The 122,210-nt window shown below is 60.7% G+C and overlaps 2 protein-coding genes and 1 long non-coding RNA gene across 3 annotated transcripts; all 3 read right to left on the bottom strand.

The window, feature by feature from the left end:
* Positions 1 to 3,734: 3,734 nt before the first annotated feature.
* Positions 3,735 to 39,627, bottom strand: MUC5B (mucin 5B, oligomeric mucus/gel-forming). The gene is made up of 51 exons (XM_082342195.1): positions 39,514 to 39,627; positions 36,452 to 36,505; positions 35,772 to 35,822; positions 35,194 to 35,455; positions 34,973 to 35,087; positions 34,761 to 34,851; positions 34,434 to 34,540; positions 33,495 to 33,696; positions 32,933 to 33,058; positions 32,690 to 32,807; positions 32,451 to 32,589; positions 32,062 to 32,172; positions 31,892 to 31,961; positions 31,412 to 31,549; positions 30,889 to 31,053; positions 30,441 to 30,535; positions 29,322 to 29,448; positions 28,840 to 29,095; positions 28,281 to 28,333; positions 28,055 to 28,155; positions 27,780 to 27,931; positions 27,165 to 27,303; positions 26,931 to 27,044; positions 25,848 to 26,027; positions 25,066 to 25,305; positions 23,962 to 24,118; positions 23,521 to 23,649; positions 23,207 to 23,354; positions 23,039 to 23,082; positions 22,767 to 22,964; positions 17,268 to 22,535; positions 14,406 to 14,459; positions 12,012 to 12,722; positions 11,690 to 11,871; positions 11,241 to 11,412; positions 10,225 to 10,472; positions 9,648 to 9,834; positions 9,145 to 9,370; positions 8,882 to 9,060; positions 8,742 to 8,811; positions 8,407 to 8,507; positions 8,084 to 8,115; positions 7,627 to 7,807; positions 7,124 to 7,228; positions 6,992 to 7,029; positions 6,455 to 6,571; positions 5,980 to 6,066; positions 5,745 to 5,867; positions 5,514 to 5,559; positions 5,236 to 5,344; positions 3,735 to 4,572 (listed from the first exon to the last, which is right to left on the bottom strand). Exons 1-51 carry the CDS (start codon positions 39,581 to 39,583, stop codon positions 4,350 to 4,352), a joined length of 12,411 nt encoding a protein of 4,136 aa, XP_082198321.1. The 5' UTR covers positions 39,584 to 39,627; the 3' UTR covers positions 3,735 to 4,349.
* Positions 39,628 to 57,847: 18,220 nt separating this feature from the next.
* On the bottom strand, positions 57,848 to 59,044 carry LOC309605685. Its single transcript, XR_014231501.1, has 2 exons — positions 58,936 to 59,044; positions 57,848 to 58,559 (listed from the first exon to the last, which is right to left on the bottom strand). It is a non-coding gene; the product is annotated as an uncharacterized lncRNA (long non-coding RNA).
* A 37-nt stretch (positions 59,045 to 59,081) lies between these two features.
* MUC5AC (mucin 5AC, oligomeric mucus/gel-forming) lies at positions 59,082 to 89,771 on the bottom strand (the record flags this gene model as incomplete). The annotated part of the gene is made up of 48 exons (XM_082342194.1): positions 89,417 to 89,771; positions 87,716 to 87,790; positions 86,674 to 86,733; positions 86,237 to 86,498; positions 85,802 to 85,916; positions 85,344 to 85,434; positions 84,458 to 84,567; positions 84,122 to 84,335; positions 83,900 to 84,025; positions 83,559 to 83,676; positions 83,128 to 83,266; positions 82,786 to 82,896; positions 82,312 to 82,381; positions 82,097 to 82,234; positions 81,852 to 82,016; positions 81,368 to 81,462; positions 80,619 to 80,745; positions 80,188 to 80,443; positions 80,066 to 80,118; positions 79,702 to 79,802; positions 79,385 to 79,536; positions 79,099 to 79,237; positions 78,898 to 79,011; positions 78,571 to 78,750; positions 77,540 to 77,779; positions 77,154 to 77,310; positions 76,630 to 76,758; positions 76,220 to 76,382; positions 75,704 to 75,747; positions 75,430 to 75,618; positions 65,899 to 74,775; positions 65,408 to 65,616; positions 64,717 to 64,891; positions 64,091 to 64,341; positions 63,800 to 63,983; positions 63,166 to 63,373; positions 62,521 to 62,699; positions 62,080 to 62,167; positions 61,867 to 61,970; positions 61,654 to 61,685; positions 61,118 to 61,289; positions 60,663 to 60,764; positions 60,468 to 60,505; positions 59,959 to 60,081; positions 59,780 to 59,878; positions 59,342 to 59,461; positions 59,150 to 59,209; positions 59,082 to 59,087 (listed from the first exon to the last, which is right to left on the bottom strand). Exons 1-48 carry the CDS (start codon positions 89,487 to 89,489, stop codon positions 59,082 to 59,084), a joined length of 15,033 nt encoding a protein of 5,010 aa, XP_082198320.1. The 5' UTR covers positions 89,490 to 89,771.
* Between the last annotated feature and the right edge of the window lie 32,439 nt (positions 89,772 to 122,210).

Genomic DNA, 122,210 nt, shown 5'->3' with positions numbered 1-122,210 from the left:
GCAGGGTGACTGCTTATCTTCAGCCGGCCCAGGAGGCCCCTCACTTCCCACCAGGAAGTCTGGAGACTCTAATGGGTGGGCCAAGCACCCTGGCAGCGGCTTTGGTCCTTCGTCTGGGTTCCCACGTCTCCTGAGTGCCAGGGAGACGGCACAAGGCCGGGTTCCTCACTCACGTCCCGGCCAACCCTGCAAAGGGAAGACCCCAGGACACAGGAGCTCAGGGAGGCCTCCTGCTGAGCCTCCCGCCCCCCCCTGCAAGGCTCCTGACCTCCACCTGCTCCCCGTGGCTAGCGGGGCAGCTTCCCAGCCTCTCTGGCAACTCCTCACCCTCCCCACACCCAGCCCCTCTCGACTGGGTCATCCAGATGCACCTGTTCTCTTTTCTCTGCTTGATGTCTGTCCTGCTGGGATGCTGGACGGTCAAGCACGGGCTTTTGCCCGCACAGCAGGGCTCAGTCAGCACTTGTTGGACGAACAAATGCAGGGGGGATTCTGAGCTCGGCCAGTCCCCCTCCCCGCCATGGCCCCAAGGGTGGCAGGACCTCCCTGGGCTGGGCTTCCGGGTTCACGGGGCTCCCAGAGCGCACAGAGTCTGGGCCTTCAGGGCCGTCTTCCCTGTGCTGACAAGGAGAGCGATTTATTATCGTTATCTCTTGCATTTTTATTTTCAGAAGTAATGTTCAGAGCATCCCTTGGCACCGTTGATTTCTGAAAAGCAACCTTTGTGGAAGCAAAGGTTGCAGCCCAGTTTGATGTTTGACTTGTTCTGGAGGCAAAGCCCTGCGTCCAGGGCCGTAGTCCCCTAGCGCTCAGCGGAGCCGTGTCCCCATCACCCGGAGGGTGGAGGGCGGGAGACGAACCAGCGCGGCGAAGCAGAGCGCGGTGCTGCTTGGGGTGAGTGTGTCAGTGGTGGTTTTGCTTGAAAGTTTCTGTACTAACAAGTCAGTCTCGTGAGAAACACGCGGTTCCCTGAGTGCAGGCGTCACTGTGAAACGCATTAAAGCCAGTGATAACAAAACGTTCATTCACTAATTTGTAACGTTGTCACTAAGGTAATTATCTTCAGTGTCTATTAACTGTTAGGTACTGCCAAGCTTAAAGCAATCAACCTCATTTAGGGCAAAATGGAAAAGTGAAAAATTACAAAAATTGCAGTTCAAGGGTCATTAACTCAGTGTGGAAGAGCCGTTTTCTTTCTGACATACAGCCGGCCCGCTCTTATTCCTGTGGACATCCGGGCAGGACAGAGTGTGTGGCCTTCACACCAGCGCAGGGGGACGTGTCCGGCGCTGGCCAAGGGGCGTCCTGGAGGAGGCCCCGGCTGGGGCCTTGGTCTGGGAGGGGCTCTGCTGAGCTGGAGCTGTGGACGGACCACTCGGCGGCCAGGCTGAGCCCTGGGCTTGTGGTTGGGAGCTCTGCCCCCTGCAGAGCTCTGTGTCGCCTGCTTCCACAGCCCCGCTCTCGGGCCCCAGACAGGCTGGGAAACGAACGTGGCTTGGGTTCAGTGAGGGAGCAGATTGGAGGGCGAGTGAGGACGTGACCCCAGGGCACCCGGACAGCAGGAAGATCCGTGCCAGGCGCCCTCCACACCCCTCCTAGGATGGAGCTGGGATGAGTTGTCTCCTAAAGAGCACGGGCGGAGTTTTGGAAACATCTGTGACCTGCCCGGGCCCCACGCCCTCAGCCCTTCACGAATCGCACAGGAGCTGCCCCCAACGAGCCTGGCAGCAGAGCTGGGTCCACCCAAGCTGCAGAAGCCCACGCGGGGTCCAGGCGGGCTGCGACACTGAGCAGAGGATGAGGGCACCCGGGGTCCGCTCTGATGGGTCAGGGAGCCCAAGGCCTGGGTGGGGGGGGGGGGCACAGTGGGACCCCAGTCAGGGCCCTGAACTCAGGGCTGGACCTGGCTGACCGGCGGTGAGCCTTGCCTGGGGCGAGATGAGAGCACAGAGCCGCCCAGGGCTGAGAGGCAGCACCTGTTGGCCCCAGGGTCCCGTGGGCAGGGACCCAGCAGCAGATGCCCCATGTCTCAGCCCCCCTCAGTGACTGTGGGGTTGTGGCCTCTGGAGGGAGGTGGGGTGCAGCTTGTCCAGCGTCGACTTCAATAATAACATAGCCAGTTGTTTCACCAGCAAAAGTGAGTTTATTGGGGAATAGCAGAGGAATTGCAGTTCAGTATCTGTGAACCATGGTGGCCCACAGGCAAATCCAGAGAACAAGGAGGGGGATCTTGCTTTTATGGGCAAAAGGGGGAGCTGGGAGGGGCTGTGATAACCAGAGCCCATTGGAGGAGCCGGGGGTCCAGAGTAAGGAGGCTTCCCATGGGCTGGGCCGCTGCAGTCTCTGATTGGCTGGGCTGCTGTGGGAGGAGAGAAGTTTCCTTCCTCCTGCCGGATGGTCAGTAGAGATGCCTTCCTGTGGGGGGCGTGCAGGGGGACGTCTCTTCCTGTTTGGGGTAGTTGATGATGCATTGCGGGCATGAGAGCTTCCCCTGCAGGCCTGTCCCGACTCCAACTTTAGCTCAGTTTCCTTAATTCCATACCAGGCAGAGAGCGAGCCTGCAAAGAGACATCTGGGCAGTGGTCTCCAAAGTGAGCTCTAGTCTGTGACGGGTGAGAACACTTCACACACGTGAGCTCGAGTCTGTGGAGACGGACACTCATTTTCCAGGTACCTTGGAAACACGCTTAGTTTTGTAAGCGGTACATGGGTTTAAGGAAGCAGTCGTGCCCTGAGAATGACTGAGGTTTAGGAAATGCTGTTGTTTTACACGTGGGTTAACAAAGGCTAAGGCCGGGGCTTGACTTGGCCACAGCCCCCCCACAGGAAATCAGACTGTGAGACACGGCAAGTTTACAGTTGACCCCAGTGGTGACCGAGGGGGGCAGCCAGACTCACCTGCAGTGTGTCTGTAACCTTGTCAGCCCTCCTGGACCATCTCCGGCCCAGTCCCAGGGTGGCCTGCCCTGACCAGACCTCGGTGACGTGAGTAGGAAAGGCCACTAAAGAGACCACAGGCCCACCTTCCCCGGGAGCTGAGGACCCCAGCCCACGGGGGACAATGTAAATCACTGTGGCTGCCATTCCCTGGGTGGGCAGACGCACACAGAGTGCAGAGGCAGGTCACATGATGCAGGAGGCCCCAGAAGCCCCCCGCCCCGCACACGCTCGCCAGGCTTCCTTGGCCCCGGCCAGCAGCGCCTTTGCCTCCCCGGTGGAAGCCCCGCCCTCTCGTAGCTGCCCCTGCCCATGTGGACACTCAAGCGGGGGGCACCGCCCCACCCTTGCACCCCGCTCGCCCCACCCCATCCTGTGCTGGCAGTGTTCTCCGCTCTGGATGCAGCAGAAGAGAAAGGCAGCAACGGCTGCCCTCGGTGGAGAGAGAAGCGAAGGTCAGATGCACAGCAAGTTGACGTGCGACAAGTGCCTGAAGGAAATGCCCCGCAGAGGCGCAGGGAGTGCTTCCCACACTGATGCCCTCCGTGTCCCCCCGGGGGCTTCCCCCCATTGGCTTGTCCGGTCTTTTCTGCAGCTGTGAACCAACTTCCTTATAAAACCCGCATGTTTGAACCCTCGGATGACCCCTGACTCTGGCCAGTACTCCCACAGCCCAAGACCTGACCCTGGGGGCCTCTTGCCTCCTGCCCCGCCTGTCCCTCCCGGGGGTCCCCCAGGGGTGTGGCTCTGGACAGCCCCGCCCACACATGGAGGAGAGAGCCGCCAGGACCAGGAAGTGTATGTGATGTTCGCTGTTTATTTTCAAAGACTGGGGCTGGGTGAGCAGAGGGGGTGCTGTGGGGTGCCGACCCCGCCGGGGCCCGTCCCTTGGCCCTCGTAGCCTCAGGCCGCGGTCCAGACGTGAGCAGGTAGCCGGCCTTGCCTGGACAGGCCTCAGTGTGCGCTCAGCTGCAGGAGGTGTAGCCAGCGGGCACCTGTGCGCCACGGGGCTTCGAGGGGCCGTGGGGGGCACACAGGCCCGCCGTGGGAGCAGCACAGTGGTGGGTGTGCAGTTTTCTCCGGGGCGTCCCTCTGACCCCAGGACGGGGGTGAGCCTGGGTGGAGTGGGTGCCTGTGTTTCGGATGAGGCTCAGGTCCCGAAGGCCAGGCAGGTGGCCAAAGCAGGCAGGAGGGGCTCTGAGGGCAGGCGCCCCCCGCCTGGGGTCCTCCTCAAGCCGACCCCCACTACGCTGTCACCCTCCAGGGCCTGGGTTTCACCTGGGGCAGGTGTAAAGTGGGCGGGGGCAGTGGTATTCACAGGAGGTGTGCGTAGGCTCCTGCGGTTTCTGTGGTCGGGTGCTGCGTGTTCTGGCTCCAGGTGGGGTGGGCGTGTGAGGGGGGCGCAGAATGCGTCAGACAGCGGTGGACCCATAGATTGGGAAGGTGGGGGTGCTGTCCTCGGGAGCCTGGGCCGAGGAGACGCAGGATGGGCCACAGCTGCACTCGTCCACGTGGGTGTAGGTGTGCTGGAAGGCCGTCCCGTTGGGACACTGCATGGTCACCACCTCCTGGTGGGCCCTGGTCTCCTGGCAGCAGACGCACGGGCACTGCGTGGCCCGGGCCCCCGTGGAGTACCTGCAGACACACGGCCCTCAGGACCTGCCCACCTGCCACAACTGCCCGGCTCCTGGTTTCGCGGGGGTCGGGAGACAGCGGCCCTGTGCCTGTTCCCTGAGCGCTCGGGGCTGCTCTGTACTGGCCCGGGCAGCGCTCTCGGTCACTTGGAACCCCGACCTTCCCCAGCCAGGCCCCCGTTCTTTCCCCAAGCAGCTCCTCTGACTTGCTGACCCTGTCAGACCCCTCCTCCAGGAACCTGCCCGGGGCCCTCCAGCCAGGCCTGGACCCATCCTCCTGCCTCTTCCCGCCGGTCTGCTCACAGCTGGCTGCAGCCCGCGGGCATCGGGGATGGGGCGGGGCTCTGCCAGCAGCTCTGCCCTAACAGTCTGGTCCCCCCGGATTCTGCCCGTCCTGCACGTGGACTCTGACCTTTGGGGGGTAGCCCTGGTGCCCTGCCCCACGTGGCCCAGCCAAGCTCTCCCAGGCCGGGCTCTGGGGGTTAGGGAAGGCCCCAGGGTTGGTGCAGCCCTGTTGGGGCGGCCCTTCTTTCCTTCCTGTAGCAAGCTGGGACCTCCAGCCCCAGCCCCAGCTCCAGGTGTCCGGCCAGGGACAGGAACACGGACACGTGGGGCACCGGGTGGTGTCCCCGTGTGTCCCGCGGGGGAGGCGCGGGCCGCTCACCGGGACGCTCCCGGGCAGAAGCCCTCGCAGAAGGGGACGCTGACGGCGGCCTGGGTGGCGCAGCCCCGGTGTCGCAGGACCGTCAAGCTGGCGCGTACCTGGCAGGAGTCTGGGCAGACGAAAGGCGGTGGAGGCGGATCTGTGAGGTCCCCGCCCGCGCCGCACCCCCACGTAACCTCCCGCTCAGGGTCGGGTTCTGGCGGCGGAGTTGGCTTCGGGAGGAGTCAGTGGGCGGCGCTGGGCGGGGCTGGGGGGCGGGAAGGCGGGCCTCGACTTACCCACTTCCTCACAGGAGTAGCAGCAGCCGATTTTCCTGAGGATGCCCTGCGGGGGGAGGGGGAACAGAGGGCGAGCTGGGGCAGGCGGGGCCTCCTGGGGTGGGTGTGGGCGGGGTCTCCCGAGGCGGTGTGGGCGGGGTCTCCCTAGGCGGTGTGGGCGGGGCCCCAGGGTGGGTGTGGCTCTGGGCATGGGCGGGGCCTCCGGGGCGGGCCTGAGCCCCAGACACACACCCTGCAGCTGGACACGTCCGGGCACGCGACGGGCGTCGGGGTCAGCATCGGGGGCCCGTTCTCAGCCTGGCAGTGGTACAACGTGCAGTTGTCCACGAGGCTGTTGACCCAGGTCTCGTTGGGCTGAAATAAAAGGGGGAGAGTGGGGGCCGGGTTGAGGATTATCTGGTGGGCAGAGAGGAGCTGGCGGGGAGGGTCTCTGGGGCGCGGGGGTTGAGACTGAGCCCCCCCTTACCTGGACCAGCCGGCCGTCGGACGTGAGGCAAGCTGTCTGCACGCACTCCCCGCAGCACTGCCCGGCCACCCTCGAGTACTGGAAGCCCTGGGGGCAGAGGGGTGGTCACGTCCCTCACCCCCAGCCTGGCTCCTCAGCCCTCCTGCTCTCCTGCCCACGTCCCAGGGGCCCAGGGCCTCCCTAGCAGCGCCTTTCCTCTGTGAGGCGGTGTCCCCGCCCTGCCGCAGTGCCCCTCTCAGCCTCACCCCTGCTTCCAGCACCTTCTGCGCTTGTGCCCTCCGGGAACCTGATCCCAGCAGCCTGCAGGTCCTGCCCCTCGCCCAAGACCCCTTCCACCATCCTCCTGCTTCACTCCCTCCCTTTGGGAAGACAAAAGCCCCAGTGAAGCCTGAGCTGGAGACCCTTCCTGGACCCCAGGGTGTGGTGATTGGGGGCTGCCCTAGGGGCCTGGCTCTGCCCCGGAGGCCGGCCTCACCTGGGGACAAGTGGCGTTGCAGGCCTCCTCCTCACACTGCACGGTCGGGTCACGGGTGTCCACGGACAGGCAGGTGCACGTGTGGCAGGGAATGACCGCTGGGAAGGTTGCACCGACCTGCAGTGGACAGGGTGAGGGGAGGTGACACTGAGGGCCCTGAAGGGGCACCAGGGCCAGGACCTCTCCCCGTGTCGGTGAGGCCCACAGAGCAGTCTCTCTGCTCTTCACATGGGATTACGGATGTGCCCCCTGGCTGAGCACAGACCAGGGCAGGCAGGGGCCCCGGGCAGGCAGGAGGGGTGGGAGGGTGCAGTCCTGCCCCGAAGCTCTTGCTGGGAGAGCTAAGCTCCCAGAGGCTCTCTACAGAAGGTGCCTGTAAAGGGCCCAGAGCCTCGACTCACCTGCTGTCATGGCGGGAGGGGCTGGATAGGGCTGGGCGTGGGGAGACAAGGAGTGGACACGGGGCATCCCTAGGCGGGTGTGCCCAGCCCCGGACCCACTCTCCGCTCTACCCTGACGGCCTAGCTGAGCCCTTACCCCGTAGACGGTGCCGTTGTAGGTGCACAGCTGAGGCCCTGGAAGGAAAGAGAGGGCTGAGGACCTGCCCAGGCAGCGGAAGGAAGTGTTCAGACCACCCCCCCCGGCCCCACCCCCACCCCAGAGACTCACGGCAGCTGAAGGTGGGGCAGCAGCTGTTCTCCGCCTGGGTGCAGGCCAGCTCCTCTCCCGGCCTACATTTGGGTGGGCTCTGGGGGCACGTGCTCGTGTTGCAGACTGCGGGAGAGTTGGGGGGCTGCCTGGGGTGTCCCTGCCCTCTGTCCTCTGGCTATTCTGGTTCCCAGGGTAACATCTACCCACACTGGACCAAAGAGATCCCCCTTCCATGGGAGCTGACGGCTCTCTGTTGCCCTTCTGGGTCCCCACGCTTTGTCACCTCCCCGGTCTTCCCCAAGACCCTGGGTGGTACCAGGGCACACCAGAGGTCATCAGCGTCATTTTTAGGTGGAAAAATGAAGGCCCAAGAGGCCTCCCCACCTCGTGGTCCAGCCAAGTCCAGCTAGGACCCTGCAAACCTCCTCCGCCCTGCAGGCCTGCCGGCCAGGTGGCCTGTGCCCAACACCGTCCTCTGCTGTCTCACCACTCCACCCGGCCCACTGGGGTTCAGGTCTCACCACACAGAGTTTCCATGCAGCAAGGGTTGTCGGCCAGGGGCCTGGTCTGGGCCACGAAGCCGGCCCAGCCACATTCCTGTGGCTGGTCCCGGGCCTCGCACTGCACAGGGACGCACTGCACCGACACGGAGCCTTCATCACACACGCAGGACTGGCAGTTGCTGACCCACCGCTCTCCGGGCTGCAACAGACCAGGTCAGGGTCCCCCAGGGCTCCTGGGTGGTGCCCCGGCCTCTGGGGCTGCGTCCAGCAGCGGGTCAGGCCCCAGCCCTCAGCATGCGGGCTCAGCGCTCAGCCTCCCCCTCTCTGGAGCAGGCGTGTGCCGGTGATGCGGCTCACGCCGGGGTGCCCACACCAGCCCCTCCCTGGCCCGGGTAGAGCTGCCGCCCTGAGATGGGGACCCCCTCCCTCCGTCTGCTCAAGCAAGGAGTCAGGAAGCTGTGTGCAGAACACTCACGAATTTGGGAAACCCATCTGGTCCCACGCAGGCTGGGAGGGAAGAACGGGGAGAAAGGGGGTCACTGGGAGTGCTGGGGTTGGGGCCCAGCAGGCCTGGCCACCCCCTCCCCCCAACAGAGGCCTCTTCTTCCTGCTGGGGACAGAAGCCTCCGGAGAACTCCGGGGGGGGGTCATTTAGGAGGGGGCTCAGGAAGGCTCAAGCCCACCCTGCACCGCTGGCAGAACTGGGTGGGACGGGCCCAGGCCGGGGTCTGCCCGCCCCGTGGCCCTCCCCATCCCGCTCTGCGGGGCTGGGGAGGGCCCAGGTGTGGGGTTGCTTACGGCACTCGGGCACACAGACGTCCGTGTGTGAGTTGAACAGGATGTGGCCGTCGGGACAGAAGCAACCCTCTGCCAGCCCCCTGCTCTCCGGGCTCTGGCTCCTGCAAGGCGACCAGGGCAGTCTGAGGAGGAGGGCAGTGGGCATGGTGGGGGGCTGGGGTCACTCCTGAAGTCCAGGGTCGGAGGTCAGGGCCGGGGAAGGGCACCCTGAGATCTGGGGCTTGGGGTCTCGGACCCTCTGTGGGTCTCCTCCTGGGTCCCCCCAGACCCTTCAGGCAGGCCTGGGAGGCCTGCTGTCCCCACTGTCCTATCCCGTCCCCGTCTGCTGGGCTCACCTGGAGTCACAGGACTTGGGCTGCATGGGGCCACACGGCTTATACACCTTGGTGGGCGGGCAGGTGAGGTCTGCGGGCACACAGACGGGTGTCAGGTGGGCCAAGGAGGCCAGGGCCCCCGGCGGCCACACCCGACTCACCACACAGCCCGCTGGTGGCGTTGCGCCAGTCGGGGCACACGCCCCGGGCGCGGCAGAGCGCCGAGTAGGCCTCCAGGCTCTGGCAGAGCGCTTCAGGGCGGCTGGGCCCGCAGCTGTCGCTGACACAGGTGCTGAAGAACGGGCCGGGCGGGATGAGGCCGTGGCACCCGGCGAAGACCCTGCAGGCAGGGCCGGTCAGAGGCCAGGGCGGACGCCCCGCGGGGTGGCTGCGCCTGACCGCCCAGCCCACGCAGAGGACTCACGGGCTCAGCAGCAGCTCGCAGAGGGGTTCCGGGGGGCACGGAGTGGAGGTGGGTGTGCTGGGTGCCGGCGACAGGGGGCTGGCGGTCGGGGGCAGGCCGGTCGGTGCCCAGCAGCCCTCCCCGCTGCTGTTGGGGACCAGCCAGGACTGGGCCATGTCCTGGCAGGTGGGGGCCGTGGTGCCGTCAGGCCGGCGACAGTCGTCCCTGCGGCTGTTGGTGCAGGTGCCTGGGGAGGGCGGGGCAGGCGCCTCACTGTGGTGGGGGGCACTGGACCATCCTCTTCTCCCCTTCCATCCCCCCGACTTCCCTGGCAGCCAGTCAGCTATGAAACACTGCTTCCTGCCCGGGGCAGGTGGCACGGGGAGCAGGTGGGAATCTGTGGCGGGGGCATCCGTGGCGGGGGGCAGGCGGTCAAGAGCCGGGGCCGCCTGGGGGCATGTGCCCGCAGCGGTGGTGCCCGGCCCCTCGCTCCCCCAGCAGGCGTCCTGCGGGTCCCTGCTCACCACACTGGCCCTCGGTGTTGTAGCTGAAGTGGCTGTAGGACAGCTGGGCTTGGAAGACCCGCCCGTTGAAGATGACTCTCACGCCGACGGCGGGAATCTCGATGCTCATCTCGGTGGCCCCCGTCGCCGTCACGGTCAGGCCGTTCTTGCTGAAGCTCTGCCTCACCCGCATTTGGCCAAACAGGATCTGGGGACGTGACCGGGGAACCCGTGACTTGGGCCGAGGGGCAGCGGGCTGGCCTTTGGGGCTTTGCCTGCTGGGCGCTGGGCCCCCTCCTCGGCATCTGCACCCCGAAGCGCAGATGCCCCCTTGGGCCTGGGGTCACAGTCGGCGCATTTGGGTCCCAGGGTGCTCTTGGCCACGGGCACTCCCCACGCTTCTTCCCTGCTCAGGAGTCACTGTGCTTGGGGCCCCAGGTCGCAGTGTGCCCTTTGCCTGCCCTGAGGCCCCATGGGAGCTGCCCTCTGCGCGGGGGAGATGCGCTCTATGTGCACCAGGGCTCCCGGGCCTCTGCCGGCCCCTGCCTTCCCTAACCAGGCTGGGACAGGCCAGTGCCGCTCTGCTGCCTGCACTCACCAGGCTTTCCTCCTGCCCGTCGGCGCCAGGGGTGGTGGTGAGGACGATGTCCATGGACTCATAGTGGACGCCGAGGGCGCGGGGGCAGCTGGCGGCGGCCTCGCAGTAGTGGTTGTACAGGAGAATGCTGAGGTTGCCGTGGCGCGGCCGGATCTCCCGCATGAGGACGTGGGTGCAATTGTCCAGGAAAGAGTAGGAGGTGCCGTCGAAGGTCTCGTAGTGGGTGTCCCCCCAGCCGCTGCAGGAGCCTGGGGGGTGTGGACGGGCCTCACCCAGTGCCACCCAGAGCTGCCACCCTGGGGAGTCACTCAGCCCCCAGGGCCTCAGTCCTCTCGTTTATGACATGGGTATAGCAGGTTGGATGGGGGCCCCGAAAACGCGTCCACCCAGAGCCTGCGAATGTGACCTCCTTTGGGAAAAGGGTCTTTGCAGCTGTGATTAAGTTACGGATCATGGGGTGAGGTCATCCTGAGTTACCAGGGTGGCCCTAAGTCCAATGACAGGTGTCCTTCTAAGAGACAGAAGAGACAGAGAGAGGAAGCCGCGTGATGACTGGGGCAGAGGTTGGATGGATGCGGCCACAGCCCGGGGCGCCTGAGGCCCCAAGTCTGGAAGGGGCGGACAGGACCCTCCTTTAAAGTTTTGGGGAGAGCTTGGTCCTGCAGACACCTTGATCTTGGATTTCTGGTCTCCAGGACTGGGAGAGAATCACTTTCTGTTGTTTTGAACCACCCAGTTTGTGGTCCTTCGTTTTAGCTGCCCCAGGACCCCCGGGGGGTTGTAAGACCACCCCCTCCTGCATGCTACTCCATGGGGAAATCTGCTCAGGACCCCTCAGGTTACGATTCCCTCCTCTCCCTGATCTCAGAAACCCCCGGCTTCCCTTCAAACTGCCAAGCCTGATGGGGGGTGAGCTCAGCGATCCCGGGCATCGGGCATGGGGGACGTGTGCGTGTCCCAAATGCCTGGCGGCGCATCCCCTCCCCCCCCCCCCGCCCCCAGAGGCGGGCTCTCACACTGGCACTCGTAGCTGTAGTCACAGGGCCCATCCCCGCTCTGCACTCTCACGGGCAGGTGCCCGTTCACGCAGACGACTTCACCCATCGGCTTCGGCCCCAGCAGGACGACACGGTTGTCACCCTCACACCGAGCCACTGTGCAGTCCTCTAGGGTCCAGGACTCATTCACCTGGAGAGAAGGGCAGAGCGCTCACCAGGTGGGCTTGCAAGACCCACCCTCACTGCCGCTGCCACAGCCTCAGGACCCCCTCGGCCTGGGAAGGGCTGCCCCCGCCTCCTGGCTGGGCCGGTGCTAACCAGGCCAGACCCCGCGCTCCTCCCTCCAGCCAAGCGAGCTGCGGAGCGGTCACCGAGGGGCTTGGGGTTGTGCCGTCACCCTGACGGGCGCCTTAGACCCTGTGCACACAGAAGGGCCTGGCGCTTCAGGGAGGAGGCGGGGGACACACCTGTCGGGGTGGGATGATGCGATCGCAGCCGGGAACTGGGGTGTCTGGGGGAACAGAGGCCGAGGTCCCCGAGGGTGAGGGGGTGGAGCAGGCGCCCTGGAAGCGGTCGATGTCACAGCGCTGGTTGCAGATGGCTAAGAAGTGGCAGCCCTCTCCGTCGGTCTTGTTGTAGATGATGTCCCCTACGAATACAGAGACACTGGGTCAGCCAGGGAGGGGGGACAGGAGGGCATCCCCGGACATGCAGGCACATGGACACGGCCCGCGGGACCCAGCGTCCAGGCTGCAGGTCTGCAGGGAGGGGGCGGGCTCCTCCACTCACCTGGTAGGAAGAACTTTCCGAAGGCGTGGCAAAGGCAGGCTGTGGTGGGGCTGGGAGAGGCAGTGGAGATGGAGAAGGTCCCCGGGCTGCCAGAGGCCACCCCGGACCAGGAAGAGGTGGTGGGTGGGGACCAGGAGGCGGTCGATATGGGGGAAGTCAAAAGGGGACCCGTAGGAGAGACACTGGGCAAGCCTGGCTTGGTGGTCATGGGTGGGGACCCCGGGAAGGCAGAGGGACTAGGGGTGGAGATGCTCTCGGTGGTCCCAGGGGAGAAGGGACCTGTCACAGTGGTTGAGGTGGAGACCCTCTGGGTGGTCCCCGTGGAGGAGGGACCTGTCAGAGTGGTGGAGGTGTAGACCTTCCCGGTGGTCCACGTGGAGGAGGGACCTGTCACACGGGTGGGGGTGGAGACCCTCTGGGTTGTCCCCTTGGAGGAGGGACGTGTCACACTGGTGGAGGTGTAGACCCTCTGGGTGGTCCCAGAGTAGGAAGGACCTGTCACAGTGGTTGAGGTGTAGACCCTCCCGGTGGTCCCCATGGAGGAGGGACCTGTCACACTGGTGGAGGCATAGACCCTCTTGGTGGTCCCTGTGGAGAAGGGACCTGTCATATGGGTGGTGGAGGAGATGCTCTGGGTGGTCCCCGTGGAGGAGGGACCTGTCACACGGGTGGGGGTGGAGACCCCCTCGGTGGTCCCCGTGGAGGAGGGACCTGTCAGAGTGGTGGGGGTGGAGACCCTCTTGATCGTCCCTGGGGAGGAGAGGTGTGTCTGGGTGGTGACCTTCGATGACAGACTGCCAGTGCTGGTGCTGATGGTGGAGGGTGAGGGGGCCGGCGTGGTGGACGTGGGACTGGCGGGGCTGGGGCAGTGGCTGTGGTCACAGCAGAACACGCGGATCTGGTAGTTGAGGCACATCAGGCTACTCTGGTCTCGGTTCCGGCACACCAGACCCTCCTCCAGCCGGCACTGCACCACCTGGCCCAGATCCTGCAGGGCCTCCTCAGGCAGGGCCTCGGCCCGGCACTGCAGCTGCAGAGGCTGCTGGCAGATGGCCCCACCGGCCGCCTGGATATTAGCATAGGTCTCGAAGTCCCCCCCAGAGGCCCCCGGCATCGGGTAGCTCTGGTCCAGCCAGTCTGTCCAGGCACAGCGAGGCTGACAGGCCGTGGACCCGATGTCTGGGGACGTGGTGACCAACGGGGTGCTGGAGGTGTGGGTCTTCTGCGAGGACACCGTGGCTGTGGAGGTGGCCATGGAGGAGCCGAGGGTGGTGCCCAGTGAGGAGGTGCTGGGCTCAGGCATGCGGGTGGATACGGAGGCTCTGGTGCCCGCCCCTGTGCTGGAGGTGGTCCCCGTGGAGGAGGGACCTGTCACAAGGGTGGTGGTGGAGACCCCCTTGGTGGTCCCCATGGAGGAGGGACCTGTCAGAGTGGTAGCGGAGGAGACCCTCTGGGTGGTCCCCTTGGAGGAGGGACCTGTCACATGGGTGGTGGTGGAGACCCCCTTGGTGGTCCCCATGGAGGAGGGACCTGTCAGAGTGGTAGCAGAGGAGACCCTCTGGGTGGTCCCCGTGGAGGAGGGACCTGTCACATGGGTGGTGGTGGAGACCCCCTTGGTGGTCCCCGTGGAGGAGGGACCTGTCAGAGGGGTGGGGGTGGAGACCCTCTGGCTGGTCCTCGTGGAGGAGGGACCTGTCAGAATGGTGGGGGAGGAGACCCTCTGGGTGGTTCCAGGGTAGGAGGGACCTGTCACACGGGTGGGGGTGGAGACCCTCTTGGTGGTCCCCGTGGAGGAGGGACCTGTCAGAGTGGTAGGGGTGGAGACACTCTGCGTGTTCCCTGTGGAGAAGGGACCTGTCACACTGGTGGAGGCATAGACCCCCTTGGTGGTCCCCGTGGAGGAGGGCCCTGTCTCACGGGTTGGGGTGGAGACCCTCTTGGTGGTCCCCGTGGAGGAGGGACCTGTCACATGGGTGGTGGTGGAGACCCCCTTGGTGGTCCCCATGGAGGAGGGACCTGTCAGAGTGGTAGCGGAGGAGACCCTCTGGGTTGTCCCCGTGGAGGAGGGACCTGTTACATGGGTGGTGGTGGAGACCCCCTTGGTGGTCCCCGTGGAGGAGGGACCTGTCAGAGGGGTGGTGGTGGAGACCCTCTGGGTGGTCCCCGTGGAGGAGGGACCTGTCAGAGGGGTGGGGGTGGAGACCCTCTGGCTGGTCCTCGTGGAGGAGGGACCTGTCAGAATGGTGGGGGAGGAGACCCTCTGGGTGGTTCCAGGGTAGGAGGGACCTGTCAGAGGGGTGGTGGTGGAGACCCTCTTCGTGGTCCCCGTGGAGGAGGGACCTGTCACATGGGTGGTGGTGGAGACCCCCTTGGTGGTCCCCATGGAGGAGGGACCTGTCAGAGTGGTAGCAGAGGAGACCCTCTGGGTGGTCCCTGTGGAGGAGGGACCTGTCACATGGGTGGTGGTGGAGACCCCCTTGGTGGTCCCCGTGGAGGAGGGACCTGTCAGAGGGGTGGGGGTGGAGACCCTCTGGCTGGTCCTCGTGGAGGAGGGACCTGTCAGAATGGTGGGGGAGGAGACCCTCTTGGTGGTCCCCGTGGAGGAGGGACCTGTCAGAGTGGTAGGGGTGGAGACACTCTGCGTGTTCCCTGTGGAGAAGGGACCTGTCACACTGGTGGAGGCATAGACCCCCTTGGTGGTCCCCGTGGAGGAGGGCCCTGTCACACGGGTTGGGGTGGAGACCCTCTTGGTGGTCCCCGTGGAGGAGGGACCTGTCACATGGGTGGTGGTGGAGACCCCCTTGGTGGTCCCCATGGAGGAGGGACCTGTCAGAGTGGTAGCGGAGGAGACCCTCTGGGTTGTCCCCGTGGAGGAGGGACCTGTCAGAGGGGTGGGGGTGGAGACCCTCTGGCTGGTCCTCGTGGAGGAGGGACCTGTCAGAATGGTGGGGGAGGAGACCCTCTGGGTGGTTCCAGGGTAGGAGGGACCTGTCAGAGGGGAGGTGGTGGAGACCCTCTTGGTGGTCCCCGTGGAGGAGGGACCTGTCACATGGGTGGTGGTGGAGACCCCCTTGGTGGTCCCCGTGGAGGAGGGACCTGTCAGAGGGGTGATGGTGGAGACCCCCTTGGTGGTCCCCGTGGAGGAGGGACCTGTCAGAGGGGTGGTGGTGGAGACCCCCTTGGTGGTCCCCGTGGAGGAGGGACCTGTCAGAGGGGTGGTGGTGGAGACCCCCTGGGTGGTCTCCATGGAGGAGGGACCTGTCACATGGGTGGTGGTGGAGACCCCCTTGGTGGTCCCCATGGAGGAGGGACCTGTCAGAGTGGTAGCAGAGGAGACCCTCTGGGTGGTCCCCGTGGAGGAGGGACCTGTCACATGGGTGGTGGTGGAGACCCCCTTGGTGGTCCCCGTGGAGGAGGGACCTGTCAGAGGGGTGGGGGTGGAGACCCTCTGGCTGGTCCTCGTGGAGGAGGGACCTGTCAGAATGGTGGGGGAGGAGACCCTCTGGGTGGTTCCAGGGTAGGAGGGACCTGTCACACGGGTGGGGGTGGAGACCCTCTTGGTGGTTCCCGTGGAGGAGGGACCTGTCAGAGTGGTAGGGGTGGAGACACTCTGCGTGTTCCCTGTGGAGAAGGGACCTGTCACACTGGTGGAGGCATAGACCCCCTTGGTGGTCCCCGTGGAGGAGGGCCCTGTCACACGGGTTGGGGTGGAGACCCTCTGGGTGGTCCCCGTGGAGGAGGGACCTGTCACATGGGTGGTGGTGGAGACCCCCTTGGTGGTCCCCATGGAGGAGGGACCTGTCAGAGTGGTAGCGGAGGAGACCCTCTGGGTTGTCCCCGTGGAGGAGGGACCTGTTACATGGGTGGTGGTGGAGACCCCCTTGGTGGTCCCCGTGGAGGAGGGACCTGTCAGAGGGGTGGTGGTGGAGACCCCCTTGGTGGTCCCCGTGGAGGAGGGACCTGTCAGAGGGGTGGTGGTGGAGACCCTCTGGGTGGTCTCCATGGAGGAGGGACCTGTCAGAGGGGTGGGGGTGGAGACCCTCTGGCTGGTCCCAGTGGAGGAGGGACCTGTCAGAATGGTGGGGGAGGAGACCCTCTGGGTGGTTCCAGGGTAGGAGGGACCTGTCACACGGGTGGGGGTGGAGACCCTCTTGGTGGTCCCCGTGGAGGAGGGACCTGTCAGAGTGGTAGGGGTGGAGACACTCTGCGTGTTCCCTGTGGAGAAGGGACCTGTCACACTGGTGGAGGCATAGACCCCCTTGGTGGTCCCCGTTGAGGAGGGACCTGTCACATGGGTGGTGGTGGAGACCCCCTTGGTGGTCCCCGTGGAGGAGGGACCTGTCAGAGGGGTGGTGGTGGAGACCCCCTTGGTGGTCCCCCTGGAGGAGGGACCTGTCAGAGGGGTGGTGGTGGAGACCCTCTGGGTGGTCTCCATGGAGGAGGGACCTGTCAGAGGGGTGGGGGTGGAGACCCTCTGGCTGGTCCCCGTGGAGGAGGGCCCTGTCACACGGGTTGGGGTGGAGACCCTCTTGGTGGTCCCCGTGGAGGAGGGACCTGTCACATGGGTGGTGGTGGAGACCCCCTTGGTGGTCCCCATGGAGGAGGGACCTGTCAGAGTGGTAGCGGAGGAGACCCTCTGGGTGGTCCCCGTGGAGGAGGGACCTGTCGCATGGGTGGTGGTGGAGACCCCCTTGGTGGTCCCCGTGGAGGAGGGACCTGTCAGAGGGGTGGTGGTGGAGACCCTCTGGGTGGTCCCCGTGGAGGAGGGACCTGTCAGAGGGGTGGGGGTGGAGACCCTCTGGCTGGTCCTCGTGGAGGAGGGACCTGTCAGAATGGTGGGGGAGGAGACCCTCTGGGTGGTTCCAGGGTAGGAGGGACCTGTCAGAGGGGTGGTGGTGGAGACCCTCTTCGTGGTCCCCGTGGAGGAGGGACCTGTCACATGGGTGGTGGTGGAGACCCCCTTGGTGGTCCCCGTGGAGGAGGGACCTGTCAGAGGGGTGGTGGTGGAGACCCCCTTGGTGGTCCCCGTGGAGGAGGGACCTGTCAGAGGGGTGGTGGTAGAGACCCTCTGGGTGTTCTCCATGGAGGAGGGACCTGTCAGAATGGTGGGGGAGGAGACCCTCTGGGTGGTTCCAGGGTAGGAGGGACCTGTCACACGGGTGGGGGTGGAGACCCTCTTGGTGGTCCCCATGGAGGAGGGACCTGTCAGAGTGGTAGGGGTGGAGACACTCTGCGTGTTCCCCGTGGAGAAGGGACCTGTCACACTGGTGGAGGTGTAGACACTCTGTGTGGTCCCCACGGAGGAGGGACCTGTCACACTGGTGGAGGCATAGACCCTTTTGGTGGTCCCCGTGGAGAAGGGACCTGTCATACGGGTGGGGGTGGAGACCCTCTGGGTGGTCCCCGTGGAGGAGGGACCTGTCAGAGTGGTGGGGCTGGAGACCCTCTGGGTTGTCCCAGTGGAGAAGGGACCTGTCACACGGGTGGAGGTGTAGACACTCTGCCTGGTCCCTGTGGAGGAGGGACCTGTCACACTGGTGGTGGCATAGACCCTCTTGGTGGTCCCCGTGGAGAAGGGACCTGTCACACTGGTGGAGGTGTAGACCTTCTTAGTGGTCCCCGTGGAGGAGGGACCTGTCATACGGGTGGTGGAGGAGATGCTCTGGGTGGTCCCTGTGGAGAAGGGACCTGTCAGAGTTGTGGGGGTGGAGACCCTCTTGATCGTCCCTGGGGAGGAGAGGTGCGTCTGGGTGGTGACCTTCGATGACAGACTGCCAGTGCTGGTGCTGATGGTGGAGGGTGAGGGGGCCGGCGTGGTGGACGTGGGACTGGCGGGGCTGGGGCAGTGGCTGTGGTCGCAGCAGAACACGCGGATCTGGTAGTTGAGGCACATCAGGCTACTCTGGTCTCGGTTCCGGCACACCAGACCCTCCTCCAGCCGGCACTGCACCACCTGGCCCAGATCCTGCAGGGCCTCCTCAGGCAGGGCCTCGGCCCGGCACTGCAGCTGCAGAGGCTGCTGGCAGATGGCCCCACCGGCCGCCTGGATATTAGCATAGGTCTCGAAGTCCCCCCCAGAGGCCCCCGGCATCGGGTAGCTCTGGTCCAGCCAGTCTGTCCAGGCACAGCGAGGCTGACAGGCCGTGGACCCGGTCTCTGGGGACGTGGTGACCAGCGGGGTGCTGGAGGTGTGGGTCTTCTGCGAGGACACCGTGGCTGTGGAGGTGGCCATGGAGGAGCCGAGGGTGGTGCCCAGTGAGGAGGTGCTGGGCTCAGGCATGCGGGTGGATACGGAGGCTCTGGTGCCCGCCCCTGTGCTGGAGGTGGCGTGGCCTGTGCTGGGTGTCGTGTTGGGGGGTCCGGGTGTGGTCTCGAAGGGCCTGGTGGGGAGCTCTGTGACCTGAGGAGAGGCTGTGGGGTGCAGGGAGCGGGTGTAGGTGGTAGCCCTAGTGTTGGGCGTCACGGTGGTGGGGAGGAGGGTGGTCCCGAAGGTGGTCTCGTGAATGTGCGCAGTTGGAGGGGCCGTGGTGGGGGCACCTGTCTGGGTCACTGCAGAGATCGAGGGACTTGGCACTGTGGCCGTGGATCTGCCAGTGGCAGGCGGTGCGGTGGAGGTGGGTTGGGTCTGGGTCGTGGCAGAGGTCGAGGGCCATGGCACCGTGGCTGTGGAGCTGCTGGTGGCGGGCAGTGTGGTGGAGGTGAGGTAGGGGGTAGCCGTGGTGGGGCAGTGCCGGACATCATCGCAGCAGTACACACGGATGTTGTAGTTGAAGCACATGGTGAACTGCCCCCTCTGGTCTTCGTTCCTGCAGACCAGCCCGACCTCCAGGCTGCAGCTGAGCACCTGCCCGATCTGATCGATGCTCACCTCGGGGTAGCTCTCCGCCCGGCATTCAATCTTCTGCGGCTGCTGACACATCTTGCCGCCCGCGGCCCGGATATTGTCATAGGTCTCCATGTCTCCACCCCTGACCCCCGAGGTGGGGAAGTCCACGTCAAACCACTCTGTCCATTGGCACTTGGGTTGACAGCTGGTTGTGCCCTGGCTGGTGGTGGCCCCAGTGGTGGCCGTCGACACCGGGATTCCCGGCATGCTGGTCTCAGGGTGCGAAGTGGACAGCGGGCCGGTGGAGGTGGTGCCCGTTGTGCCCACTGCTGTTCCCGTGAGCAGCTGAGACGTGGAGGTTTCCATCGTCACCGACGTCGGGGTGGGCCCCCTTGAGGCTGTGTGAGTCGGGAGGACCGATGTGGCCCTCCGTGGGACGGTGGGCTCTGTGGACCCTGGGGGAGATGTGAGGCTCCCCGTGGCAGACACTGGGAGCGTGCCTGTGTGGCTGGGACTCGATGTCACTCGGGCTGTCAGTCCCGTGGAAAGGGAAGACGCTGGTGTGGCACTGCTGGTGGGGGACCTGGTCACCCCTGTGCTCCCCGGCCATGTTGTGGGCTGTGTGGCTGGTGGCACAGTGGTGGTAGTGCTGGAGGCAGTGGGGGACGTGGGGGCTGTGGCAGCAGAGGTGGCTGCTGTGGCAATGGCAGCAGTGGAGGTGGCTGCAGTGGTGACTCTAGCAGTGGAGGTTGTGGCAGTGGGGGCTGTGGCAGTGGTGGTGGGGGACGTGGAGGCCATGGGGGTGGGGGCGGTGGCAGTGGAGGTGGCTGCAGTGGGGGCTGTGGCAGTGGATGCGGTGGCAGTGGATGCGGTGGCAGTGGGGGCTGTGGTAGTGGATGTGGTGGCAGTGGGGGCTGTAGAGGTGGCCACAGTGGTGACTGTAGCAGTGGATGCGGTGGCAGTGGGGGCTGTGGCAGTGGATGCAGTGGCAGTGGTGGCTGTAGAGGTGGCCACAGTGGTGACTGTAGCAGTGGATGCAGTGGCAGTGGGGGCTGTGGCAGTGGATGTGGTGGCAGTGGTGGCTGTAGAGGTGGCCACAGTGGTGGCTGTGGCAGTGGAGGTGGTGGCCGTGTGGGCTGTGACAGTGGATGCGGTGGCAGTGGCAGTGGGGGACGTGGGCTCCCCGCAGTGGCCGTACCCACAGCACAGCACACGGATTTTGTAGTTGTAGCACATCTTGAACAGGCCCACCTGCTCGTCGTTCCTGCAGACCAGGCCGAAGCTGATGTCACAGTGCACGCGCTGATTCAGCTCCTCCAGCCTGACGTCGGGGAAGTTTTCGGCCTGGCACTCTATGCCCTGGGGCTGCTCGCACACGGCCCCTCCCGCACGCCTGATCTTGTCGTAGGACTCAACGTCCCCCCCGGCCTCCTCGGACTTGGGGTAGTCCTCGTCAAACCACTCTGTCCACTGACAGCGGGGCTCACACGTGGTGGTGCCCGTCGACACTGGGGTTCCCGGCATGCTGGTCTCAGGGTGCGAGGTGGACAGCGGGCCAGTGGAGGTGGTGCCCGTTTTGCCCACTGCTGTTCCCGTCAACGGCTGAGACGTGGAGGTTTGCGTCATCACCGACGCCGGGGTCGGCCCCCTTGAGGCTGTGTGAGTCGGGAGGACCGACGTGGCAGACACTGGGAGCGTGCCTGTGTGGCTGGGCCTCGAGGATGTCACTTGGGCTGTCAGTCCCGTGGAAAGGGAAGGTGCTGGTGTGGCACTGCTGGTGGGGGACCTGGTCACCCCTGTGCTCCCTGGCCGTGTCCTGGGCTGCGTGGCTGGTGACACAGCGGTGGTGGTGCTGGAGGCAGTGGGGGACGTGGGGGCTGTGGCAGCAGAGGTGGCCACTGTGGCAATGGCAGCAGTGGAGGTGGCTGCAGTGGTGACTGTAGCAGTGGAGGTTGTGGCAGTGGTGGCTGTGGCAGTGGCAGTGGGGGACATGGGGGCTATGGGGGTGGGGGCTGTGGCAGTGGAGGTGGCTGCAGTGGTGGCTGTAGAGGTGGCCACAGTGGTTGCTGTGGAGGTGGTGGCCACAGGGGCTGTGGCAGTGGATGTGGTGGCAATGGTGGCTGTAGAGGTGGCCACAGTGGTTGCTGTGGAGGTGGTGGCCATAGGGGCTGTGGCAGTGGATGTGGTGGCAATGGTGGCTGTAGAGGTGGCCACAGTGGTGGCTGTGGCAGTGGATGTGGTGGCAGTGGGGGCTGTGGCAGTGGATGTGGTGGCAGTGGGAGCTGTAGAGGTGGCCACAGTGGTGACTGTAGCAGTGGATGCGGTGGCAGTGGGGGCTGTGGCAGTGGATATGGTGGCAGTGGGGGCTGTAGAGATGGTCACTGTAGTGGCTGTGGCAGTGGAGGTAGTGGCCGTGGGGGCTGTGGCAGTGGAGGCAGTGGGAGCTGTAGAGGTGGCCACAGTGGTGGCTGTGGCAGTGGATGCGGTGGCAGTGGGGGCTGTGGCAGTGGATGTGGTGGCAGTGGTGGCTGTAGAGATGGCCACAGTAGTGGCTGTGGCAGTGGAGGTAGTGGCCGTGGGGGCTGTGGCAGTGGATGTGGTGGCAGTGGGAGCTGTAGAGGTGGCCACAGTGGTGACTGTAGCTGTGGATGCGGTGGCAGTGGGGGCTGTGGCAGTGGATGTGGTGGCAGTGGGGGCTGTAGAGGTGGCCGCAGTGGGGGCTGTGGAGGTGGCGGCCGTGCGGGCTGTGACAGTGGATGCGGTGGCAGTGGGGGCTGTGGCAGTGGATGTGATGGCAATGGTGGCTGTAGAGGTGGCCACAGTGGTGGCTGTGACAGTGGATGAGGTGGCAGTGGCAGTGGGGGACGTGGGCTCCCCGCAGTGGCCGTACCCACAGCACAGCACGCGGATTTTGTAGTTGTAGCACATCTTGAACAGGCCCACCTGCTCGTCGTTCCTGCAGACCAGGCCGAAGCTGACGTCACAGTGCACGCGCTGATTCAGCTCCTCCAGCCTAACGTCGGGGAAGTTTTCGGCCTGGCACTCTATGCCCTGGGGCTGCTCACACACGGCCCCTCCCGCACGCCTGATCTTGTCGTAGGACTCAACGTCCCCCCCAGCCTCCTCGGACTTGGGGTAGTCCTCGTCAAACCACTCCGTCCACTGACAGCGGGGCTCACACGTGGTGGTAGCCGGGACCACAGAGCTGCTGCCCACTTGGGTCACGGTTGAGGCAGGCTTGGCAGATGGGGTCTGTGAGGCGGAGGGCGCCATGGACAGGAGGGTGGTTCCTCTGGTGGGTGTGGTCTGGGTGGAGGTGGGCAGGGGCTGGGAGGATGGCCGCTGGCTGGTGCCCGGGGCCGGGCTGGTGCTGCAGGGCACGTAGTCGCAGCAGAGGACCCTCAGCTCGTAGTTGTGGCAGAGCGGGGGGTTCTGCTCGCTGTTGAGGCAGGTCAGCCCCCGGGCCTGGCCACACTCCACCTTCTGGCCCAGCTTCTCCAAAGGCATATCCGGGAACTGCTGGGCCCGGCACTCGACATGCGCTGGGGCCGGGCAGAACCGGTAGCCCCTCTGCCTCAGGTTCTCGAATGTCTCGAAGTCTCCCCCTCCCATGCCCAGCTCTGGACGTCCGCTGTCGTACCAGTCGGACCAGCGGCAGCGCTCCTGCACACACACGGTGGAGGGCGTGGGGACCGCGCCTGCGGGTGGAGTGCCGGGGTCCCCGTCAGCTCCCTCTGCGTCCTTGCCAGCCACCCCCCAAGGAGGGGCGACTCATGTCCCCTTGCCCCAGCGTTGGGCCCGGGCCGTCCTTTGCACCCAGGACACCTGTACCAGGTGCCCACTGGGTTCTCCCTTGGCACCCAGACCATCACCAGGGTCAGGGGCTCTGGTGAGTGAGGCAGGACCAGTGGTGTGTCTGCCAGGCTTACCTGTGGTGGAGGGCGGAGCCGCAGTGCTGGTGAAGGTGAAGGGCGTTGGGGACGGGGTTCCAGGACACTCCTCGGCCTTTCGGACAATGGTTCCATTGTCTCTGCAGATGGCAATCAGGCAGGCGCCCAGCCCGTCAGTCGTGTTGTAGATGACGTCCCCGTAGGCATAGGTTCTGCCCTCGTAGGTGCACGTACAGGCTGGAGACGGACAGGTACAGGGCTCATTCAGAGCCCCCAGCCCCCAGCCCTCAAACCAACAGGCCCCTGCTTACCCGCGGGGCTGTATGTGCACTGGAGGCCTCTGGAGGTGCAGTCACTGGGAGGGGGAGAGAGAAGAGCTGAGGGCCAGCAGGGCCCGGGCCTTACTGTGCCCGCCTGGCCCCGCCCCGTGCCCGCCCCATGTCCCCCCAGACCCCACCCCCGCTCCGCCACTGGCTCACCAGCTCTGGCAGTTCTCCGCCGTGGGGACCCTGGTGCCGGCATCATGGTAGTTTCCGTCCTCGTCATAGCAGCCCCCACACTGGGCCACGCACTTCATCTCGTCCTCATTGAAGAACGGCTTGCTGGGCGGGCACTTTGGGTAGCAGCCTGGGGCGGGCACAGGGCAGGGAGAAGACTCCCCTCTCAGGCCAGGCGGTGGGGCTGCCCTGGCCGCCACCCGTCTCTGTCCCCGTGTCCCGAGGGTGGGCGTGGGGAGGCAGGAGCCCGTGCTGGGGCGACGAGGCGTGGCCTCCCCCGGACAGCCTGCCCTCACCTTCCAGGCCTGGCAGGTCCATCAGGCAATGCCCGCTGGGGTTCCGGCAGGTCCTCAGGCAGGGGGCCCCGCAGGGCTGGTAGTGCCATTCGCACTCCCCTTGTGGGTTGTAGTAGTCGCAGAACAGGGCTGAGCAAGGGGGAGAGAGGCTGTGGGCGCCCGCCGGGCCCCGTCACCTCACTCCTCCCAGATCCAAGGGGTCTCAGGGCCTGCCCCCCGAATTCCAGTTTCATTTCTCAGCCCTGCACTCAGAACTCCCATCCCCCCCAAGCCATCCCATTTGGGGGCGACCTGTCTGTCTGGTTTGTACGCACACGAACGTGAGCACATGTGTATAGTACACGCATGTCACGTGTTCTTATGTGTGCATGCGTGCCCGTCAGGCCCCAGAGCTGGTGCAGCCGCACCTCATCCCGCCACCGTGGACAGAGCCCGACTCACGGCAGATGTCCGGGGTCCGCCAGGACACACACACGCCCGCTTCGTGGCAGGCCTGGGCGTAGGCGGCCACGGCTGTGCAGAAACACTCGCGGTCGCCCCCCGAGTCGCAGGCGCACGCGTCGCTCACGCAGGCCTCGTAGTACCTGGTGGAGTCGACCTGGGTGGGGGGGGGTGTCTGCTCAGCGAGAAGAGCCAACCCCCAGCCCCTGGGCAGCCGGCTCCCCATCTGCACGTCAAACCCCCATCTGCCATCTGAGACGCGCCCGCCTGGGCACCCACCCCAGGTCCCTGGGCGCCTCTCTGACCTCACCCCTGCCACTCCTCCCTCGCCTCTGCTCGGCCACCTCACTTAACTGTAGGCCAGCCCTCCCTGTGACCGTGCTGTGACCTGTCCTGACAGACGGGGTGCTGTCTCCTCAGGGTGAGGGGGTGCCCCCCGCTCTTCCCTCCCAGGCGGCAGAGTCCAGGGCAACCGTGTCTCGCATCTGCCACCAGGGGTGGCACCATCCGAGGTGGAGACTGCTGTGTCAGGTTCACAAAGGACTTTCTGAGCCAATGGGCAGGGCCCCCGGGGTGCGGGCGGGGGCCGCGAGCCAGGAGGGACACGAGGCCGCACACAGGCTGGCCAGCGTCAGCTGCGGGCCCGTCCCACTAAGCCGCCTCCTCATCACCGTGCGAGCCCCGGATCCCGAGACCGTGTTGGCGAGTGGGCCCTGCAGTCCTTGTTAAGTAGCAGGAAGGGCTTTGGGGAAGGGTCTCAGGCCACTGCGATCCTCTGCTTCTGTGGGGCCCGGCTGGGCTGCAGGCCCCCTGAGCTTTCTGTCCATGCTGGGGGCTGGCGGCTCAGGGAATGTGGGGGAGGACCGGGAGGTGACACTGAGGTCCTTCCTGGGTGGCTCGCAGCCCCGTTTCCAGGGGATGAGGCTGAGTGCCATCAGGGAAAGCAGAGCAGGACTGGGGACACGGGCACCTGCCTGGTGGGAGGGCCACACAGCGTGCCATGTGCAGTGGTCAGGGTCAAGGCCGTCTTCAGAGGACCAGCCTGGACCAGACCCAGGTCCCGCCAGGAGGGAAGGAGGCAGCCCCAGCACCCCCTTGGCCCACCTGAGAACGGCAGGCGCGGAAGGTGGCGCTGTTGACAATGCTGCACTGCTTCTGGGCCCAGGGCTTGCGGTACGGGTTGGCGGCGCAGGGGTCCTTGGGGGCCTGGGCGTCCGGGCAGGACGGCGAGAATTTCCAGCTGTTGCCGAACTCCAGCGCGTCGCCCACCACGGACTGGCTCCGCGTGGTGAAGTCGTTGAGGGCATTGTCGTCAAAGTTCCCACACAGGCCGCAGACCCTCCCCTGCGGATGGACGCAGAGATGGGCACCGGGTGGGGCTGCATGGGGTGGCCTGAGGGAGCAGCACCGAGCCTGGCCTGGGAGGCGTGACTGCTGGCCACCCTATTCCCCCAGGCAGCACCCAGTGAACTTTCAGGAAGGCGGGATGCACAAGGGGTCCTGCAGTGGGCAGGAAGGCAGGTGGGCAGGTGGATAGGCAGGTGGACAGGCGGATAGGTGGGCAGGTAGACAAGTAGAAAGGTAGGCAAGTGGGCAGGCAGGTGGGCAGGTAGACAGGCGGGCAGGCACCTGCTCCCCTATAGAATTTTAGCCCAGCGGGCCTGGAACAGCTGAGTGCAGAGACCAGGGAGCCAAGAGCGCTTTCCAACCAGGACTGACACGCCCACTGGTCGGTTTGGTCTTGACATGCCCCTTTGGGGACCGGACACCGTGCATGGCCTCCCCAGCCCTCAGCAGTCCGTCAGCTGCCAGACTGCACTGGGCCAGGTCTAGGAGTAAGAGCTCTGTCCCTCCCCAAGGGGGTCCCGCAGCCTGCCCACCCCCACCTTGTACTCCTGGTGCAGCCGAATAAACACGCTGGTCTTCCGGTCCCAGGACACGACCATGCCACTGCGGGTCTCGACGGCCAGGTAGATGCCCATGTAACGGATCTTGTAGGGCAGGTCTCCGCCTGGCCCCCTCTGCACCACCTTGTAGGAACCCTCGTGGAGGATCAGCTCATAGTTCTGCAGAGGGGCACAGGGGAGGCGGCGGCTGCAGGGAGCTGAGGGGCCAGCTTTGGGGCCAGAGCCCCCTGTGGCCCAGGACAGGGGCTCTGTGGGTGCTCAGGGGCCCGACGCATGGGGCTGGCGTTAGGAATGAGCCGGACTCCTGACACTATCTGCGAACTTGAGGTGAGAGGCTGGGAGCCCGCAGAGGCCGTGTGGGAAGTTGGGAGCTGTGGGCAAGCGGAGTGGGGCAGAGGCCACAGGAGCTGCAGGAGACCACCCAGCCCCATCTTGGGCCCGCCCCCCACTCTTCTGCTGCCTTCCTCACGCCTCTCCCCACCTTTGGGGCGGGTGGGAAACGGCCCCCCGTCAGCAGCTCCGCTCTCTGCACTGTGAACTCTGACCACCCACTGCTAGAAGTGGTCATCCCCAGGTGTGGGGGGCTGAACGAAGGCCCCCCAAAAAGACACGTCGAGTTCCAACCCCCAGAATCCGCGAATGTGCCTTGATTTGGAAAAAGGGTCTTTGCAGATGTGATGAAGTGGAGGTGAGATCTGGAGGTGAGACCATCCTGGATTTAGGGAGGGCCCAGATCCAGGGACGGGGGTTCCTACCAGGTCAGACAGGGGAAAAGGACACAGAGAAGGGGCTGTGTGAGGACAGAGCAGAGACCGGGGGGGACACGGCCACAAGCCAGGAGGCCCCAGAATCTGGATGAGGCAGGAAGGACCCTCGCCTGGAGCCTGTGGCGGGAGCCTGGCCTCAGAACCATGAGAGAATTACTTTCTCGGGCTGCAAGTCCCCAGGCTGTGGCTATTACTGTGGCCCTGAGACCTGAGGCCACAGCTGGAGGTCCAGGGGCCCCGGCCAGGGCTCCAACAGGGCTGCAGAGGGAGGGAGACGGTTCCCAGGCGCCCCCACCTCCAGGAAGATCTTGATGGCCTTGGAGCAGGTGACGCCCGTGGTCCCGCAGGGGACGTTCTCGGTGACGATGCGGAAGCTCCCATTGCTGGCGTTGTTGCCTGCACAGTAGTCCTGAGAAGGGGAGGAGAGGGACGTGGTCACGGCCCCAGCGCCAGCTCGCTGGCCAGGGGGTGGGCGAGGGGCCATGTACCTGGGCCAGCGTGTGCTGGCCGAGGGAGGGGGGCCGCGTACCTGGGCCAGCGTGTACTCACAGCTCCCCTCAAAGCTGTAGCGCTCGCCGTCAAAGGTGATGAAGTGGCCGTCCCCATAGGCCACGCAGGTGCCCAGGCAGGGCCGGCGGCTGCACTCCCACCTGCGGCCCCTGCAGGTGCTGCGGGGTAGGGCAGGTGACGCCCTGCTCAGGGGGCCGGGCCAGGAGACCACCTCACCAGGCAGCCGCGGCCAAGCCCGTCAGACAAGGACGAGGACACAGCGCCTCTTCCATGAAACAGGAATGCGGTGCTGCCCCTCCCCAGGCTGGAGGGGTTAAATGGAGCAGGGAGGTCGGGGCACGCGGGATCCGACACCCCACCCCCCGGTTGGGCTCCTGTCTGCAGGCTCCCCTAACCCTTGGCGCCTGGGGTGCAGGGCCCACGGCCCTGGGGGCAGCGTCAACCGGCCCTGCCGTCTGCTGGGCAGAGAAGGCCAGTCCCTGGGCACCTCCCAGAGGACGAACGGGCCGCCCGGGGCTTTCCAGGCCTCAGCTCGTCTCCGGCCTCCTGCCAAGGACATCCTGGCCGAGGCCCGCTCGGGCCGCTGTCCCCGTGGTCTCCGCCCACACCGCCCCTCCGCGGCCCCTCCACACACCAGGTGTTACAGTCGACCCTGATGGTCTCCCCGGGCTGGTAGGCGGCCTCGTTGTGCAGGCAGGGGCAGTCCTCCTCGGCCACACAGCCCCCGCTCCCATCGGCCAGCAGCCCCGCGGGGCAGACGCAGCCCGACACACAGCGAGTGCTGAACTGTGGACAGGCAGACGCCCGTCAGCGGCTCGTCCGGCTCGGGGACACCAAGGGACAGGGGACGCTGCCCCCCCTCCCCCCCGGGCCCCGGGCAGCGCTGCCGTGCCCTCCCAGCTGGCTCACACAGTCTACGTCCAGCACGTGGCAGCTCCGCACACACTCGGCCCCGGGCGTGTCCGCGGAGGCGTTGCTACAATCCAGGAACAGCATGGGGGCCACGCACCCTGAGGAGGAGACCACACTGGGTGGGCCGCCCGGCCCAGCAGCAGCCCCTCCCCTTGGTCGTCGGGGGGGGGGTGGCGTGGGGCCCTTAGAGGGGGAGGCCCGGGGCGGGGGGTGGGAGTAGAACCTGTGCTCTCCTCCACGGCTCCCAGGCAGCTCAGCTTCCCGCTCGCACATGAACTACAAGAGATGAGAACGACGGCCAGTCTGGGCAGCTGCCCGCTGCCCCACAGACCTCACCCAGATCTCGCCGGCTGGGCCCCCGGGCCTTGTCATGAGGGGAGGGAGCCGCCTGCTCCGGGGCACAGTGAGGGCCACAAATCCCCGCGAATGCACTGAGTGAATGAGCAGAGGTGCCAGGAAGGTACCTGGAGTCGGACGGGAGGGGGAGGGGGAGAGGGAGGGGGGGGGCGGAGGAGGCCAGGACAGGGGTGCACCCAGGTGGGCCCTCCAGGGCACACACCGTGCCCCCCACGGGCCCCAGACTCTCAGAACACCTTCCCGGGCCAGAGGAGGGGTCCCTCTCAGAAGGGCTAAGGGGTGCACAGGGGTGAACTTCCCTCCCCAGGGAGTCCCCTGTGTGCTGAAGTCCCCTGCGGGAGGCACGGAGAGCTTTGTGTGTGGAGCAGGAGGGGTGGGGGGCATGACATCGGGGAGGGGCTGACAGCGGGGACGGGGCCCCTTACCACACCACACCGCTGTCGTGCAGGACCTCCCCGGGGGCCAGCACGGAGCCACGGGCGTAGCAGGGGCAGGCCTCGGCGGGCACGCAGTCACCGGTGTCGTCCAGGAAGGTGCCCGAGGGGCAGGTGCAGCCGTCCACGGGCACGAAGGCCACGTCGCAGGTGACATCGGCCTGGCTTAGGGAGCGGCAGGTGGGCTGACAGCTGTCCACCACGTAGGCGTAGCTCTGGGTCTTGGGGCAGCTGCTCACGTACTTGTCTGGGGGCCGGCAGGTGACATACAGGTCAGCGGCGGGCAGCCCGTCCAGCCTCGCCTGACCACGTCCGAGCTGGGACTGGAGCGGCCCGAGACTTGGCTCCCCCTCTGGACGGGGTGGGGAGGCCTAAGGCTCTCGCTGAGGACGGGTGGTGGGGTGCGCCCCAGGGTCTCCGGTCCCCCCGCATCCCCCCCTGCCCCCCTGTCAAGCCGGCTGGCGGACACTCACTGCACACGCCGTCCCGCCAGCCGCCGAGCAGCACGCCCCGGGCGGCGCAGGCCCGCACGTAGGAGGACAGGGCCGCGCACATGCAGTCCTCACTCTTCTCGCAGCTGCACGTGTCGAACATGCAGTTCTGGGGGGGCATCGGGACGTCAGGGACCCCAGCCCACCAGGGACCCTTCTCTCCGTGTCCATCCTTCCTGGGACCCCCGTCTGGGCCGGGAGACAGAGGGCAGCGGGGCCTCCCGCAGGGAGCGTGGTGTAAGGCCACGGGTGGGGGTGGGGGTGGGCGGGAACATGCTGCTCTGAGGGATGGGAGAGGCCAGGCCAGGCTGAGGACGGGGTCCAAGGGAGGGGTCTCTGCGGGACCAGGACAGGGCTCAGCTTGAGTTCTAGATCCGTCACGGGCTGAGCTGCATGTGGGGGGAGACTGAAGGCAGGAGATGTCTGGAGGTGAGTTGGCCGGGAGGGTGCTGGCAGGGGGTGCCGCCCCCCAAAGCGGGCCTGGGTCTTCCAGCTGTGGACACGCACTCCCGGGGGCTGGAGTCACACGTGCGTTAGGGCTCTGGCTTCCAGAGAAGCGGCCTGTGAGCCAACTGTCAGGTCGAGTTGTGTACCCCCAAAGGATGTGTCCACGTCAGGACCCCAGGGCCTGTGAACGTGGCCCTGTTGGAAACGGGGTCTTTGCAGATGTGACGAAGTTAGGATGAAGTCATTAGGGTGGGCCTGGACCAACACACCTGGTGTCCTTATGGGAGAGCTTTGGACCCATTCACACAAGGAGGAGGCCACGAGGCAGAGGCTGGGGTGATGCAGCCTCGTGGCCCCCAGAAGCTGGAGAGGCAGGAAGGACCCCCAGGGGACCCTGCCAGCACTGTGATTTTAACCTTCTGGCTCCAGGACCTGGGCAGTGGGTAGATGCCTCCGGCTGTCAGCCCCCCCCCCCAGTCTGGGCCCTTTGTTACGGCTGCCCCAGGCAACGAACACACCAGCAGTGGCCGTGTCCCTAGAGTGGGATGACCCTCGGCCACGGAGGTGTGGGCGGTGCTGAGAGAGGGAGCCGGGAGTGGGGCATGTCCTGCCCCCAGCACCCCACCCCACGCAGGGGCTGGCCGGGGGTCTCACCGAGTGGAAGGGCCCAGGGTTGATGACAGAGTGGCAGGACGAGAAGGCCCCGGCAGGGTCGGTCAGCAGGGAGCACCAGTGCTGGGCGTAGTTCTCTGGGGAGGACCGTCGTGGGCGCGGCTCAGCGGCCACTGGCGTCCCTCCCACACCTCCTCCCCTGCACCGGCCCACCCGCCCAGCCTCCGCTCGGCATACGCAGGCCCTGTGGGGGCCCCTCCGCTGCGGAAACCGAACTGGAACTGGGGGCTCGCCAGCCGCGCCGCGCGGGCGCTGCTCACAGGGCAGCGGCGCCTTCCCGGGGGCGGGCCCGCAGCCTGTCGGTGACCCCGCAGCCCACCCTGCTCACCCCCAGCCCCGGCCGCCCTGGAGCCCGGGTGAGACAGACGGGCAGCTCCCAGGCCCGGCCGCAGGGTAACCCGAGGTCCCCCCACCCCCAGGCTGGGGATACCGTTCTCCACGCTGAGGGAGCAGGGGTCCTCGAAGCCGTTCTTGACGTTGGGGCAGGTGGCCTGCGTCTTCCAGGTGTTGGCGAAGGCGGCGGCCGTGCCCTCCACCACGCCGCTGATGGTCCGGAAGTCGTCGGCCTGGTTCCGGTTGAAGTTCCCGCACAGGCCTGGGGGCGGGAGGGGGCATCAGAGGGCCGCCCAGCTCGGCCCAGGCCCCCCGGGCGCCTGCGGGTCCTACAGGCACCACCACACCGTGGCCCCGCCGGAGAGCCCCATCCCAGGATGTTGGTTCCAAAACCATCTGCAGATGAGCCCTGGTGGGGGGGCGGGCAGCCCCCACATGAAGCCCGCTGTGAGGGCAGCGTGCCCTGCTCTCCATCCTCCCGGCCCGCCTTCCCGTGCCGGGGTCCCTGCTCCGCCCGGGGAGCCACTGACGCCCCAGTCCCCACCTCTGGCCTGACTGCCCACCCCCCGCTCCCCCCCACCGCCCCGCCCCCGGTGCCCCAAGCCCACCGCTGGCCTCACCACACATCTGGCCCTGGTAGGAGGGGTCCAGCCTGAGGAACACCTGCATGAGGGGCACCAGCTGCACCTGCAGCTGCAGCCCGAGGCCCGTCTGCACCAGGATGAAGAAGGATGACGGCCTGAAGACGGTGATGTTGGCTGCGGGTTGGGGGGGACGGTCAGAGGCCACCGTGCTGACCAGCCGAGCCTAAGCTGGGGGCTCCGGTAGGAACCCCAGCTGCCCCTCCAGGGCCCGGGAGCTGGGCGGGAACTCGCGCTGACGCTCCCGTGAGGCCGGGCACCGAGTGTGCGCCACACGGGTCCCCACAGAGTCACAGATGAGGCCCCTGGCAGCCCCACCTTGCATGTGGGAACCCAGCCCTGGGCCTTTCCGGGACTCCCAAGGCCACAAAGAACTAGCGAGGGACTCTGCTGGCTCGGTGCTGCCCCCTAGAGGCCCCGCCTGGCCACCGCAGCGCCCGTTCCCTGGGGGCCACGTACCCACTGACACGGGCAGCTGCGTGTAGATGGAGTTCACGAACACCCCGCCATTGGCCTGGATCTGGATGGCCTGGCGAGAGGAGGCGGGGCTGCGGTCAGCGTGGGGAGGAGCCCGGCCGGCCATCCCGCGGAGGGCCGCTGCCACCGCCCCCGCCCCGCCGGGCCCTCACCGTGTCCCCTCCGCTCAAGCTCAGCATCACTGCTCTGAGGCAGTTCTCGTTGTCCGTCAGGCCGCATCTCCGCAGCTCGGCCAGCACGGTGAGGGCGTTGCCTGCACATATCTGACGGGACAGAGCCCAGCCGTGTCCTGGGTCGGCCAGCCCCCAACCCGGGCAGGGAGGGGCTGTGTGTGCGTGGTGCCCTGTGCCCAGGAAGCCTGGTCACCTGGTCACCTCTGGGCAGCTTGTCCAGACCTGGGAGCCCCTTGGCCCCCGTGAGTGTGAGCTTCCTCTCGGAGTGGAACCCCGGGGGACTTCACCGCTCGGATGGCCATCATGGAACCCTTCCTGGGGTGGAGGAGGGCTGAGGGTCCCGGGAGGGCCCAGCCGGTGGGGCTCACCTTGGTTAGGACGTAGCTGCAGTCCCCATGCACATCATAGAGTTTCTCATCGTAGGTGGAGATGTGGGACCCGCCCTGGACGGAGCAGATGCCCGGGCACGGGAGGTCCTGGCACTGCCATAGTCCCCCGGAGCAGGTGCTGGGTGGGGGGAGGCCGTGACAGAGGGGCCATGGTGAGGGGGAGGTGAACCCCGTGCGAGGCAGGGGCAGGGCAGGGACCGGGCCGGCCGGGGGCCTACCAGGAGCTGCAGCTGGTGGTGAAGGAGGCCCCCGGGGCGTAGGGGCGGCCGCCGTGGGTGCAGGGGCACTGCCGCAGGGGCAGGCAGCCCGAGTGGGTGACGTCGTCCAGCACCGTGCCTGGGGAGCAGCAGGGGTGGGGCACAAGCGGTCAGCGGAGGCTGGGCTCAGGTGTTGGAAACACAGTGACCGGATGGGGGCAAAGGCCCGGGGGGGGGCAGTCCCCAAGGGCCCGGAGGACCTGCCTAGGGGGCAGAAGCAGCCGTCGACACAGTGGTCCTCGCAGAGCTGGGAGCGCTCGGGGTTGGAGCAGGTGTCCACGCAGGGTGAGCCACACTCCTGGTGCTGCATGTTCAGCGGGCACGTCTGGGCTGTGGGGAGGAGCACAGGGCTTGGCCCCAGGAAGCCGCCCTGCTCCCGCCTTCCACGTGCCACCAAGGGGCCCCAAAGGGGCGCCTCTCGCCCCGTCCAGCCATCTTCTGAGTGAGGCGGGAGGGGAGAGGAGCGTGGGGCCCCGAGCCTCCGGGGGCAGCCCTCCCGCCCCCACCTGGGTTCAGGGGTGAGCCCAGCTCAGTGTGCCCAGACCAGGCCCTCCCTCTGGGCCCCCGGGGGCCCGCAGGCCCTTCATATTCCCCTCTGATCTCCTGCCCAGCCTCTCACCATGGGTCCCCCAAGGGGCTCCACCTGCCCAGATCCCCAGCCAGGTGCCAGGCGTCCTGCCTGAGAGTCACCTCCCTCACACTCTCCCCAGGGACCCGGTGTGGGTGCAGGGCCTTGGGCTCCTCCCCAGTGCATGGGGGCACTCACGGCAGAGGTCAGGGCCCCTCCAGCTCTGCGGCTGTCCCCCGGCGTGGGCACACTGGCGAGAGTACTCCGCGAAGGTGGCACATGGGCAGGTGGGGCAGCGGCACAGGTCCTGGGTGCAGGTGGCCACGTACACCTCGGCATCCACCAGCCTGTGGCACTGAGCAAAGGCTGGACCCAGCAGGGTTTGGCGACAGATGCCCTCCTGGTGAGACAGAGGCTGGAGGCTCTGTCCTCCGTGCGGTATCGGTGGGGACCCCAGCCCTGCAGCCTTTCCCCAGGCCAGGAAGCCCCCTTCCCCTGAGGTGCCAGCCAGCCAGCCCGCCACCTGCTTGCCCATCATCCACCACGCATCCACCTTCTCATCCCTCCCTCCCTCCATCCACCCATCTAGCCTTCCATTCCTCTGTCCATCTGTCCATCCACATATCCATCCATTCATCCGTCCCTCCAGCCAGCCGGCCCGCCATCCACCCACCCACCCACCCTTCTGCTCAACTACTGAGAACTTGCTACTGCTCTATGCAGAGCTCTGCTTGGTGACCCACGACCCTGGACTCCCTGCGCCCACCCCGGGCTCCGGGACACACCTGCCCACGGTGCGAGTGCCCAGGACGGGTGCAGACCCCATGCTGGAGGCGGCTCAGAGAAGGGGGAGGCGGAGGTGCCCACCGTCAGCCAGCCCCAGCAGGGTCAGTGCCGGCCTGTCGATGACTGTCCCCCTTGTTCAGCCCCCACCCCTGACTAGCTACAGGTCCTCATTTAAGCCTCGTGGATTCTGCTGGTTTCGGGGATCCTGGAGGTGCTAGGCCACTTCCAAAGGTGGGGTCCTCCCTGCGCATCGGAAGGGATTTTGCTCTGGGCTTCCTGAGTGCCCCCCTCTTGGTGAGACTGTGTCTGGGGGGGGGCACGTATTTGCAGGGGTTGCGGGCAGGCACTCACTCCATCTGTGCAGTTGTCAGCTGGGGAGGGCAGGGGGTCCTGGCACTGCTCCGTGGGCCCATCCAGCTTCTGCAGGTTCCCAAACTGTACAGGGGTCAGCCTGGCATCTGCAGAGAGGAGGCACTCCATGCGGGGGCCCCGAGGGGCTCTGAGGGCAGAGCTCCCGCCCATGCTCAGGACCCCCGAAACTTCCCTCTGGGGCATCACTGGAAGTGTTGCCACCCCCCGATTTGCTCCCTGCCCAGCGTCCCGGCGAGGCCCCCGCCCTGCGCCCCCAGCCTCCCTGGGACCGTCCAGCCTGGACTCGGCCACCTGCTGCGCACTCACTGTGGGCATAGAACTCGCTGATGGCCGGGAGCCCGTTGAAGTCCCCGCACAGGCCGCAGGTCTGGTTGGCGTACCTGGGGTCCAGCTCCAGCTGGGGGCGGGGGAGGGGCAGCTCCAGCTTCTGCGGGCCCGGCAGGGCCCCCAGCCCCCAGCCACCCAGCTCCCGCAGGGCTCCCCCTGGGTGGGGAGGGCGTCGGGGTGGGCAGCCTCACCAGGGCGCTGTCCTCTCCGTTCCACGTGAAGGTCAGCATCAGCCGGATGTTGACCTTGACATAGGCACTGCTCTCCTCCACCAGGAGGCCGGCGCGGCTGTAGGGCAACTCCTCCCTGGGGCGGAAAGTTCGGTGCTCCCACGGGTCCCGCGCCCCCCCCCCGCCAGCTCTGACCCCAGCCGACCCTGGGGCCTGGCCCCTCCACGCCCGGGCAGGCTCACCGCTGCCCGTTGACCAGGATGGACCCGTTGGAGACCTCCAGCACCAGCCCCTGCGTCTTGAGGATGATGTGGGTGACCGTGGGCCTGGAGCCCACCAGGCCGCGGCGGAGCTGGAGGTTGAAGTCCTCGTAGGCGGCACCGCAGTGCGCGGAGAAGACGTAGTTGCACAGCCCGGGGAAGCGGAAGACGTCGCCGTCGAAGGTCTTGTAGTGGAAGTCGCCCCACGTGCTGCACACCCGCCCGCCGTGCGCCGCGTTCGGGGCTGTGGGGAGTGCGCGGTGGGGGAGGGCGGCCTTCCCTGGGACCAGGCCCCCGGTTTCGGGGTGGGGAGCCGCCGCCCCCTTCCTCACTCCCCTCTGCTCCGGATTCCCCCTGGGACCCCTGACACCAGCACCCGGGTCAGCCCCCAGGAGAACCATCTACAGGGATGGCTCCCAGCCACGCCCAAGGCCCGGCTCCAGCCAAGCTCCAGCTTCCCGGCTGCCCACACTGTCCCGGCTTTATCCCCAGGTCTGTGACCACCCCCTGAGGCTGGCAAACACCCCTGCCCCCGGGGGCAGTGGGCGGCGACCACTTACAGCTCATGGTGGGGAAGCCAGTGATGGGCGGGATGAAGGTCACACGCTGGGCTGCAGAGTGAGCCAGGTCACACCCGAACATGGCCGGGCAGAGACCGGCCAGGACACCCCTTCCCAGGGCCCCCGTCCTCCTCACTGGCTACCCTGGGGCAGCAGGGAGCCGCAGGCCAACGCTGACCCAGCCGAGGGAGCCCAGGACTAACGCTGTCCCCTCCAGGACCCTACCCATCTGCCCAGGACACGCTCCTGCCCAGGTCTGTGTGTTTCCCCGATTGTGTGTGTGTGTGAGCATGTGAGTGTGTCCACGCCTGCGAGAGGGTGGGTGGGCAATCGTGTAAGCACAGACGTGTGGGCGTGAACATGTGTGTGCACACACGTGTGAGTGCATGTGAGCGTTTGAGCCTCTCTGCTCAGTGCCTTTGTTTTCTTAGGCCCCCTCCGCTGTCCCCTCCTGTGGGCAGATGGGATCCAGGAGGGTCTCCACGTGACGCGTAGCTAATGTGGCAAAGGGTCCACCCCCAGCCCTGCCCAGGTCCCCTGCCAGCTCCCCGCACCCCTGCCCAGGTCCCCTGCCAGCTCCCCGCACCCCTGCCCAGACCCCCTGCCAGCTCCCCGCACCCCTGCCTAGACCCCCTGCCAGCTCCGCATGGGGCCCTTCCCGCCACTGTCCGCCCTCTCACCGTTCACGGTGGCCTCCTGACTCGCCCAGCTCTGCTCCGTGCCGCTCTGGGTCTCTGTGGGAAAAGGGAGCCGGAGTCCACGAGAAGCCTGACATCAGCCACCTGCCCCTTGGTCTCCAAGGGCTGCAGGATGGTGGCCGCGTGAACAGCACCCGATGCCGGGATGGGAGCTTCGGCAGGGAGCTGACCCGCCCTCCCCGTCTGCACCGCATCTCGCTGTGGCTCAGGGTAGAATGGAATCAGGAAAAGCTGTTGGCCTCACTGACCCCAGGCCACCCCAGGGAGAGCGTTCGGCCCCATGCGCACATCCCTCAGAGAAGGACAAAGCCTGGCTTTGTTGGGGAGAAGGACGCACACGGCTGGGGAGGCTCCTGGGCGTGACTTCGCAGAAACCCAAGACCAGAGCCGGCTCCACCTTAGAACTACCGGCCGTGGCAGGTGGGAGGCCTGGGGGCCCCGGTGCTGGCACGGCTCCCCAGGTCACCTGTGTGTCCCCCGCCACCAGGCACACCCCTCCAGTGTCCAGGTGCCCCCACAATCTTGATGGACAGGACTGAGCCCCCCTCCAGGCTGCTCTCTCCCAGGCTCAGGCTGGGGCACCCCGTTCTCGGGCTGGGGCCTCAGAATTCCTTCATCACGTCTGTGGGGGTCTCCATGCTCAGGCCACGCCTGCGCCTCTTCGGGAGTGGGAGGTGCAGCCCCAGAGGTCCCCATGTCCCCGGTGGGGCTGGGGCTTGGCTTCGCAGCTACCATGCCAGGCTCCACTTCCTGTGCGACTTTCCCGTCTGGGACACCGACATGGGAGCCACGGGGACTGGCCTGGAATTTCTCTCTCCTCTTAAGGGCCCTAGCTGACTGCGTTTCCCAGAAGCATGGCTGCTCCCCGTCCACCCCTGACCCCTGACCCCTGACCCCAGACCTGCAGCCCCTCCCGCGTGTGCCCGCTGTTGTACCCACCCCATGGTCGAGAAATCAGGGGCGTTCACACGGACAGGCTCACGTGGCACACCCTCCTGGGGCCAGGTGACCGCCCAGTGAACCTGGGTCGAGAGCTTGGCCAGAGAAACGCTCACTGTTGACCACCCCATCACGCTGCGGTCTGGGTGCACACCCCCCTGATGGGAAGCCCCTCCACTCAGGGCCCAACCCCACCCACCCCTAAGGGGGCTCCAGCCCAGGGGACACCCATTTGAGGCAGGAGATAGATGGGCTCCAAGCTAGACATTTACAACCAGCCTCCTGTTTCCATTTCCCGAGGCAGGAGGCAGGTGGGCTCCAGGCTAGATATTTACAACCAGCCTCCCGTCTGCACTTGGAGATGGAAATAACAACGGGAACAGGGTAAATAGCTGGACTTTGTTTCCGGTGGACGCTTTGAGATAACAGTCATGGCAGGAACACAGAGGGGTTAACCCTTGTCTGAGGAAAAGATCAAGAGATCACATATTTCCCACCCCTGGGGCAAGGGAGACACTGCACACGCGCAGAAAGGCTCCTTGGGGGTCAAAAAGGAGGGGGCGCCACCCCCTAGTAGGTGATGCCAAGGCCTCCCATAGGCCTCTGGGCTGGGATCCATCTTGGCTAAAGGTTGCGCACGCATGTTGGGGAGGGTCCTAGGGCAGTTAAGTGTGTGGAAAGAGAAACCGGATAATTGGCCAGAGGTAAACAGAGAGCCGGAAGAACTGCCCTCTATGAATGACTTAACCGCCTCTTCACTGGGCCCCTCCTCATTGGCGGGGACGCCCACACCCTTTCTCTCTGGGGGAGGGGGTGGTTAGGATTAGGGCATCTCTGCCCTGCTTCTGTCTTAACTAAGCTGCTTCTCTGTGAGCTCTCCCACAGGTTGTGCTGTGTCTCTAGTAATAAGCTTTGTTCCTGTTTTTACAGTTTTCGCGTCCTTGAGAAATGCATTTTTCGGTGGGGGCGAGGGCCAGGGGAGCACTGCTTCTAGCCTTGAGCCCCTGGTAGACTAGCGGCTAGGATTCCTGGTTTTCATCCAGGCTGCCCAGGTCCGCTTCCTGGGCAGGGAGCTAAGGCCTTGCTTCAAGCCGCTGCTCACTGCTCCCTCTCCCAGCTCAGGCCGCCACGGTGCGCGTCTCCTTCTGACAGGAGCACAGACCCACCCCAGGGATTTGCCCCCAGCCAGAGGAGGGGGAGTGGGCTGACGGCAGGCCTGCTGCCCCGGGGCTGAGCGGGGCCACGGCTGGGCCAGGCGGGCTGGACGGCCACCCAAACCGTGCGGGACCCCCACCGGGAGCTGCTACGGGAATGCCCCCGCACCCAGCCCTGCTCGCCTTCCAAGAAAGGCGGCTTGGGGCAGGGGCTCTGGGAGACAACCCCCTCCCCTTCACCACCTCCCTTTCACAGGTGGAGAGAGCCTCGGGCTGGTGCCCACCTGCCCAGACCCCCGAGCTTGGGGTGAGGTGCCGTAGAGGGGCTGCAGGAGCAGTCCATGGGGCCCGGGGACGGGAGGGGTGGCCCCTGGCGGCCAGGGCTCCAGGCCAGCCCCGCTGGGTGTCACCGGCCGCCCCAGGCAGCATCTTTCGTGTTGACAGTAAGTGTTAGGGCTCACGGTGCTTCCCCGGCTTGGAGTGCCACAGGGCCAGACAGGCGGCAGTCAGGTGAGGAGGATGAGAAAGGCCGCAGGGCAGTTATGGCTCCAGGAGCAGGGCCAGCATTCGGATGGGGCTGCCGTGACGGCCGTGACCCCGGGCCAGCCCTGGAGGGCGGAGTGTGGAAGATGCGACCCTGCTGCTCCCCCTGCCATCAGGCACCTGTGCCGTCCCCTGCCCGCTCTGCTCTGGGGACCTCACGGGAACCAGAGAGAACCCCCAGCCCAGGCTCCTCACCCAGAGCCCCCCCCGTCCCATCCCGGAGGCTGAGACCCTCAGTTTCCCCAGGGGGACCTAAGTTCTCCCAGCGCAGGCTGGGCGCTCCGGGGGGACCAGGAGTCTGGGGCATGCAGGGCCCCACGGAGGACACGCTGTGCAGTGTCAGCAGGAGACACACAGGCGAGTGGCCTGCGGAGGCCGACGAGATGGAGTGAGGGGCTTAGGCCTTACCTGCCTTCTGCACCAAGGGCAGGACCACAAGGGCCCACGCCAGGGCCCGGCACCCGCTCTGGGCACCCATCCTGAGGGCCGGCACGGCGGTGGGCAGGCGGTGAGGAGGGAGTGGGGCGCGAAGCTCGCTCCCCCTGGGGGCCTTGGGGCTTATATAGCAGGAAGCCTTGGCCCCGCGCCCAGCTCCTGGGCCACGCAGGGTGCTGTCCTCTCCCCACGGCAGCCACGTGTGTTTGCTCTTGGGGAGGGGCCGTGGCACAAAAGAGCCTAGAGGAGGAAGGATCTGCGGCTCTGGGCCCCAGAGGTGCAGGACCCCCTCCCCCACCCCCCGGCCCGCAGCTCCTGGGAGTCAGGAGAGAAAGCGTGGACGGAGCCGGGAGGGCGGTGCCGGCAAAGCCCCCACAAAGCAGGGCCGGCTCGGCCTGCCTGGGTCCCGCCTTGCTGCAGCCCCGCGCCCTCGATAGGATGGGGCCGGGGTGGGGTGCGGTGTGTGGGCAGCCGTCAGGCTCAGACCCCGGGGCAGCGCCTCCCGGGAGCCTGGCTGAGGCTGTCAAGGGGGATTGGAGGGGAAGAGGCGGCCGTGGGGGAGCTGCCCAGAGGTGCTCACCGCCCCCGTCCCCGAGGGGTGAGCAGGGGCCTGCGAGGTCATTGCTCAGCCTGGCGGGGGGGGGCGGGGCACCCGCTCACTGCGGGGGGGCGCAGGCCATGCGTGGAGGGTGGGTACCGGCCTGCAGGCTCCCGGGGGTCCCAGAGCTCCCAGCTGTGCCAGCAGGACCCTTCCAGGCCTCTGGGCTCCTCTCTGTCACCAAGTTCAAACTCAAGGGGAAACCGAGGCCCTGAGGATGGACGCCCTGGCACGCACGCCGGGACTGGCCAAGGCAGGGCCAGGGGCTCCCAGCCTGGGTCCTGTTTGACCCTCGCCTCATTCCCAAGGCCGGCTGGTTAACCCCAGGGAAGGGGCACAGAGGGATCCCAGACCCACCTGGGGTCCGCGGCCAACGGCAGGCTGAGCAGGGACCCGTGTACACAGTGACGTGCCCCCGGGGCCCCCCGCAGGGCTGACAGGGGACACTGGGGGACTGGGGATCTCTAAACCCCAGTACCTGCCCCAAGTGGGAGCCACGAAGGCCTGCTCCCCCGAGCAGGTTTGAGGGGGCCCTGGTCGGTGCAGCCTCCAGCCACACTCCTCCCCCCACATTCCCTCCTCTGGCTCTGGCTCTCAGCCACTGGGCGTCCTCGCCCCAAACCTGCTGTGTCTGAGCACAGGATGGCCCGGGGGCGGGTGCACAGGACCGGGCTGTGATCCGTCAGCCGGACGGTGGGTAGCTTCCAGGTTTTCGGGGTTAACAGCCCGGAGCACCCGGTACCCGCTCCCCCCCACCCTGCCCTCCGCCTTTGTTTTTCTGATAAGTCCGTTGAAGTGGAATTTCTGGGGCAAAGGGAAAACCCATCTTAAAGCTCTAAACGTCTTTTACCGACGTCATCCCCCCAGCTTGGCCAATGGCCCCACAGGTCCTGCGTCTCCTTTTGGTTCCTGGTGTCTTTGGGGGCGTTTCCGGCACCGGCACCAGCATGGGGGCTCCTGCAGACCTGGGCCCTGGGTCTCAGCTCGGGCTCAGACCCCACTCACTGCCCGCTTCTGGGACCCCAGGACAGGTGCTCTGGCTGCCCTCCAGCTGCCCCTCCCCCATCCTCATGTCACCTCCTGGGCTGGGGTGCGTGATCTCCAAAGTTCTCTTTCACAGCCAACCCAGTTGTCCCCTCTGCAGAGGGCACAGCTGGAGGGGCCTCTGGGGGAGGGCTGGGTGGGGCCCCTTGCAGAACAGGCCTGGAGGGTGCGCTGGAACCCCTCCCTCCACCCCCCTACCCCCCCCCCCCCCACCGCCCTCCCGTGCTCTCAGGCTGTGGCTGTGCCTGGCCTTCCTGCCCTTGCTCCAGGCCAACAGCCGGTGCTCGAGGCCGTGGCACCTGGTCCCTCATGTGGGTGGGGAGTGCACACAGCCTGGACCCCTGAATCCACCTGAAGGAAGGAAGGAAGCAGGGAATCTGGCCCCCCAGCCTGAGCCCCCGTGCCTGCCTTCTCCCCGCTCCCCGAAGGCTCAGCTCTCAATCTGTGCCCCTGGTCCAGAGCCGAGCTGGGCACCTTCGAGGCTGGCACGTCCCTCCGCCCGCCCTGGGTGGCCAGCACCACACAGCCATCAGAGGGGCCCCGCCAGCCCCAGTCCCCATGAAGGTCGGCCCCTCGCTCCGCACCCCCCAGCACCACGTGTGAGCAGCCTGGGCGCCTCGGCCCTCGAGGACGTTATCTCTTCAAGCTTCAAGGTTATCGTCTGGCCCCCCCACCAGCACCCCGGGAGGAGCACTCCATGTGGCAGGGGCCTGGCCCATCTGTTCACAGCTGGCACACAGCTGGCACACAGCTGGCAGGGGCCTGGCCCATCTGTTCACAGCTGGCACACAGTAGGCACTCAGTCAGTGCGCCGAAAGACTGAGGGGGAGGACGGCTGTGCCGTGGCCCGACGCTGCCCTTTCCCCCCCGGAGCACCATCCTCGGGCAGGGCTGGCCGTGGGGGCCGCCAGGGTCGCAGGATTGAGACATCCCGGATGTGGACCGCCAAGCCCAGCCTGTTTGCTTAGCGAGTTTACCCCTTCACAGTTGAGAGAGCCGAGGACAGAAGAAGAAGGAAGCGAAGCACAAGGCTGCTGGGAAGGAGGGCCCGGGCCAGGCCTCCTGGGGCTCGGGGAGGCCGCAGGGACGTGCCAGGGACCTGCCCCCCCTGGGGCGCACCCTGTCCCGCCCTCAGCCTGCAGAACCCGCAGGCGGACGTGATCCCACCCCCCAGAAAAGACCCCCCCCACACACAGAGCCCGGAGCTGGGCTCCCCGGCCAATCCCTTGGCCCTGTCGGAAGCCCCTGGAGGGGTCATCACGGAGCGCTGGGCGCCCTTCTCAGCTCGCCCCTCCCTGCCCACCGGCCTCTCACCACAGCAGTGCGGAGTCAGGGCCATGGGCACTGGGGTGCATCAAGCCTCAGGCATTTATTGAGTGCTGGTTGTTTGCCCAGCTCCACACTGGACACCATGGAGGGTTCAGGAGTATGAGGTATGGCCCTGGGGGCATCAAAGGCCTGGCTGGCTCTAGGCCTGCTCAGAGCCCGGCCCCTGGCCGTCTGGGGATGCAGGCCTTCTGCACCTGCTGTCTCTGCGGGGAGTGGAAACCTCCACTTGGCAGATGGAGTGCCCCCCGCCCTGGTCTATACCCGGGGAGTATGGGGGAGGGGGGATCAGGCCCCACCTGGGCATCCTCGTCCCCAGAGCGGCCGCCATGGTGAGAAAGGCTGTGCCCCCTCTCCTAACCCTGCCCCAGGGCTGCAAGAATGTGGAGACCCTCCCCCAGGAAGCCCCTGCCCTGTGTGAAGACCAAGACCTCCCCACCCCCACCCAGCGTCTTCTTCTTATTCCTGGTCTTCACACAATCCCTTTCCTTGCCCGTTTCCTCTCTCCCTCCCTCTCACCCTCCTTCCCTCCTTCCTTTCTGCCTCTAGCAAATTCTGATGAACCCCAAAGGTTCATCCACATGGTAGCCTGTGTCAGAATTTCTTTTTTTTAGGCTGAATAATACTCCATTGTATGAATATACTATGTTTTGTTTATCCATTCATCCTTTGATGGACATTTGGGTTGTTTTCACCTTTTGGCTATTGTGAATAAGGCTGCTATCAACATGACGGTGTAAATATCTGAGTCCCTGCTTTCAATTCCTTTGGGTACACACCTAGGAGTAGAATCACTAGATCATGTCATAAGTCTATGTTTAACTTTTTGAGGAATCACCAAACAACAGAAGCATCTTACATTCCCAGCAACAGTGCACAAAGTTTCCAATTTTTCCACATCCTTACCAGTACTTCTTATATCCCCTCTTTTTTAATAATAGCCATCCTAACAGGTATGAAGTGGTATCTCACCATGGTCTTGATTTGCATTTCTCTAATGGCTATTGATGTTGAGCATCTGTTCCCATGCTAATTAGCTATTTGCATATCTTCTTTGGAAAAATGTCTATTCAAGTCCTTTGTTCATTTTTGAGTTGGGTTGTTTGTTTTTTTTGTTGTTGAGTTTTAGGGGTTCTTAATATCCTGAATATTAATCCCTAATCAGATATATGATTTACAGATATTTTCTCCATTCTGTGTTTGTCTTCTCACTCTCTTCATAATGTCCTTTGATGCAGAAAGGTTTTAGTTTTGATGGAGTCCTATTTATCAATTTTCTTTTGTTGCCTGTGCTTTTAGGGTCATATCCAAAAATCATTGCCAAATACAACATCACAAGGATTTTTCCCTAATTTTCTTCTAAGAGTTTCATAGTTTTAGCTCTTACATTTAGGTCTTTGATCTATTTTGAGCTAATTTTCATATATGGTGTCAGATAAGAGTCCAACTTCACTCTTTTGCTTGTGGATATCAAGTTTTCCCAGCACCATTTGTTGAAAAGGCTCCTTTCCCCTATTGAATGGTCTTAGCACACTTGTCAAAAACCAACTGACTGTGTGTGCCAGGGCTTATTTCTGCACTATCTGTTCTATTCCATTGGTCTACATGTCTGTCTTTATGGCAGTACCACAGTGTTTTGAGTACTGCAGCTTTGTAATAAGTTTTGAAATCAGGAAGAATGAGTCTTCCAAATTTGTTCTTCTTTTTCAAGAGTAATTTGACTATTCCCTTGAGATTCCACATGAATTTCTGTATGGATTTTTCTATTTCTGCAAAAACACCATTGGGATTTTGATAAGGATTACATAAAATCTGTATATCTCTTTAGGTAATATTGTTATCTTATCAGAATTAAGTCTTCAAATCCATGGATAGGAGATATCTTTCTACTTATTTATGTATTCTTTAATTTCCTTCAGCAATGTTTTGTAATTTTTTAAATAAATTTATTTATTTAATTTATTTATTTTTGGCTGCATTGGGTCTTTGTTGCTGCGCATGGGCATTCTCTAGTTGCAGTGAGTGGGGGCTACTCTTCATTGCAGTGTGCAGGCTTCTCATTGCAGTGGTTTCTCTTGCTGTGGAGCACAGGCTCTAGGCGCATGGGTTTCAGTAGTTGTGGCTCTCGGGTTCTAGAGTGCAGGCTCAGTAGTTGTGGCTCACGGGCTTAATTGCTCCATGGCATGTGGAATCTTCCCAGACCAGGGCTCGAACCTGTGTCGCCTGCATCAGCAGGAGGATTCTTAACCACTGCGCCATGAGGGAAGTCCCAATGTTTTGTAATTTTCATTGTACAAGCCTTTTGCCTCCTTGCTTAACTTTAATTCTAAGTATTTTATTATTTTTGATGTTACTGTGAATGGAATTATTTTCTTAATTTCCTCTTTGGGTTGTTCCTCGCTAGTGTATAGCAACTTGCTGAATTCATTTATTAGCTCTGTCTTAGTCCATTTGGGCTGCTATAACAAAATGCCACAGACTAGGTTGCTTATGGACAACAGAAATTTATTTCTCATAGTTCTGGAGACTGGAATTCAGCCAGCATGATCGGGTTCTGGTGAAAGCCCTCTTCCTGGTTTCAGACTACCCACTTCTTGCAAAGTCAGCAGAGGCTAGTGATCTCTCTGGAACTGCTTTTATAAGGCACTAATCCCATTCATGAGAGCTCCACTCTCATGACTTAAGCACCTCCCAAATGCCCCACCTCCTAATACCGTCACCTTTGAGGGTTCGAATATCAACATATGGATTTTGGAGGGAAACACACCATAGCAAGCTTGAATCGTTTTTGGTAGAATTTTCAGAAATTTCTACATATAAGATTATGTCATTTGTGACCAGGGATAGTTTATTTTCCAATCTGGGTGCCTTTTATTTCTTTTTCTTGCCTTGTTGCTTTGGCTAGAACTTCTAATACTGTGATGAACGTATGCATCATTGTCTTGTTCCTGATTTTAAAGGAAAAGCTTTTATCTTTCACCATTAAGTATGACATTAGCTGTGGGTTTTTCACGTATGGCCTTTATTATATTGAGATAATGTCCTTCTAGTCTTAGTTTGTTGAGTTCCTAATCATGAAAAGGTATTGAAATTTGGCAAATTCTTTTTCTGCATTAATTGAGATGTGGGTTTTTTCCCTTTTCAATCTATTAATGTGGTGATTGGTTGATTTTTGTATGTTGAACATCCTTGCATTCCTGGAATAAAACTCACTTGATCATGGTGTAGAAACCTTTTAATATATTTCTGAATTTGTTTGCTACTATTTTGTTGAGGATTTTTGCATAACTATTCATAAGGGATATTGGTATGTAGTTTTTTTTATTTGGACCAAACAGTTTTTTTTTGTTGGGAGGTTTTTGATTACTGATTTGATCTCCTTCCTAGTTAAAGGTCTATTCAGTTTGTCTATTTCTTCATGAGTAAGTTTTGTTAGACTGTGTTTCTAGGCATTTGTCCATTTCTTCTAGGTTATCAAATTTGTTGGCATGCAATTGTTCATACTATTCCCTTTAATCATATTTTTAAGTATTATTTGTATTATATTTATTTCTTTGTGATTCTAAGCATTTGTGATTTTAGTTTTTAATATACTATATTGCCCTCATTAGATTATACCTTCATATTCATAGAACAATATAAACTAATGCCAGCAATAATAATATTGTGATACAAAAGATCCTGAAGCCTTTTTTTTCCAACCGTTTTGAGCAACCATACATGGTACTATATTTTATTTCATTTTATTATTTTAATTTTTTATTTAAATACGGTTGATACACAATATTATACAATTTACAGGTGTACAAATAGTGATTTACAATTTTTAAAGGTTATGCTTCATTTATAGTTATTATAAAATATTGGCCATATTCCCCATGTTGTACAATATATCCTCATAGCTTATTTGTTTTATACATAATAGTTTGTACCTCTTAATCCCCTACCCCTATGTTGCCCTCCCCCCTTCCTACTCCCCACTGGTAACCACAGTGTTTTCTCTACAACTATGAGTCTGTTGTTGTTGTTGTTGTATTCACTAGTTTGTTGTATTTTTTGGATTCCACATGTAAGTGATATCATACAGTATTTGTCCGTCTCTGTCTGACTTATTTCACTTAGTATAATACCCTCCAAGTCCATCCATGTTGTTGCAAACCTTTAATCACATTTATTTCTGTAAAATTGACAGTAATGCCTGTTTCATTTCTGGTTTTAAAATTTGATTCTCCTTTCTTTTTTTTCTTAGTCCATTTAGTTAAATGTTTGTCAATTTTGTTGATCTTGTCAAAGAACCACCTTTTGGTTTTGTTGGCTCTCTTTGTTGTTTTTCTATTCTCTATTTTATGTATCTCTGCTCTAACCTTTATTTTTTCCTTCCTTCTGCTAGATTTGAGTTTAGTTTTCTCTTCTTTTTCTAGTTCTTTAAGGTGTAAAGTTAAGTTATTGGTTTGAGATCTTTTTTCTTTTTTAATGTAGGTTTTACAGCTATAAATTTTCTTCTTAGCACTGCCTTTGCTGAATCTCCTGTTTTGGTATGTTGTGTTTTTGTTTTCATTCATCTCTAAGGATTTTCTCATTTCTTCTTTGACCTATTAGTTGTTTAAGAGTGTGTTGTTTACGTTCCATGTATTTGTGAATTTTACAATTTTCCTTCCATTATTGATTTGTAGCTTCATTCCTTTATGGTTAGAAAAGATACTTTATATGATATTAATCTTCTAACATTTACTAAAGCTTGTTTTAGCGCATAACAATTAGTTTATTCTGGAGAATATCCCATGTGCACTTGAGAAAATGTATATTCTGCAGTTGATAGGTGGAGTGTTCTGTATATGTATGTTAGGCATAGTTGGTTTATAGTCTTGTTCAAGTCCTCTGTTCCATTATTGATCTTCTGTCTTGTTGTTCTATACATTATTGAAAGTGTGGTATTGAATTATCCAACTATTATTAGTAGTTTTATTATCTAGCTCTCCTTTCAAGTTGGCCAATGTTTGCATCATATATTTTGGGACTATACTGTTTGGTGCATATATCTTTATGATTGTTATATATTGTTGATTTTTTTTTCTTTTATCAATAAATAATATCCTTCTTTGTCTCTTATAAACTTTTTTTTTAAACTTAAAGTCTATTTTGTCTGATATTAGTGTAGCCACCCCACCTCTCTTTTGGTTACTATTTGCATGAAATATCTTTTTCCATCCTTTCACTTTCAACCTATTTGTGTCTTTAGTTCTAAAGTGAATCTCTTGTGGACAGCATATAGTTGGATTGTTGTTGTTGTTTTTAATCAATTCTGCCTTGTGAATGGAAAGTTTAAATCGAATTACATTTAAAGTGATTACTGATAAGGATGGACTTACTTCTGCCATTTTGCTATTTGTTTTCTGTATGTCTTCTAGCTCTTTTGTTCCTCATTTCCTCCATTACTGCCTTCTTTTGTGTTTAGTTGATTTTTTGTAGTGACAAATTTTGATTCCTTTCTCATTTCCTTTTGTATATATTATGTAGATATTTTCTTTGTGGTTATCGTGGGATTATATGTAACACCCTAAAGTTAAAACCATCTAATTTGAATTGACGTCAGTTTAGTTTATGCATACAAATCTCTAATCCCATAGAGTTCCTTCCCCTCCTAATGTTATTGTTGTAACAGATTAAATCTTTATGCCTTGTGTGCTAATAACATAGATTTGCAATTATTTTCATGAATTTATCTTTTAAATCATAGAAAATAAACTGTAGAGTTACAAACAAAAATTACAATAATACTGGCTTTTATATTTGCTCACATATTTAGCTTTATTGGATATCTTTATTTTCTTATAGAGCTTTGATTTACTGTCTAGTGTCTTTTCATTTCAACCCGAAGGGCTTCTTTTAGCATTTCTTATAGAGTAGGTTTAGTTTTTGTTTATCTGGAAATGTCTTAATTTTGCTCTTACTTTCAAAGGGCAGCTTTGCCAGATAAAGAATTCTTGGTTGATTGTTTTTTCTTTCAGCACTTCAGATGTATCATTCAGTGCCTTAATGGCTTCCAAGGTTTCCTGTGATAAATCAGCTGATAATCTTATTGAGAATGAATTCTCTTTTCTCTTGGTACTTTTGAGATTTTCTTCTTTGACTTTCAACAATTTAGTTATAATGTATGTCATTGTGGACCTCTAAGAGTTTATCCTACCTGGAGTTTGTTGAGCTTCTTAGAAGTCTTCAGCCATTATTTCTTCACATAGTATTTTCGCCCCTTTCTCTTCTCTGCAGGGACTCTCATTATGCATATGTTGGCCCACCTGATGATGCCTGACAAGTCTTTTAGGCTCTATTCACTTTTCTTCATTCTTTTTTTCCTGCTCCCCAAATTTGATAATTTCAATTGTTCTGTCTTCAAGTTCGTTGAGTCTTTCTTCTGCTTGCTCAAGTCTGCTATTGAGCTCCTCTAGTGAATTTTCCATTTCAGTCACTGTATTTTTCAGCCCCAGAATTTCTATTTTTTTAATTAATTTCTACTTTTTAAATTAATTTCTACCTTTGTGTTAATATTCTCATTTTGTACATGCATCATTTCCCTGATTTCTTTTGGTTTTTGTCCATGTTTTACTTTAGCTCTTTGAGCACACTTAAGGCAGTAGTTTTAAAGTATTTGTCTGGTGAGACTGATGTTTCGACCTCCTTATGGATGATTTCTGTAAATTTATTTTGCTCCTTTGGATGGGCCATATTTTCTTGTTCTTTGTAAGCCTTGTGATTTTTTGTTGAAAATTGGGAGGTAACTCTGGAAATCAGATTCTCCCCCTTCCCAGTGTTTGCTATTCTTTTTCTTTTCTTTCTTTTTTTTGTTGTTGAAGGATGTAGCAGTCCATTTGTTTTGAGACTTTTCCAAAGTCTCAATTTTTACAAAGACTATTCCTTGTTGTGTGTGATCACTGAATCTTTGCTGGTTTAGCTTGTGTTCAGCTGGTGTTTGGGCAGAGTTTCCTTGAGTAGCAAGAGCTTTCCCAGTCTTCACAACCTGGTTCTCTCCTTCAACACTTAGGCAGGCTTGCTCTGAGCCTGGGGACCAGCCCAAGATGAAATCTTGCCTGGGCATGAGTGTGTCTTTCTAAATTCCTGCATGTGCATGGCTGCTTTTGAATGCCCGAATTTCTCAAAGAGTCCTACTTCAACTCCTCCAGACCTTAGATGGTCCATTATATGTCTCCAACAGTAATCTCTTGCCCCAGGAGTCTGTGGGTCTGTAGTCACTTCGCAGCTTTTATGAGCAGTGTCTGCCACTTTTGCCACTCTAATTCCAGGTTAAGCAAAACAGAGATGCGTGCCTTGCATCATTCCTTCATGAATCCACCAGATGTTCACAGTAATTTTCAAATATGGTATTCTCTGCTCCTTCTGGCTTGGGGTGGGGGAGGGGAATGGAACTGGGCTGGCAACTCAAGACCAAAACTGCCACTGCACTGGGGATGGGCAAGGATGAGTGAAAATGCCACAAAACTTTCCTATCTTTCTGAAGATGGCCTTTTCTGTATTGAACATTAGCTTGGTTGCTGTAAACCTCTGACTATCTTCTAGAGCTCTGAAGACAGTTATTCCAGACAGCTTCTCCTTGTCCTTTTCAATGTTTCTATGGAAAATGAGGTCTTAGATCTTCCCAGCCCACCACAGAGTCATTCTGAAAATACAAGTTTGTGAGGCTAAATGGATATAAATGAATAAATGAAAAATAAATAAATGGGAGAAAAGAGAAAGCTCTTTCTACTGCAGAATGCAGGTAAGAAGAGTGGATGTGATTAGAAAAGCATAGGTGGGTGCTAACACTAAAGGGAATGGGACCCTTACATGGTCCCAAGCCTCTCCCACAAGACCCTTATTAATTCCAAGGGGGGAAATGGCTACTTTCCAGTGGAAAATCTGACAGACCCACCCTGAGCCAAAGTGAACTCCCAGTGGTGGATCCAACCGACATCACGTGCCTCAAGGTATAAGGAACCGAGAAGGACACAGCTTCACTCCTGCTAAGTGTGTACTCCAACCTCGACACAAGGAAGCCACAGACAGACCCAGACTTGGGGGTGCTGCACCACGTAACCAGCCCACACTACTCAAAAAGGGCATGGTCAAGAAGCCCAGAGAAAGGCTGGGGAAAGATTCCAGGTTAAAGATGACCAAGGAGGCTGCACTCACACGACATGCAGTCTGGGGTAAGACCCCAGACTGGGAGAAATGGACACCAGCAGGACAAGCGAGGGGTGTAGCGGCCTGAGGACCGCAGGTGGTGCTGCATCTTCACAGACCCCACCCTGCTTCTGGGAGACACACCCCCATCTATTTAGGGTGAAGGGGCAAGCTTCTTAAACTCCAGTGGTACAGAGAAAATATGTAGACACAGAGAGAGCGGAGGGCAGGCACAGCACAGCCCAAGAGCAAACAGTGCAGCAAAGGGAGCAAAATACAAACCCTGGAGAATCTGGGCTAAAGGCAGACAGGAGCTCTTTATACTATTTCTGCAACTTATCCATAAATTGGAAATTGTATCCAAAAGTTCTCCAGAAAGCTCCATGCTGGCTGTGATTTGGGGAATGGACTAGAGGGAGGCCATTGGGGGACCACTGCACCTAGACATGGCAGGGACACAGTGGTGAGGTGGGGGAGGGCCAAAGGGAAAGGGGGGAAGGGGGAGGGGGAGGAAATAAGGGAGAGCGGAGGAGGGGCAGGCGCCCTATCTTCTGGGCAGAGCCAGCCTGAGCAGGGGCCCCATGACGTGGCAGGTCCCCAGGCAGGTGCAAGAGGTGCCTCCCTGTCCCCTTCTCCCCCCTCCCTCTCCACCCCCTCCCCCCTCCTCTTCCCCAGCCCTGTTGTGAATCTTCTGGAGAAGCAGCACCCCCATACAGGGCCAAGGTCTTGGGGAGGGCCCCGGGACCCCCCAAGGGGGCAGAGCCTGGGCGAGGGGGCAGGCATGGCCCAGCGTGGGCAGGCAGATGTGGACAGAGGAGAAGGCTGGGCCCCTGGGCCCACGTTTGCTCAGGATTAAGACAGCATGAGGGAGAATAAACAGTAGCGGGCGGGGTGTCCTGGTCGCCAGCAGAGGTGACCAGGTGTCAGTGGGCAGCGTGCCCTCCTCCCTCCAGGAACCCCAGTGTTGACTCAGCACCACAGGCTGGCAGAGGGGCCCAAGGCAGCCCGACACAGCCCGGGCCACACGCCCAGCCAGTGCTGAGGGGCGCCTGGTCCTGAGGCTATGCAGGCCGGTCATCTACATCCAAGCCCCGCCTGCTGCCCTCTCCCACCGGCCTCAAGGCCCCAGCGGTGACCAGTGGCCGGAGAGGGCGGCCGGGGGACACACCACCATCCTGGGCCACGCCGCCCTCGTCTGGGCTCAGGCCCCGGGGTGGGGGAGGCCCAGCCCTCCTAGGGGTCACAGGCCCAGGCCTGATCTCTGACCTCTGGAGGCCCCGACTTCACTCTGCTGCGTTTTCCTGGGGAGGCTGAAGGGGTTCCCTCGTGTCTGGGTATCTTGTCCGTGTCCTGTCGGGGACCCCGCCTCCCCCCACGTCTGGAAGGTGGCCGACGCCGCAAGCGGGGTAACCCCAGCGACAGGTGAGTTTGAACTCTGAACTGTAACAGGAGGGCGGGGAAGATGGCTAACAGCAGCGGTCCTGGTGGCCAGGAAAGGCCTCGAGGGGCGGGCTGGGGGGAGCACCAGCCCAGGGGAGGAGGCGCTAGAGCCGCCTCGCCATGTCTGCCCCCTCATCTGCCCAGCAGAGCTGCTGCCAGGCCCCTCAGAACTCAGGACCGCTCGGGAGGGGCCTCGCTGGCCAGCAGGATGGTGGGACCCGCCGGGGGCAGCGGTGCCGGAGCGCCCGGCCCACAGCCCCCTGCCCCAGACCCCTTCCCCGGGAGGCTGCCTGGCCTCCGCAGGAGGGGTTTCTGCCAGCAGAGCAGCCCCGCCCTCCATCCCCAGGGCGCCGGTGTCCACGTCTGCAGGTCTGGCCAGGGACCGTGTGAGCGACATGCACACCCGGGTGCAACATGAGCAGAGACGTAGGTGCGGTGGCTGGAGAGACGCCGTCTCCCTGATGCCTAGGGTTGGAGGTGTGGCCGCCGCCCCAGGGGCGGCTTCTGCAGGGGCCCTGGGAGGAGACGGGGGCCCGGGGGAGCTCCTGGTGGTTTCCTGGGCCCCACCAAGCATGGCTTAGCCCGGAGCAGCAGGACCGGGTCCCTGCTGGTTTCACACACACTGGACCGTCCCCTCGTGGAACCATGGAGGCTCGGCTGTCAGCTGAGGACAGAGCGTGGATGCAGCCAGCAGGAAACAGAGACCCCACCCCAGGGACGGAACTCCAGGCCCCACTTCCTGGGGCTGGAGGCTAAGGGCTGGGAGGGGGTCCAGGAAAGGACAGGTCTGGAGACAGGGCGGAAAGTCCCTCCACACGAGGGCTCAGCTTATGGCCTGCGAGGTTGAGTCTAGGGTCCACGAGGCCAGGCCACCCCTCTCACCTGGGGGACAGTCTCCAGACACCCAGGCTGCCATGGGGCCGCTGGCTCTGTGGACGCTGTGTGCCCCCGGGGCTGGCTTCCCTGGTGGAAGCAGGAAGGGCCGGGGCCCAAGGCGGGGAGGGGCCCCCGGGAGAGGCTGGGTGGGAAGGGGGGCCACCTCATGCCCCCGGGGATTTCTTGCCCCTCACGGCCTCCAGTGGGCTGGGTACCTTGCTCAGAAAGGTCTCCTGAAGTGGGCAGCTCCCGCTCACAGGCTCTGTCCCCGGAGGGCACCCTACCTGTTCCTTCGTTTCATGGGGGTGGGGGGCTGTGGCACCCACAGGACAGGGTGGCCCTGAGCTTGGCAGGGTGCTGGGGTCCCCTCAGGGCCTGTCAATCTGGGAGTCAGGGCACCGAGTTCCCTGAGCCCTGCGGGGGCTCGGGGCACCCAGGCTATTTGTCTTGGTGGAGGGCGGTTCCCATCCAGCTGCGTCAGCTCTGACCTGCCCTGGCGACCCTCCTGCCCAGCCCCCTGGGCAGCCCCCTACTCGGCAGCTGGCCCCCCCCGGGATGGATGCTGGGTTGAGGGGGTGTCCTGAGTCCCAGGCTGATCGCTGATCGCGCAGAGCCCCCCGCCGTTGTCAGAAACACACCTAATCGTGCCCATCATCTGAGTTCTGGGCTGGTTTTCCATCTTCGTTTTTGTTTGCAGCTCTAGGCGTCTTCCACGTCCCTCTGTCTGTCCTTGCTTGGCTCTGGGAACCATGCTCTTTGGAACCTCAGTCATAAACACATTTTCTTCAGGAAGCCAGGACACAGGGGCTTTACGATGGTAACACGATGATGTTTTATTTTTATTCTATTCTGTAAAGAAATAAAACCCTGTGTGCCTCTCAATAGGTGGGTTCTATGAGCCGTGAGAAAGCCACAGATGCAGACAGTGACCCCAGGTGTGAAGGAGAACCACAGAGTTTATGTCAGCAAAGCCCAGGGTTGTTGCCAGCATTTGGTGTTTTACATCTCACGGAAGGGCTCCCTCCCCACTTCCCATCACAGAACCATCTCCCACAGCTTCCCTGGGGCTGCGGGGTCCTCACCTGCGAGGTCTTGAGCCTCCTGGAGTCCAGAGCAGAGACCTACCTCCCGCCTCCCTCCCCTCCCCTCCCCTCCCCTCCCCTTCTTTTCTATCTGCACTCACTCCCTTGACAATCTCCCGAGCTGAACGGCTGAAGCTCCGGCTTCTCCCATCTTTGCCTCCCAGTGAGGGCAGCCTCCAGCCCTGGCCCCCGACTCACATGTCCACCTACCACCCTGACCTCTCCACCGGGCGTCTAATGGTCAAACACAGTGTGACCCCACCAAGCTCCTACCCACCCCAGCGCCCTTCCCCAGCCACCCCATCCTTCCCCGGCCTCCGATGGAGGCTCCTGCCTATTCACCCACACTCCACGGCCGGTCCATCGCCAAACAGCCACCTTCACCACTGACCTACCCCCCAGCTCAGACCCCAGCTAGTCTCCTGCTTCTTCCCTCCGCCTGCGTGTCTGTCCTCACCCCGCAGTGGGGTCTGAAGGACAAGGTAGAGCTCTACAACCTCTGCCCAGTCCCCCAGTGCCCCTTCACTCAGGGCTAAGGCCTGGTTCTGGCTGACCCTGGCCCGGCTGCCCTCCAACGCCCTCTCCCCGCCCACCTCGGACACATCCGTGTCCCTACAGCTCTGATCTCCGACCCCGCCAGGCCCTGCTGGGGCACCTCCCCCAGACATGCCCAGGCTCCCTCCTTCCCTTCCTCCCTCCCTCCCATGCCGGCCACTGAGCGGGACCCCACCAGCAGAAAGGGGTTCTCTGCTTTACTCCCCCGTGGCACTAACGCGTGGCCTCATTCCCAGTGATCTGTCCATTCTGCCCGCCATCGCCAGGCTCGCGCTGTGCGCTCCCCACATGGCCCGGTGCCTGAGCGCGGCTCGCCCTGGGTCCCGGGCTGCCAAGTGGCACAGCTCCTGGCACAGCCCTGGCTCCGAGATCGCCGCGGTACTTCCCGCGCCAGCGGGCAGCACCCTCTGCTCTTTGTCAGTTGATCCGGATATCTGAGGACCTTTGACGTCCATGCAGATTCTGCAGTGAGTTTGCTGACTTCCTCTGAAGACCGGGCCGCAAGGCTGTCTGGGTCGTGCTCACAGAGATGCCTGTGTGATGGCCCGGGCCCCACGTGTCCCCGCGGGGTTGACTGTGAATCGCCAATCCGCTGCCCAGGGCCCAGGTCAAATAGGTCAGAGCTGTGACCTGCATGTGCCCAGGACCAGGCCGGCCGCTGGCGCCCCAGCTCTGGCCTCAGACCAAGCAGCCCTCTCCGGGCTGGGTGGGAGTCCAAGTGTCCCTGGATGGGGTGGGCGTGCTGGGGGCAGAGGTCAGGAGAGGGCTGCAACCCGACCTGCCCACCACGGTCACAGGCTCCCCAGTGTCCTGTGTCCCTGTCCATCTCCTTCCCCATATCCAGGAGCCCCCAGCGCCCTTTATCTGGGCAGAAGCTGCCCCCAATCAGGTCCCCCCAGCAAGAGGGTGGACGCCCCTTCCCCATCTGCCTGGGGCAGGACCCAGAGATGAAGGGGTGGCCCTGCCAAGGCCAGACTCCACGGGGGCCAAAGGAGGTGGGGTGTGAGCCGCCGAGGCCAGCCCTGGCCTGGGACCTCTTCTGGCCATGTGTCCCCACCCCAGTGGTGACAAATCACCCCCCCCCAGCATCCAGGAGGTGGGGGCCCCAAGCACAGCCTGGAGGAGTCGCCCTGCAGGCAGAGCCGTGGACGCCTCAGTGGGCCAAACCCAGCTCTGTTGCTCTTTCTGGCGCCACCTGGCCAGGGCTGCGGGTCTGGGTGGCAGCAGGGACCCGTTATCTGGTTACTCCTGCCACTTGGTCACAGTTGCAGGCAGGGGAGGGGCTGTGCGCTCCCGGGGGGTTGGAGGCTTGGTCACTGTGCTGGCGTCCATCCCAGCCAGAGAGGAAGAGGTGGCTCCCTCCGACACCCGATCCCCTCAGGGGGCAGTGGCGCTGATCAGGGTGCCACCTGCGGCTACAGGGCCAGCCAGTCACTGGGGCAGCAGCTCCCAGAGCCAGAGGGCCGGGAACTTCCTGCTCCCAAGGAGGGCGTCCCATGGGGGTGGCAGTGACTTCCCTGCCCGGACCTCGTTGCCACGTCCGTCCACCTCCCACTCAGGCCATCTCCTGGGCCCAAGGGGTCGTGGGGTCACGGCTGCGGGAGCCCCTCGGCCCCTATCTGGTCTCTGACAGGAGGGGTCAGCTCCACTGCCCACACGGCTGGCCGGAGCAAACAGCCGGGTCAGGCGGGCCGTGGGGGGCTGGACCAGGGCACTGGGCACTTGGTGCTCAGGACAGGGCAGACAGGGGTGGGAGTGGGCAATGCCGGCCAGAGGGGTGTAAACTGTAAAGGGCGGTCCTCGTCCTCATCCAGGGTCCTCGCGGTCCTGCAGACCTCAAGGGGTGGCCCAGCCTCAGAGGGCGTAAGCCGCCTCCCTGGACCCCTGAGACCCCTGACTCTGCTTCCTGAGCCCCTGGCCCAGCCGGAAGCACCAGGACCACTGTGCTGCCACCTTGTGGCGGTGCAGGGACCGCAGCCAGATCCTGGAGGTGGGACTTTCGGTGCCACCAGCCCCGGACCCACCGGCCCCCAGACCCAACTCAGCCTGGGCCTGGTTCTTGTGACCAAGGCAGCGTGAGGTGGACGCAGTGGGCATCTAATTCCAGGAGCCGCAGCAGGGACATGAGGACATGAGTCCAGCTTCCTGTGTTTCCACAGTTGACCTCCAGCAAGCTGCCCTCCCCGGGCCTAGGTTCCAGCAGGACTGAGCGCCTGCTACCACGCCCCCTCCATGTTGTCGTGGAGACAGGTGGTGAAGCATCCGCCCCTGTCCTGCATCCACGCCTGGCCACTCGAGCCCACTGCCCAGTGTCCACAGGTCCCCGAGGCCTTCTCTGGCCCAGCAAAGGGGCCCCAAGATGCGTGGAGCAGTGGGGAGCTCGGCGGGATTGTGAGCCCCCGGGCGACCCTGGTGGCCAGCACTGTCCAGCCTGGCAGCCCCCCGCCCCGTCAGGGTCCAGGCCAGGCTGGCCTCCCAGCAATGGCCGGGGTCAGCTGCCTGGCACCTGGCCCCGTGGGCTTGTCTGCTCTGGGTGCCCCCTCCTGGCACTCGGGCTTGGGGAGCTCGGGACACCCTGTGCATTCCTGTGCTGGACCCTGCCCCCTGCCCCCCTCCGCTGCCCTGTCATGCCTGGAGCGGGACATCCGCACGGCCCTTGCCCACCCTCCCAGTGCTGCTGTGGGGCCGGGTCCAGCCTGAGGCCAGTGTGTCACTGGGGGTGTCGGGGACTCCCCTGGGGCCTCCAAGGAAGAGGGGGCTGGGTTTTCGAAACTTGGAGGTTCCCAGGGCAGGGGGCAGGGGTCACAGAGGGGAGGGCAACAGCACTCCTGGGGGACTGGTCTCCCTTGGGCCTGCGTGCACACACACTTGTGCGCACACACATGCACAGACACATGCACACACGTGCACTGCACACATGCACACACGCACAGACACACGCACACACGTGCACACACGTGCACAGACACAGGTGCACTGCACACTGAGCTTGACTTTGGTGTGATGGGAGAGTCCAGAGATTTGTAGAGAGAAGATGGAGCCTTCCCAGTCTGACGGCTCAGCTGGGTGGACCCGCGGGACTCCCGCCCTCTGTCCGGCCAAATGCACAGCAGACCAGGCAGCTGGCCTGCCCCGCCCCGGGCCCATGTCTGCCCTCCGACCTGCTCCCGGCTTTTATGGACAAGCTTAAAAATCACACGGAGCCCACGAATTGCAAATTCTCCAAGTGTATTTCCGAAACCGACGGCCCTTTCCTGAGGCCCAGGGCCGAGGCAGGGGTGAGGCTCTGCCTCCCAGTGGCCGGCCGAGCAGTCAATTGCTGCATCTGAGGGACCGCTGTGGATCAGGCCCTTACGTGATGCTGAAGGCAGGGACCAGCAGGCTGGACCCACAGCCAGAGGAGCCTCCCCCACCCCCTGCCCACCTGGGCTGGTCCAGAGCAGGCAGCTGCAATCCCGTCAGGGCCACTGCACACCCGGGGCCGCTGGACCCGGAGAGGGACGAGAGGGGTGGACCGTGCATCCTAGGCTTGGGTCATCTGGGCCGGGGCTCAGGTTCCACTGGCCTTGGAGGCTGAGATTGCAGCAAGTACAAACGTTCTTGTGGGCCTGTCCTGGAGGGACAGGGCTGGGCTCCGGCCCGTCTACTGCGAAGGCCGGGGACCCGGGGCCCCTCTCCTCCAGTGCCTGAGCCCCGTCTCCTGGCTCCGCTCGGCACCCTGCTCCAGCTGCACCTCCCCTGAGCGGCTGAGGCCCCAGTGGGAGTCGCACTGCAGGCCCACGCAGCCGCACTCCTCCACCTCCGTGTAGCTGAAGGCCTGGCTGGAGCCGTCCTCACAGCGCAGGGTCACGTTCCGCAGAGAGGCCCGCAGCTCACGGCAGCACCTGCACCTGTGCTCCACAGTGTGGGCCTCCAGGGAGTACCTGTGGGCAGGGGCCGCCTGAGCTAGAGGCTCGCGGGTGGCGTTTAACAGTGGCTCCCGCGTGCCGGTCACGGCAGCTGAAGGTGCCCTGTGGCTCCTTCTGAGCCCCCCAAAGGCTAGGGAGGGGCTCAGCAGCCTCTCACCAACCACTTGACCAGCAGGTCACCAACGGGGACCCCGAGCCTGGAGTCTCAGTAAAGAGAAGAGTGTGAGTCCAGACAGGCCGCGAGCCGTCCCTGGACCCCGGCCCAGCCCGCTGCTGGCCCCCAGCCCCCCATCCTGCCCCTGTCTGCCCGCCCCAAGCCCTGCCCTGCAGGAGCCCTCTGTGGGTGGTGGGGGGTGCGGGTCTGCCCTGGGCGAGTCAGGGGCTCACGTACACGGAGCTGGTGTCCCCACAGTTGCCCTGGCAGTAGGTGAGGCGCACGGGCTCCACGGAGCTGCAGCCTGGCTGCCGGAGGACCTGGAGCTTGTGGTACACGGTGCAGGTCGACCCTGGGGAGGGACACGGGAGGCGGCGCAGAGGTCAGCCCTGGCCGGGCACCCCCCCCGCCCCACGCCGCCTCCTGCGTCCCGCTCCCCTGGCAGACACGCCCACTCACTGTTCTGGGGGCAGGCGAGGCAGCAGCCGTCCTCGCTCAGCCGAGCCTTGTCCTATGAGGACAGAGAGGCCGTTAGCGAGGGCAGGGACGCAAGACAGTGGCGCCCACTCCCATCCACGGCCTGATCCTCCCGTGGCCACTGTCGACCCCCCCTGGGCAGGGCCGGCGGGCTCCCAGGACTCACCGCAGGACAGCTGAGTGGGGGACACGCCTTCTTCGTGGTCACCACCACGAGCCCATCCTGGTGCTTCTCACACTCGTGTGTCACGCAGCGGCTCCTGGGGTCTGACCAGGACTCGCCGGGCTGCAGGGAGGCCCAGCCAGCAAGTGAGTGGCCCTCCCCAAGGCCCCCCTTCCAGCAGGGGAGGGTGCTGCATCCGTCTGTCTGTCAGCCCCCAGCCCACGGGCTTCCGGAGGCTCCCGCGGCCTCTGCCCTGCGCCCGCCTGGCACTGACGGCTCCCCAGGGGCCCCGGTGCACCAGGAAGCCATCCACCCAGCACCCCCGCTGCCGCTGTGCGCTCCCGGCGCCCCCCCCCCCCGTGCAGGGGTGGGGCTGGCCCCCCGGAGCCTGTGGCCGGCCCCACCCGGAACCCACCCCAAGGCCCCGTGACCGCTACTCACGTAGAAGAGGTGGGCGGAGCTGCTGCTGGTGTTCATGACACAGGCCACCTGTACACACTCGCCACAGCACTGCCCGCTCCGTGTCTGGTACTCGAAGCCCTGGGAGGGGGGCAGGATGTGTGGCCTGAGCCCGGACTGGGCGCTGCGTGGGGGTGGGAATGAGAAGGGGGGACACTCACCACGGGGCAACGGGTGCTGCAGATCTGGGTCTCACAGCTGATCACGAACGTGTCCGACTGGGGGCCACCGGCCAACTCACACCAACACTTTTCGCACAGGTTCGAGGAAACTATGGCACCAGGCTGGGGGAGTCAAGGTGACAGTGTCTGCCCAGCCAGGCCTGGTGCGCCTGCCCTCCCGGACGTCCCCTCCAGGCCTGCCCCCGCCAGGCAGACTCCTCCTCTGAGGTGACCCTCAGTAGTGCCTCCTGGTTGGGGTCCCGGTCTTGGGGACAGAGCCCCAAGGCTGCTCCTCCAGGGAGGTCACATGCTCTGGAGGACCCGGCATGGGGAGAGCGAGGCTGGGGGCCTTCTCAAGTTCAGGACAGGGTTTGTGGTCCCAGAAGAACCCACTGCTGCTCCAAAGGCCACCCAGGCCCTCAGGGACGCAGCCTCGGGGAGAAGCTGGCAGGACCGGGGGGACTCCGGTCCCTGTGCACCAGGGGGCCTGACCTTCGGCTGGTTCTTACCTGGTACAAGGTGCCGTTGATGCTGCAGACGGTCCAGCCTGCTCAGGGGAGAAAGCAGACCTGTGGACCCGCCCTCCTCTTGTCCCGCCAGCCTCCCGAGTAGCAGCTGCCCGCGCCCACCACTACAGCATCCCAGCCCCGGGCGACGGCCCATGCTCCTCCCCAGCCTGGCCGCCGCTGAGCCAGGACACTCACTGCAGTTTTGGGTCGGGCAGCAAGCCCCTTCCTTGTAGGTCAGGACGGAGCGGGAGCCTTCCGGACAGTCCACGGGCGCGGGGCAGTGTGTGGCGTTGCAGACTGCAGCAGACGGAAGGGGACGTCAGGGGACCTGCCTCCCTCCCAAGCCTGAGTGTCGCCTCTCGCTGGGGGTCTCCAGGAGTACTGACTACCCAGTGGACAGGTGGTAGGCTCTCCAGGGGGTGCCCACCGCCACGGGGGACGAGGCTTCTGGTCGGCCCTGACCTCCATGGTACCCCTTACTCTTGAGCCTTCCTGCTGGGGGTCAGCAGCTGAAGCCACATAAAGGGAGGGTATGCCCACCACCCTCCTGGGGCGTGCCCCCGGGTGCCAGCACCTCGGGACCCTTCAGGGGCAAAGCTGGCCAGCCCTGAGCCTGTGCATGTGCGCCCCCCACCCGGCCTGGGGCTCACCGCAGGTGTACTGGGGACAGCACTGGCCGGTCTGCAGGGCCGCGGGCACTGGCACGAAGCCGGGCTCGGGGCAGGTGGGGGGCAGGGGGCAGGGCCGAGTCTGGCAGCTCAGAGTCCGGGTGCTGCCCTTGCAGGTGCACTCTTGACAGCCCACGCTGACAGTGTGGCCAGGCTGGCAGGGGGAGGACATGGGGCCCCCGGGCCATTGGTCACCTGCCTGTCCCGTGGCACCCGTGGCTCAGGGCCCGCAAGGGGTCTTCAAAGGTGTGGGTGGGGCTGAGGGCTGCTGGGGCTCTGGGGGGCTCATGGGGGCCAGGAGGCGGGGTGGGAGGGGGTTGTGTGGGTGACCGGCCTCCCTCCCCACCGTCCCCACCTTCACTGTGTGGGAGCAGGGCGGGAGGGTGGGACGTGGCCAGCCTTGGGGCCAGCACCCACCCTCCTCCGGGGCCGTGCAACGAAGCCTCCTGAGTCTTTGCTCAGGAAACCCCGGCCCCTCCCTTCCCCTCCTCCGAGTCCCCCGAGGGGGCCACACTTACCTCCACTGGCTCCCCGTGGGGCCCCAGGCAACCTGGAGGGAAAGAGAGGACGTCATCTCTGGGCCTCCACGGCCCCCAGCCCATCACGGGCAGCCCCGGTGTCGGGGGCTGGGGAAACCTGGGCTGTGGTGGAAAGCCCTGGGGTCTGGCCGAGGCGTGCGGACCCCGAGGGCGCAGTGCGTGGAGGCCCCAAGCCCAGCCCCAGGGACGTACTGCTGCAGTTGGCTGGCACGCAGACCTCCGTGCCCGAGCTGAACAGCATCATGTCCTCCGGGCAGAAGCAGCCTTCCGTGATGGGAATGGCTTCCGGGAGGGCCCTGTGGGGAGCGGAGGGGGAGCGGGGCCGTGACCTCCAGGGTGGGGAGAGGCGGCCTGGGGACACGGGGCAGGGTGGGGGTGTCCCAGAGGGAGAGGGCAGGTGCTTACAGGGTGTTGGCACTGTCGTTCATGTAACAGTAGGAAGGATTGGATGGGCCGCAGGGCCGGTACACCTTGTCAGCAGGGCAGGTGAAAGCTGTGCGAAGGGTGAGGCCACACCTGAGGCCGGAGGGCACGAGCAGCGAGCCCTGGCCGGGGCCCCGCTGGCTGGAGCTCTTGGCCCAGGCACCTGCTGTGTGCCCTGCACCGCCCAGCCTGTCCGAGCCCTGGACCCCTGCACCCTGGGCCCCGGTGCTCTGACCTGAATGCCCCCCTTGTCCCTCCAGGAAACAAATGCACTCCATCCTGGGTTCAGCCCTCCTCCTCCCGGAAGCCCACCCTGACCACCCAAGCCCACCCATGGATTGCCCAGTGTGTCTGTCCCCTCGAACACGCTGATCGCCACCGCCCAGCGGGACGGGGCACTCTGGGGCGGGGGTGGGCACTCACAGCACGTGTGGTTGGTCAGGCCCCGCCAGTCGATGCACACACTGAGCGAAGCACACAGGGCGGCGTACAGCTCCAGGCTGGAGCACACCACGTCCCCCCTGGGCATGTGGCACTGGTCGAAGATGCAGCCTTGGTAGTATGGCCACGGGGGGATCACCGAGTGACACGGCTTGAAGACCCTGCAGCACAGAGACACACGGGTCATGGGGCAGCTCCACGGTGGGGTTGCCAGGCTGTAGGCTTTCCCTAACGAAGGGGCCCGAGGGGGAGGCGTCACCGGGCCGACCTGTGCGCCGAGGGACCCCAGCCTCTGGGGCCATCTGTGTGCGGCGGGGACGGTGTCTGGGTGCAGCGCAGCTTTTGTTTCTGCAAATTCTCCGCTGGGCTCCCCCCGTGCCCTGCACACCCGGGTGCTGCCGCTGGCTGAGGACTTATGCCCGGAGCCACCATGAGCTGCCTCAGAGCCTCAGAGGCCGACCCGCCACGAGCCCCGCTGGGCTCTGCGCCTGGCGTTCCAGCAGCTGTGACCCACTCTCCCTCGGAGCCCCCTGCAGGCCCGCCCACTTCTTCCCATCTCCCAGGCAGCATGGGATTAGCAGGGCTACTCGACACCCCCCACACCCCAGCCCTGTCAGGGAATCTCACTCGCTCAGAATTAGCAGGCAGATTGGCGAAGGTGGGCACGAGGTGGGCGATATCTTGGGCTCAACTGTGGTGGGCGTCAGGGGAGGCCTGTGGCAGGATGGCTGGCCGGGGTATGTCACATTCCAGTGGCCGGACATGTCGGAGCAAGAAGATACCACCGCCCCCCCGGGCAGGCGGCACTCGTCCTTCTGGTCGTTGGTACAGGTGCCTGGGGCGTGGAAGCAGCGGTCAGGCAGCCGGGAAAGCGGAGGCACCCTCACCCTCCCTTGGGGCGCTGGGGGCCGGGCCCCAGCGTCTCCGCGCAGCACTCGATGGGTTGCTGTGGGACCTGTCCCCTGACCTCCCTGTGCTTTCCTCTGCCTCCAAGAAGCCAGACCCTGGGGCAGTTCCCAAAGAGGCCTCAGGTATGGGCCACAGGGCCAGGCCCCTGGGCCGTGTGGCCGCACATTCTTGGTGCAGCTGGAAAGCAGAATCACCTGAAGGCTCGGCGCTACACGGGCGGCCTCACCCCCAGCCAGGAATGCAGTTCCTGGAGGGACACCCCCGAGGCCGACCTTCTCACACCAGACACTCCCAGCCGGAGAAAGGGCCCAGAGTCCGGAGGGCCAGAGCGGGGCTGAGGCCGGGCGCTCACCGCACTGCCCTTCCGTGTTGTTGCTGAACTTGCTGAAAGGCACCTCCACGGAGAAGATGAGGCCGCTGAACATGACCTGGACACCGAGGGCGGGGATGGCCACGTACATCTTGATGCCGATTTGGGAGACGATGATGCCGTCTTTCTGGAAGCCGGGTCTGACCACCTCACCGTTGAAGATGATCTAGACGGTGACCCAGCGAGGGAAAGAGAACCGGGTGGCGATCAGCCAGTGCCTGGCGCCCCCAGCCCCCCCGGCACAAACGGGGCCTGCCCGGCGGGCGTCCCCACCTCATTGGTCATCACCCCTCGGACGGGCTTGCGGGTCAGCACGACGCGGTCCTGCTGGTACTCGACGATGATGGACTGTGGGCAGGACAGCTTATCCTCAACATCACAGAAGTAGTTGTCGATCAGCACCCGGAAGTGTCCGAACACGGGCACGATCTGCTGCACCAGCACGTACGTGCAGTTATCCAGAAGCATGTAGTATGTGCCATCAAAAGTGATGTAGTGGGGGTCGCCCCAGCCGCTACACACGCCTGCGGGTGGAGGAGCCGCCTTACGGGCCGCACTATGGGCCTCCTCCCGCCGCCCAGGGGCTCCCCCAGGGGCAAGTGTGTCCCGCACCAAGGGGAGCAGGTGACTGCCCTGTTGTCGGGACCCACACGCCAACAGCCCACAGAACTCTGTCCAGTAGGTGCCCGAAGCGGCCAAGAGGTGGGACCAGACTCCGGACGCCTCCTCGCGCCTGTGTGGCCCGGCTGCTCTGGGCTCGGGCAGGGTTCCGCCGGGCACCTGGGGAGGAGGCTGGGCGCCACCACCGCTGCCCTGATCTTAGGAAGTCCTTCCTGGGTCCCACCAATTCCCTCCCGCCTTCTCTGCCATGGCCACCACCCCCGGCCCCGCCCACTCACACTGGCACGTGTAGTGTGGGCAGCAGTCCTCCTGGTTGGCCACCGTCACAGCGGGGTAGCCATTGGCGCAGGTGAGCTCCTGCACCTTTGGACACTGGCGCGACCTCACAGTGATGGCCCCGTTGCCCTCACAAGTGGCCTCAGAGCAGTTGGGCATGGCCCAGGTTTCACCTTTCTGCGGAAGCAAAGACTGCTGCAGGGCCTTGCCCTGACCCGGCGCCCACCCCTCGGGGCTCAGAGCTCGCCTGCGTCTCCGGGGAGAGAAGAGCCACCGGGATTGGGACCAACACTCACACCAGGCCTCTCCTCCCCCAGCCCCCGCCGAGCGCCCTGCTGACTAAGAGGGGTTCTGGGTGTTGAAGGTTGCCCCCTTCCCCCTCTGCCCGTTTCCACCCTGTTCCCCACCCACTGTTTCCACTCCTTGGCTGTTTGACCCTGTCCAGAGCATCAGTCACCTGCTCTAGCCCCCTTTATAGGCAACAGAGTCTCAACCTCGGGCCCCACGCTCCTGGCACCCCCTTCCAGAAGTTCTGGAGGACCAGAAATGGCCACTTGCCATGGTCAGCCTACATCAGCCAAGGAGTCACCAACCTTCATGCACACTTGATGCCACAGCCTACTTTGAATGATGCTGAGGGTCCCTGCCCTGGCCCCCCCGAGCCCCCGAGAAGGGCAGGAAAGGTGAGGGTACCATTCTTGGGGGGACTGCATTTGGGCATCCTCGCTGAGGAACGGGCACAGAGGCAGAAGGGGAGGACGCTGGCGTGGAGGTGGCCGGGGCGGGAGGTGGCGTGCTGGTGGGACAGGTGTGGTCGGTCCGCCTGACCACGTGGCAGTCCAGGCTGCAAACGGCATAATAGCAGTGCCCGGAGAGGTCCGTCTGTTGGTAAATGATGGATCCTGCAAGAAAAGGAACAGGAGGGCACTAGCAGAGCCAAGAAGCGATCGCCGGGAGCGACTCTAACCAGGCCGGTGGTCCATCTGGGTGCCAGTCTGGCAGGTGGCCTTCCTGCCCAGATGTAGATGGCATGTCCTCAGAGACGGCTTACTGCCTTCCGATACACAAGACCTAGCCCTTTCGCAAAGACAAGACCCTCCCTCTCCTTACCACTGTAGTTTTGTGAACAGGACAACAGTGACCAGGGTCAGCACACACCACACACCCAGGTAGAGTACACATACCTGCGGAGTAGAACCCGTGGGCCACACTGCAGTAGCACGTGGAGGTGGAGGGCGCTGCGGAGCTGGGGGAGGTCACCAGGGAAACCGTGAAGGTGGTGGACTCGGGAGAGAGTGAGGACTGGGGACTTGAAGTCACAAAGGGAGTCACAGAGTTGACAAGGCAGCCTTTCTGGGGCTCACAGCACAGCACGCGCACCTCGTAGTTGAGGCACATCCTGAACTTGCCCTTCTGGTCCTGGTTCCGACACACCAAGCCCACTTCCGGGCTGCACTGCACCACCTGCCCCAGCGTCTGGATGCTGACATCTGGGTGGTTCTCGGCTCGGCACTGCAGGGCGTTGATGTATTCGGGTCGGTGGCAGATCTTCTCTCCTCTTCTGACGATGTTGCTGTAGGTTTCAAAGTCTCCTCCGTGGGGCCCAGGAGATGGGAAGTCCACATCGAACCACTTGGTCCACGTGCACTGTGGCTGGCAGGAGGTGGTCCCAGGTTGGGAGGGGGTAGTTTCAGGTATAGGGACAAAAGTTGTGCTGGATGTAGGACCTGTGGTTGGGCTGGGTGTCTCCACAGTGATGGTACTGGTTGGAGGAGCTGTGGTTGGGCTGGTTGTCTCCACAGTGGTGGTGCTAATTGTAGGACCTGTGGTTGGGCTGGTTGTCTCCTGAGTGGTGGTGCTGGTTCTAGGAGCTGTGGTTGGGCTGGTTGTCTCCACAGTGGTGGTGCTAATTGTAGGAACTGGGGTTGTGCTGGCTGTCTCCACAGTAGTGGTGCTGGTTGTAGGAGCTGTGGTTGTGCTGACTGTCTCAGCAGTGGTGGTGCTGGTTGTAGGAGCTGTGGTTGGGCCAGTTGTCTCCACAGTGGTGGTGCTGGTTGTCTCCACAGCGGTGGTGCTAATTGTAGGACCTGTGGTTGGACTGGTTGTCTCCTGAGTGGTGGTGCTGGGTCTAGGAGCTGTGGTTGGGCCGGTTGTCTCCACAGTGGTGGTGCTGGTTGTAGGAGCTGAGGTTTTGCTGGCTGTCTCCACAGTGGTGGTGCTGGTTGAAGGAGCTGAGGTTGTGCTGGTTGTCTCCGCAGATGTTGTGCTGGTTGTAGGAGCTGAGGTTGAGCTGGTTGTCTCTGCAGATGTTGTGCTGGTTGTAGGAGCTGAGGTTGTGCTGGTTGTCTCAACAGTGGTGGTGCTGGTTCTAGGAGCTGTGGTTGGGCCAGTTGTCTCCACAGTGGTGGTGCTGGTTGTAGGAGCTGAGGTCGTGCTGGTTGTCTCAACAGTGGTGGTGCTGGTTCTAGGAGCTGTGGTTGGGCTGGTTGTCTCCACAATGGTGGTACTTCTTGTAGGAGCTGTGGTTGGGCCAGTTGTCTCCACAGTGGTGGTGCTGGTTCTAGGAGCTGTGGTTGGGCTGGTTGTCTCCACAGTGGTGGTGCTGGTTGTAGGAGCTGAGGTTTTGCTGGCTGTCTCAACAGTGGTGGTGCTGGTTGTAGGAGCTGATGTTGGGCCGGTTGTCTCCACAGTGGTGGTGCTGGTTCTAGGAGCTGTGGTTGGGCTGGTTGTCTCCACAGTGGTGGTGATAATTGTAGGAACTGGGGTTGTGCTGGCTGTCTCCACACTAGTGGTGCTGGTTGTAAGAGCTGAGGTTGTGCTGGCTGTCTCAACAGTGGTGGTGCTAGTTGGAGGAGCTGAGGTTGTGCTGGTTGTCTCCACAGAGGCTGTGCTGGTTATAGGCACTGCGGTTGGGCTGGTTGTCTGCACAGTGGTTGCACTGGATGTGGCCTCATGGGAGGTGGTCCTTGTGTGGCTGGTGACACTCACACTTGAGGTGCTGGGAACTGTGACATGTGTGACAGGGCAGCCTTTCTGGGGCTCACAGCACAGCACGCGCACCTCGTAGTTGAGGCACATCCTGAACTTGCCCTTCTGGTCCCGGTTCCGACACACCAAGCCCACTTCTGGGCTGCACTGCACCACCTGCCCCAGCATCTGGATGCTGACATCTGGGTGGTTCTCGGCTCGGCACTCCAGGGCGTTGATGTATTCGGGTCGGTGGCAGATCTTCTCTCCTCTTCTGACGATGTTGCTGTAGGTTTCAAAGTCTCCTCCTTGGGGCCCAGGAGATGGGAAGTCCACATCGAACCACTTGGTCCACGTGCACTGTGGCTGGCAGGAGGTGGTCCCAGGTTGGGAGGGGGTAGTTTCAGGTATAGGGACAAAAGTTGTGCTGGTTGTAGGAGCTGATGTTGGGCCGGTTGTCTCCACAGTGGTGGTGCTGGTTGTAGGAGCTTTGGTTGTGCTGACTGTCTCAGCAGTGGTGGTGCTGGTTGTAGGAGCTGTGGTTGGGCCAGTTGTCTCCACAGGGGTGGTGCTGGTTGTAGGAGCTGAGGTTGTGCTGGCTGTCTCAACAGTGGTGGTGCTGGTTGTAGGAGCTGTGGTTGGGCTGGTTGTCTCCAGAGTGGTGGTGCTAATTTTAGGACCTGTGGTTGGACTGGTTGTCTCCTGAGTGGTGGTGCTGGTTCTAGGAGCTGTGGTTGGGCTGGTTGTCTCCACAGTGGTGGTGCTAATTGTAGGAACTGGGGTTGTGCTGGCTGTCTCCACAGTAGTGGTGCTGGTTGTAGGAGCTGTGGTTGTGCTGACTGTCTCAGCAGTGGTGGTGCTGGTTGTAGGAGCTGTGGTTGGGCCAGTTGTCTCCACAGTGGTGGTGCTGGTTGTCTCCACAGCGGTGGTGCTAATTGTAGGACCTGTGGTTGGACTGGTTGTCTCCTGAGTGGTGGTGCTGGGTCTAGGAGCTGTGGTTGGGCTGGTTGTCTCCACAGTGGTGGTGCTGGTTGTAGGAGCTGAGGTTTTGCTGGCTGTCTCCACAGTGGTGGTGCTGGTTGAAGGAGCTGAGGTTGTGCTGGTTGTCTCCGCAGATGTTGTGCTGGTTGTAGGAGCTGAGGTTGAGCTGGTTGTCTCCGCAGATGTTGTGCTGGTTGTAGGAGCTGAGGTTGTGCTGGTTGTCTCAACAGTGGTGGTGCTGGTTCTAGGAGCTGTGGTTGGGCCAGTTGTCTCCACAGTGGTGGTGCTGGTTGTAGGAGCTGAGGTCGTGCTGGTTGTCTCAACAGTGGTGGTGCTGGTTCTAGGAGCTGTGGTTGGGCTGGTTGTCTCCACAATGGTGGTACTTCTTGTAGGAGCTGTGGTTGGGCCAGTTGTCTCCACAGTGGTGGTGCTGGTTCTAGGAGCTGTGGTTGGGCTGGTTGTCTCCACAGTGGTGGTGCTGGTTGTAGGAGCTGAGGTTTTGCTGGCTGTCTCAACAGTGGTGGTGCTGGTTGTAGGAGCTGATGTTGGGCCGGTTGTCTCCACAGTGGTGGTGCTGGTTCTAGGAGCTGTGGTTGGGCTGGTTGTCTCCACAGTGGTGGTGATAATTGTAGGAACTGGGGTTGTGCTGGCTGTCTCCACACTAGTGGTGCTGGTTGTAAGAGCTGAGGTTGTGCTGGCTGTCTCAACAGTGGTGGTGCTAGTTGGAGGAGCTGAGGTTGTGCTGGTTGTCTCCACAGAGGCTGTGCTGGTAATAGGCACTGCGGTTGGGCTGGTTGTCTGCACAGTGGTTGCACTGGATGTGGCCTCATGGGAGGTGGTCCTTGTGTGGCTGGTGACACTCACACTTGAGGTGCTGGGAACTGTGACATGTGTGACAGGGCAGCCTTCCTGGGGCTCACAGCACAGCACGCGCACCTCGTAGTTGAGGCACATCCTGAACTTGCCCTTCTGGTCCCGGTTCCGACACACCAAGCCCACTTCTGGGCTGCACTGCACCACCTGCCCCAGCATCTGGATGCTGACATCTGGGTGGTTCTCGGCTCGGCACTCCAGGGCGTTGATGTATTCGGGTCGGTGGCAGATCTTCTCTCCTCTTCTGACGATGTTGCTGTAGGTTTCAAAGTCTCCTCCGTGGGGCCCAGGAGATGGGAAGTCCAAATCGAACCACTTGGTCCACGTGCACTGTGGCTGGCAGGAGGTGGTCCCAGGTTGGGAGGGGGTAGTTTCAGGTATAGGGACAAAAGTTGTGCTGGTTGTAGGAGCTGATGTTGGGCCGGTTGTCTCCACAGTGGTGGTGCTGGTTGTAGGAGCTTTGGTTGTGCTGACTGTCTCAGCAGTGGTGGTGCTGGTTGTAGGAGCTGTGGTTGGGCCAGTTGTCTCCACAGTGGTGGTGCTGGTTGTAGGAGCTGAGGTTGTGCTGGCTGTCTCAACAGTGGTGGTGCTGGTTGTAGGAGCTGTGGTTGGGCTGGTTGTCTCCAGAGTGGTGGTGCTAATTTTAGGACCTGTGGTTGGGCTGGTTGTCTCCTGAGTGGTGGTGCTGGTTCTAGGAGCTGTGGTTGGGCTGGTTGTCTCCACAGTGGTGGTGCTAATTGTAGGAACTGGGGTTGTGCTGGCTGTCTCCACAGTAGTGGTGCTGGTTGTAGGAGCTGTGGTTGTGCTGACTGTCTCAGCAGTGGTGGTGCTGGTTGTAGGAGCTGTGGTTGGGCCAGTTGTCTCCACAGTGGTGGTGCTGGTTGTCTCCACAGCGGTGGTGCTAATTGTAGGACCTGTGGTTGGACTGGTTGTCTCCTGAGTGGTGGTGCTGGTTCTAGGAGCTGTGGTTGGGCCAGTTGTCTCCACAGTGGTGGTGCTGGTTGTAGGAGCTGAGGTTGTGCTGGCTGTCTCAACAGTGGTGGTGCTGGTTCTAGGAGCTGCAGTTGGGCTTGTTGTCTCCACAGTGGTGGTGCTGGTTTTAGGAGCTGTGATTGGGCTGGTTGTCCCCACAGTGGTGGTGCTAATTGTAAGTGCTGTGCTTGGGCTGGTTGTCTGCACAGAGATTGTGCTGGTTGTAGGAGCTGAGGTTGAGCTGGTTGTCTCCACAGATGTTGTGCTGGTTGTAGGAGCTGAGGTTGTGCTGGTTGTCTCAACAGTGGTGGTGCTGGTTCTGGGAGCTGTGGTTGGGCCAGTTGTCTCCACAGTGGTGGTGCTGGTTCTAGGAGCTGTGGTTGGGCCAGTTGTCTCCACAGTGGTGGTGCTGGTTGTAGGAGCTGAGGTTTTGCTGGCTGTCTCAACAGTGGTGGTGCTGGTTCTAGGAGCTGAGGTTTTGCTGGCTGTCTCAACAGTGGTGGTGCTGGTTCTAGGAGCTGTGGTTGGGCTGGTTGTCTCCACAGAGGCTGTGCTGGTTGTAGGAGCTGTGGTTGGGCTGGTTGTCTCCACAGTGGTGGTGATAATTGTAGGAACTGGGGTTGTGCTGGCTGTCTCCACACTAGTGGTGCTGGTTGTAAGAGCTGAGGTTGTGCTGGCTGTCTCAACAGTGGTGGTGCTAGTTGGAGGAGCTGAGGTTGTGCTGGTTGTCTCCACAGAGGCTGTGCTGGTTATAGGCACTGCGGTTGGGCTGGTTGTCTGCACAGTGGTTGCACTGGATGTGGCCTCATGGGAGGTGGTCCTTGTGTGGCTGGTGACACTCACACTTGAGGTGCTGGGAACTGTGACATGTGTGACAGGGCAGCCTTCCTGGGGCTCACAGCACAGCACGCGCACCTCGTAGTTGAGGCACATCCTGAACTGGCCCTTCTGGTCCCGGTTCCGACACACCAAGCCCACTTCTGGGCTGCACTGCACCACCTGCCCCAGCGTCTGGATGCTGACATCTGGGTGGTTCTCGGCTCGGCACTCCAGGGCGTTGATGTATTCGGGTCGGTGGCAGATCTTCTCTCCTCTTCTGACGATGTTGCTGTAGGTTTCAAAGTCTCCTCCTTGGGGCCCAGGAGATGGGAAGTCCGCATCGAACCACTTGGTCCACGTGCACTGTGGCTGGCAGGAGGTGGTCCCGGGTTGGGAGGGAGTAGTTTCAGGTATAGGGACAAAAGTTGTGCTGGTTGTAGGAGCTGATGTTGGGCCGGTTGTCTCCACAGTGGTGGTGCTGGTTGTAGGAGCTGTGGTTGGGCTGGTTGTCTCCACAGTGGTGGTGCTGGTTGTAGGAGCTGTGGTTGTGCTGACTGTCTCAACAGTGGTGGTGCTGGTTGTAGGAGCTGATGTTGGGCCGGTTGTCTCCACAGTGGTGGTGCTGGTTCTAGGAGCTGTGGTTGGGCTGGTTGTCTCCACAGTGGTGGTACTTCTTGTAGGAGCTGTGGTTGGGACAGTTGTCTCCACAGTGGTGGTGCTGGTTCTAGGAGCTGAGGTTTTGCTGGTTGTCTCAACAGTGGTGCTGCTGGTTGTAGGAGCTGAGGTTGTGCTGGTCGTCTCCACAGAGGCTGTGCTGGTTATAGGCACTGCGGTTGGGCTGGTTGTCTGCACAGTGGTTGCACTGGATGTGGCCTCATGGGAGGTGGTCCTTGTGTGGCTGGTGACACTCACACTTGAGGTGCTGGGAACTGTGACATGTGTGACAGGGCAGCCTTCCTGGGGCTCACAGCACAGCACACGCACCTCGTAGTTGAGGCATATCCTGAACTGGCCCTTCTGGTCCCGGTTCCGACACACCAAGCCCACTTCCGGGCTGCACTGCACCACTTGCCCCAGCGTCTGGATGCTGACATCTGGGTGGTTCTCGGCTCGGCACTCCAGGGCGTTGATGTATTCGGGTCGGTGGCAGATCTTCTCTCCTCTTCTGACGATGTTGCTGTAGGTTTCAAAGTCTCCTCCTTGGGGCCCAGGAGATGGGAAGTCCGCATCGAACCACTTGGTCCACGTGCACTGTGGCTGGCAGGAGGTGGTCCCGGGTTGGGAGGGAGTAGTTTCAGGTATAGGGACAAAAGTTGTGCTGGTTGTAGGGGCTGATGTTGGGCCGGTTGTCTCCACGGTGGTGGTGCTGGTTGTAGGAGCTGTGGTTGGGCTGGTTGTCTCCACAGTGGTGGTGCTGGTTGTAGGAGCTGTGGTTGGGCTGGTTGTCTCAACAGTGGTGGTGCTGGTTGTAGGAGCTGATGTTGGGCCGGTTGTCTCCACAGTGGTGGTGCTGGTTGTCTCCACAGTGGTGGTGCTAATTGTAGGACCTGTGGTTTGGCTGGTTGTCTCCACAGTGGTGGTGCTAATTGTAGGACCTGTGGTTTTGCTGGTTGTCTCCACAGTGGTGGTGCTAATTGTAGGGGCTGTGCTTGGGCTGGTTGTCTCCACAGTAGTGGTGCTGGTTGTAGGAGCTGAGGTTGTGCTGGTTGTCTCCACAGAGGCTGTGCTGGTTATAGGCACTGCGGTTGGGCTGGTTGTCTGCACAGTGGTTGCACTGGATGTGGCCTCATGGGAGGTGGTCCTTGTGTGGCTGGTGACACTCACACTTGAGGTGCTGGGAACTGTGACATGTGTGACAGGGCAGCCTTCCTGGGGCTCACAGCACAGCACGCGCACCTCGTAGTTGAGGCACATCCTGAACTGGCCCTTCTGGTCCCGGTTCCGACACACCAAGCCCACTTCCGGGCTGCACTGCACCACTTGCCCCAGCATCTGGATACTGACATCTGGGTGGTTCTCGGCTCGGCACTCCAGGGCGCTGATGTATTCGGGTCGGTGGCAGATCTTCTCTCCTCTTCTGACGATGTTGCTGTAGGTTTCAAAGTCTCCTCCGTGGGGCCCAGGAAATGGGAAGTCCACATCGAACCACTTGGTCCACGTGCACTGTGGCTGGCAGGAGGTGGTCCCTGGAGAGGTCCGCTCATTTGTTCTGGCTGTGACCCTCGTTCTTGGGGGCACGTGTGCCGAGCTGGCAGTGCTGTGTTGTGTGGAAGACGAGAAGGTTGCAGTGGCCCGGGCAGTGCTGGTTTCGCCTGTGGTCGTCTGTGTGGGCCCAGGTGTGGTAGGGGGTGTGGTCTTTGTTCTGCAAACGTCCACCACCTCACAGCACAGGATCCGGATTTGGTAGTTGTAGCAGATGGGGGGCAGCTGGTCTTTGTTCCAGCAAATCAGCCCCACATTTTTGTCACAGATCAGGTTCTGCCCCAGTGCCTGCAGTGGGGTGTTGGGAAAGACCTCTGCCCGGCATTCCACGTTCTTGGGCTTTGCACAGAATTTATAACCTTTGGATCTCAGATTCTGAAAACTGTCAAAATCTCCACTGTTCCTCCCTGCCCCTGGGTAGCTGCCGTCAATCCACTTGGTCCAGGTGCATGATTCTTGTAAACAGGTGACCTGGGTTGGCTCAGATGACGTTCCCTTCGAGGTCCCTGGGGTTGTGGTTGACACAGAGGTTGTGGTTGTAACTGTTGTTGAAACTGGCGCTCGGCTGGGAGTCGAGAGGGTTGTTTTCCCAGTTGTTGAGGTACCTGGGGCAGGTGTAGAGGTACCTGGGCCAGGTGTTTTGCTAGTCGTAGAGGCAGTGGTTGGGCCAGGTGTGGTGACAGGGGCTGAGGAACCTGTGCTCCCTGTCGGCACAGATGCAACCCTGCTGGTTCCTGGCGTGGGCCCAGTTTCAGTCGTGCTGAAGGTTGCAGGAGGGGTGGTCTCTGTACTGCTAGTGGCGCAGGCCCGGGGGGAGCAGCACAGGATCCTGATCTGGTAGTTGTCACAGCGCCCAGAGGCCTGGTCCCTGTTGTAGCAGGTCAGCCCCACCGTCGGGCTGCACTCCACGTGCTGCCCCAGGACTTCCAGCGGCACCTCGGGGGCACCCTCGGCTCGGCACTCCACCGCCCTCGGCGCTCGGCAAACCCGGTACCCGTAGGCACGGAGGTTCTCCAGCGTGTCGAAGTCACCGCTGTCTATGCCCCATCCCGGACGGCTGACATCCAGCCACGGCGACCACTGGCACTCCTCCCCACAGTGCGGCCGGGACGAGGGCGGGGAGGAGGCTGTGGGAGGAGTTGGTCCAGGGGATGTGCCCGGGGTGGTGGCCGGGGCCGAGCTCGGAGTGTGTGCTGTGCTTTCGGAGGGGCTGGGGTGTGTGCTGGGTGGAAGCGTGGAGCTCATGACTGAGGGCAGGAGAGAAAGGGCAAGCGTCAGGGGCCAGGGCTCCCCACGCTCCTTGAGGACACCCCCCTGCCCCCTCTGTCAGTGTCAGCCGACTGTCTGTCTCCGCCCATGACGGGAACTTGGGAGAGAGGGCAGCTGCCAAGCGTCTGGGATACGCCCAAACCGGGCAGGGGTAAAGCTCACCGCAGCTGAGTCAAGGGGTGAATTAAGCTTGTGTAAGGGAAGCCTGCTCCCCGGAATCTAAAGCCAGAGTTACATGGGCTCTTCACCCTTGGGGGAAGCTCTAATAAGGCCCTAAGGCGCCCTTAGAAGAGGTGAGGATGCGGAGGTGCCTGGCCCTGGGGCAACGCAAGGCAATCGGAGAGCAGTGGATCCAGTCAGGGACTCCCCAGCTGGGCTTCCCGTGGTCCTCTTGCCAGGGACCAGCCTGGGATACCTTTGCTCACAGCCCCTGCCCCGTGCTGGGCGCCTCAGCCCTGAGAGCATGACTGGGGGCATGGGACCTGCCAGCCTCAAGGTGGCTGGCCCTTCCTGGCTGCGGGCCGGTGGGCACAGGGACATGCCCTCTGTCCCGTCCTGGCTCCTTCCTGCTTCTTGGGGCCAGGGGTGGGGGGACGGCCCCACCCGGTCGGCACCCCGCGTGTCTGCCTTACCGAATGGGGTTGTAGAGAAGATGAAGGTGGTTTGGGGGGTGCGGGGGGTAGGGCTGCAGGCTTCGACCCTCCTCTCGATGGTGCCGTTAGCCCCACAGTGGGCGGAGATGCAGCCCCCCGTGCCATCCGTCGTGTGGTAGATGACTTCCCCGGGACGGAAGCGCTTCCCGTCGTAGGTGCAGACACAGGCTGTGGGGAGGACAGGCGGTTAGGGGGCCGGGGCGCAGGCGGGGACCCGAGACCCCGGGCACAAGGAGGGCTGCCCACCACTCACCCTCAGAGTCGTAGGTGCAATGCACGCCGCTCTCGGTGCAAACGCTGGCGACAGAAGGGAGATGAGTCTGGGGGTGGAGACTCACCCAGGGGCAGGCAGGCAGGGGAAGCCCCACTGGGGTCCCTGGGGGCCATGCCTCAGCCCCAGAAGTCACACCCTCTCAGGGAGCCCTTCCTATCAATGACCGGAGAAGGCAGTTCGCGCATAGCCACTGAGCCTCCTGGACCTTCTGAAGGCCACTCCCTCTCCAGGGTGTCTTCCCAGAGGTCCTTGGGCCGTGTCACGGCTCAGCTTCCCCTCTGGCCTCTTCCTTCACCCCCAGACCCCCCACCCTCATCCTGCATAAAGGAAGCTCCCTGTCGGACCCCGCAGGAAACCCAGGCTGGGGGACCCTCTGGCCCTGAAGGAGGGAGGCTCTGCTGGGGGTGGCCGGGTGGGGCCTTTCCCCAGTGGCGGAGGGCTGGGCGAATCCCCAACGTGCTCCAGGGTCTTCTCGGCTCCCGCCAAGCGTCTCACCAGTCGTGGCAGTTCTTTTCCAAGGGCACCGTGGAGCCCGGCCGGTAGGACTTGCCCTGGACACGGCAGGGCGTTGGTGGGGTCGGGGTTGGGCATGAAGCTACACATCGCATCTGGTCCTCATCGAAGATGGGGGCCTCTGATGGGCACTTGGGGTAGCAGCCTGTGGACCAGAGAGGCCTGAGTCCCAGCCACACCAACTGCCCACTGCCTCACCCCCGCCTCGACTCAGTCCCCAGCCCTGGACCCCATCACGCCGTGGGGAGCTTGAGGCTATGGCCACAAAGGCACCACGAGGGTCAGGAGGAGCCCAGCCTGGCCAAGGGTCCCAGGATCCCCAGGACAAACCTCAGCCCCAACCACCAGCTCCCCAGCACGGCCCCACCCAGACCAGCAGGGCAGCAGTGCACCTTCCAGGCCGCGGGCGTCGTGCAGGTACTGGCCGCGGGGGTTCCGGCAGGTCCTCAGGAAGGGGGCCCCGCAGGGCTGGTAGTGCCACTCGCAGTGGCCCTGGGGGTTGTAGTAGTCACAGAAGAGGGCTGCGGACAACGGGGGCGGGCTCAGGGCCGGGCGCTCGGCCCAGGGGGCCCCGGGTGGAGTGCCGCCCTTGCAAGGACAGCCCCGGGGGGCTCCCCTGTACCCCGATCCTTGACCAAGTCCTGTGAGCTGTTCTGAAGACACATTCCCTCCTCTGTGCCTCCCGGGCGCGGCCTCAGAGGACATGGGCCTAGGACGCCCAGGGACAAGAGGGGGCAGTGGGGAGGGTGGCGGGCTGGTTGTCAGGGGCGCCCACCCACGGCAGCCAGTCTCCATGGAGGGGGGGGGTGCTCTGCTGATTCCCTTCAAGCCCTTCCTCCCCTCGCACATTCAATACCACTCTTGTCACTCCCTGTGTCTCCGCCCCACCCTGACGGACACATCCGTGGGCACTCACGGCAGACGTCCGGGGTCCGCCAGGACACGCACACGCCCGCTTCGTGACAGGCCTGGGCGTAGGCGGCCACGGCCGTGCAGAAACACTCGCAGTCACCCCCCGAGTCGCAGGCACATGCGTCGCTCACGCAGGCCTCGTAGTACCTGGCCGACTCCACCTACGGGAGAGAGAGGCTTCAGACACCGGGGGACCCGCCATCCCTGTGGGCTCCGGGGAATCAATGCAGCTTGGTGTCGGCCTGGGCCGGTTTCCCCTGGAGCTCGTTGTCCCACGAGGCCGGCCAGACGGGCCCTCATGGCCACAGCTGGCCCTAGAGGGTGGCAAAGAGCCACTGCTCCCATTTCTGTCCCTTCTTCCCCAGGCGCCTGGAGGAACATCCCACGTACGTGGGCGTGGCAGGCGCTGAAGGTGGCGCTGTTGATGACGCTGCACTGCTTCTGGGCCCAGGGCTTGCGGTACGGGTTGGCGGCGCAGGGGTCCTTGGGGGCCTGGGCATCTGGGCAGGACGGGGAGAATTTCCAGCTGTTGCCGAACTCCAGCGCGTCGCCCACCACGGACTGGCTCCGTGTGGTGAAGTCGTTGAGGGCGTTGTCGTCAAAGTTCCCGCACAGCCCGCAGACCCTCCCCTGCGGACGGACAGACGCAGAGACGGCACAGGCTCAGGGCAAGCGCAGGAGGGGCCCTGCGACCTCACTCGCTCCCCCCCACTCCGGGGCCCTCAGGAAGAGCCCCACTGGGCTCTGAAGTCTCCAGGAGGGGAGGGCACAGGAGAAGCAGCCTAGTGGCTATGGAGTGTCCCCCAAAGACAGGCTCAGGGCCTGACCCGGGACCCACGGGTGTGGCCCAAAGTGGAAGTAGGGTCTCTGCGGATGCAATCAAGTTAGGATGAGGGCATCCTGGACTGGGGGGTGGGTGGCTGATCCAGTGGCCGGTGTCCTTACAGGACGAGGGACACACACAGAGTGAAGACAGTAAAGGGACGTTGTAGGCAGAGGTTGGGATGATAGGGCGCCTGGGGCCATGGAAGCTGGAGGAGGCGGGAAGGATCCTCCCCTCGAGCCTCTGGAGGGAATGTGGCCCTGGGGCATCTGGTTGGACTTAGTGTCCAGACTGTGAGAGAAGGGCCACCAGTTAGGGATCATTTCTTCCAGCAGCTGCAGGACCCGGACACAGCCGTGGGTCTCCTACTGTCACCTCCTCTCTATCTCTCTGCCTCACTGTTTCTCTCTGTCTGTCTCTCTGTCTCTCTATATCTCTCTGTGTCTCTCTGTTTTTCTGTCTCTCTCTGTGTCTCTCACGCTGTCTCTGTGTCTCTCAATCTCTCTCTGTCTCTCTGTCCCTCCCCCACCCGCACCCCCGTCTCTGGCCGGCCCTTGGTCTGGGGTGAGGGCGGCGTCCTTCCTGGGCAGGGCCTCACCTTGAACTCGGGGCTGAGTCTGAGGAAGATGCTGGTCCCCTTGTCCCACAGCAACACCAGGCTGACATCCGTGTCTACCACCAGGTAGATGCCCATCTGGCGGATGGAGAAGGGTGGCAGCTGCCCCCGTTCCTTCTCGATCACCTCCACGTTCCCGTCACTCAGCTTCAGCTCGTAGCTCTGCGTGGGGCAGGGCCAGTGAGTGTCTGGGTGAGGACCCCGCCTACCTGTCGAACGGGTCCATGGCCCTGCGGCCCCTGTCCCGGCTCGGCCATGGGAGCGCGGCCTTCCTGGGGGCTCCCCGCCAAGCCCCCCGCCACTGCTCACCCCCAGGAAGATCTTGATGGCCTTGGAGCAGGTGGTCCCGGTGGTGCCGCAGGGGACGTTCTCGGTGATGACGCGGAAGCCGTCCTGGGCGCTGCCGTTCCCCCCGCAGTGGTCCTGGGGAGGCCGGGGTGGGACTGAGCGTGCGCCCCGGGGCAGCACAGCCGGCCTGCGGGGCGGCGGGAGAGCTCGGCAGCCACATACCTGAAGCAGCGTGTACTCGCAGTCTCCGCTGAAGCTGTAGCGCTGCCCGTCGAAGGTGAGGTAGTGGCCGTCGCCGTACACCGCGCAGGTGGCCGGGCAGGGCTGGTCTGTGCACTGCCACATCCTGCTCTTACAGGTGCTGGGGCAGGGGCGGCAGGCATCAGGCCCAAGCCTCCCTCCTAGCGGGCCAGCTGCCTGCCTGGGTGGGGGCAGGACTTGCCGGCTGGGCTGTACCTCCCGCTGCAGGGAACCCTCCCCCAGATGGGGTCCGAGCCCCTCCCCGTACCAGGTGTTGCAGCCCACCCGGATGATCTGGCCCGGCTGGTAGCTGGCCTCGTTGTGCACACAAGGGCAGTCGGACACAGGGATGCAGCCGCCGTCGCCATTGGCCACCAGCCCGTGGGGACACACACAGCCCGGCACACATTGGGAGCTGTACTGTGGAGGGGGGGGGAGCAGACACAGCTTAGTTGACCCCCAGGGCCTGCAGCGGGGCCACAGGGATAGAGGACCAGCAGCCTGCGGGCAAGGGTCCCCCGGGGCCAGCGAGTGGGCTTCTCCACAGGTGCCCATGAGGGGAGGGGGGTCGCTGGGGACACTCACACAGTCCATGTCCAGGGTGTGGCAGCTCTTCTGACAGCCGGCCCCAGCGGCCCCAGGCGTGGTATTGCGGCAGTCGAAGTAGACCATTGGTGGGGTACAGACTGGGGAGGGAGGGGCCATTCAGGGGACCCTGACACCACCTGCCAAGCTGGCTTGAGGGACGTTGTTTCCCGACGGCAGAGTTTAGCCGCCCCGGGGTGAGTGTGTGAGTGCGTGGGCAGGGTGCCCACACTGCCGAGCCCAGAGACGCTGATTGACACCCACCAGCCTCGCTGACTTGTGGGCATTTAACCCGGTACTTAGGTAACTTTATGCAGAGATAACCGAGGGCCCCCTCCCTCCCCCTCCCCCACTCCGGGCTCACCTGGAGCTGGGGCGTGACCTCCGATGCAAGTCAGTGTGCCCTGGGTGCAGGTGCTGCAAGGAGAGAGTGGTCAGAGAGCCCCCCAGCCTCGCCCACCCCACCCACTCAGCAGGGGCTCTTACCAGATGACCCCCTGCTCGTGCGTCGACTCCCCATCGGGGACCACGGAGCCCCCACGGTAGCAGGGGCAGCTGGTGGCTGGCACACACTTGCCCATATCATCCAGGAAGGTGCCGTCAGGGCAGGTGCAGCCGTCCACGGGAACGAAGCTGACGCTGCAGGTGACGTCCGCGTCACTCCGGGCCCGGCAGGTGGGCTGACAGGTGCTGATGTTGTAGAGGTAGGTCAGCGACTTGGGGCAGGTGGTCATGGGCTTTGCTGCAGGATGCCAGGAGGGGGCAGCACTCAGGACAGGGCCGGCCCCCCTGGCTTCCCTGTTCCCGCCAGGCCCTTCGTCCTTGATGGGGTCCCGGGATACTGGCCTGGGCGCTCCTTGGCCTCTGAGCCTGGTTGGGGGACGGGGGCCATGGGCCATCCACCCTGGGACACTCACTGCACACGCCGTCCCGCCAGCCGCCGAGCAGCACGCCCCGGGCGGCGCAGGCCCGCACGTAGGAGGACAGGGCCGCGCACATGCAGTCCTCACTCTTCTCGCAGCTGCACGTGTCGAACATGCAGTTCTGGGGGGGCATCGGGACGTCAGGGACACCAGGCCACACACGGTGAGCTTCCCCCCCCACTGCTGCCGGAGCCCCTGCCTCACCAGGACCCCTCCCCGAGCCTCACGGGGGTCCCACTAACGTGCACAGAGCATCTTGCAGTCACACCCCTGGGCTGCAAGGACCACAGCCCCTCATCTCTGTGACCCAGCAGTCCAGCCCTGTGTAGTCAGCCTTAGACACCAGTTTCTCATCTGCACCCCGGGGCCAGCGGGCTACTCACTCCCTGGGTGTAGCCCCTGTGCCTAGCATGGAGCAGGAGGACAGGACGGGCTCAGAACCGCAGTAGGTGTGTGAGTGAGTGAGTGAGTGATGGATGAATGAGTGAGTGGATGAATGAGTGAATGAATAAACGCGTGAATGAATGAGTGAGTGAAGAATGAGTGGACGAATGAATGAGTGAGTGGATGAATGAATGAGTGAGTGGATGAATGAATGAGTGAGTGAGTGAATGAGTGAGTGAATGGGGGTGGGAGAAACTGGAGGTTGAGAGACCGGCTGGGCCCAGACGCTGCTGCCACGGCCCTTGGGACCCTGAGGGTGGCCGAGTGGTCCAAGGGTAGAGGCAGGTGGGTGGCATTACCGAGTAGTAGGCGCTGGGGTTCACAGCAGCGTGACACCGGGCGAAGGGGCCGTGGGGGTCTGTCAGCCGCGAGCACCAGCGCTGAGCGTACTTCTCTGTGGACAGAGGAGGGGGGCGGTCGGCGAGGCTGGACAGTCATGTCAGGCGGGAGCTACATGGAGGTGAGCAGCTTTCCTTTTAGCCGGAATTCCTGATGCTCCGTATAAAGGAGTGCCAGGTGTGAGCAGACCTCGGCTACTTCCCGGGCGCCCCCCAGCCTGGTCCCCCCAGGAGAGGAGGCAAGGAGGGTGGGCCTCCACTCCCCCCAGCACCCTGATCCTCTCCTCCCGGGGCTCACCCGGCCAGAACAACGCATGTTGACTCTGCCTGTTTACCTACCACCTGACTCGCCCTTCAGGCCGGGCCCCCAAGGAGCCCATGCTCAGACCTCTGGCCCAGGAGCCCTGGCACCAGGTTGGCCCACAAGGCCGCTGGACACACATACCGTTCTCCACGCTGAAGGAGCAGGGGTCCTCGAAGCCGTTCTTGACGTTGGGGCAGGCGGCCTGGGTCTTCCAGGTGTTGGCGAAGGCGGCGGCCGTGCCCTCCACCACACCACTGATGGTCCGGAAGTCGTCGGCCTGGTTCTGGTTGAAGTTCCCGCACAGGCCTGGGGGCGGGGGTGGCGTGAGGCCCCTGTGTGCTGGGCTGCGGAGGGTGGGCTCGGTTGCTGGGTGGTGACCCTCTTACCGCAGGTCTGCCCCCGGAGCTGGGGCGCCAGCCTCACGAACACCTGCATGACGGGCACCAGCTGGACGTCCAGCTGCAGGCCCAGCTGGGTCTGGGCGATGATGAAGAAGGTGGAGGGTCTGAAGAGCGTGACGTTGGCTGCAGACACAGGGGACCAGGTCTCAGTGGGCGCAAGGGGCGGGGCTGTCGGGGTGGGGCAGGGCAGGCGCCCTCACCTGCCGAGAGGGGCAGCTGGGTGTAGATCTGGTTCACAAACACCTCCCCGCTGGCCTTTACCACGAAGACCTGGAGAAGCACATGACAGGGCTCACGATGGCCTCCCCAGGGCAGAGGAGGGCTGTTGACCTGGCCCCCCATCCCCCAGGCTCAGCCTGCTCTGCTAAGCTTTCCGCGAGGACCGGACCTTTTTTTGGCGACATGAAAACCAAAGAGATTTACTAAAGTAAAAAAGTCAACTTCAGCAGAGAAGCTTCCTGGCCTCATGGGGGAGGTGTGGAGGCCCCATGCCAGTCCCTGAGCTGTTCCCTTTGGGGACGGTCACTCAAAAGAGCCACAAGAGGTGGAAGCAGGGAGTCAGTGGGAGGGTCCTCGGGCTGTGCCTGGGCCACCTGCTGCCCATGTGGGATCAAGGGCTCGGGCAGAGGTCACTTGCCGTGAAGGACACCCCCAGCCCCAGGGTCTGCACTCACCATGTGCCCCCCGCCCAGGATCAGCGTCAGGCTCTTCAGGCAGGTCTCGCTGTCGGTCAGCCCACACCTGCGCAGCTCGGCCAGCACGGTGAAGGCGCTGCTGTCACAGGGCTAGAAACACAGGTCCTCACCCAAAGCTCAGCGGCCCCCAGCCTGCCTCACCCTCCCCTCCCCACCACCTGTCTGCCCGCCCAGAGCTGGGGTGGTTTCCTGGAGGACTCGGCATTGGGGATCCCGAGGTGGCCCCAAATGCAGCACCTACGTGCAGCCCAGGCTGGGGAAGGACACGTGGGCCCACGGCCTGAAAGCCGCTCTGTCCGGGGGGACCCTGGGGCCACGTACCTTGGCCAGCACGTAGCTGCAGTCCCCATGTACCGTGTACTGCCGCTCGTCGAACGTGGAGAAGTGGGCACCGCCCAGCACCGAGCAGGTGCCCGGGCACTGCACCTCCTGGCATCTCCACCGGCCTCCAGAGCAGGTGCTGAGAGCAGGGAGCGACCACGTGGGTGCCGGCCCCCGGGAGCAGCCCGCCCCCCCAAGATGGCAGGTAGACTTGCCCAGGCCTGCCTGCATCACCTCATAGACTGAAGCCCATCAGCGCCTGCCCAGAGAGCCACTGGCCTCTGCCTGGGGACCTGCGTGGGAGGGGACGAGCAGCCCCGGGGCCACAACCCCCAGAGGGGCCGGCCCGGGTGCATCCAGGGAGACCAGAGGGCAGGGGCCGTCCCTGGGCATCTCCAGGGGGAAGGGAGGGCAGGGGCCCAGGGTCCTACCAGTTGGTGCAGTCTGTGGAGTAGCCGGTCCCTGGAGTGTAGGTGGCCCCGTTGTACACACAGGAGCACTGGGGCACCGGGATGCAGCCAGCATGGCCAATGTCATCCAGCACTGTCCCTGCAGAGGCAGGCGAGACACGTGGCAGGTGCCGGACTGTGTCTACCATGTGAGTGTGTGGAGGGGACAGGCCCTCTGCCCACAGTGGCCCTGCCCTAGAGGGTTCCTCAGACCCAGGGGCCCAGGGACGCCTCGGGCCACGTCAGAGGGGCCTTCCTTCCTGAGCACCCACAGTGCCTCTGGGTGATTCTGGGGGGCCAGAGGGGGTGGGGCTCCATCTCACCCTCGGGGCAGAAGCAGCCGGCGACGCAGTGGTCCTCACAGAGCGGGGAGTGCTCGGGGTTGGAGCAGGTGTCCGCGCAGGGCGACCCGCACTCGCGGTACTGCATGTTGAGGGGGCACGTCTGCGCTGCAGGGAGGGGGATGGGCCCACGTCACGCCCTGCCCCTGCCTCCGGCCCGAGAAGGGACCGCATGGCAGGGCCGGGGCCACGCAGGGCACTCACGGCAGAGCTGGGGGCGCCGCCAGTCCAGGGGCAGCCCCCCGGCGTGGGAGCACTGGCGTGAGTACTCGGCGAGCGTGTGGCAGAGGCAGCTGCTGGGGTTGGCCCGGTCACAGCGGCAGAGGTCTTGCCGGCAGGCCTCCAGGTAGCTGCTGGTGTCCACCCGGGCGGCACAGTCCGAGAAGAGCTCGCTGCTCAACACCTCCTCGCAGATGCCCTGGGGCAAAGCCGGGGCACTCAGTCCAGGCTCTGGAACATCCCCTGGCTCACGGCCCCCTCCTCGACTTGTCCCCGGGGCCGTGGGAGCAGGACGCCACCCCCGCTCACTCTGGGACTTACAAAACCGGTCAAGCAGTTCGTGGGGGGCTCAGGGGCGGGGTCCTGACACCGCTCCGTGGGGCCGTCCATCTTCTGCAGATTCCCAAACTCGGTGGGGGTCAGCTTGATGTCTGCCAGAAGCACAACACCGGGCTCTTCTCAGGCTCCCAGCACCCCTCGCTCGGGGCGACCGGGCTACGCCTGCCTTCCCCTTCCACACTGCCGGTTTAAGTGGCGGCTACACGGGACTTTCGGGGAGTCTGGAGACGAAGTGAGGAACTCCCGTGCATTCGGGGCTGCGGGTCAGCGGGCTGAGGTCCGCTAACTGCCGCTCCGCTGGCCCAGGGCTGGAGAGTGAGCCTGGGCCCCTGCCGGCCACTGCTGGGCACCCGGGCAGGCTTCCCCTGAGGGAGTCCCTTACGGATGGGCTCTGCGTGGGGCTTCAGGGGCCTGACAGTGGGGACCCTGTGATCGGGACTGCAGCAGGTGTGGGTCACATAAAAGGCCACTGCTTGGCAAAGTCTCAAGGACCAAGAAGCAGAGACAGGGTCTGGATGGAGGCCGGTCTTCGATTTCAGAGGAGGGTGTGTGACGGGTACTGAGAACAGGAGGGCTCAGTGGGGGCTGCCCCGCTGAGAGCGTGTGCTGGGTGGGAGGGGGTGGGGGTGAGTGCACGTGAGCGCACGCCGTGCGTCTGTGTGCCGGGGCGTGCCAGAGTCTGTGCACGTGTGCGCGGTGTGGGTGCGCGTGCATGCTGGACCTCGAGCGTGTGGGTCTGCGTGCACGTGTGGGTGCGTGCACGTGTGTTAGGACTGAGACCTCTGACTTGGGACCCTGGAAGGCAGGCTTCCAGGGAGCACAGAGATGGAGCAGGCGGCAGGGAGGGGGGCTCGCGCCCCGGGCTCACTGTGGGAGAAGAACTCGTTGAAGATGGGGACGCCATTGAAGTCTCCGCAGAGCCCGCAGGTCTGGTTGGCGTACTTGGCGTCCAGCTCCAGCTGCAACGAGAGGACGCATCAGGCTCCAGCCGTGCCAGGGACACCCCCGGACCAGAAGGACAGACGAGGTTCCCAAGGCTGGAGCAGCTGGGCCTCCTCACAGAGGACCCTCCCCACTTGCTCCACGCAGTTGGGACCCGGAGCAGGGGTTCTGTCCTGGAGGAAACGACCCCCACACGCAGGGTCTCCATCAGGGGTGTGGACCCTGGGGCCCCGTTAGCATCTGGGCCCCCATCCTCACTGCCGTGGGGCCGGGGGTGTCTGGCTTTCCCACCCTCCTTCGCCCAGAGCACCTTCTTCCCTCCCTGGGGAGGCTGCCCGGCTGGAGGCATGTGCCTGGTCCCCCGAGCCCGGCCCCCCGCCTCACCAGAAGGCTGTCATCCTGGTTCCACATGAAGACCAGGCCCAGCTTGGCCGCCACCTTCACGTAGCTGCTGCTCTGCTCAATGAAGACTCCGGAGTGGCTGAAGGGCAGCTGAGCTCTGCGGGGAGAGAGGGCCCAGCTGAGGCGTCACAGGGCACGAGGGGGCGGGCAGCATAGGCCTGGGCCTCAGGCAGGGAGTGTCCCTTCGGTCACACGTGTGACAAGGTCAACACACCCACAAGAGCCTGGAGCTCTGGCATCAGAAGAACGAGGAAGGGGCCGCTTCGGGGGCAGAGTGAGAGCCTGAGCCCCTGGGCGAGGCAGGGGGCCGAGCATGGGGGCCTGGGGGGCACCGCCCCCAGCCACACTCTTGGGACAACTGCACTTCCCTCCCCCGACGGCCCAGAAGCATCCTCGCCGTCCGGGGCCTAGACTCACGGGCGGCCGTTGACCAGCACGGAGCCCTTTGTCAGCTCGACAACCATGCCGTCAAGCTTCATGGTGATCCTGCTGGGCGCGGTGGCGTTGGGGCCTGGGCCGCGGCGGAGCTGGAGGTTGAAGTCCTCGTAGGCGGCACCGCAGTGCGCGGAGAAGACGTAGTTGCACAGCCCGGGGAAGCGGAAGACGTCGCCGTCGAAGGTCTTGTAGTGGAAGTCGCCCCACGTGCTGCACACCCGCCCGCCGTGCGCGGCGTTCAGGGCTGTGGGCCGAACAGAGCAGGGCCTTTCCGAGGGCGCCGAGTCTGGGACACCTGGACGTCCCAAAACCTGGGCCCTTATCCACCTGGGAAGCTGCGGTCCCCCTGCCCCCCCACCAGGTCTGACAAGGCAGAGCTCGGCCTACACAGCCCCCGGCCTGGCCTCTCAGGGTCTCACCTCGCACCAGGGGGCTGCTCCTCAGAGGCGGGTGGATGGTCACCCCGCGGAGGGAGTTGCCTGTGGAAACAGGGCGGGTGACGCACAGCCCTCACCCCCACCGCCCTTTGGTGGCTCCGCGACTGCTCGGATCTGGCGGACTCCAGATCCGGCTCCGGGTTCTGCCGTGTATATGGCCTCCCGGCCGGTGTGAACACCAAGGCCAGCGGGCACCACTGTGGGCTGAGAGCAGAGCACCCCAGGGGCCCCAGCTCTCACACCACGTGGCCCAGAATGCTGTTTGCACTGGGGCTTCCTTGCTCCCGGAATCTCAAAAATGCCTGAATCAAAACCTGGAGACTGTCATGCAGAGTGAAGTAAGTCAGAAAGAGAAAAACAAATATCGTATATTAACGCATATTCGTGGAATCTAGAAAAATGGTACAGATGAACCGGTTTGCAAGGCAGAAATAGAGACACAGACGTAGAGAACAAACGTATGGACACCAAGCGGGGAAAGGGGGGTGGGATGAATTGGGAGATTGGGATTAACATATATACACTACTAAGTATAAAATAGGTAACAACTGAGAACCTGCTGGATAGCACAGGGAACTCTACTTTGCTTTGCTGTACGGTAGAAACTAACACAACATTGTAAAACTATACCCCGATTAAAAAAAAAAAACAAGTGCATCAGCAGCTACGGACAATCCCTTGGGTGCTGACATCAGGCACAGGTGCGCCTCCCTGGGAGCCCCTTTTGGGGACATGCAAACTGAGGTGGCTGGGTCTGTCCCCGAGCCTCCCCTTGCTCTGGGGTGTCTGGCCGTGCTGGGGGCTGACCCTCACCCGCCCTGCCACCACTGGAGTATCAGGTGTTAACTCCAGGGAGAAAGGGACATTCTGTGAGCTCCCAGCGAGCCTGTGACCCTGTCTCAGCCACGCCGGATGGGGATGGCAAGCAGCCTGCAGGGCCCAAGGCGAGTGGCCCATGGCCCCTCAAGGGCTCTTTGACTGCTGGGGCGGGGCGGGGGCTCTGACAGGTGGGGGGTCCACTCACCGCCAGGCCCCTGGGGGGCAGGAGGGAGGTCCGGGTACTCATAGCCGAGCTCTGCAGCGCTGTCCCGGGCCTGGCCTTTGGGAAGAGGAGAGGGCGCTGGGCCTGAGCCGGCCGAAGGACCCACACGTCCCCTCAGAGGATGCACGTAGGGAGGGATGGAAGGTCCGGATGGTGGGGTTCTCTGTGCGGACGGGGGCACTGTCCGGGAGGATCTCTTCCCGGCTGCCGAGCCTCTGAGGTCACCCGGGCCCACGGCTGGGCCGCCACTCCCTTGACCTCCCCCTCAGGTGGCCCCATGAGCATGTGGGGGTGACCCCGGCTGGTCTCTCCAGGGGCCATTCCTTCGTTCACTGTTCATTCATGCCCACCGAGTGTCCACCAGGGCCCAGCCGCTGGTCCCCTGCTCAGGACGTAAGGGCCAGGCAGGCAGCCCCTGTCCGGGGGCATCCCATCTACTGAGGGAGCAGACAGTAAAGTCACGGGTCTGCTGCAGCTGGTCCAAAGGCAACCAGAGCTCTGGAGGAAAATTCAGAGCCTGTTGGGGATCTGGGACCAAGAGTGGGGACAGAGCTGCACCCAAAATGGGGTGCTCAGGGCCACTGCACAGGTAAGGGCCCAGCGCCGTGGAGGCCAGGCAGGCAGGGCCCGGGACAGGCAGTGTCGGCCTGGAGGCCACCCCAAGGACGTCATTTCTGGGGTCCTCAGAGGCCGTTCCAAAGGTGCAGAATGTCGTCAGACACAGGCTTGCCATGATCCTGCACAGAGCTGGCATGGCAGGAGGGTGCCTAGCCCCCCACCCGGAGGGGGAGGCCCAGCCCTCCTCTGGATGGGAGGCTGACCCAGGGAGCACAGCTTCACTCACTCGTGTTCTGGCCCCATTTCTCAGATCACCCGGGACAACCTGGACTCATGCTCGCCATGTGTCCAGGGAACATCCAGTGGGGCAGCCCTGCCCGGAGTACTCGAGGGAGAGCTTCCCAGTTCTGGGACCGTCTGGCAGCAGCGGGAGACTGGGGACCGGGATGTGCGAGCCGCCTGGGGCAGTGGGGACCTTGGCTAATATGTCATGTTCCCCAAGCCGCCGTTCCGGGAGCCTGGGAGCCACCCCTCACCCATCCAGGTCCCTGCTATCCCCTGGGAAGCAGAGGAGGGAGGTGCAGCCCAGATGGGGAGGGGCCTCCGAGGACCACGGAGGCTGTGAGCCTCCCTTATCACACCCTCCAGCCGGGACTGAGCCCACCATAGAGAACCAGACAGGGAAAGTGAGCCGGTGAACCGGGGATGCCCGGGGGGGTGTCCCAGGCAGGTGGGCAGCTCTGCCAGGCTGGCCCAGGAGTTCGAGAGTCTGCTCAGACCAGGCTGGGCAGGGGGCAGAGGGCAGAGAGCAGCAGAGACGCACATGTGGATGAGATCCTGCAGCCAGGGGCTCATAGACGCTGGGCTGCTCCCACCCCCTAACCCCCACATGGACCCTGCAGCCCCCAAGAACCCCTCCCCAACCCCACAAGCTGGAAGCCGCTGGAGCGGGCGCTGAGGTGGAAGAGCCGTTCACGGATGCACTCAGCTTGACCAGAGCCCAGGACGAGGCCTCAGAGCTGCCTGCTGCCCGCCGGGGGCCAGGGCCACCCTAGGATTTGGGGGGGCCCCAGGGGCCCCAGGCCATGGTCAGGGCCAGCCTGGGAAAGCCAGCACGAGCCTTACCTGTGTGCTGGGCACAGGCCAGAGTGAGGCCCAGGGCCCAGAGCAGGGCCAGCTTCCTCCGGCCGGCACCCATGGTGTGTGGGGGGAGAAGTCCCCAGGGCAGCCTCTGAGGAGGGCTCTGAGTCTGCAGGAGCCTTTTGTAGTCCCAGAGCTGGCTCCAGCCCCACTGGCCTCACGTGGGAGGGTGGGGCAGGGCCTGTGGTTCCCCTCACCCAGGTAAACAGTGGGCACTGGCTATGGGCTGGCCGGCAGCTGAAGACAGGCAGGGATGGGTGTGTCTGCCAGGCGGGACGTGGTTCCTGAGGGTCCCCCAGTCCTGGCCTCAGGCATCCTCCACCACGCCCCTGCCCCTGGACCTTCCCTGGGCGCTCTCCCGTGCAGCCGGACCCCTGAGTTCCTGGCACCTGGAGTGGCCACTGGCATCTTCCCTGCTGCTGGGGCCAGCCCCACCCTCACTGGAGAAGGGCTCAGGGCGCGGCGCCCCCGGTGACAGGACCCCGCCCCACAGTGCAGCCCCCCGACCAGCACTGCCTGAGAGCCTGGCCGTGCTCCAGCTGGGCGGGTGACCCCAGGCCGGCTCCAGGCACAAGTGGCCTGTGGCCTCGAGGGGCAGGGGTGGCGGAGTCCGCTGAGCTGCAGAGATGCCGACTGAACCAGCCCAGAAACCGGCCCAGTGGTCTTGGCCCTGAGGGGCTCTGGTTGAGAAAGCACCCTGGTGTGATGGACACCCGGCCTCAGACAGTGGGTGTGCGAGCCCTGGGCCTATCACGGAGCCAGGCGCTGCGGCTGGACCTCCGCCGCAGGGGTCCACACACCCCCACCAAGGCTGGCGGCTCCACTGCCACAGGTGGGCCCAGCCAGGAAGCTCTACGTGGGGCGGAGTGGCAGCAAGGTGAGCGGGAGGGGCTGGGCTGGGTCCCCCCCATGCTGGGGAGGGGTCTGGGGGCAGGGGGCACCCTGGAGCTGATCCGAGCATTTGCTTCTGGCTCACTTGGGGCCTGTCCCAAGCTCCTTCTGGTCACCTTGTTTTTGGTCCCTGAGCCATCCCCTCCTCATGCCCCAAATTGGCCCTGGTACCTGGTAGAAAGAATGCCTCACACATAACAGGAGAGTGGGGGAGGGACACAGGGGTGAGTGAGTGAAGGAGTGAGAGTGTAAGAGAGTGAGTGAATGAATGAGTGAATGAATGATTGAGTGAATGAACAAGTGAGTGAATGAATGAGTGAGTGAGTGAGTGAATGTGTGAGTGAGTGAATGAATGAGTGAATGAATGAGTGAGTGAATGAATGAATGAGTGAATGAACGAGTGAATGAATGAGTGAGTGAGTGAATGTGTGAGTGAGTGAATGAATGAGTGAATGAATGAGTGAGTGAATGAATGAATGAGTGAATGAATGAGTGAGTGAGTGAATGAACGAGTGAATGAGTGGGTGGGTGGGTGGGTGATCACATAGCAGGGGGCGTGGATGCGGGTTGAAGGGAGCTGGCGCCACCTCCATGCCCCCCCCCCACCCTCCCTGCAGGCTGGTGTATCACGTCCTCAACCTCCCCGGCACGGCTGCCTGGCTCTAGAGCTTGACAGCACGTCACCTGGTGCTGAGAAGGGCAGGCCCCTAGGGGCAGGCCGAGGGGACCAGTCTGGCTCCAAAGGGCTGTGCAGGTTTTGTGGTTAGGATACTGGACATGGGGAACCAGTGCCTTGGTGGGGAGGCTCTAGGGTCTGCAGCTGGGGGCCAGACCCAAGCTGAGGGAAGCTTGAGTGACATGGGCCTCCCCTCCCCACGACCCCAGGAAGGCAGGGAGGCAACAGGTCAACCAGTGTCCACGGCGTAGGGCACAGGCCTGAGTCCACACCTCGCCCCGACCCATCTGAGTCACCAGGCACGCATCCCTTCCCGGGGTGGGGGAACCCCATAAGAGGGACCCATGGAGAGGGGGTCTGGAGTCAGGGCAGGTGTGTGGGACCAGTGACCCAGCCTTGAAAACCAGGGGTCTTCTTCCCTGTGACCTCCACAGCCCAGTGGGGGCTGTGGAGGGGTGGGGGGCTGGAAGGGGTCCCTTAAAGCAGTGGGGCAGTGATTCCACCCTCCTGCTCTCAGGGGCCTTCACGCTTAGTGAGGGCAGCACAGGGGAAGGGGCACGGCCGGGGTGAGCCTCGGCCACCCTCAGTTTCCTCATCGGAAAAGGGGGTCCATGAAAACCCCTGCAGGAAGAGGGTCCATGTCCAGGGGTTCACAGTAGGGTGCTGTGTGTGGGGAGCGGGAGCCACACGTGGGGATGGGGCTCGCCCAGGGCGGTGGCCCCAGAAGCCTCTGCTCCCCCGGTTTCCCCGGGGGCCACACAGCCTGCACCTGGGCTGCTGCCAGCCCCCCACCCGGACCTGATAAACTAGCGGGTTTACTGGAGAGCAAGGCAGTGCTTGTTTGGACAGAGGGCTGGGGTCCAGCCCTGACAGGATTGCCCAAGCATTGCCATGGCAACAGGAGGACGGTGGAGGGATGTGGGGATGGGATGCAGGCCAGGCCGCTGACTCACCCTGGCAGCTCTGATTTGGGACCGGAAGCGGGCATCAGATAGCTCCTATTTGTATGAGGGATTGACCCAGGTGAGGATGAAACGCCCACCAACCCGGATCCGGCCAAGAACAGGGCCCCACGGGTGGGCAAGGAGCCTATGGGTGGGAGGTACGAGTCCAGCGCTTTCCTCTTGGGGCGGGTGGTGTCCTGCGACCCCCGGGGGCAGCATGTTCCTCACAGCTCTCTCCTCAGACGCATGAGAAGCGGCCCCCATGACCCTCAGGACCCTGGGCTGCCTGACCCTGACCCTGACCCTGATCCTGACCCTGGCCTAGCCCAGCCCAGCCCAGCTGTTCCTGGCCAAGGTGACCAAGGCAGGGGACACTGGCTTCAGCGTTGCCTGCCCAGGGCTGGCACTCCTCCCCCACGCCTGTCCCTTCCTTTCCAGTTTCTGGGCATGGCCGAGGTCCCAACGCAGGTGACCTGCAGGGCCGTTGGGGTCACTCTGCTGTAGCTGCAGGACCTGGGGGCTGAGCCATCCCCGCAGCCTTCTTCGGGCCTGACGATCCCACCTCCCTCAGCCCACGCACGCTGCAGGGCACAGGCTCTGTCCTGGGGGACAGGTACAGCTTTGGGGCAGGAAAAGGGGGCAGCTTCACGGCCCTTCCCACGTGGGACTCTGCGGGGTTGGCCTCCTCCCCTCCAGGGCGAGGACGTGAGCACAGCGGGATCTGACTGGATGCGCAGACCGTCCGGCTGGAGTGGCCAGGCAGCCGGACCCAGCCCTCCCTCCCCTATAGCCCGGTGCCCTCGAGGGGCTGCGGTGCGGGGGAGACTTGACTTCCACCCTTCCACCTGGGACACATCTCCAACCCGGAGGTCAACACCTGCACCCCAAACGCCAGGTCCCTCCAACCCCCTGCCCTGGGAGAAGAGCCAGGCCTGGACCAGCCACACATCTTAAAGCAGACAGTCAGCTGTGGCTCCTGTTTTCTGCCGAGACTGCGGAGTGGACGGCTGTCTCCAGCGGACACTTTGTCAGCCCCGTCTCGGACGCCAGCCTGGTGGCAGCCCTGGTGGGCCGGGCACACTTCTTGGAGGCTTCACTGTATAATTCAGTCCATAGAAAACCAAAAACTCCTGAGGGGTAGGAACTGTGGTTATCCCTGCTTTTTGGATGACACAGATGGGAGGCACCTGACCTCAGAGGGACCAACTGGAATTCAAACCCAGGGCCTGGGGCTCCAGACACTGGGAGGAGGTGGTATCCTGGCCCTGAAACCCATCAGCTGTGTGGCCCTGGGCCAGCACATCACCCTCTCTGTGCCTCGGGCATCTCATCTGGAAAATGGTGATCGTAGGAGCACTGCTCAGAGGACTGTTGCCCCAGGGACAAAACCAACTGATGCATCAGGGAAGCACCCTCTGAGCTGCGTCTGGTCCCCCGGAAGAGCCCCTGCCACCCTCGCAGCGGTCACCTCCAGGAGACTTCAGGCAAGTCGAGGGACCTCATGAAGCTCCCGCTTTCTCTTCCTGAAACGGGGTGATGGTGCCGCGCTGGGTCACCCCTTCGACTTTCTGCACATTTTAACACACCTGGAAGCTCGGTGCATCGTCAGCCTAACTGCACCATGACAATCAAACAGGCAGCACCTTCCTCTCTTCGCTGCACCTAAAATCACAGCACAGTTTCTCACCAATGTTGGCTTAGCATCCGTGACCCACAGTCACTCCTGACGCAGGGGACACCGTGAGGCCGAGGGTGCGGCCTGATGTCATAGATGCGGAAACCAGCAGTTTGGGGAAAGTTTACCACGTATTCCGTGTGACAGAGAATGAGTTCAGGACAAAGACAGATGGAACCCCTCTAACCTGCGAAGAGGAAGTGGGCGCCACCTTGGCAGGGAGGCGCTGGGAACCTCTGATAGCTTACAGGAATTGTGCTGTTGACAGAAAGGGCAGGGTGACTTCAGCGTTGCCCCAAGCCGGGAACTTCCTTGATAAGGAGGACGGCGTCCTAATCCCTCCTGCTTGGCGTTGGGGCACGAGGGGGAGAGAGCCATCTGGAAGATGCCCATGGGTGGGGTCCGCCTCCCCGGGCCGAGGGGCCAAGACCCTCCCGGGACCGGCGGCGGGGGCGGGGGGGCCTGGGGGATGCTCTCTGAGCGGCGGGAGAAGGGAGCGGAGAGTAAGTTTGGTTTTATGGCGGGGCTGCACTGATTTGGAGGCTTCCTGCACGTGTTTGTTTATCTGCATCACTGGGCAAACAGAATTCCTCCCGAGATCTGACCTGGTCCCCCAGATCCACAGCTGTAGATGAAGGGCAGTGAGACCCCCGCTTGCTGCTGACAGCGGCTCCCCCCTCCCCCCCACAGCTGAGCCCCTCTCTGCCCAGGCCTGGGCGGGGAAGTGCTGGCCCCGGAGTCCCTCATCTCCCTGGGCCCAGCTCGGCTCCTGGGAGCCCCCGCCCGCCTCCTCCTGCCCCAGAAAACACAAAGGCCCTCAGCCCCTCCCCACCACGCCTTCCTCCTCAGCCTCCGCTCAGCGGTCACCCTGCCACCTCCCTGGGGGGACGGAGGGGACTGTCCGTTGAGGTTGTTCCCTGGAGGCAACCGCATCTGTGTCCCTCATAACTTCGCAGGCAGCCTGGGCACCCAGGGGTCAGGTAGCAGCTGACACGACTGGGATCCCCTCCTCTGCCCTAAGAGCACTGTGCCCGCCCCTCCCCCGACCACCGCCACCCGCAGGCAGGGAGCTGCCCGGCCCACTTGCCTGCATTAGGACAAGGAAAAGTCACCCCTGACTGTCCTGTCAGCCTCTAGGCAGAGGGGAGGACGGAGCCAACGTGAGATGTCGTCCATACAACACTGACTGTGGCCCCCCAGGGTCCTGACGTGGAGCGGGTGCCTCTGACCCCGGGACAAAAGAACATCAGCACTCGGGGGGCTGGGGGTTGTCTAATACCATCAGCACATTTAAAAGGTATTTTTCACAGTGTAAAATCATACTCATAAAAATTAAAGCACCACGTCCAAGTGTATCCCAAAAGAATTGAAAGCAGGGCTTGGAAGAGATATTTGCACACCTGTGCTCACAGCAGCCAAGAGGTAGAGGCAACCCAAGTGTCCATCGATGGATGAAGGGATACACATGGTCCATCCACACGGTGAGATATTATTCAGCCTTAAAAAGGAAGGAAATCTGACTCAGGCTACACAGGATGAATCTTGCGGACAAGATGTTCTGTGAAATAAGCCAGACGCAGGACAAGTCCTGCATGATTCAATCACAGGAGGTCCCTGGGGGAGTCACATCCATAGAGACAGAAAGCAGACGGTGGGGATCAGGGGCTGAGGGAGGGGAGGGGAGTGAGTGTTTAATGGGAACCGAGTGTCCGTTTGGGAAGATGGAAAGTTCTGGAGTGGAAGGTAGTGAAGTTTGCACAAGGATGTGAATGTGCTCAGTGCCTCTGAACTGTACACTTAGACATGGTTAAGACGGTACATTTTGTTACACGTATTTTAACACAATTTTTTAATGGGAAAAAAAGTGAAGCAAAAGCTGCCACTCTCACCTTGAGAAAATACCTGTAAATAATCTGGTGTCTGTGTTTGCAGATCTTGAAAGCAGGCTTTTCACAGTACACTCTTCTGAGCCTCTGTTGGTGGCGGCCCAGCCCCTCCTCCCTCCAAGGGACCACTTCCTGTCCCTTTTCCTGGCTCATATATATACAAAGAGATCACACACATCTCCAGGAACATTCATTAAAGTCATGGCTTGGAGGGGAGCCGACCCACAGGGGGGCCAGGCCAGCGCCCCTGAAATACTGGTGGAGCTGAGCCTTCCCAGGGCTGGCGGGATTCCACCTGTAAGAGCACACGTGCCTGGCACCCACTTCTGGGGCTGGAAACCCAGAGGTGCTGGGGAACCACCCTGCCTGGAGCTCCCACTTGGCAAACACCAGCCGGGAGCGTCCACTCACTCACACCTGGAGTCTCTGCGCAATGTGCAGGCAAATAGCCACCGGTGACCTGGGCACACCTGCTGTGAATCACTGCCCCCCAGGCCCGGCTGGGGGGGCCTCGAGCCTCCAGCACTGATGGAGCCTGGACTCCACCGCCCCACCTCCCTGGGCCGGGCCCCTGGGAATGGTGGAGGGACCAAGGCCCCAACACGCTTGGCCCAGAGGGGGACAGGGACAGCGGTGTCCCCACCCAGAGGGGGACAGGGACAGCGGTGTCCCCACCCAGAGGGACCGGGGACGTGAGCGCCAGGGGCCCAGGCAGCCAGGCAGTGATCTGGAGAGAAATGCTCCCCAGCGCATCACACTCGTTCCTGCACTACCCCAGGTCTGTAAAGATAAGACCAGAAAGAAGCCGAAGGAAATCAGTGCAGTGACTGCTCTGGCGTGGACGGTGGGGCTATGGGCGGGTGTTCCTTCTGAAAACAAGTGCACAAACAATAGAGCTGAAACATTGTAGCTGGAACTGAAACACTGTCTCAGTAGCTGTCAAAGCAGTCACACACACCCCAACGAAACAGGCAGGAACACGAATGCAAATACACACGCACACAGGCACACACAGAGGGCAGGGGAGGCAGTGAGCACGACGTCTCAGTGACGCGGTCCCCACAGCCCAGGCCGCCTCCCTCCCCTCATCTGCTCTGCAGAGCTGGGGTGTGCAGAGGGACCCCCGACATCCTCCCTGGACAGACCCTGGAGAGCTCTCGGGAGCCCCAAGGGCAACACAAGCCCCTCCCAAGTCCGGCACAACCAGGCTCCACTCCCAAGGCTGGACACCCCCTCCGAGCCCTGGGCTGGAGGCTGAGGCAGCACAGATTCTGGGACCCCCAGGGGCTGGGCCAGGAGCTCGGGCCGGGCTGGAAGCTCAGCCCCCGTGGCCAGGGGTTTGGCAGTCGCCCGGGACCACACGCCACTGAGCTGCGGAGTTCCAGCGCGCAGACTGGGAGGCACTTAGCGCCTCCGCCCCCTCACCCACGGGCCACAGTCCCTTGGGAAGTCGTCCGCAGTCCGCTCCCCGCTGGGCGACCTCACTCCCTGCTCAGGCCCCTCTCCTCTTCCATGTCCCACGTCCCTCTGTCCCAGGACCCCTCTCTCCATCCACGACCCCTCAGCCCTGCCCCTGGCTTTCCTGTGGGATGACAAGTGACCCCCAATGAAGGAGCGGAAGGGCCCCCTCAGGGAAGGAGGCGTCCCAGCTAGAAACTGGATCCAGTGGACATTCCTGGGCTGCAGGCAGCCTGGGCCAGACCCCAGCGCCCTCTCCCCCAGGAAGCTAAAAATCCCACATCCTAAGAAACCCTTCAGTCCCCGGGGACCAGAACAGCTGGTCACCCTCGCCCTGCCAGCAGGACTCCCACTGACCACTTGGAAAGCCATGGGGCGGGAGCAGGTGGGGGCTGGGGGTCTTGGGGGGTAGGCGGGTACAGGAAGAGCCCTCTGCCCTGCACATGGCCGGGCCAGGACTGACCTGGAGCAGTCACTGGTCACGGCTGGCTGTGTCCGGCCAGCTGACCCACAGATCCTGCTCTGGGAATGTTCCCGTCAGTGACCCCAACGTGGGCCATTCTGCTGGGAGCAAGGTGGGGTCCAGGACCACCAAGCTGAGCTTCTTCCCACATGTGCTATGACACTTGGCGCCCCTCTGCTGCAGCGCAGCGAGACTTTGCCTATTTCTTTTTTTGTTTTTTCAATGAATCTTTTTAGTCTCTTATTTAAACCTTAAGTCTTTGGTTTGAAATCATTGTGAATGTCAAAATAGAGCAATCACATGTAAACACTTGCATCTGTTAATAATTTATCAGATCACAAAGTTTGCAGAAAGATCAAATGTTCAAAAATGGATTAATCATTTAAAGGTTCAATTATTTAACTATTTGGATGAAAAATAAATAGTTGTACCCATAAGATATGACTCACTAAACTAATTCCATCACGGATATTTAATATTTGAATATTTAAGATAACATTATTTTGGTAACTAGAAAAATATAGGTGAATCTGTTTATAATTCCCAAATAGAGAAAAATGTAAGAAGCATAAAAGCAGTAGAAGAAACTTAAAAGAAAAAATTTAGGAAATTTACAATCATACATTTCAAGGCACCACCATCCATAATAGTCAACAAATGGAAACAACCCAATGTCCACGTACAGTAAAATAAACAAGTAAATAGTGACATTTCAAATGCCCATGTTTTCCAAGTTGGTTTGTTTTTCTTTTCTTATTGATTTGCAAGAGTACTTTATATATACTTGATACAAGTTCTTTGTCAGAAGCTCGTACTGTGAGTACCTTTTTTAAGTGTGTTTTGATGAAGTTCTTATTTTTGATGGAACACAATTATCCCTTTTTTTCTTTCTTAGTTGATGTTTTCGTGTTCTAAGTAATCTTCATCTAACTCACAGTCTGAAGACATGCTCCCATGTTTTCTCCCGGAAGTTTTCTTGTTTCCCATTCCACATACAGGACCGTGATCCAGCTGGAATCCTGTCTGTGTGTGGTGTGGCCTGGTCAGGTTCATGTCTTTCCATCCTATGTCCAAGGGCCCGAGCACTGCTGTTCATGGTGTGTTCGTCACAAGCCAAGTAGCCACATGTGTGGGTCTCTTCCTGGGTTTCCCATTCTGCCCAGTTGATGGAAGGGGGAGGGGAGTGGGGGAGGGGAGGGGGGAGGGGAGGGGGAGGGGAGGGGGAGGGGAGGGGGAGGGGAGGGGAGGGGAGGGGGAGGATGAGAGAGAGGGAGGAGGGGAAAGGGAAGGAGAGAAGGAGGGGAGAGGGGCTGGGGGCTAACCACACTGTTAACTCACCAATTACACTGTTTTGCTTTGCTTGAATTTTTACTGGACCATGGCTAACATTTCATAAACAAGTAACATTTATTATCTATGGAATGAGTTGCAGTTTCCCCTGGAGACTAATATAGATTAATTTTTGTGACTATCTTCTGGACTCTAAAAATGAATGAACATCATCTGTGTTAGGGAATAAAGTTAGAAATGTATGAATAAATAAATCTTATGAATCACATAATTCAGATCTTGCCTCTATGTCTGTCTATCCGTCCATCTTGCACCTGTCATGGGGTGGGAGACTACAACCACCTCTTCGCAATTCCTCTGTGCTCTTTTTGACATCAACTCTCTGTATATTTTTCATGTTTTATTAAGGTGTAATTTATACACAGTAAAATTCTCTCTTGTTGGTGCAGAATTCTGGGAGTTCTGATGAATGCATACTGTTGTGTCTAACAACCACCACCCAGGCATGGGTGACGGGACCCTACGGTAAGAGTACATCTAACTTATAATAAACTGCTGGACCATATTCCAGCGCAGCTGTGCCGTCCTGATTCTGCCAGCCGTGTGGTAGCCTGGACACTCTGTACCCTCTCCATTCTGACAGATTCACAGTGAGTCTCCTTGTAGCTTTAATTTGAATTTCTCTAACAGCTTTTGATGTTGAGGATGTATTATGTCCTTCTTTGCCTTTCATCCATGTGTCTTCTTTGCTGAGGTCACCGTCAACACTTTTGCCAATTTTAAATGGAATTGTTTGCTTTCTTATTGTTGAGTCTTGAAAAACCTTTGTGTATTCTGAATACAAGTCCTTTATCAGACACGTGATTTGTCAACATTTTCTCCCAGTCCATGGCTGATCTTTTCACTTTTCAGAGGGTCTTTCAAAGAGCAAAAGTTTTTAATTCTGATGAGACCCAATTTATCAATTTCTTCTCTTATGGGTCTTGCTTTTGGTGTCATAGCTAAAAAATTTTGCCTACACCAGTGTCACCAAGATTTTCTCTTGTTTTCCTCTGGAAGTCTTATAATTTTAGGTTCTACATTTAGATCCTCATCCATTTTGAGTTAATTCGTGTGTGAGGTGTGATGTATGGATTGGGTTTCTTTTCTTTCTTTCATTTTTTTGCATGTGGATGTTCAAGTACTTCAGCACCATTTGCTGAAAAGACAGTTTAACGTATTTTGATGCTATGGGGTTTTTTTCCAGTAAGCTTTTTATTTTGAGATAATTGTAGATTCTCATGAAGCTCTAAGAAATAATCCAGAAAGATTCCAGGTACCCTTTACCCAGCCTCCCCCAATGGTGACATCTTACAAAACAATAGTGGGACATCTCAACCAGGATGTTGGCATTGATACAGCTGAGACACAGAGCATTTCCAGCCGCACCAGGATCCTGCCTCTTGCCTTTGCTCTCACTCTCACCACCTAGTTAACCCCTGACAACCACAAATCTGTTCTCTAGCTCTATAATTTTGTTGTTTCAGGAATTGTATATAACCTTTGGGGACTGACATTTTTCCACTCAGCATAATTCTCTGGGGATTCACTCAGATTGTTTTGTGTTCACTGCTTTTTACTGCCGAGTGAGATCCCAGGGCGTGGGTGGACCACAGCTTGTTCGTCTATTCACCTGTTGAACGACATCTGGGTTGTGTCCAGGTTTTGGCTGTTACGAATGATGTTGCTGTGAAGATGTGTACACGGGCTTTGGTGTAAACATCAGTTCTTATTTCTCCAGGATAAATAAATGCCTTTGTGCAATTGCTGCACTGTACAATAGTTGCATGTTTAGATTTTTAAGAACTCAACAAACTGTTATTATTATTAGAGTGATTGTATTATTTTGCATTCCCATCAGCAATGAATGAGTGAGTCACTTTCTCCACATCCTCACCAACATCTGGTATTGTGGTTTTCTTAGCCATCCTGACAAGTATGTCATGATATCTCATTGTGGTTTTAATTTACATTTCCCTCCAGGCTAATGATGTTGAGCATCTTCTCATGTGCTTATTTGCCTTCTCTATGTCCTCTTCAGAGAAGTGACTCTTCATGTCTTTTTCCCATTTTCTAATTGGATTGTTTGGTTTTCAATGTTGAGTTTTGAGAGTTTGTTATATATTCTAGATACTAATCCTTTGGTGAATATGTGGTTTGCAAATATGTTCTCCCAGTCAGTACCTTCTCTTTTTATCCCACAACAGGGTCTTTCACAGAGCAGAAGTTTTTAATTTTGATAAAGTCAAATTTACCTTTTATTTCCTTCTATGGATCATGCTTTTAGTGTCAAGACTAAGAACTCTTTGCCTAATCCTAAATCCTGAAGATTTTCTCCCATTTTTCCTAAAAGTTTTAGAGTTTTGCATTTTACCTTTAAGTGTGTTATCCATCTTGAGCTAATTTTTGCATAACGTGTGAGTTAGGTCCACATTCTTTTTTTTTTTTTTTTTTGTCTGTGGATGTCCAATGCCTCCAGCAACTTGTGGAAAAAACAACCCTTCATCCACTGAATTGCTTTGGCACCTTTGGGCATATTTGTGTGGGTCTGTTTCTGGGGTCTCTTTTCTGTCCCACTGATCTATCTCTAGCCCTCTACCTATACCACATAGCTTTGGTTATCCAGCTACATAAGAAGTCCTGGAATCATGCACATTGATGTCTCCCAATTTCTTCTTATTCACAGTTGCTTTGCCTACTCTAGTTCCTTCATGTTTCCATATGAATTTTAGAATAGTCTTGTCTATATCTACAAAAATTCTTGCTGGGATTTTGATAGGAATTGTATTGCACTTGTATGTTAATTTGAGGAGAATTGACATTTTTACTATGTCAAGTCCTCCAGTGCGTGAGCATGGTATGTCCTTAAGCGAGTGGGACCCTGTGGGGCCTTCCTGGGACAGATCCTGCCCTGTCCTCCGACTGCCTCTTGTTTATAGAAAACTAGCTTCCTAGGCCTTCCCTGAGTTCCAAAGAATAAATTTAATCAGAGATGTGAGAAAATGAAAAAACAAAGGAAAACAGTCAAACAAGATGAAATAATAATAGTTTAGCCATTAAACAAAGTCAAGGACCTTTAGTTCCTCCTCCAGGGCTATAGATAATATCCTGAGCCATATCCTCTGAGCTGTTTTGCAGATACAGAAACTGGCACTGAATGGAAAAAGCTGACTGCATGGTGACCAGACTGTAGCCATGACATAAGCTGCTCCATCTTGCACAATTCCAAGAACTGGCCTCAAGGAAATGGGAACAAACCAACCCTGGAGTTAAAGATTAACTGTCCTTAAAACAATCAAGATGACGCTGATCAGACCACTGCAGACCAGTTTCAAAATGACTGTCAGAGCTGACTCCGCCGTTTCTGCATTTAGCCCCTCCCTCCGCCTGTACAACCCTGAAACTCCCCTTTAAAAGCTCTTGCCCTCTGATCAGCAGCTGGGGAGTTGGTTCTTTGGGACACGAGTCCACATTCTCCCCAGGATTGCTGGCTTCCTCAATAAAGCTACCTTCCTTTTAGCCAATACTTGTCTCTCAGTATTGGATTCTTGAGCTGACAAGCAGCCAAACCTGAGGTCGGTGACACTTCCATCTGTTCAGATCCTCTTTGATTCCTTTCATCAGTGTTTTGCAGTTTTTGGCACACAAGTCCTATACATGCCTTGTTAGACCTACATCTAAGTTTTTCAATTTATTTGAGCAATCGCAAATAGTATTATATTCTTAATACAATGGTCAGTGGCCACGTGGTCATTGGTAAGATATAGAAATACAGCTCATGGGTGTATGTTTATCTTGTATCCTTGAAGCTTGCAGAATTGGCTTATTCTTAGATTTTTTTAATAGATTATTTGGAATTTTCTGTGTAGACAACTGTGTCATTTGCAGATAGGGACAGCTTCATTTCTTCCAAACTGGATGCTCTTTATTTCCTTTTCTTACCTTACTGCACTGACTAAAACTTCCAGGCCTGTTGGATAAGAGTGGTGAGAGTGGGCACCCTTGCCTGGTTTCCAGCACTCATCTCTCCCCCAAGAAGTTCAATGTTAGCAGTAGGGGTTTTTGTAGATGGTCTTCAGCCAGCTGAGGAAGCTCCCTCTATTCCTGTTTCTCTGAGAGCTTTTATCATGAATGGATGTTGAACTTTGTCAAGTGCTTTTTCTGCATTAATTGATACGCTCATGTGATTTTTCCTCTTTGGCCTATTAATATAGTTGATTTCATTAATTTTTGAATATTGAAGCAGCCTGCATCCCTGGAATAGACCCCACTTGGTGAAAATGTATAATTCTCTTTATGTACTGATGAACTCTGTGTGCTGTTACTTTGTAAAACGTTGTATCTATATTTACGAAAGATGTTAATCTGTAGTTGTTGGTTTTGGCTTTTAATTTTTTTGTACTGTCTCTATAATTATGGTATCTGGGTAATACTAGCTTCATAAAATCAACTGGGACGTGTCCCCTCCTCTTCTCCTTTCTGGAAGAAATTGTGCAGACTTGGTGTTAATTCTTCTTTAAAAGTTTGATAGAATTCTTCACTGAAACCATCTGAGCCTGGATTCTCTTTTTGGAGTTTAAAATTATGAATCTAATTTCCTTAATAGTTATAAGGCTACACAAATCATCTATATTGAGTGAGTTGTGGTAGTTTGTGCTTTTTGAGGAATTGGTTTATTTCATCTAAGCTGTCAAGTTTCTGTGTGTAGAGTTGTTCCTAGCATTTGCTCATTACCCTTTTGATGACTGTGGGTTCTGTAGTGATATCCCCTGTTTCATTCCTGATATTGGTAACTTGGGTCTTCTCTCTTTTTTCTTTTCAGCCTTTCTAGAGTTCTGTCAATTTTATTGATATTTTTCTTTCTTTCATTTCATTTCTTTCATTTGAATGAGTTAAAATTCATTCATTTCTTTCCCATTTTCCTGTTTTCAATTTTGCTGGTTTCTGCTGTTGTCTTTGCTTTTTCCTTCCTTCTGCTTTGAGCCAATTTTTCTCTTCTTTTCCTAGGTTCTTGAGGTGGGAGCTTAGTTTCCTGATATGAGACTTTTCCTCTTTCCTATTGTATGTCTTTACTGATATAAAATTTCCCCAGCACTGCTTTAGCTTTGTCCCTCAATTTTTGATTTGTTGAGTTTTCATTTCTATTCAGTTCAGTGTATCTTTGTGTTTCCCTCAAGACTTCCTCACTGGTCCATGGATTATTTAGAAATGTGTTTCTGAGTATTTGGAGATCTTCTTGTTAATTTTCGGTTACTGGTTTCTAATCTGATTCTATTGTTGTCAGAGAACAAACTCTGTGTGGTTTCAGTTATGTTAAATCTGTTGAGATTTGTTTTATGTCCCAGGATATGGTCCGTCTTGGTATATTTTCTGTGGGCACTTGAAAAGTGTGTGTATTCTGCTACTGTTGGGTGGAGTGTTCTGTAAACGTTGATTAGATCCTGTTGGTTGATAGTATTAAGTTCTTCTACAGCCTTGTTGATTTTCTCTCTAGTTGTTCTATCAGTTGTTGAGAGACAGGGGTTGACATCTCCAGCTGTAATTGTAAATTTATATATTTCCCCTTTCAGTTATATCAGTTTTCAGTTCACATATTTTGCAGCTTTTAGGGTATATCTTATGGTGACAGATTCTCTAACCTTTCCTTCATCTGAGAATAGTTTGTCTTCCCCTTCCGTTCTGGAGGGTATTTCCACTGGGTTAAGCCTTCTGGGCTGGCAGTCCTTTTCTTTCAACATGTGGAAGATGTCATGCTTTTTTAGCCTTCATGATTTCTAATGAGAAATCGGCTGTCATTCAAATTGGTTTACCCCTAAAGGTAAAGTACTGTTTCTCTCATTGCTTTCATTTTTTAAATTTTCTTGCCTTTAGATTTCAGAAGTTTGACTATGATATGTCTTGGTATGGCTTTCTTTGGGTTTAACCTGTTTAGGATTCACTCAGCTTTTTCAATCTGTGGGTCTTTTGCCAAATCTGGGACGTTTTAAAACATTGTTTCTTTGGGTACTTTTTCTAGGTCCCCAGTGGCACAAATGTTAGATATTTTGTTATAATCCCACAGGTTTCTGAGTCTCTGTTCCTTTTTTTTCCCATCTATTTTCTTTTTGTTGATCAGATCGGATAATTTCCATTGTTCTACAATCCAGTACAGCGATTCTTTCCCTCCATTTTGCTGGTGAGCACATCCATTGAGAGGTTTTTCTTTGTTGGTTTGGTTTTTATTTCATTTATTGTAATTTTCAGTTCCAAAGTTTCCATGGATTCTCCTTTATATTTTCTCTTTCTTTGCGGGCACTTTATATTTTTTATTTGTTTCAATGTGTTCATAACTGAAACATTTTTTGGCAACTGCTTTAAACTCTTTGCTGGATAATCTAACATCTGTGTCATCACTGTTGGCCTCTGTTGATTGTCCTTTTTCATTCAGTTCGAGATCTTCCTGCTTGTCATGATGAGCAATATTTTTATTGAAACCTGGACATTTTGGGTATTGTCATGAGATTCTGGACCTTATTTAAGCCTGTTTAGTTGGCTTTCTCTAGCGCAGATTTACCAAGGGAAGGGGAGCACCAGATGGAGGTCTAACCCTCTGTTGACACCCGAGAGGCCTTCTCATTACTGCTGGGTGGGGTGGGAGTCCTGGCTCCCCATGAGGCCTCCCTGGCTGGGGGGAGCAGGTGCTCCTCATTAGTGCTCCCCTACACAACCTCCACTGACACTCTGGGGGAAGGTGTTGCCTCTCCCCTCTAACTCTTCCGCAGCATGATTTTTAGATATGTCTCCTATAAAAATGTAGCCTGTAAGTATTCTCCTTCCTTTTTAGCCCCACCTCCAGCTTTGTGTTCAGGGGAAGTTGGATGTGCCTTTATTCTCATAGGTAAGAGTGGGCTCTCCAGTCACCCTGTTGGATGCATCCTTGCCTCTTTCTTTGGCCTGCACTTCTCGTGCCATTTGGCTCATGTTTACTTTGCATTTTTTGCCCTGTGGATACTCACTGAGTAATGTTACCATAGAGACTATCTTTTTCTATTAGCAATATTGAGTCACCACTGTGGATGGCAGAGAAACCACCACCCTTCCATTCTTCCAGGCCTTGTTCTGGAATGTTCACCCTGGATTGTAATAACAATTTCACCCCTGTGTCTGTCCTGCAAGAGTTACTTCTGATCTTTGCACTCAGGGCTATTGCCACAGCACACAGCCACCTGGAGCAGCCCTTAAACCAGACAGTTCCAGGGCTCTCACCAGGCTTCTTAGGTCAAGACTTCCCCGTTCTTGAGCATGCTACTGAGATTGTATCTTGATTGTATGATCTCAAAGGATGTCTTCAAGTCCTTTTAGTTTCCAGGAAAAGTATGTGGGAAATATTCTTTCTAATCCTTAGACTTAACAGTGTTCAGAGGGCCCGTTCCCTCCCACTCCAGGCTGCACAAGCTTCTGAACACCTGTGTCTGACACCTGCTTCTGGACCCCCATCCATTCCCCGCTGACCTCCATCACCTGTTTAGGGGCACTGTCTCTGGCTGTTCTCTGCTCCAGGCAGGCTCACCTCCCCAGGATGAATATTCCCACAGAGTTATGTTCCTTTTGCAATTATACACTGATTAATGAGACTATAGAACCAGAAAAATGATGATCCTGCCAAACATTAATTCCCATGAGAGCAAGGACTTTGTCTGTTTTTGTGACCTTTGTTCAATGAAAAGGAGAGGTTCTCAAATAGCTAAATAAACGAGCAAAATTGACGTCTTACTTCAGCTCAGAAATGTTTTCTTTTATCATATCTTCAATCCAGTTATGTGATTGGCACAGTTGGGTTTAAGTCTATCATATTGCAATTTGTTTTGTGTTTTACCCACCTGTTCTTTGTTCCTCTTTCCTGATTTCTTTTCAGTTAATCAGTTTTTTCTTTTCTTCTAGAGTAAACTTTATTGAGATATAATTCACACACCGTAAGATTAATTCATTTCAAGTCAATAGTCAGTGAGTTTTAGCAAATGTTTACAGTCACGGAACCAGCACCACAATCAAGATACATTTCCATAACCTCAAAAAATTACTTCGTGCCCCTTTCCAGTCAACCCCACCCTTATTCCTGACCCAGGCAACCGCTGGTCTGAGTTTTGTCCCTGTACCTTATTCATGTCTGTTCTGGAATGTCATACAGATGGAATCATAAGGATTAACTCCTTGTGTCTGGATATTTCTGAGATTCACCTGTGCTGTGGTGTGTACGCATAGTTCGTTTCTTTTCAGTCTTGCGTGATATCACGTTGCACAGATAAATTACAATTTGTTTATTTCACCCACCTCTTGATGAATATTTTAGTCATTTCCAGTCTTTTATAATTATCAATAACGCTGCCATTAACATTTTTGTGCAAGCCTTTTTGTAGACATACCTTTTTAAAATAGATTTTTAACTTATTGTGTTTTCTTAATGTAGAGCTTTTTTTTTTAGTTTTAGTTTTATTTATTTATTTTCCTTTTTTTTTTGGCTGCATTGGGTCTTAGTTGCGGCACACGGGATCTTTTTGTTATGGCACACAGTCTCTTCCTTGTGGCGCTCAGGCTTCTCTCTAGTTGTGGTGTGCGGGCTTATTTGCCCCACAGCATGTGGGATCTTAGTTCCCAGACCAGGGATCAAACCCACACACCCTGCATTGGAAGGCAAAGTTTTAACCACTGGACCACCAGGGAAGTCCCTGTAATGGTTACTTTAAAATGTTTCTGGGCTAATTCCATCACATGGGTCTCTGTGAGTGCAATTCTTTGGCTGTCTTCTTCCTCTTGGTGGAGGTCACGTTATCAGGCCCAGTGGCTTTTATTGCACATGGAACCTTGTGCAAGAAACATGGCTGAGAATCTAGGTTCTGTTCTCATCCTTAGGAGAGGGTTCTGTTCCGGGTCAGCAGGGAGTTAAATCATTGGTGGATCACTTGATCTTTAGGAGGATTCTTTTTAGCCATCTTTTTTTTTTTTAAAATAAATTTATTTATTTATTTACTTCTGGCTGCGTTGGGTCTTCGTTGCTGAGCACTGGCTTTCTGTAGTTGTGGTGAGCGGGGGTTACTCTTTGTTGCAGTGCACAGGCTTCTCATTGTGGTGGCTTCTCTTGTTGCAGAGCATGGGCTCTAGGCGCGCAGGCTTCAGTAGTTGTGGCACACGGGCTCAGTAGTTGTAGCTCGCGGGCTCTAGAGCGCAGGCTCTGTAGTTGTGGCGCACGGGCTCAGTTGCTCCACGGCATGTGGGATCCTCCCGGACCAGGGCTCGAACCCGTGTCCCCTGCATTGGCAGGCAGATTCTTAACCACTCCGCCACCAGGGAAGTCCCATTTTTAGCCATCTTTAATTGTCCGTCTTTCCCTTCTTGTTTCAGAGTCAATGGTTTCTTGAATTAATAGATACTTTCTAAAATATACTTTATTTCCCTGTCGTAATTTTTTTTCTTACAAAACTATGTGTCTCTCCTGTCTCTCAGCAGAAATGTTTCTTTCATACTAGCTAATGACTCTTTCCAAGGGCCCCACTTCAGTTGGTTTTATTTGTTTGTTGTTTGCTTGCTATGAAGTGGCTTCTGGTACTTTCCTGTTGAGGGGACCGCAGGTTCTACTGGTCCCTGGGCTCACCAGTTGGTTAGTGTATCAGTCAGTTACTTAAGAGTCTGAGGCTTAAACTAGCCAAGCTTTACTCGGGACCCACGTGGCACGTCTGTTGTGGGTTCACTGTCCTCGCTGCAGGACCCAGGCTGATGGAGCATTGCCATGTGCTGTGGCAGAGGGCAAAGCCTGGTCCAACAGTTTTGCTAAAGATGTTCCTTTTTCCATATCTTTATTGCCCAGAGCAGTAAAGTAATCCTGAATAAGTGGAGATCTGTGCATGAATGAGAAGGCTGGGGTGCCGGGGAGGAAGTGGCCCTCGAAGGGTTAAATCCTGAGGGGGCTGAGGTGGGGGCTGAGGTGGGACCCGATGGAGTAAGAATGTGGGTGATAATGACGCGGGGTCTCCAGAAAGTCTGGAGATACGTAGCCAGCACGGTCGAGATGCAAGGGAAACGAGGCTCCGTGGAAAAGGCAGACCTGGCCCGGAGGGCCGCGGAGAATTTCCGACGGTGCGTGCACAGCTGGGTGAGGAAAGCATGGAAGGTGACCCTTGAGCAGCGCCGAGCAGATACCGGCGCGGTGAGCACCGGCTGGGCTGGGATGCGGAGGGGAAGTGAGGGCGTGCGAGGAGGAGAGATCAGAAGCTGGTGTGGTGCGCGCCGGTTCCCCTGCCGGAGGGTCTGAATTGCCTGTGGCAGAGGCTGGGCACCACTGGAGCACAGCGAATGGCAGCCAGGCGCCTGGGGTGGCTGCATCACCTCACAAGCCCTTAGCAGGCCCCGCAGACGGCTCCCCCATCGTGGCCCCACGGGAGGAGCTCTGAGGCTAGTCAGGGGTGGGAAGAGACAGGAGGGGGGCCACATCCTGCTGGCTTCCTGGAGGAGGTGACCGCGAGAGAAGGAAGGGCCAAGCAGGGGCAGGAGGAGGGCGGCAGGGTGGGACCACGGCCTCGGCTCTCCCTCCTCTGGCCCCTCCGTGTGTTCCAGGCTCCCACAGCCTCTGTGTCTCTGCCCTCCCCTGTGGGTGGGCGGTCTAGACTGCAGGCTCCTTGGCACCCCCTCCCAGAGTGATACAGGGCTGCGGCAGTCTCCCGGGACGCACACGCAGATGCGGGGCTCGGCTGGAGGGCCTGGCCTGGGAGCTTGTCCTCAGAGCCTGTTGCCCATCTGCGGACGAGGGTCGGGTGGGGTGAGGATGGACAGGGGACGTGGAAGGGCTTCGTGGAGGGTGCGTCCGGCAAGGCTTGGTTGCAGGGTGAGACCTCATTAGGTGGACGTGGGGCTGGGAGCGGGCTGGGAGCGGGCAGGGGTCCCGGGGGCAGATCCAGAACAGGACTTTCAGGGAGTGAAGAAGGGGGAGACAGGGCTCAGCCTGGCCGGGGTGGGCAGACGAGGAGGGCCCCAACGGCTACGGGTCTGCGCCCACACCAGCCTCCTCTGCCCTCCTCTTCCGCACCCCCCCCCAAGGGCTCGGCCCCTCCCCCAGGCCCCCCAAGCCACCCTGGCTCCCCCCTCCCTCTCCATGGCCCTTCTCCTCATGTCCAGCCAGGAATGACAGGAATGCTGGGTGCCAACACCCTGCCGCTTGCGAGCAGGGTCCACCTCAGCAGCACCAGCTGTCTGGCCACCGGCCTGGCTCTACCCAGGTCCCTTGTCTGCGTTTCTTTCCCCAGTTTCCTCACTGGGTTTATTATATTTTCCCAGCTCGGTAGGGATGAGGTGAACTTCAAACCACCAGCCAGTGACCTCAGGCCAGGCAGCCGAATTCCCGAGCCTGTTTCCTCATTTGCTGGTGGTGGTCCCCTCTTGAGAAGCCATCCAGATGGCATGTGGGTGCTCTTGGTCCCCCCAGGTGCCCCCAACACCACTGCAGGCACTGCCCCGCTGATGCCCGAGGCCCCTCCCCCTGGGTGCCCTGAGCAGGCCGGGCCCCCCCAAACCCCAGCATCCCCCTCCCGGTGTCTGTCGGTGCCCCCGACACAGAAGCTCAGGAGACGCATGAGTGGACTTTCTGCGAGGACGATCAGGGAAGGGCAGGCCCATTGGAGACCAGGCCGGAACACCAAGCAGCGGGGTCCCTGCTGTCCTCCACACCCTGGCCCTCCCGGGTCCGTGGCAGCCAGGAGCCAAGTGGAGCGGACCCCGGCCCAGGCTCCCAGCCCCCACCACCCGCCAGCCATGGGGTGGGGTGGGGAACTCCCTCCTCACCTGGGCCTGTCCAGCTCCACCTGAGACAACATCCCCGCGTGATAAGGCTGACCTCACTGATCTCGCGCACTGGCGCCCGCAGCACTAATCTGCTTACCCGGGGGGCCGCCAGGCCACACCCGAGAGGAGCCCCCTGGGCCTGATGGGGAAGGGGGAGGGGCTCTCTCCGCTGGCCCAGCTTGGCTATCCTGTCCAGCAAAGGCCAGAGCCGAGGGTCCAGCGTGTTCCCCTCCCCCCTTCCCTGCGCCCACACCTGTGGCCATGTCCACCTGCAGGACAGCTGGGCCAGGAGGTGACCGCCGTCCACGGTGGTGGCCAGAACCCGGGCCAGGGAGTGCCTGTGTGTGGGAGGGAAGGCTCGGGACGTCCTACCCCTCCTGTATGGCTGGACGGTGCCCGCACAGCCCGGGCTTGTGCCCCTCCCCACTGGGCAGCTCTGGGCGGGGCATGCTCATAGGTGACTTGGCCTCAGGCCCCGGGTGCACACAGAGCATCGGGGCAGGTGCACCTGAGGCGCCCCCACCCCGGGGCCAGGTCCGGCTAGCATGGGCACTGGGCACCCAGAGGCAGAGAAGTGAGGGCTGCCTGCCACGTGGAGGGGGCTGGGAGACTGAGGGCCAGCCCCTCCCGTGGGGACCAGCAGGATGGTGGGCCGGAAGTGGTTTGAAAGGGCAGCTGGAAGGGTCCTGGGGGCACCTGTCAAGGGGGCAGCAGGGCCACACTTGAGGGCTACGTGCAAGTGGATAGAGGTCTTGAGAAGCCAGACCCCTGTGGCCGCAGTAGGCCTGCGTGGAGGCCTGCGGGGTGCCACCTGGGCCCCTCAAGGACCACGCCCTCTCCCCCTACCCCTGGCCACTAGGAGTGCTGGCTGCAAGGACTCGGCCATCCATCCCCGGGAACTGCCCCCCCGGAGACCCTCCCAGCCCAAGGCCGAAACTCTCCCACCCCGGGCACAGACGGCCAACAGAGGTGCTCCGAGCGCAGCCGAGGTTTCCCCAGATGGCAGGATGCAGGGCTGGGGGTGCCAGCGGTCAGCCCCACTCAGGGCTGCCCGGGGGGGCAGACTCTGTCCTACATCGTGAGGACGCCGACCGCCACCCCTGGGGGCTACTTCGAGGCTGAAGCGGGGAGGGCGTGTGGATGAGCCTGTTTCCTTCATTCAGGATTTCGGCCAAGGGCCTGCTCTGGGCCCGGCGCGTTCCCGCACCGGGGACACAGCACAGAGCAAAGCAGACCTCGCCCTCGTGGCTCTGACGCTGGGGGCAGGGGACAGCCCACAAACCGGTGAGTGCCCAGGACAGTGTCGGCTGGTGACAAACTCTATGAAGAATTTGGACCGGGGTGGTGTGGGGCAGGTCGGCGATTTCAGAAGCACCGTCACAGGGCCTCTGGGAGGGGACATGTGCTCGGAGGTCAGGGGCCAGGCATGAGCACGGGTCCCCACAGACGCCCCTCCCCCAGCACAGCTGACGGGGGGGGCGGGGGTGGCGCCAGGTGAGCACGCGGGCCGGGCGGGAAGGTGGGCCGTGCACAGAGCCTTTGCTGCCCTGCGGGGCCTGAGACACCTGGCCGGGAGGGCTTAGACAGGCAGAGCCACCAGGCGTGGACAGTGTCCTCCCCGGACGGCCAGGAAGTCCCAGGGTTGCTCAGCCCCTGGGTCTGGTCTGGGGGACCGAGAGGGGGCTGGAGAACGGGCATCTGAGGGTCTTCGGGGACCGTGCTTCTTCCCTCTCCAGAGCAGGGCCTGCTGGCTCCCAGAGGCTGTGGGTACGCCCGTCGGGGACCTGCTCTGCAGATGCAGAAGTGAAGGGGGGCCGGGGCTGAGCGGGGGACATGGCTCCGTCTCCAGTGCTTGAGGGACCTTAGTGACCTGTCACAGCTCAACGGCCCAGGGTCTCTGTCCCAAAGGGGCGGGACCTGGGGACTTTGCGGAAAGTGCCCAGCGGCCCAGGGGAGCTGTGACGGTGACCTGGCGGGGTCAGGCCTTGGGGCAGCGGGGGCCTCTATTCACACGAGGCTGTGTGGGATGTTCTCCTGGAAGGTGGATCCTCCTGAGTCAGACCCAGCTCAGGGCCCAGCTTGGGGTGGATCTCTGTGCTCACCGCGTGCCAGCCTCGGGGAGCTGCCAGGATCCCCCAGCTGGGAGTCAGGTGTACCCCGCCTGGCCCGGGCTCAGGGGCGTCCACGGGCCGGGCACCGCTGGGCGATACCCTGAGCTGCTCGGAGCGGAGCCCGCAGGTCTTCAGGGTGTGAAGCCTCGCTGCCCGAGGGGCCGAGCCGCCAGTGTAGGGTTCCCCCCCGTCCTGCCTGGTGGTCGGATTGGATGGGCCGCCTGCCCTGCCCGCCCCGGGGACCGTGTTGTCTGGGCTGTGAGTCCTGGGGTGAAGCCAGGTGAACGGTGGCCCCCAAAATGCATGCCCCACACCCCCGCCCCCAGAAGCCGTGAGTCTGTGTATTTGGGAAAAGGATCTTCACAGGTGTAGTTAAGTTAAGGACCTTGAGGGGCCTTCATCCTGGGCTCCAACTCCAATGGCAAGGGTCCCAGTGAGATCTGAGAAGAGAGACCACACGGGGGACATGGCCATGAAGACGGGAGCAGAGACGGGAGGGACGAGGCCACGAGCCCAGCAGTGCCGGAGCCCCCGGGCCTGGGAGAGAGGCCTGGAGCGACGTCCTCGGGGCCTCCGGCTCCCTGACCTCTGACCCTGAGGGCCTCCACGGGCTCTCCTAGGCCTGGGCCCCTCCGGGATGCACACCGTCCTCCAGGTGCACAGGCCGGGAGGGGGTGGTCCCGTGCAAAGCACCTGCAGGCACCCTAACTGGGGACAGGCCACGGAAGGCCACACAGCAAGGGAGCTGGCCACGGTCTACCCCCCTTGCTGTCCCCCATCACCTCAGCCAACCTGTGCTACCACAGGTCAGTGCCGGGGGGCCCCCATCACCCAGGGCGGGCAGACCTGGCCAGGAGACACTCCTGCCGTAGCTTCCGTGACTGACAGGCCCACCGGAACCAGGAGGCTCTGCAGGAAGGCCAGGGCCGTGTGCTTGCGGCTGGTTCGTCAGACACCTGCTCGTCAGACGCCACTCGCTCCCCCGCGCTCACCTGTGCTCACCTTCACTCGCTCACCTTCTCTCACCCGTTTATTGCGCAGTGTTTATGGGGCCCCTCCCTCCAGAGCACACTGCGATTTGGGGGACAGACCGTGCACAGGTCATAACACAGCAGTGTGAAGGGGAGATGCGGGGTCAGAACAGCGGGGCAGCAGGGACCCTGCCTCAGGTGAGTCCTGAGAGTCTTGAGCCCAAGTTCGAGACCCCCACCGGGTCAGAGAGCAGGGGGTTCACACCTCTGCTTGGACACGCCTCTGGGTCTCCAGGGCCGGGAAGTCCTCTGTCCCTGGGGCAGGGCTGTCCCCCACCCCTGGGACACGTATGTCCCGGTTGCCCTCCAGGAAGCGGTGAGGATTACACCAGCCCAGCCCGGTGGGGGTGGCCAGATGCCGGGACCAGAGGGGATGGGGCCAGATCACGCCATCTGCACGGAGAAGCCCCTGCAGGCCTCGCCGGCCCCTCTGCCCGCTCCCCTCGGCATCACCGCTCAGAGAGTTTGGAAATTCCAACCCGAGGGCAAGCAGTGGGGGAAGCGTCCAGCGGGAGGACTCGACCTCCCCGCTCCTCCCCGCTGGCTGGGTTCGTGGAAACTGAGGAAGTTGCCCTGGAGGGTTAGAGCGGAAATCAGAGCTCTAGGAGTGGGGGGTGGGTCAGCGGGGGGCTGGAGGATGCTGGGCCTCGTAGGAGAGAAAGCAGTGCCGTCTCCCCAGCCCAGCCCAGCCCAGCCTGGCACGGAGAGCAGCCGGGCCTGGGGCGGCTCTGAGGACACACAGGGCTGGACACAGCCCCTCGCACACTGGTCAGCTCTCGGCCTCAGCCGCCTTCAGCCCCGGGGTCAGGCCGAGGTCCACTGCTGATCTGAGAGCAGAACCTGGGGTTTTCAGGGACTCTAAAGCCTGTCCCGAGACCGTTGGGCAGTTCTTCACTGCCCCGCCTGGCTGCCCGCCCCGAGCCCGCTGGCAGCGCCTTCGCAAGGCAGGGGTCCCCAGGGACTCTTCCCAAACCGGCGAGACGTCTCAGGCCGTGGCCCCACCTGAGGGACCTGACCCTCTGCAAGTGGCTGTGCCGCCACTTTCCTGGGGTGCCCAGCAACATCTGGCAAGGCGCTTCCGGCAGCGCTGAGCACATGGGGGGCCGGGGGCTCCGACACCCACGCAGCCCTTGCAGGCTGGGCCCCAGTAGCTCCAGCCGGGCCCACACTGGGGGCTGCAAGCCTGCTGCTCTGGGACCCTCCGTGTTTCTCGCGTGACCTTAGATCCCGCCGGCCTGCTCGTTACAGAACGTCGGCCCCTTGCACACCTGTGTTCGCGGCAGTGCTGCCGTCACCAAGAGGCGGAGGCGACTCAGTATCCATCCGTGGGTGATGGGTCCACAAAGTGTGGTCCGTCCACATAGTGGAACATCACTCAGCCTTAGAAAGGAAGGAGATCCTGACACAGGCTACAATAGGATGGGCCCTGGGGACACTACACTCAGTGAGATAAGCCAGACACAGAAGGGCAAATGCTGTCTGATTCCACTCCCACGAGGTCCCTGGAGGAGTCACATCCACGGAGACAGGAAGTAGACGGTGGGGCCCGGGGTGGGGGAGGGGAGGGGAGTGAGTGTTTCATGGGGACAGAGCGTCCGTTTGGGAAGATGAAGAAGTTCTGGAGGTGGACGGTGTGATGGTCACACAACAATGTGAATGTGCTTAGTGCTGCTGAAATCTCACTTACAAGTGGTTAAGGTGGTAAGTTTTATGTTGTGTGCATTTTGCCACAATTCAAAAAAATAATTTTAAAAATAAATCAACCCCTCCCACCCCCAGAGCAGCATAACCTATAGAAAGCGGGGAATTCCCTGGCGGTCCAGTGGTTAGGACTCCGCGCTTTCACTGCGGTAGCCGGATTCAGTCCCTGGTGGGGAACTATTATCCCGCAAGGGAAGGAGGGAGGGAGGGAAGGAACTGTGTCTCGACCCCCTGCTTCCGGCACAGACCTTGCCCCGTCCACACCGAAGGACTTGACCGTGTGGCTCTAGACCAGGAGGACTGAAGCCTTCCTGGGGGTTGCAGTGGACCCACGTCCAGCTGACCGGGGGTGGAACCATTCTTTCCTTTTCTCCTGCAGCAAACATTTATTAAGTCCCACTGTGTGCAGGATAGCGCTGTCTGCCAGAAACCTGCTGACCAACCCAGGGCCGCACAGGGAGGGGCCCAGGCGGGAACTCCGGGAGGAGAGGACCTGCCCCGGGGATTAGTGGGGTGTTGCTTCCCTGAAGGAGAATTTGAGAACAGCCCTGACAAAGGCAGCTGCCTGCCCTCTGGGGCTAATCCAGGATCTCTCAGCCCAGGGGCAGCAGTTCCCGTCTGGGGAGCCTGAGTCAGGCAGCCTCCCATGGGGTTCGCGGGCCAGAGAGCCATGCGCTTGGCTCGGTGGCAGTGAAAGGCCCGTCTATGCACAGGAAAGGAAGAGATCCATTCGGGTCCCCTCCTCCCCGGTAAATCAAAGGCCCCAGGCAGCAGAGGAAGGAGGGAAACGCGGCTCAGAACGCGGCCAAGCACCAGGCCGCCTGCGGGTCAACCAGACGTCTCTGCAGCCACTGCTCCCGCCCTGCAAGGGGCTGCTGCTGGCAGGGGGGAGGAACAGCTGGGTTGGGGGCCTCTAGGTGCCCCACTCTTAAAGACCCCTCCTGGCAAACCAGGCTCTCTGGGCAGCAGCTCCCGCGTCAAGCGAGGAGGCCAGGCTTCCCAGACGGTAGGGGTGCTCCTTACGCACCAGCCCTGGGCGCGGAGCTGCCCGGCACAGGGTGCCCTTCAGGGTTCCAAGGCCACTTCCAGGCCTGTGCGGGCAGGAGGGAGCCCTGTCAGTTAGCGATAGCGGCCCAGGCACCAGAGGACAGGGTGACAACCACCTGCAAGCTGGGGACGCGGCCTCCCCCAGCTGCCTGAGGCCCCCACTTCTGAGGGCCTCGGAGACCCTGTGCCTGGCCCGCTGCCCCAAGGGGACACCTTCGTCTTGTCCCACAGCACATGCTTGCGGGTGGGGCTCGGGGGCCACGAGATGGGCACAGCCTGCCCTCCCAGACCTCACGGCAAGCAGGTGGTGACCAGAGCGGTCAGCACAGAGTCTCAGATTACAGCCGCCCGGTGCCGGTGGGACGCCGGGCTCAGGGTAGTGGTCCTGCAGCCCCCAGGCACTTCCAACAGCCGCCTGGCGGGCCCACCCGGAGTGGGTGCCTGTGAATGGGGGATCGGCCCCCCGCGGCTTTGCTCCCTCTTTGCCTTCGAGACACCTGTGGGGCAGGAGGGTGGCCGTCAGTCCACCCCGCAGGCAACATGCCTGCCCTCCCAGGGCCTCCCATGACAAGGCCCACAGGTAGGGCCTCAGAGGACAGGACCTCTCCAGCCCCCCATCACCCTCAGGGACGCAGCATTGGAGGGACAGCCGGAGGCAGGGAGGCCGGAGGTTGCAAGATGGGGGTGTGCAGTTTGCATGAGGGCTGAGCGAAGGGTTTGTACACCCAACTGGCTGTGCCTGAGCCCCACTGGGAGCACTGCGGGTCACTGCAGGTCCAAAAGCTGCGTGCCCTCTGAGGTCAGGTCACCTCCTCAGGGTCCCAGGGGAGGGGGGTGCGAGCAGACCTGCTGAGGCCGGGAGGTCCTCTCAGAGGAATGGCCCCTCCTGTCTGCACCCTCCCCGCCTTGTGGCCTTGCAGGAGGGCTCCGCAGGTCAGCTGACGGGGTGACGTGGCACTGTGACCCTTCCTCCTGGCGCCCGGCCCTTCCCAGCAAGCCGTGAGGCTGAGCGGCCCCTGGAATGTGGTGGGGTTGGCCCTGCCCGGCCCATCTGCGGGAGGTAAGGAGACGTGCAGGGACAGATCAAGGTCAGGGCAAGGCACATTGTTCCCAGCGGCCCTGAACACATTCCCGCCCAAGTATCAAGGATGGAGGGTGGACGTGGACGGACAATGGCCATGCCCATGGCCAAACACCCCGGTGGGCAGCGAGCAGCTCATGGTGGACAGAAATGGGGTAGCTCCCTGGCTCTGATAAGTGTCTGTGCTTTTCTGAAAAAGGCATCATCATAAAGGGAAGCTCGGACACCTCAAGGACGTGCTCCTTGAGGGTCAGCGTGGGCCACGAAGCCACTGCCCCCCCAGTATCCACACCCAGCCAGGCCAGGGGCAGGCCGGCAGGACAGGCCTCGTGGCCCTTCTGGGGGAGGGAGGCGGCTGAGCGCTCGACCACCAGCCCCCCTGCACACGAAACCCTGGACTTGGAATCCCACGTGGACGCTGGGCGCGGGGGGGTGATTTCCAGGCACCTGGTCCTTGTCCTGCCATCCCGCGACCCACGCGGCTGCCACACGCGGACTCCGCTCCAGCGACCCGCCGGCGTCCCGAGCAGGCCCTCCGCGTCCGCACAGCCCGGCGGGAGCAGGATGGCCAGGGTCCAGGCTCCAAACGGACTCGGAATCCGGGACGGAGATGCAGAGGCTGCCTCTGAGAGCCCGGCCCCTCTGCCCCCCAGCGTGTGACCCCAGTGACTCCCCAAGACTCACTCCTTCTCGGGGCTCCCCAGCCCAGCGTTGGCCCCTCCTCTGTGTGAATCACCACACAGCCGCTGCCCCCTTGCGCTTCGCAAGGCCTCTGAGCCAGGAGGTGTTGGCAGGTTTGGAGGGAAAGTGTCAGAACGACGGGGTCTGTCCCGCCCTCCCCAGCAGTGGGGCGGAGGCCACACGGATGCTTCTTGTTTGCACACAGGGCTGGCCCGGCTGCCTTATTTAGCTTTGAGATTTATGGGGTTTTAATTAAGCCCTGTCTAATGACGCAGTCACTGGTCAGCGCCCAGAGCGGGAGACAGAGAGAGTGAGAGAGACACAGAGAGAGACAGGGAGAGAGAGGCAGAGACACAGAGATGCTGGGAGGGAGAGCTCGAGGCTGCCTTGCTAGGTGGGGGGTTGGGTGGGCAGGGAGGGGGCAGTAGGAGGCCGTGGGGGGGTGAAGGCCTTCTGGCCGCTCTCTGGTCTCAGCCCTCAGCAGGCTCCTGGGCCGTGAGGTCGGAGTCAGAGGCTGGCAGCAGTGTCCCAGTCGGCCTAGGGGAAAGACGGGTATCGTAATGGCAATGGTGGGCAGGGCCGTGGACCAGCCCACCCAGAATCTCTCCTCCTTCCCTCTCCTCCAAGCACCTGGGCTGGCCGGTCAAGCCTGTAAAGCCTCCTCCCCCAGAGGGTTCAGGTGAGGGTCTGACCAGGAGGGGTCTGGTCAAGGGGAACGCGTCAAGGTGCATCTGAGGGTCTGGGCCCATCCCCACTTTCTCCTCAGGAAGACCCTGGAGGATCCCAAAGCAACTGACAGCAGGCACCCAAGCACTCATACACCATGTTCACAGCAGCCCAGAGACAGAGGTAACCCAAGTGCCCGTCGAAGGGTGAGTGGATAGATACACAAAATGTGGTCCATCCATAAATGGATGTCAGCCTTAACAGGAAGGATATCCTGACACAGACTACATCCTGGGTGAACCTTGAGGACATGATGCTTGGTGAAATAATCCAGACACAGGAGGACTAATCCTGTCTGATTCCACTCCCAGGAGGTCCCTGCAGGAGTCACATCCATAGAGACAGGAAGTAGACGGTGGGGCCCGGGGCTGGGGGAGGGGAGGGGAGTGAGTGTTTCATGGGGACAGGGTTTCGGTTTGGGAGGATGAACAACTTCTGGAGGTGGATGGTGGTGATGGTCGCAGAACAATGCGAATGTGCTTCATGCCCCTGAACTGTGCACTTAGACATGGCAAGATGGTAAATTCTACATTATATGTTTCTTACCACAAATAAAAATTTTTTTAAATTTTAATGGAGAGGGATTCCCTGGGGGCGCAGTGGTTAAGAATCCGCCTGCCAATGCAGGGGACACGAGTTCGAGCCCTGGTCCGGGAAGATCCCACATGCCGCAGAGCAACTAAGCCCGTGCGCCACAACTACTGAGCCTGCGCTCTAGAGCCCGCAAGCCGCAACTACTGAAGCCTGCGCGCCTGGAGCCCGTGCTCTGCAACAAGAGAAGCCACCGCAATGAGAAGCCCGCGTACGACCACGAAGAGTAGCCCCCGCTCGCGGCAACTAGAGAAAGTCTGCACGCAGCAACGAAGACCCAATGCAGCCATAAATAAATAATTTTTAAAAAATTTTTTTATGGAGAGGAAAAGTGTTAGAGTAATAATGGAACATTTTTCCCACAGTGGAAAACAAAAGGTCTCAGAAGGAAGGGATTCAAAGGCAGCCCAACAAGAGAGAAATGGAAAACAGTCCCTGGACACGATACAGTGAAACGTTAGGACAAAACGAACTGCCTCAGGAGGGCTGCTGGTGGAGACGGACCATTCCAGGCGCCGGCCCAGCGCTGAGCCGGTGGAGCCCCCATCCAGGCTGAGAGGATGCCCATCGCCAGGACCGCTTGGGAAACTGTTTGCCTGACGTAGGACGAAGCAGTTGCAAGACAGATGGTGGCTACACCACCCAAAACACCGCGCGAATGATTATTGCACCTTTATTAACAGTAGCCAAAAACTGGGTACGGCCGCGACCCCTGACTGCCTGGACAGGTGCCGCGCACAAGTGGCTTGATCAACAGAGGTTCATTCCCTCTGTCCTGGAGGCGGGAAGTCCCAGATTAAGGGGCGTGCCGGGCTGGCCCGCGCCCCGAGGCTCCGAGGGGTTCTGTCGAGCTCTCCCCCTCAGCTCTGGGGGGTTTGCTCCAATCTTTGGTATGCTTGGCGTTTGGAAGCATCACCCCGATCTCTGCCTTCATCTTCACGTGGCACCCATCCTCCCTGGTGTGTGTCTGTCTACAAATCTCCCCTTTTAATAAGCACCAACCGTACAGGATTAGGGTCCAGCCAAATGACCACATTTTAACTCAGTCACCTCCAGAAAGACCCTATTTCCAAACAAGTCACATTCCAAGGTACTTGGTGTTCGGACGCTGACATATGAATTTGGGGGGGATACAGTTCACCCCATGGCACTGGGAGTAACCAGATGTCCACCAATAGTAAGATGAATAAATAATTGCGGTAAAGCTGCAGCTCAGTACCACTCAGTAATAAAAAGAATGCATTTCTGCTACTCACAACACGCATAAATCTCACGGACAAAGGGTACCTACTTACAATTCTGTTGGTGTGAATCGTAAGAACAGGGGAGACGGTGAGAGAAACCAGAAGGACCCTGCAGGGCACCCGAGGGGCTCTGGGTCCTGGGTCGGGGGACGGCAAATTCCTCAGGCCTCTTGTTACCGAGCCTCCGTCACACCTCAACTACCAGGGTGCGGGGCGGGTAGAAGACGGTAGGATTCTGAGAGAGATGGGGTCGACCTTGAACTTCTCCATGCGCACTGGTTACGGGACCAAGGAGTGATATGTTTAAATGCTGAACTTTATTTGATATTTGAGCCAATTGTTGCTCCAACTCGAGGGCATTAAAGGGCCCTCGGCTTCGGGGGCCCTGGGAGAGCTCGCCGCAGACATGTGGGTGCTGAGAGCCAGCGTGAGGGGTGGGGGGTGTCTGGAAGCGCTCACCGCCATCCTGGACACCGCAGTCAAACGCAAGGAAGATCTAGACTCACGTGAGCTGCGACTGGAACTCCAGACACTTGAGCTTCGTGGCCAGCGGGCCGCTTGGGGCACCTCCACCCGTGGCCGCGCTGTGCTGCCCTAGGGGCCCTCACCCATCACCACCCCTGGACGCCCGACGGGCTCTGGGCAGTGGCTGGAGCTGCCCCCGGCACAGCCACCTGGGGGAAGCGACAGAGGAGACAGCCGTCCCCCACCCAACCGAGCGCTGGCCCTCAGGTTCAAAGGTGCAGTCGGCACTGGCCCTCCCGGCGAGCCTCTGTCGGGCCTATCAGTAAAATACGGCAACGCTTCACTGCCAGAAGGAGGGGCAGAGGACTCCCCGCCCCTGGGTAAACTTCCGTGGCCTGGCGCCTGGCCCATCTCTGACCAACAGGCCAAAGGGCTCTGAGATGCCTGCGGTTTGGCCAAGAGCTGCTGTTTGGGGGCTGGGCTTGTGTGAGCCCCGATTTGACAGACGGGAGGCCGCTGTGAACGCTGGTGTCCTTACAGGACGCCTCCCCCGAGACCCCTGTCCAGGCGTCGTTCGCAGGAAGGGTCCTGAAAGCTGCCACTAAGCAGGGCGCCCCGGGGGCCCACTCTGTGGGGCTCCCACCGCAGGTTCTCCGTGGGGGGCCCCATCTTCAAGCAGAGGCGGTAGAGCGCAGCCCAGGCAGTGCTGGGGGGCGGGCGGCGTCCAGGCTCCCGGGGGGGGGGGGTCTGGCCGGGCCCAGGGCCCCTGCCCCCCGAGCAGGAAGCGGGAAGATGACCGGCTCGCTCACTGCCCTGGAGATGCTGCGTCACAGGCAACGGCCGCTTCCTGGTCCTCGGGGCAGCCCAGGGACAGCCGAGAAGAGAGGACACCGCTGGCCCCATGCCACCGGTGGGGCGCAGGCCTCCAATGCCAGGTGGCGACGTCCCCGATCTCCCTGGGGCCTTGTTAA

This window comes from Balaenoptera borealis (assembly GCF_965194805.1).
Source record: "Balaenoptera borealis genome assembly, chromosome: 11".
Classification (NCBI taxonomy): Eukaryota; Metazoa; Chordata; class Mammalia; order Artiodactyla; family Balaenopteridae; genus Balaenoptera; species Balaenoptera borealis.
This window is presented reverse-complemented; position numbering and strand designations above follow the sequence as displayed.

What these genes read in the sequence shown, in the direction of transcription:
- MUC5B (XM_082342195.1), bottom strand. Translation starts at nt 39,583, where the DNA reads ATGGGTGCCCAGAGCGGGTGCCGGGCCCTGGCGTGGGCCCTTGTGGTC. An exon ending in CAGCGAGTTCTATGCCCACA is followed by an intron (nt 34,541 to 34,760) that starts GTGAGTGCGCAG and finishes TCCTCTCTGCAG; the next exon opens with ATGCCAGGCTGACCCCTGTA. An exon ending in GTGAGTACACGCTGGCCCAG is followed by an intron (nt 27,045 to 27,164) that starts GTACGCGGCCCC and finishes TCCCCTTCTCAG; the next exon opens with GACTACTGTGCAGGCAACAA.